The sequence below is a fragment of the Mytilus galloprovincialis genome, chromosome 7 (assembly GCF_965363235.1).
Source record: "Mytilus galloprovincialis chromosome 7, xbMytGall1.hap1.1, whole genome shotgun sequence".
Classification (NCBI taxonomy): domain Eukaryota; kingdom Metazoa; phylum Mollusca; class Bivalvia; order Mytilida; family Mytilidae; genus Mytilus; species Mytilus galloprovincialis.
Genome location: NC_134844.1, coordinates 81,957,503 through 82,101,681, shown reverse-complemented (window position 1 = coordinate 82,101,681; position 144,179 = coordinate 81,957,503). Strand labels below are relative to the sequence as shown.

Here is a 144,179-nt window from a genome sequence, read left to right as displayed (position 1 = left end):
TGGATAGTCACAGACGGATCCGTCACTAAACGCGGTATCGGAGCGACCCTATACATAAATCGTGACGGTAAAGTGTCCTTAGCAGGATTTTTCAGTGCAAATTGAGTAAACATCAAGTGTGAAAATCGAAGCGCTTTCCATTGCCGCTATGTCAAATATTTCAGTCCCTTTATTATTCCGTCAAAACTGCAAGCTAATGTGTTGACAGACAGTAAACAATGCGTACAGGGATTTGAAAAACTATGTCGCGGTGAATTTTCGCTCAGTCCGCGTGTCACATGATTTCTTTCCGTTGTAAACCGATACCAGGTCAGCGTCAACCATCTATCCGGTCGTGCGAAATATTCCATCTGACTTTGCAAGCAGAAACGCACCCGTTTGTACAGAGCCTAATTGTCAGGTGTGTTGCTTTATATCGCGTACCGAAGACTCTGTCGTTCGAGCCGTAAGCATTCAAGACGTTCTCAATGACGAATTTTGCTTACCTTTCACCACAAGGTCGGCCTGGATTAATATTCAATCAGAATGGCCTGATTTTAGGCGCACTCATGCTCATTTAAAACAAGGCACTCGGCCCTCCAAAAAACTGACAAACATTAAAGACGTCAAACGTTACATCAATCGACAAAGACGGTTTGTTAGTTGTTCGGCGATGTGATCCTCTTGCTCCACCCAACGACTTGATCATTGTTCCACGTAGCGTCAGAGAAACTGTAGCGTCGTACACTAGTACATGCTTTATCAAAGACGAAAAACTCGGTAGCTTGTGAGATGGGCTAATACACTTATTGATACCTTTAAAGCCTTTAAACGGTCCCAGTGTTGTCGTTCGAGGTGACCCGGCCACGGGTTTTCGCCTGCCTTTATGTGACGATTCATATTTAAAGCAACTCAACATATCAATTGAAATTGGCCGTTTTAAACATCAGAACAAAAATCAAGTTGCCGATAAAGCCATCGCTGAGTTCGAAGACGAGTTACTTCGAGAAGAACATGATCATTCTCCTCTATCTGAAAATACACTAGTTATTGCTACCACGAGACTTAATTCAAGGCTTCGCCGGCGTGAATTGTCCTCCGGCGAACTATGGACTCAAAGAAGTCAGTTAACTAATGAACAATTGCCAATTTCTGACACGAACCTTATTCGCGCACAGCACGAGGCTCGAAATAAAAATCACGGATTTAGCGAAATTTCTAAATGCAGTCGACCCGGTCGTCCGACCCCTGATATTACTATAGGGGATTTGGTTTACTTTATACCGACAGGTCAAAGACCCAATCGCGAGATCGGTACCTTGTTGTAGTGCGTGATGGCGAATGGTGTTTCATCAAAAAATTTTCAGGCAATCAACTCCGCGCCTCGTCTTACAAAGTCAAACATTCGGAATGTTATAAAGTTTTAAACACTATAAGTGTCTAGCAAAATCCAAGATATTCTCAGAACGTGTACAATCAGGAGTCTGATTCTGGTGACCATGACGAAGATAGCCTTCCTGGGCCTATCCGTGATCTACCACCAGATCGCGCGGAGCCCCCGCCTATTCTTATTTGCGAAAATATCGACGATGTTGAAAATCTGGACGAGCCGACTGCGCAACCTGATAATAGTCTCGAACATGACTTGACACTTAGTAACTCGAGCAATGAACAAGATAATAAGCGCCTTCTCCGTAAGCGCTCCGAATGGAATACGCCAGCGCGGTTTAAAGATTTCATTTTCTTTTAAATTTATAGTCCGAGATTACTCTGACGTCCAACGGCTGTTTTGCCAGACAAGCTGGGGCCGTGGGACGTCAGAGCTCGTCCCATATCAAAAAGTGGATATTTGCCCACCCAAAATAGATGCGCTGCTTCGTCGCATCTGGTGCCGACTGACGGCCTTGGAATTATATAAATCGGGCATCAATCTGTTCCTTTTTCATTTATCTCTTCATTTATGTAAGTTTCACCTACCTGCCAACCTTTTTTTTCTCATCATTAGACAGTTTTCACAGTGACCCATCGATTTCGGCATTTTGCCTTTCATTTTCAAAGATTATCACGTGACCACGAGAAAACAGTGATGATTTATGCAAATGACCATAATGTAACACCTCGTTCATTTACGATGCAAGTTATCTAAATGTCCGAGAGCTTCCGATTGTAACGTGGTCGGAACTAAATGCTTCATACCTATCTCCTGTAAAGGAGGTGAAAAATCATGGTTGGCTACTAAATGTTAATCATCGATTTCCTATAAAGGAGGTGAAAAAATATAAATATTTGCATATTTTGAGTCTCGAGACCACGAACTCTCTCGTAACTTGACGTCCATTTGAAAGTGAAAGTCAAAATGCCGAAATCGATGGGTCACTGTGAAAACTGTCTAATAATGAGAAAATAAAGGTTGGCAGGTAAGTGAAACTTACATAAATGAAGAGATAAATGAAAAATGAACAGATTGATGCCCGATTTATATAATTCCAAGGCCGTCAGTCGGCACCAGAAGCGACGAAGCAGCGCATCTATTTTGGGTGGGCAAATATCCACTTTTTGATATGGGACGAGCTCTGACGTCCCACGGCCCCAGCTTGTCTGACAAAACAGCCGTTGGACGTCAGAGTAATCTCGGACTATTAAATTTTATGCTGACTCGTCACCTTGGGTTAATTGTTTACTTAGAGATACGTCATATTTCTTTCTGTATTTCATTTACTGCTCATTTTATGTTTATTAAAATGTATATGCACAGTATTTTTTGCTTAACTACTTATATAATAATATGCATTCGATGAAGATATAGAGACTTTAAAGGAGAAAAGAAATGTCAGAATTATTTTGTTTCTTATTGATAGTTTTAAAGTGTTTAGTTTATGCATATTGATAACATCTATTTTCATTCATGTTCTTACAATGATAGAGATTATTAGTTTACAATAGTAAAAAAAAAAAGAGAGAGAGAGAGAGAGAGAGAGAGAGAGAGAGAGAGAGAGAGAGAGAGAGAGAGAGAGAGACCTTAAAGGAGAAAAGAAGTTGCGCCAATGTATTGTAATTGATTGTCACATGTATTGATTTGTATTGTCTCCCTTACTCCATGTGTCATGATAAAACATGTATATGATTGATGGGTTATTTCCCTTTACTGTTTACCGCCTCACGATCATTATTAAATGTGCCTTTCTAACGATCACATTTGTTATAGTTTTCTCTGCTTACTGGCACTGAAATTATTTGATAGAATTAAATGTTAAAACAAGTTGTTTTCTTTAAAAAAAAGAAAAGAAATACATGAACCTAAGCCCGCTTACTGCTGGGTCACCAAAAGGTTGTTGCTGAATTTGTGTTTGTTTTTTAATTGAAATAATTGACGATGAATGGAAGAAGCCAGTTGAAAGTGTATATTTACAGCTTCTATTTAAATAGTTATTTTAAAGCTCGACTATTTTATTTATTACTTTGGAATGTACATAATTTTTCCGATTATAACCCTTTGGTAAATCCTAATTTCTACTAACCGGATGACTTATGTAAATTGCACAAATCTATCGCAATATAAATTTATACACTCAGTTTGCTTTATAATCTGGAATTCTGGATGCATTTATTTTATCTATTATATCTTTATATTTTGTTTCCTACATGAATGCCTTTATATTTTCAACTCGTATTTGAAGCTGTCTTTACTCATGGTAGATGTTGTATGCGTTGAAACCTGTGACATGCAATTGATTGAGACCTCTTATGAAGAGACCTATTTCGGTCTCATAAAACATCTCAAGTTTTAAGGATTTCCTGATTTTACTTAAATCAATTCAAACATTCTACAGGGAAACTTGGTTTTGCCGAAGAATTTCTGAATTCAGAAGTTTATGAATACCTGTACACACTTTTAAAATAACCAATTGATATAAAAAGGTATGTAAATATAAAAAGATACCAGAATTAAAATGATGTACTCCTGACACGAATTAAGTCTACAAAAAAAGCATGAGTGATGCTCGAATAAAAAAAGTTTAAAGGCTAAATACATTATGGAATCTATTCCTCTGGTAGCCAATCCTTTAGTTAGCTTTTCGAAAAGGTCAAAGTTTATCATAGGACAGTGACTCAAAAAAGAAACAAAAGAGAAACATCTTGAGGTCAGAATACCGTTAGTAATAATGACCGTGCTTGAAAGTCGCACGTAAAGCTCTTTCTGCCGTGTACTGAATTTAGATAACAAAAAGGAAAAAACGCTTTCACGAGTGAATTTAATAGTATTGCATGCAAGCAGTATTTTAGCGCACAAAATAGTAAATAGGAGGCATCTCACTGATACCCAGGAAAAGAATACGCATTTTCGTCATCACATATCTTAATAATAGTTGAATTCGAATGTCAAACGGCCTACATTTAATGTTTTGACTCCGGATTCATTGACATTTTATCCGGATTTTAATAGAACGCAAACCGATAGTGTGCTTTTGAAATGTGATCTATAATGTGAATAATTTCAGTAATTTTCGTGTCTGCCCTTCTATTAAGTGACTCAAGAAAAAAATCCAATAAAGGGTAACAGTTGCATCAAAAAGAGAAAATAGAATGCACCTTTTTATGTTAGGGCGTGTTTGAGTTGAATATGTTGTCTTGATATCGTACAAAGCAAGAATGTTTCATACATCGTCTCGCTTCAGATTCTATCATTATTAAATATCAAAGCTACAGGTTGACTTTATAACATAAAAAAGTGCTAAAAGATGATACATATGGGTCAAGTGAAATACCTATCTAATGAATCACAAACACAGAGTAGGTGTGTTCGAATAGCTATTTTTTGACTGAACGTACTTGACGACAGTCTTTCAAGTTGGATGATGAAAATGCATATCTTCGAAAAATTATATTTTTTTGTGTGTGAGGTTTATAGTCTTTAACCACTAAAAAAATCTAGTCTGCCCTTCCACGAAATATTTAATTAGTTTTTTTTTTTTAATGTTTATGAATTTTCGAAAATTCCACCTGACAACCGATCAGACAATAGTTTTAAGTTGAATCAATGCAGACAAGATCATTAACTGATGCTCATTTGCTAGTTGATACATTTGGTTTTTTTTTTTGGTTTTTTTTTTTTTTTAAAACTGGCATATAAGGATCGTAATGGCGCAATGTGGATAAATTTATCGGTTTCCATGAGCAAATTTGGCAGCGCGTCATTCCTACAATGGCTTCCATTTCTACGATTATGAAAATGAACTGGCGTAATGGGGAGATAATTTTGACGAAGTAGAATCCTGACTGTTGCTTTTCGTTTTATTGATATATTACAATAATTACATTAGATGTATGTTTCATCATAATACTTTATTCTGATTGGCTAACTGCACATCACGTGTTATTCCGTAAGCAGTTGCATTGCTCAATACAACTTTTCATTCATGATAACACGTGGTCCAACAATAAAGTGCACAGGTGAATTAAATAAAAAAATATATAAAATTCGTGTTTTCATGATCATAGCTAAAAAATGTTATTATAAGTATTGAATGCTTCTTTTTGTAACTTTATAGGGTTGTACAAGCGTTGACCGTGCGCACATTTTTAGAATGAAGCGCTTCCGCGCTTCATAAAAAATGTATTTCGGTCAACGCTTTTACACCCCAATAAATTTACAAAAAGAAGCATTCAATTCTTAAAATACAAAAAATAGATAGCAAATACTCATGAAACCTTAATACTAAAATACAGGGGGTTCATGCAAAAACACAATGATTGAAAGCTTTAACTTGTAATTCCCGACAATTTTTTTTAATTAAAGCCGATGGTATCGCCAGCCTAGTAGTCAGCACTTCGGTGTTGACATGAATATCAATTACATGGTCAATTTATTATATTAATTTCCTGTTACAAAACTTAAAATCTTTCGAAAAACTAAGGATTTTCTTATCCCAGGAATAGATTACCTTAGCCGTATTTGGCACAACTTTTTGGAATTTTGATATCTATTTGACAAAATAATCATTAATTTATTTGAAATACAAAGTACACACTTAAAAGAACTTATCAGATGACATACAAACTTTCCCAGCTGCATGTTTTTTAAATAATTATGAATAAATTCTACCGAACCACTAGTTAATTTATGTGTACGATGCTGTGTTTTTGTTCACTTCTATCTTATGCATCTCAAAAATATCCTAGCCTTTTCTACAAACTGTCTAAAATGAATTGGGAAATTTGTTGAGTTTTGTTTCAAAATTTAAGTCATTTTGTATATTTTTAGCATTTTATATAATGCTTGTCGGATACATATCAGCTCGTACTTTCGGCAACTCGTACTCAACCAACTCGTACCCTATTTTTACCAACTCGTACTTCTACTAAGTCGTACCCAATATTTTTTGGCATTATAAGTTATCGATTTTCATATCCGTAGATATGGATATTTTAACACCCTGAAGTATCCAAGTACACCCTGAGGTATATCCATAGAATATTTGAAAAAGGATATTTTTTACTGAATATTGCGATGGACATGTCGTTGTTTTTCCGTGATAGTGTCAGAATTGGGCTGGTTGACAAACTTGGGTTTCTGACTGTTATCGGGTTTGTCGGATGTTGAGTTGTATGGACTGTCGTTTGCCTGTTATAGTTGGACTTAACCAACAGCACACCTTACGGACTTATGAGTTTGGGTAAGGGCCTGAAAACAGTTAAAACAAACACAGTGAATTTGGTTGTAGATCTTATATCTTCTAAAAGCGCATTCGATCAATCATATATATTTAACACAATATAATAGTATATAACACAAATAATAGAAACATGTAATTCTTATAAATGATCAAAAAATATCTATAATATACAAATTTTATGTAAATGCATGAGCATATGCATTTCAACTGACGAACACGTATGCGTATAATATTTCTTATAAATAAAAGCTTATTTAGTATTCAAATATCACTTTGTGTCAAATATATGAGCAAGATGCGGACTTAATCTTAAATATATGAGCATAATGCGAGACCGACTATTTGAACCTAACAGAGCATAAAGCACGTGCTGAACAGCATAAAATATTGAATATAAAATATTTTGACAAGGGGCATGTAAGAACATGTTGCGATCTGGTATCTTTTGAAATATAAACATGGTAGAGCATATATGGCGCTTGTAAAACTAAAACTATTAACCTATCAACCCAAAAATTATCAATTCCGACACTGAGCATTGGTTGAGAAATATTTGAAATCGAGACAAACTTAGCATTACGAGTCACTCGTTTAACTAATCGTGAATATTGAAATAAGATCAATATAAAACAATATAATATGAATTGGGGAAACTAGCTATTAAAATATAAATGCTTAATGTGTATCAAAAATTCATGACTCATAATAATATAGGACTAAACGACAAGAATAGTTTACGATAAATAATTTCTTATTAAATTAACCTACACAGTCATGTGAAAATTACGCATAACGCGTTTATAAAATAATCAATATCTTATCCTTGCGGAACTGACCTTAAATCGTATTAAGTATGAACAAGCGATAAGTTAAAATTATCATTTCCAACATGCGAGCGTAAAACATAATTCTATAACGCGTTTAAAAATACCCTTGAGTGTAGAAAGTTTGTGAAGAATAAACCAACCTTTTTTTGAACATATATACATCTATTTACACTGATCGAGAAACAACGATTTGATCTTAATTTCTTTCCTTGCAGAACTTATTGATAATTAACTTCAACTTTACTAAATAAAATGGAAATGAAACTTAAGGGATACTTCGCGATTTTTCACTTTTCATCTTATTATGTTCATAATACCATAAAAAAACATATTCACCAAGTTTTATTTCGATATGAAAAGTAATAAAGAAGAAAATTGGGAATTATTAATTTTATTTTTTCAAACTTCCTGACTTATGTGACGTAGTTTAAGTCTTTGAGCATGCCGGGAGTGAAATTAATCTCATTTAAGTCTTGTTCGTTAACCATCTTATAACGCTATTTAAAGCGCATCGACGACCTTTGGTGTAGCTATTAACCAACAAAAAGTAAGTGATAGCCATGCAACTTTTAAAATTAGATTGTAGGATTTATGTGTGGATTTTTTATACGAATTCTAGTAATTAAAGTAAATAATACAATAGAACATTTTTATGATTTTTTTCTTCAAACACTTTAAACAAACATATGAAACTGACACGATCGATAGTGTATTAAAAAATACATGTTTGTATTCTGAACTTTTTGCGTCATTCCAGCAAACATTTTCACTTGCTTGTACTGTGGAAATAAAATGTGTATTAATTTGTGACACTTAGTGAATGTTGAATGCGTAGTTAAACTCAAGGTGATTAAAAGATTATGTTACGGCCAGAAATCGCCTTTAAATTGTAGCCAACAAAAGACACAAATCAATAATAAAATTTAACAATATTTATTATACAAAAGTTTACAAGAAGTATTACACAAATATTACTGTCAACTTAACTGTCAAAATATGAGTCCAATCTTTTATCTTTGTCTGTATCCGGATATCTTTCGGAATCCAATCTGAATATTACGGTCACAATCCAGTATGATGTTGTTTGTAGAATAAAAGTGTCAATCCAAATGCTATGAATATTAATGTCTATCGATGTCTAAGTCCAAGTCCAAGAGTAAGTCCAAGAGTAAGAGTGAGAGTTTAACTTTAGTGTCTGTATATATATATATAGTTGTCATGGAAGATTCTAGAACAGTCTATACTGGAACATCCTAGAAAGTTACAATGGAAGTTTCTAGTAAAATGTAGAAGTTTATATAACGCATCTTTTATTAGGATCATTCTGGAAAGTTCCAATCATTCTGTAATTGTTCCAGTGATTTCTAAACTGCACAGTTCTAAGATTATTCTGTAAACAACTATCAGGCCATACAACACAAATTAGGCCAACATAAATAAATACAATAATTACAATATCATAACACCTCCCCCCTTAAAAGAAGTTTTAGTGTAACAAAAACTTATCATGAATAATATGAACAAAAATACATAGTATATACAAAGTGTTTTAATAAGCTCTAGATAAAGTATCTGCTATTACATTATCTTTACCCTTAATATGTTTTACAATTACATCATATTCCTGTAACAATAAAATCCACCTAGTCAACCTCTGATTCTTGTTTCTCATTTTATGTATGAAGGTGAGAGGATTATGATCAGTACAAACAAGAATAGGATATACAGTGGGATTCAAATATACATCAAAATGTTGAAGTGCTGACAACATTGCAAAACACTCTTTTTCAATAGTTGAATAATTTTTCTGATGTTTATCTAATTTCTTGGAAAAATATGATATAGGTTTCTCGACATTATCATCTGTCTCTTGGTATAAAACAGCTCCAATTCCTACATCGTTTGCATCAACGGCAAGTTTAAATTGTTTTTCAAAGTCTGGAGTTATCAGAACTGGACTATTAATTAAAAGTGATTTGCTATTTTCAAAAGCGTTTTGACAATTTTCACTCCAGATAAATTTAGAATCTTTTCGTAAAAGATGAGTCAATGGTTGAACCACAGTAGCAAAATTTGAACAAAATTTTCTGTAAAATCCAATCATGCCTAAATATCTCATAAGTTGTTTTCTATTTGTACGAGGAGGAAATTTGAAAATGGCTTCCACTTTAGCCATAATAGGTTTCACTTGACCTTGGCCAACTGTATGCCCTAAATAATCAACAGTGGCCTGACAAAATTCACTTTTACCAAGATTAACAGTCAAATTTGATTGTGACAATCTATCAAAAGCATCATACAAATGTGTTAAATGCTGTTCCCAGCTATCACTACATACAATTAGATCATCAATATAAGCATAACAACAGTTTAAATCTTTTATAACATTATTGATCATTCTTTGAAATGTAGCTGGTGCACTTTTCATGCCAAACGGCATTACAGTATATTGAAATAAGCCATCTGGTGTAACAAAAGCCGATATTTCACGAGCTCTCTGTGTCAATGGAACTTGCCAATAACCTTTCAACAAATCAAATTTGCTTACAAATTTTGCTTGACCAATGTTGTCAATACAATCGTCTATCCTTGGAATCGGATAGGAATCAGATTTTGAGACTGAATTTACTTTTCTGAAATCAGTCACGAAACGAAAGGTTTTATCTGGTTTTGGCACAAGGAGACAAGGAGAGCTCCATTCACTATTACTCGGCTCAATAATATCATTGTCAAGCATATATTTAATTTCTTTTCTCATAGCTTCAAGTTTGAGTGGATTGAGCCGGTAAGGATGTTGCCTAATGGGAGAAGCATCTCCTACATCAACATCATGACAAACAGCAGTGGTTTTGTTTGGCACATCTGGAAAAAGATTTTTGAAAGAAAATACCAAAGCTTTTATTTCTTCTCTACGATCAAAAGACAGATGTGCAAGTTTTGAGTCTAAATTTGACAAAATTTCTGAATTTTTCAATCTAACTGTCTCTTCCAAAGTTTTAGAACTAAAAGGTGGTTCAATTACATCTGGTTTGTCATGATTGTTCTCAAATTTAACCATGTCTAAAGTGGCAACTGGTTTACTCTCACATTCATTAGTACGCTCAAAGTATGGTTTTAACATATTAATATGACACACTCTATTTTGTTTGCGCCGACCTGGAGTTTTAACAATATAATTCAAATCATTGATTTTACTCTCTATTGTATAAGGACCACAATATTTAGCCTGTAAAGGATGTCCAGGAACTGGCAGAAATACAAGTACCCTATCACCAGGCTCAAAAACTCTGTTCCTGACATCTTTATCATACCATATTTTCATCTTGTTCTGTACATTTTTTAAAGTTTTTCTGAGCAATTTGACAAGCAGTATACAATTTTTCTTTAAATCTAGATACATAATCTAAAAGATTCAAGTCAGTATATTCAGTAAGCCACTTTTCCTTAATCAATTTTAACGGTCCCCTTACAGTATGGCCAAATACCAACCCAAAGGGACTAAATCCAAGGGATTCTTGAACAGCCTCTCGGACTGCAAAAAGTAGAAAGTGAACTCCATCATCCCAGTCTCTGTCAAATTGAAGACAAAAAGTTCTAATCATGTTCTTCAATGTTTGATGAAAACGTTCTAGGGCACCTTGAGATTCTGGATGGTACGCACTTGATCTATACTGAGCAATCCCTAACTGGTACACGACTTGCTGAAATAAACCTGACATGAAATTTGATCCCTGGTCGGACTGTATAGACTTAGGAAGTCCTACTAATGTGAAAAATTTGATAAGAGCTTTGACAATAGTAGGTGTCTTGATATTTCTAAGCGGAATAGCCTCAGGAAAGCGAGTGGATGTACACATGTTGTCAATAAATAGGCATTTCCAGTTTTGGTCTTTGGTAAAGGTCCAACGCAGTCAATTAGAACTCTGCTGAAAGGTTCGTCAAAGGCTGGAATAGGCAGAAGTGGTGCTGATGGTATTTTCTGGTTAGGCTTACCAACAACCTGGCATATATGGCATGATTTACAGTATTCTGCGACATCATTTCGAAGTCTGGGCCAGTAGAAATGCTGCAATATCTTAAGGCAAGTCTTCCTTATACCTAAGTGTCCAGCCAAGGGGGTGTCATAGGCAAGACCAATAATTTCTTGCCTATAAACTTTAGGCACCACCACTTGGTATACCACTCTCCATTCCTCTTCTGGGGTAGCATCAGGAGGCCTCCACTTCCTCATTAAAATGCCGTCCTGATGGAAATAGCATTCAGCCACTTTGTCTGCTTCCTCCTGTGGTTGAGCCCTCTTGCAGAGCTGAAGAACCTCAGGGTCTTTATTTTGTTCTTCCAAAAAGTTCTTTCTGTTTAATGAATGGCTGTTTACGTCTGGCCATGGCATAATTATATTCTTGTTAACATAAGTTGGTCTTATTATGGCCTTTTCTGAGCTACCAGGACCTTCAATGTCGGCTAGGAAAGTGTCAGAAAGGTCCATATAATCAAACTGGTTTTCTTGTAAATCCTCATCTTGTTGTTTTCTAGCCATCGCCCTAGTTACAACACAAGCTGGATACAATTCAGCATCATCTTCAGGTAATTTAACATCCACCACCGGTTCACTGGTAACAATTGGTTCAGCAACCACTTTGCTCCTAGCTAGATCATTTCCTAGCAATAACGTAACACCCTCAATGGGGAGATTAGGACGAACACCCACAATAACTGGTCCAGTTATCAAATCTGACTTCAGATAAATACGATGAAGAGGAACATCTATACAACCCAACTCTACACCTTGTAACAAAACGGAGGCACCAACAGAAGTCTTCTCGGACAAAGGCAACACACCTTCTAACAATAAAGACTGAGAAGCTCCAGTGTCCCGTAAAATCTTAATAGGCTGAAGAGTGGTATCATCAACAATAGAAATAAACCCATCAGACATAAAGGGTTTATATTCCTCCATGTAATCACAAAAACTGGACTTAAAAGCCTGACTCGCAGGACATTCCAACGTACTGGTAATGTAAGGTGTCGTACAAGCACTGGACTTTGGCTTATTATCTCGTTCATTCTTCTTCTGGAGCCTAAAACAATCAGCCATCAGGTGACCAATTTTCTTACAATAAGCACAAATCAGTGACTTCTTCTCAAAAGTATCAAATTTTGGACTAGACATATTATAATTGGACTGACTCTTATTCTGTGCAACAGGCTTACTATCAGTACGCTCAGTGCTTTGATTTTTGTAATTTCCACTTGAAGTATTAACATTTTGACCCTTGAAACTTCTTTTATGTGAAAGGGTATAATTATCTGAAATTACAGCTGCATCATGTATTGTCCCAACAGTTTTGTCGTCTAAATGTGTTTTTAAGTCTAAATGAACACATTGTTTGAACTCTTCTAATAATATCAATTGTCTTAGGTTATCAAAATTGTTATCTGTTTTCTTTGGAGTAAGCCATTTATCAAATAAATCTTCTTTTTCCCGAGCAAATTCCACATAGGTTTGCGAATCAAACTTTTTATAAGATCTAAATTTCTGTCTATATGCTTCTGGTACTAGCTCATAAGCTTTCAAAACTTCCTGTTTCACCGTGTCATAATCGGAACTTTTTTCTGATGGAAGTGCGGAGTATATTTCAGCGGCCTTACCCTCAAAAACACTTTGTAGCATTGTAGTCCAATATGGCTTTGGCCAATTCAAATTATGAGCAATTTTCTCAAACTGTGGAAAATATTTATCGACTGTTTTTAGTAGTCAGCACTTAAGTGTTGACATGAATATCAATTATATGGTCATTTTTATAAATTTTCTGTTTACAAAACTTTGAATTTTTCGAAAAACTAAGGATTTTCTTACCCCAGGAGTAGATTACCTTAGCCGTATTTGGCATAACTTTTTGGAATTTTGGGTCCTTAATGCTCTTCAACTTTGTATTTATTTGGCTTTTTAACTATTTTGATCTGAGCGTCACTGATGAGTCTTATGTAGACGAAACGCGCGTCTGGCGTATAAAATTATAATCCTGGTACTTTTGATAACTATTTTCACAAAATTTGGGAACCAAACGTATATTTTTTGCTGCATCAAAATATTCTGATTTCGACTGGACTTTAGTGTTGCTTTCTTCTTTGACCATTTCAATTTTCATTTTCTCCATCTCTAGCCTTTCCCTCATTTCAAGTTCTTTTAATTTAAATTCATCTTCTTTTTCCTTTTTATCCATTTCCAATCTTTCCTTCATTTCAAGTTCTTTTATTTTCTCCGTCTCCTTCATTTCCAGTTCTTTTAATTTAAGTTTATGTTCTAATTCAAGCTGTTTTAATTTAAAGGCGTCAACGTTTTCGACCTTAAGATCAAGCGCCTCTTCACCTAAAATTTCTGCGTCCACTAATTTGTCTATAACCAAATTTTTTATAATTTGTTTTCTCATAGATACTCTTAAATCTAATTTCAGATGTTTAGCAAGCAACACTAATTCCTCTTTCTTTAAATTATCAAAACTCTCCAGGTCTGGCGTTTTCAAAAAATTACCGGCATCAAATGCCATTTTGTAGAATTTTGTTGGCTAGTTATAATAAAAATTACTAGAAAATTTTGAATAAGATATTTTCAGTATCCCGGACGAGCCCCCAATTTCTGTTACGGCCAGAAATCGCCTTTAAATTGTAGCCAACAAAAGACACAAATCAATAATAAAATTTAACAATATTTATTATACAAAAGTTTACAAGAAGTATTACACAAATATTACTGTCAACTTAACTGTCAAAATATGAGTCCAATCTTTTATCTTTGTCTGTATCCGGATATCTTTCGGAATCCAATCTGAATATTACGGTCACAATCCAGTATGATGTTGTTTGTAGAATAAAAGTGTCAATCCAAATGCTATGAATATTAATGTCTATCGATGTCTAAGTCCAAGTCCAAGAGTAAGTCCAAAAGTAAGAGTGAGAGTTTAACTTTAGTGTCTGTATATATATATATATATAGTTGTCATGGAAGATTCTAGAACAGTCTATACTGGAACATCCTAGAAAGTTACAATGGAAGTTTCTAGTAAAATGTAGAAGTTTATATAACGCATCTTTTATTAGGATCATTCTGGAAAGTTCCAATCATTCTGTAATTGTTCCAGTGATTTCTAAACTGCACAGTTCTAAGATTATTCTGTAAACAACTATCAGGCCATACAACACAAATTAGGCCAACATAAATAAATACAATAATTACAATATCATAACAATTAGCATTATGTAATTCTTATCTTTTGATCTTCATTCAGTGACATCTAGGCGTCACGGTTCACCATTTCAGGTGTGAACAACATTTCGTATGAATGATATACGGGAGTCAGTTATAGTTTTAGACACAGAAATGTAAGAAAAAGAATTAAAATGAATTTACGGGAGAAATAAGGTCGCACAATAACTGGATAGCTGTTGTATATTTTTATATAATTTGCATAAGCTCACTTTTAAATGAATTATGACTTATGATTACTTTTGTAACGATAAAATACTGAATTATTTTAATTGAATAAATTTATAAATAAAAATAGCCTTCTAAACACGGGTGTATGAACTAAAAATTGTACTTTTTTAAATTAGAATCGGCAACCTTTAATATTTCAAACAGATTGCAATTATATAATTTAGTCCATCCAAAGCGATCTTTATTTACCTATTTAGGAATTAATGTTCTCATCAAAATATTTTAAATCACTCAACGCATGAATACTTCAGCTATTTGAAAAAAAGATGTTTTAAAAAATTGAGAGGAAATTTAAGGATCCTCTTGGAATGGAATCGAAAAATTACGAATAGATATTCTTTTAAGGTGTGAAAAACAACGAATTTAATGTCATCTTAAAGTCTGTTCAACTGGCAAGAATACCCCTAAAGCGGACAAGAAGTTTATTCTTTAAATTGCTGTCATTGATGCATGAATATCAAGAAAGAAAATAAATCCCGAAATTAATTTGAAACTTTAATACTCAATAGTTTTCCTAGAAAATATTCACATCCCTTGGTGTTTGTTAGTGTACGTCCAGTTGCATATATTTTACATGAATGTCGGAACAATTTTGATGAAGTCGAATTTCTTACTTTATTCGAGAATTATCTTGATATATAAATTTGTGATTTTACTATGTTCATAACTTCGATGAACCGAAGCAAGTTATATATCGACCTGTATTTTAATCAAATTGGTCCTCTTCTTCTTTTTCTTTTGGTATACAATAGTCTATCGAATTCGATGATTACATACTGTTGGCATACGTGGACTAGTCTATTTACCTAACTGTTACCCCGATTTACACAAAATGTATGTTTCTTTCTTATGTTCAATGTATACATGTATATATTTTAAATTGCGATATAGCTTCGTAACTTCACGGCTATACAGGCGTAGAAACTAATCGTCGACAAGTGCGTACATTTTTTTTAAATCAATATTTCTGGTATGTTCCAATCTGTCCTTTACTATTGACAACGAGTATAATATTACATTTTCCCAAATTAAACCTTGGAAAAAATGTAAATAGATTTATATTTCATCAAATCTTTTTTTTTTTTTTTTTTTGGTATTATTTATATTTTTATAAATAATATTCTTTACACCAGTAATGTTATTTATTAACAAGCGTATGAGTTTAGTAATGACTAGTATATATTATCACTTTTGGACACGCAAGACAGAGATGTATATTATACACCTGATAGTTCAAAATGGAGAGTTATAAGTTATCGGCCGTGTACACTGATCAATACCTACAGAAGTGAAACGATGCATGAACTTGCAAGCCCGACAGGAAATCGCTTGAATACCTGGACTTGTCACCTCACACCCCTCACAATACCTTTGGGAGTAATACCTTTAGCCATGCTGGTGATCAGATGAGGGAAGATACGAATTTATTTGAATAAAATTTATTACTTTAAAGAATTATAAACGAATTAGGTTTTCGAAAACAATTTTCACGGAACACTTATTTATGATTTGAAGTTTGACTTTTTAACTAATTCCAATATTAACAGTTTAAAAATAACAGACTATGGTTATTTAAAAAAAAAAGAACATTTTCCGTATCAAGTTAGTTAGTCAGATAAAACAACGGTACGATTGACAAGATATCGACACGCAATTACGACTACATCGGTTACTGTAGTTTTGGTCCTTTAATTGTGGTTTATAGAAATATCGTGATTTTTAATCGGAGAAGATGACAAAATGGCGGAACGCAGAGAATAGATACTCTAAATTTAAAATCGATGGTGATCTCTTATCTAGCGGAATAAAACTTTAATATCTATAAATTTGAGCATTTCTATACAGAATGGACATAATATCAATTTTTGATTTTTTTTCGAAGTTTCCCTTTAACGAAGTTTCATGATGCAATTAAATAAAATAATAAATAAAAATACTTGACTCACCTGAAAACAGTTAAAACAAACACAGTGAATTTGGTTGTAGATCTTATATCTTCTAAAGCGCATTCGATAATGCCACTTTTGGGACCGAAATTCACTTGTTCGATTTTGCGTTACTGTTTCATGTTCGTCCTATCAGATTCGTCAAACAATCAAGCTATCTTAGTTACCCTGATATTTTGGGGTAAAAAGGGGCGTGGAAAGGTCTTTGCTGGACAGGACAAAGAACCCTAATTGACCAGGTTACCTAGACATATGTTGTTTACACAACAACTTGTTTGTATTTACCGGACAATGGAATAAGTAAAAACAGTCATGTCTAATTGTGTCCACTTAGCTTGTCGCTAAACATCTTAAATTGATAAGTTATAGTTATTGACCAAGCAAGTCGGTATATAGAATTTAATCTGCACAGCTCAGGTGACCCTTATTAACCCGAACGACGTAGGAGTTCGGGTTAAAGGGTCATCCTGAGCGCGTGCAGATTAAATTCTATATACCGATTTGATTGGCCAATAACTGTTTTAACACATGACGTCATTAATTTACGTGAACGTTTTAGATGTGGACGATGTTCCGCAATCCACGGATCCTAGGAAAGTTTATTGTAGGGTAAAGAAAGGGGGGAAATACGACTTTCATTGGTAAGTTTCAAATTGATAACTTTTTTGGGGGTTTAGACTTATTGTAAAATTGCGATTTAATGGTAGATTTTTTTTTAATGTTTCTGTTAAATCTATTCCCATTTTTATTTAATATGTGACGTTTAAGACTTTGACAAATTGAGTACTTTCAAATCGTTGTATGAAAAAAAAACATAACCGGAAGGGTTATTGAGTTTAGATTATTTGTTTTTGAATGTCTTTCCATCAATGATATGCTTTAATAGAGAAAGATAAACCGAGGAAGATGATAGTTATATTACCTAAATTTTTAATGTTGAATAAACGGAAAATACGTTTCTCTTTCCAATGTTTTACTCCCCCCTTCCCCAAATTTCTTTGTATCTACTGTATTAATTTTTAAGACACGTCCATCTACTAGTAAATGAAGTCTGATTGATCTCCAGCTAATCTCCCTGTTTTTAAACACACTTAAATATGATCCCCTTTAAATTCGATCCAAAAATATGGGGAATAGATATTCAAAAAGTCGTTATCAATTCCATTGAGTCTAAAACTAATCCAAATCAGATTTCTTTTATTCGGATATTCTTAGATACATTTCTTTTTTGGCGGAAATTACCAAAAAATGTTTTAACTATCTTTCTGACTTTAAAACACTGATTTAAGATTTATGTTGTACGCAAAATATAATAAAACATTTTATGTTCAAGCTAAGATGTAAAAAAAAGGAATGAGAAACCTTTCTTTTTTCCTATTTTGAAACTACGATGTTTGTACAAAGTTCAATTGTGTCGTAATTTCAAGGCAGATGGCGGATTCGGGGTGGGGACGAACATGTATTTGATAGAATAACGCCCCTTTCAAAATCTAGGAACCGCCCCTAAAGGTAAAAATAGATTTGAACTGTGCAGTATATCTGAGGTAGTTAATGCACACCTTTGCTGTGCATTATCCAGATTATAGTACAGTAAAAACAAAGAGATTTTACCCATGTCATGTGTTAAAAAAAAATAATGCCTAACAAAGAGAAAATCTAAAGTGACAAATGCCAAAACAAATATCTGTTAGATTTAAAATTCTTATCTTAAATATATCGAGAATATAAAAATGATTTCCTTCAACAATAATTAAAACAAAAATACTTTTAATTAATTCTGCAGCTTCGAAATGGACTTTAAATAAATAAAATATCTTAAACTTATGCCTTTTTGCTGAAAACTAAATTTTCACCAAAATATACAATGAGGTCTAAAATGACTCAAGGATAATAGTAGAAACTATTTTTCCATTATAATGCTTCATATGTTATTATTTTCTAGCTGTTCTACTGATAGGATTTATATCTAAAAAAATTCCTCAAGTGTCAAAGTGTTTCGCTCGATTCATAGAATATTTGAAGAGATTTTTTACTGAATACTGTGATAGACGCGTTGTTTGTTGATGTGTTAATATTTGTGTTATATAAATATGGCAGTCAGTTCGTTTTCTCGTTTGAATTGTTTTACATTGTCATTTCGGGGTCTTTTATAGCTGACTGTATGTGGTATGGGTGGGCTTTGCTCATTGTTGAAAACCGTACCTATAGTTGTTAATTTCTGTGTCATTTGTGTCTCTTGTGGAGAGTTGTCTCATAAGCAATCATACGAAATTTTCTTTTTTATATGTCTTATTTCGTATATTTTATATATATAATGAATGCATTTCTAATCCTTTTAAAACCATAAAGCACATGCATGTTTAAAGCAAATTGCAGAAGATTTATATATTTTTTATTAGATACTATAATCAATAACAGGTAAGAATAACAATACATTAAATAATTTGATTTATCTGAATCAAATTTCATTTCATATAACTGTTCATCTCAAAATGTTTACCTGTTCAATAAATGTTCAATATATTTACTGTTAAATCACACAATTAACCACTGAGCGGTTTTCATTCAGATAACGAAATGTCTTTTAATCAGCAGACGGACCGTTCAACAAACCACACATACGGATAAGCTGACTTGCGGTTAATTCCCCGTCTCTGTATTGGTCCCACAACTGGAAATACTTCGCTTGTAGGTACTTGGAAGTAGATCTTTGTTGACGAGTCAACTTACACTCTGTATTGATTGGGTAGAAGTTCGGCTTCTTCTTTTAGTTTTGGAAGTAACAAGTAGAAGGGTTTCTTCTCTTCTGATGATTTCTTGTTGATGAGCCGATGCCAGCCCTCTACATCGTTGTTAGTACGTGTCGGCTGGCTGAAGACTGTCCAGGATTCCAAGGGCCAAACGGTACTGTTGGTCCTTGTGTCTTCTACATACTTGACAAGACGCTGAAGTGGGTCTGTCTGTAGGTCTTTGGGCCGCCTGAAAGCTGGTCTGATATGATCTGCTGGAAGGAAGCGAAAGGCCATCAGCTTGCGGACATACTTGAAAATGCAGTCTTGCTGGTGGTAGGCTGGCTAAAAAAAAGTAGACATATAAAGTATGTACATAAACTGATGAACCTGTTTGTATTATCATTATACGTTATTATCAGTCTACATGATAAGTATGAACTATATATTTATTTTAAAATGTCTTTCTTTCATCCATTATATTTGACCCTATCGTAGTCCATTAATTAGATTCTTATTATAATACCGGAACTGTTATACATGTGTATATTATAGTTCTTAAGGCGGCATTAGTTATGATCAGAAATTATCATTGCATATAGTTGTAGCTCTGTGCTCGTTATGACCTTATTGTGTTGTTCTCTGCTTGTTTACTGTCATTGTCATTTATAAAAACAAAAAAAGGGTCTTTGAAGTTAAATATAATAATATTTACCTGCAAACCAAGAAACTGGACATGTCTAAACACAGCCTGTGTGAAGTGGAAAAGACAACCGTTAATCAGTACAATTAAGACATTCTCAATATATTCGTAGCTTATCAAAAATCAGATAACCATCTACACAATATAAAACGGTCTATATGTACTTATCTATTTTTATTATTTTACATAATTTTACAACAGAATATTTACTATAAAACCTACCTTTACTGATCTTTACTGTGTAAGTATATCCATCTACGTCAACCAGCTTACGCTTTCCTCGCTGAGAAGCACCATCTACAACTGAGTATGTTGGCTGATCAATATCATCTGTAAGTTGATCTGGTAAGGTGTCATCTTGAATAGAACTGAAATTAACAATATTTGAATACAAATATGCATACTATTTTGCATCAATTCAATTCAAAATCTTCTTCAACATATATAAAAACAAGTAACAACTAGATTTGTAATTGCTAGCAATAACGGATGGGTTATTGCTAGCACCCTCGTCCCCCCATTGCCAGGCGAGCAGCAGCCATTTTGAAAATTTCAAAGTCAAAGAGTGCATCTACACATGCAAGTCATCATTTTTGTAAAATTTCATTAAGTTTGGAGCATTTTGAAATTTTGGACAATTTTGCTGTTTCCATGGTTACGGCAGCCATTTTGGAAATTCCAACTTCAAAATGTAACTCCGCACATGTCAGTCACTATTCCTGTAAAGTTTCATCCAGTTTGCAGCATTTTGATTTTTTTTGGAAATTTTTAACATTTGTCCTGCAACCATGGTTACAGTAGATAATTCCAAAATTCTAAAAGCAGACATCTTATTGCCACATGTCATGTTATATATCAATGCAGTTTCATTTATTTTGTTCGAATACTCTCTTAGAAAATGCAGATTTTATGCATTTTTCCATAGGGTCAATGCAAAACTTGGCCCCAGTTTCCATGACAACGGCGGCCATTTTGGATTATCAAAATATTGTTTTGACATCTAAGCGTACCGGGTAACATTTTTATAAAGTTTCATCCAGCTGAGTGTTATAACGAAAGAGTTAGAATTTTTTATATTTTAGCTGTTTCCATGGTAACGGCAGCCATTTTGAAAATTCCAAAGTCAAATTGGAAATCAGCACATGTCAGTTACCATTCCTGTGGAGTTTCTTCCAGTTTGGAACACTTTGATTTTTTTCGCATTTTTGCTGTTTCCATGGAAACGGCGGCCATATTTTACCATTCCATACCAAGGTGCACAACTTTACATGGGGGTCCTCATTATAGTAAAGTTCCATCAACATTGGTCCATAGGATTCCGAGAAACACGACGGACAAAATGTGTGGAAGAAGAATAAGAAAAACTAGATTTGCGATTGCAAGCAATAGCGGATGGCACCCTTCCCCTATTGCCAGGTGAGCGGCAGCCATTTTGAAAGTTCCGATGTCAAAGACCGCATTTACAGATGTCTATTCACATTGTCGTAAAGTTTCATCAATTTTGGAGCATTTTGAAATTTTTGAAATTTCCATGGTAACGGCGGCCATTTTGGAAATTCCAAACTCAAAAGTCAACTCTACATTAGCTAAGCAACATTTGTTATCAGTTTCAATAAATTTGAAGCATTTTGAAGTTTTTCGTATTTTTGCTGTTTCCATGGTAACGGCGGCCATTTTGAATATTCCAAAGTCAACCTGCTGCTGCAATTTGTTCTCACCATAACCATATATACCATCATATACCATATCTAGAATAAATTTAACAATGATGTTCTGGAATGTTCTGTGAAAATTCAAAGTTTTGACCTTTTTGCATTGTTTCCATGGTAACAACAGGTATTTTGGAAATTCCAACTCCAAATGCCACATCAACCAATGTTGCTCATCATTACTGTGAAGTTTCATGAAGTTTGGAGCATTTTGATATTTTTGAAATTTTTGGTGTAGTTTCCATGGCAACATAGTAGTTCTAATGAGTGCCAAAATCATCCAACACCTGTATATAGTGGGCACCTACATTGTATTAAAATATAATGATTCTGAGTTCAAGCATATTCAAACAGTTCACCAAAACCAAAAACTGGAATTTTTCACATTTGTTCTGTTTCCATGGAAACGGTGGCCATCTTGGACCATTCCATAGCAAGATGCACAACTTCATATGGGGGTCCTCATTATAGAAGAGTTCCATCAACATTGGCCCATTTGATTCCGAGAACTAGCGTGGACAAAATGTGTGGAAGAAGATTAATAAAAATAATAAGAAAAAAAACTAGATTTGCGATTGCAAGCAATAGCGGATGGCACCCTTCCCCTATTGCCAGGTGAGCGGTAGCCATGGTAACGGCGGCCATTTTGGAAATTCCAAACTCAAAAGTCAAGTCTACATTAGCTGAGCAACATTTGTTATAAGTTTCAATAAATTTGAAGCATTTTGAAGTTTTTTGTATTTTTGCTGTTTTCATGGTAACGGCGGCCATTTTGAATATTCCAAAGTCAAACCTCTGCTGCAATTTTTTCCCTCCATATTCATATACAATCATATACCATTTAATGTCTCTAGAATAAATTAAACATTGACGTTCTAGAATGTTCTGTGAAAATTCAAAGTTTTGACCTTTTTGCATTGTTTCCATGGTAACAACAGCAATTTTGGAAATTCCAACGCCAAATTCCATATCTTCCAATGTTGCTCATCGTTACTGTGAAGTTTCATTAAGTTTGGAACATTTTGAGATTTTTGAATTTTTTGAAGTAGTTTCCATGGCAACATAGTAGTTCCAATGAGTGCCAAAATCATCCAACACCTGTATATAGTGGGCACCTACATTGTAATAAAATATAATGATTCTAAGTTAAAGCATAACGTATTAATTCACCAAAACCAAAATATAGATTTTTTCATAATTGTACAGTTTCCATGGAAACGGCGGCCATATTTTACCATTCCATAGCAAGGTGCACAACTTCACATGGGGGTCTTCATTATAGTAGAGTTCCATCAACATTGGTCCATTGGATTCCAAGAACTCTCGCGGACAAAATTTTGTTGCAAGAAAAAAAATAAAAATAATAATAAGAAAAAAAAGAAACGTAGAATAACAATACGTCACCCCAACTCCGTTGAGGGTGCCATAACTAGATTTGCGATTGCAAGCAATAGCGGATGGCACCCTTCCCCAATTGCCAGGTGAGCGGTAGCCATGGTAACGCCGGCCATTCTGGAAATTCCAAACTCAAAAGTCAAGTCTACATTAGCTGAGCAACATTTGTTATAAGTTTCAATAAATTTGAAGCATTTTGAAGTTTTTGTATTTTTGCTGTTTCCATGGTAACGGCGGCCATTTTGGAAATTCCAAACTCAAAAGTCAAGTCTACATTAGCTGAGCAACATTTGTTGTAAGTTTCAGTAAATTTGAAGCATTTTGAAGTTTTTTGTATTTTTGCTGTTTCCATGGTAACGGCGGCCATTTTGAATATTCCAAAGTCAAACCCCCGCTGCAATTTTTGCCCTCCATAATCATATACCATTTAATGTCTCTAGAATAAATTTAACATTGATGTTCTGGAATGTTCTGTGAAAATTCAAAGTTTTGACCTTTTTGCATTGTTTCCCTGGTAACAACAGATATTTTGGAAATTCCAACGCCAAATTCCACATCTTCCAATGTTGCTCATCGTTACTGTGAAGTTTCATGAAGTTTGGAGCATTTTGATATTTTTGAAATTTTTGGTGTAGTTTCCATGGCAACATAGTAGTTCCAATGAGTGTCAAAATCATCCAACACCTGTATATGGCCGGCACCTACATTGTATCAAAATATAATGTTTCTGAGTTTAAGCATATCAAAACAGTTCACCAAAAAAAAAACAGGATTTTTTCACATTTGTTTCGTTTCCATGGTAACGGCAGCCATCTTGATGATACCATACCCCACTGCACTATAGAATGTGATGGTCAACATTATGGTATAGTCCCATCAATATTGTTCAAGCCAATTCTGAGAAATAGTATGGACAAAAAAGTGTGGAAGAATAAATATAACTAGATTTGTAATTGCTAGCAATAACGGATGGCACCCTCGTCCCCCCATTGCCAGGCGAGCGGCAGCCATTTTGAAAATTTGAAAGTCAAAGATTACATCTACACATGCAAGTCATCATTTTTGTAAAATTTCATTAAGTTTGGAGCATTTTGAAAATTTGGACAATTTTACTGTTTCCATGGTTACGGCAGCCATTTTGGAAATTCCAACTTCAAAATGCAACTCCGCACATGTCAGCCACTATTTCTGTGAAGTTTCATCCAGTTTGCAGCACTTTATTTTTTTTGGAAATTTTGAACATTTGTGCTGCAACCATGGTTACAGTAGATAATTCCAAAATTCTAAAAGCGTACATCTCATTGCCACATGTCATGTTATATATCAATACAGTTTCATTGACTTTGGTGCACTACTCTCTGAGAAAATGCATATTTTATGCATTTTTCCATAGGGTCAATGCAAAACTTGGCCCCAGTTTCCATGACAACGGCGGCCATTTTGAACTATCCATATATTGTCTTGACATCTTGGCATACTGGAGAACATTTTCATAAAGTTTCATCCAGTTGGATGTTATAACGAAAGAGTTAGAATTTTTGATATTTTAGCTGTTTCCATGGTAACGGCAGCCATTTTGAAAATTCCAAAGTCAAACTGGAAATCAGCACATGCCAGTTAACATTTCTTGTGGAGTTACTTCCAGTTTGGACCACTTTGATTTTTTTCGCATTTGTGCTGTTTCCATGGAAACGGCGGCCATCTTTTACCATTCCATAGCAAGGTGCACAACTTCAAATGGGGGTCCTCATTATGTTATAGTTCCAACAATATTGGATCACTCAATTCTTAGAAACACGATGGACAAAATGTGTGGAAGAATAATAAAAATAACTAGATTTGTAATTGCTAGCAATAACGGATGGCACCCTCGTCCCCCATTGCCAGGCGAGCGGCAGCCATTTTGAAATTTCCAAAGTGAAAGAGCGCATCTACAGATGTCTATCAACATTGTAAAATTTCATCAATTTTGGAGCATTTTGAATTTTTTGAATTATGTGTTGTTTCCGTGGAAACGGCGGCCATTTTGGAAAATTCCAAAGTCGAATACCAACTCTTGATGTGCCACTTAACATGTCTGTCAATTTTCAGAAAGTTTGGAGCAATTTAAAAATTTTGGACATTTCTGCTGTTTCCATGGTAACGGTGGCCATTTCCAAAATTCCAAAGACACCTACCACATTGGCACATGATAAGGAACATACCATTAAAGTTTCAATGGTTGGATATACCATATTAAGAGTTTAAATACTACTTTAGGATTTTCCCCATAGGGTTTAATGCTAAACATATTTAGTTTCCATGGCAATATAGTAGTTCCAAAGATTCCCAAAATCATCTCAAACCTGTATTTGGTGGACACTAACAATATATAAAAATTTGATGATTTTCAGTTCAGGAATATTCAAATTATTCACCAAAAACAAAAAAAATATTTTTTACATTTGTTCTGTTTCCATGGTAACGGCAGCCATCTTGCACATGCCAAAGTCTGCTGCACAACTTCACATGGTGTTCCACATTGTGGTATAATTCCATCAACATTGGTCCATTCAATTCCGAGAAATAGCGTGGACAAAATGTGTGGAAGAATAAAAATAATAAGAAAAAAAGAAACGTAGAATAACAATATGTCACCCCAACTCCGTTGAGGGTGCCATAACTAGATTTGCCATTGCAAGCAATAACGGATGGCACCCTTCCCACATTGCCAGGCGAGCGGCAGCAATCTAGAAAATTCCAAAGTCAAAGTGTGCATCTACACATTCAAATTATCATATTTGTTAAGTTTCATTAAGTTTGGAGCATTTTGAAGTTTTTGACATTTTTGCTGTTTCCATGGTTACGGCGGCCATTTTGAAAATTCCAACTTCAAATGTCAACTTTGCTTATGCCAGTGACCATTCCTGTAAAGTTTCATCCAGTTTACAGCATTTTTATTTTTTTTGAAATTTTTGACCTTTTTGCATTGTTTCCATGGTAACAACAGATATTTTGGAAATTCCAACGCCAAATTCCACATCTTCCAATGTTGCTCATCGTTACTGTAAAGTTTCATGAAGTTTGGAGCATTTTGATATTTTTGAAATTTTTGATATAGTTTCCATGGCAACATAGTAGTTCCAATGAGTGCCAAAATCATCCAACACCTGTATATGGCCGGCACCTACATTGTATCAAAATATAATGGTTCTGAGTTTAAGCATATCAAAACAGTTCAGCAAAACAAAAAACAGGATTTTTTCACATTTGTTTCGTTTCCATGGCAACGGCAGCCATCTTGATGGTGCCATACCCCACTGCACTATAGAATGTGGTGGTCTACATTATGGTATAGTTCCATCAATATTGTTCAAGCCAATTCCGAGAAATAGAATGGACAAAAAAGTGTGGAAGAATAAAAATAATAATAATAATAATAACTAGATTTGCCATTGCAAGCAATAGCGGATGGCACCCTTTCCATATTGCCAGGCGAGCGGCAGCAATCTAGAAGATTCCAAAGTCAAAATGCGCATCTACTCATTCAAATTATCATTTTTGTTAAGTTTCCTTAAGTTTGGAGCATTTTGAAATTTTTGACATTTTTGCTGATTCCATGGTAACGGCGGCCATTTTGAAAATTCCAACTTCAAAAGTCAACTCTGCTTATGCCAGTGACCATTCCTGTAAAGTTTCATCCAGTTTGCACCTTTTTAATTTTTTTTGAAATTTTTGACCTTTTTGCATTGTTTCCATGGTAACAACAGATATTTTGGAAATTCCAACTCCAAATGCCACATCTTCCAATAATGCTCATCGTTACTGTGAAGTTTCATGAAGTTTGGAGCATTTTGATATTTTTGAAATTTTTGGTGTAGTTTCCATGGCAACATAGTAGTTCCAATGAGTGCCAAAATCACCCAACACCTGTATATAGTGGGCACCTCCATTGTATTAGAATATAATGATTCTGAGTTAAAGCATATCCAAACAGTTCACCAAAAACAAAAACTGGATTTTTTCACGTTTGTTCCGTTTCCATGGTAACGTCAGCCATCTTGAAAGTGCCAACCCTAAAAAGCAAATCTTCACATGGTTGTTAACATTATGGTACAGTTCCATCTTCTTGGGTCCATTCACATTAGAGTTCCAGACTGGACAAAAATGTGTGGAAGAAAAATAATAATAAAAATAAAGAAAACAAAAAGAAACGTAGAATAACAATATGTCACCCCAACTCCGTTGAGGGTGCCATAATAAGAAAAAAAGAAACGAACAATAACAATATGTCACCCCAACTCCGTTGAGGGTGCCATAATAAGATTTGTAATTGCTAGCAATAACGGATGGCACCCTTCCCCCATTGCCAGGTGAGCGGCAGCCAGTTTGAAAATTCCAAAGTCAAATATTGCATCTACAGATGTCTAGTAACATTTTTGCAAAGTTTCATCAAGTTTGAAGCATTTTGAAATTTTGGATATTTTTGCTGTTTCCATGGTAACGGCGGCCATTTTGAAAATTCCAAACTCAAAAGTCAAGTCTTCATAAGCTAGGCAACATTTGTTATAAGTTTCATTAAATTTAAAGCATTTTGAAGTTTTTCATATTTTTGCTGTTTCCATGGTAACGGCGGCCATTTTTAATATTCCAAAGTCAAACCCCCGCTGCAATTTTTTCCCTCCATAATCATATACCATTTAATGTCTCTAGAATAAATTTAACATTGATGTTCTGGAATGTTCTGTGAAAATTCAAAGTTTTGACCTTTTTGCATTGTTTCCAAGGTATCAACAGATATTTTGAAAATTCCAACGCCAAATTCCACATCTTCCAATGTTGCTCATCGTTACTGTGAAGTTTCATGAAGTCTGGAGCATTTTGATATTTTTGAAATTTTTGGTGTAGTTTCCATGGCAACATAGTAGTTCCAATGAGTGTCAAAATCATCCAACACCTGTATATAGTGGGCACCTACATTGTATTAAAATATAATGTTTCTGAGTTAAAGCATATCCAAACAGTTCACCAAAACAAAAAACAGGATTTTTTCACATTTGTTCTGTTTCCATGGAAACGGTAGCCATCTTGAACCATTCCATGCTTACTGCAACTCTGCACATGGGGGTCCTTACTATAGAAGAGTTCCATCAACATTGGTCCATTGGATTTCGAGAAATCACCTGGACAAAATTTGTTGCAAGAAGAAAAATAATAATAAGAAAAAAAAGAAACGTAGAATAACAATACGTCACCCCAACTCCGTTGAGGGTGCCATAATAAGAAAAAAAAGAAACGTAGAATAACAATATGTCACCCCAACTCCGTTGAGGGTGCCATAAAAAGAAACGTAGAATAACAGTATGTCACCCCAACTCCGTTGAGGGTGCCATAATAAGAAAAAAAAGAAACGTAGAATAACAATATGTCACCCCAACTCCGTTGAGGGTGCCATAATTGCAATCCGTTTAAAAACAAAATCAATTTTGCATTTTATACAAGAAAACTAAAACTGCCTATTGATATTCATGATTAAAATACTATCATATACTTGAAGTTAATGATTAAAAAAACTAAGATATTTATGAATACTTAAACTTCTGTAATAATCTCTGGTTCAGCAAAGGTACGTTGTGTGACGTCGAAAGACTGGTCAAGGTTGTCTAGATGAATAGTTGTGTCTTCTTCGTCTGATACGATGAAAGATGAGTTGTTAAGTTGGACGATAGTTGACTGGTCATATACCTCGGACGTGTCGGGTAGGTGGACAGTTGACTGGTTTGGAGAATGACTTTCCTCATGGGTGCTAACAGTAGACTGTTCTAGAGAAAACTGGCCTCATGGACACCAACAGTAGAATAGCGTACTTTCAAAGTCTGGTAGCTGTGGGATGCTGGATTCTTCTGCTGGCAAACCACATTCTTTGCAATAGAAATCTATCTCTTCTTCGTGTTGTACTAGCTGATTATACAACTCTTTAGAAATGCCTATAAGAAATAAAATGTATTGGTTTAATGTTGTATAATTATGATATATAATTTTATTTTATACTTCAATTTTACTAACACTTATATGCATGCAAAGGCACTTGTCACCACGTTTATTTAAACATTATTGTTCCTATAAGAAATTGAAAAGTAAATATAGGACACTTTAATAAACAAATTATTTTTTATAGTTCGCGTGCCGGTGATTAATTGAGCATTGTTTCACACCTGAAGCATGTCGATTACCAGTTAGTCGGTACTTATTCACACATGAAGCGTGCCATTAATTAACTGATCAACACAACTTCACACCTGATCTAATCTTTCTGCATTTACGTTTGCACAAAATACAGTAGCACATTTCAAATTTTAAAAGTATAAAAGTTAAAAAAAATAATAATGCCATTTTAGAAAGAAGCATGAGAGGTATACTAAAAAGAACTAGTATCACTAGTATTTACACATTGTGAGAGTTTAATAATAAAACATTTTTACAAGGCTTTGTTGCTATTAATAAAGGTAATAAGGGTCCTACTACTATATCTTTTTGAAAATTTATATATACTCTTATTGGCCCAATAACAGGATTATGTACAAAATATTCTTGGTATACACAATTTATATATATATATATATTATTAATCCAATATTTTTAAGGATTTGTGATTCGTTAAAACTTGATCACATAAAATTGAGAATGGAAATGGGGAATGTGTCAAAGAGACAACAACCCGACCAAATAAAAAACAACAGCAGAGGGTCACCAACAGGTCTTCAATGTAGCGAGAAATTCCCGCACCCGGAGGCGTCCTTCAGCTGGCCCCTAAACAAATATATACTAGTCCAGTGATAATGAACGCCATACTAATTTCCAAATGGTACACAAGAAACTAAAATTAAAATAATACAAGACTAACAAAGGCCAGAGGCTCCTGACTTGGGACAGGCGCAAAAATGCGGCGGGGTTAAACATGTTTGTGAGATCTCAACCCTCCCCCTATACCTCTAACCAATGTAGAAAAGCATGTACATTTGTATTTACTCAGATTGCACGCCAATACTGTTGTGTTAAGCTTTTGGTAGGTCAAAAACAGCATATTGCACAGGGCATACAGCATGTTACTAAAAATACATTCTACAAATCCCCAATTTTACATTGTTCATGCAATAGTTGTTGATTAATAATATAACAATTGTAGCCTTTGGTTGAGGTCAATACGAGGTTATATCGACCTAGAGAAGCATATCGACCTCGGACTTCGTCCTCAGTCAATATGCTTCTCTTAGGTCGATATAACCTCGTATCGACCTCATACAAAGGCTATAATTGTATAATATATATATATCAAAAGTATACATGGAATACAGCATAATACATGATAATACGTTGATTGTTTAAGTATAACTCAACGGCCTTTGATGTTCATAGTGCCGCACTTATACCGAATTTTTGTTTTCTTTTACTTCTCTATGTTTATTCATGGAAGTATTATATTGACATATTATATTGATATAATACTTCCATGGTTTATTCTACTTTTAACAAATCCATTCTATTTTTGTAAGTATGTTATATACACTAATGCATCACCACTGATTAATATATTACATGTACTTATAATTATTTTAATGTGCATATTAAATAAATTGCCGTCCAAACAATTTCTCTGACTCTCTGACATCTGCAGTGATTTTCGTAAACGTAATTTCGAATTCTGAAAAACTATTTAAAGACAAATCCCTCTATTGTTTACGTGCATATATGCTTATACAGTAAATTTGTATAAACAGTGATTATGTAGAATTCCTGAAATTATGTAGAATCACTGGTTTCTTTAGGGATTATAAATAATCACTAACATTTTCAGGGATTATGTATAATCACTAGAAAAAACGTCAGTGATTATACATAATAACTGAATTGAAGAAATAGTTTTATTTATAAAGAAAATGAATAAACAAATAATTTATTCTATAAAATCATAATGAAACATCATTATAAACATAAATTGTAAAATGTTAAACACTATTTATTAAAATAATAATTCGTCCTCAGTCAATATCAGTCTGACAGGTTAATATATGTTTGTACCAACCTCATACAAAGGCTATAATTGTATAATATTAGACACAATACATTGAAATGTTAAGCATAAGGTTACAAAAACAGTCATTTATTTTTTACAAATTAAATTTAGACGGATCGACCATCGCATATTTGCCCTGATTTTTAATAGGCATGTTTATTTACTTCACAGTTATTTTACCACAATATCTAGATTTTAAAAAACATTTTCCTTCACAAATCAGATTTTACGACACGCCTAAGAGAAATAAAGTGTTCAGTAAAAACATCTGAAGGTATCCCCCCCCCCAAAAAAAAATTAATAAAATAAAAAATAAATGAATAAATAAAAATAAAAGGGTATCAGCAACCTCGAACTGGTTCGAGCAATATACCATGTTTTGGGGTTTCTATTTCTTTTTTTTACCCTGTGGAATTGCTATGAGAATATTACACCAAATGTCAGCTTCCTCTAAAATTTTGTTCTATTTGTCAATCCTTAGTTCTGCCTGTTTTCTATACACTTAGATGCGTAAGTTCTCTCAGTTTGAATTTCTTGTTCATTTGAACAAAAAACACAACACAAAACATATGTTCCATAATCATCTTCATCATTTGTTTTACCACAAATAACATGCTCTGTGGATTTACAAATAGAACATCGATTTGTGGATAATTTGTCTATATTTAAAAAAAGATGTCAAACAAATTTAAGTATCCTTAAATTTTTGATAATCCCTGAAATCATATTAGGGAATTTGTAGAATAATCATTAAAATGTTCAGTGATTTTGTAAAATCACTGGTCATATTTACCTCAACAAAAGACAGTAATTGTATAAAATTCAGGGATTATATATAATTACTAATGATTTCAGTGATTCTACATATTCCCTGAAAAATCAGGGATTCTACATAATCCCTGATTATACAAATTCACTGTAACATATACAAGCGCAACAATACTATGCCGTCAGCGGTTTATGACGTCGAGGTTTCCGCGAACTGGAAACTTTTATGAGAGTTATTCCGCCTTGAGCCGATAGTGAGAGTGACAATCGTTTTGATAGTCTAATTTGCCGAGAAGAAAATGAAAATTGTTTTTATATAATCATATAAATAGACATGTTCCAGAATTGGATAAAATATGTGAATGAAAAGAGAGTCAACTATACAGCAATCTAACAACAAAAAACACACAAAATGACTGTCAAGAAACGAAACAGAATCTGGATACAAGATGAGCCAATCAAATAAAATATAATACTTCTTTCCTTAATTTTCTACATGTATGAATTTATCTGTTCTTTGGGATTCCTTTAGGGTCAATCTCTTTCGTAGGTTCTTAATTGTATTGATATTTTACAAATCATTAAGAAAGTACGAAAATCAGCAATCATTCTGATCATGTCATCAAAATTCACAATCTCCGGCGCAGAGTTCATATCCGTTCCATACATGCTTTGCAATACTGCACTTAATATGCTTTTTATAAAAATATTTTTAAACTGACCATGCGCAGATTTATTTTCATATCTACATAAAGCGAAAACGGTACTATCAAGATTTCAGTGTTTATTCTCAAATGATTTGACAGAACGTGGAGATAAAAAAAAAAAAAAAAAAAACAACAAATAAATGTATTCGTATGTTTAAAACTATAAATTTGTTGAAAAATATCTAACTGAGTCCAAATTATAATACTCTCAAAACAGTTTGCTTTACTTCTTTATTTTGTCCATTTTTGAAGACTGATTGTTGCCGTCTGTATATGTCGGTTTGTTTTCTTTGTCATTCGGTCCTCATTAGCATATACTCACGTCATTTATCAATATGAATAGGAATGTAATTCGTCAAGTAGAACGACTTGAAGGACCTTACAATCCGCATCCTTTTCTTGATAAAAATAAGGATGGAGTTGGGGGGTGTACTTCCCCATTTCTTGATTCTACTGTGATACATGTAGTTGAGTTTGGCACATTTTTACACCGTCATCTGGTCATTGCTAGGATTCAAACTCCTGGGACTATATCTATTGGTTTTGTTAAATAAAACACTATACAGGGACATCCAGCCATTTTAAAAAAGGGGGGGTCCTAACCCATGACAAAGTGTGTGTGTGAGGGGTTCTAACAATATGTCCCCATTCAAGACAAAGGCGGATCCAGGAAGGCCCTGGGGGCCCGGCCCCCCTTTTGTGTGAAAAATTTGGTCGATTATATAGGGAATCATTGAAGCATGATTGGAGCGGAGCCCCCCTTAGGAAATCTTCTGGATCCGCCACTGCAAGATGCATTGATCGTCCAAAAAAGGGGGGTCCAACCCCGGAACCCTCCCCTGGATCTGCCAATGCTGTAGATGTATCGCAGTATCATGTATATTTTTAATAGTTGGTAAATTCTTATTTCATTAATTCACACTAAATGCCATGAGTAATTTGCAATTTGGATATACATTTGTGCCATTTTTATGGCTATAATGTAGGTCATTTAGACACACCAAAGTGTAAATAAACTGTGTGACATATTTCTGTATAATAAACCTAGAGCTGTTTTCTTTAACAAACACATACAAACATACGTTTATCATGTATACTATACTACTCAAAATGTAAACAACTGCTAAAATACAATGTTATATGGAATCGTCCACAATGTAAACAACCCCTAACAGCCTAATATAGAATTCGCGAATACACGGTTTCCGTTGATAATGTCAGTTTAGATGAAATAAATATAGATATGTCTATATAAACAGCTAAATAAATATAGATATGTCTATAAAACAGCTGATAAAATTCTATTCAATAGTTTTTAGTTATCAGGTTATGCCACGGCTTCAGTTTTGATTATAGACTACATAGAGAGGAGACTAAATGTGTACAAACCTTGTGTCAAATTAATATGATAGTATGATACTAAACACCTAACGGGAGGGATTGTGCCTTATATTCATATCATGAAGACATAATGATTAATCCTTCAATCAGTTTAATTGAGGTCTGGAGCTGGCATGTCAGTTAACTGCTACAGAGACATATTGTATTGTATGTCTCTGACTGCTAGTAGTCTGTTGTTATTTATGTATTATTGTCATTTTATTTATTTTCTTTTGTTACATCTTGTCATCGGACTCGGACTTCTCTTGAACTGAATTTTAATGTGCGTATTGTTATGCGTTTACTTTTTTACATTGGCTAGAGGTATAGAGAGGGGGGGGGAGGGTTGAGATCTCATAAACATGTTTAACCCCGCCGCAATTTTGTGCCTGTCCCAAGTCAGTAGCCTCTGACCTTTGTTAGTCTTGTATGATTTTTAATTTTAGTTTCTTGTGTATAATTCGGAGTTTAGTATGACGTCCATTAATTATCACTGTACTAGTATAACATATTTTTTAAGGTGCCAGCTGAAGGACGCCTCCGGGTGCGGAAATTTCTCGCTACATTGAAGACTCATTGGTGGCCTTAGGCTGTTGTCTACTCTATGGTCGGGTTGTTGTCGCCTTTCTCTATTTTATACTTTGAGTGTTATATCGATTGAAAAGTCGATCGCGATGTATCTAAGCGTTTTCACTTGAAGAAAGGTCGGTTCATAAAAAAAAAACGATCTTTTAAAACTACATCTGGAGATGGAATGTTTAAGTTCGATTGAAGATCGATCTTTCTCATTTTTGCAATACTAAAGATCGACGATCTCAGAAACGATCGATCTTTATTGTTAGTGGAAACGGAGTCTTAGATTTCTGATGAGTTTAGGTAATTATCGTCAAAATAAAAAGGATCGACATTCTTAAACGAAATTAAAATCCATGATATCGAAAGCTTAATTCTGTCTTGTCTTTAAAATATACTTTGAACAATGATATTATATAAAGAAAAATGTCTTCACTATTTTAAGAAGAATTTCTGTTCAACACATTTTTAAAAGCACTATGAATAACCTGAAATGAAATGTTCATAGAAGCATGCGTGTGTGCATTTGCATTTGCACAACGCATTGTTTTCAAACCACTGCATTTATATAACGTGTCTGTGATACTGACTGAAAACTAAGTACTATCATGAATGTGTATAAATTAATGTGCATTTATTGTAGTTTTAAACAAACAAACAACATAACAGCAAATATCGAGAACAAGGTTGTCCCTAATTTGTAAGAATATAGCCTTTACCGGCCGAACGTCTTTCGACGTTGTTTTTAGAATTGGTGCAATATGTTCCCGCCAATTCAAATTGTTAACCCCTTTTTAGAAATATTTCTTTTTCCATTACGTGACCCCATCTTTTTATTTCCTTATTTTGTTTAGATATAAACAACGCATGAGTATTCAATAATATTACTCATACTCATGGAGAAATTATTGGTCATTTTTTTTAAACTTATTTTTTTTATAGGTATTTCACAATAAAAAAAAAGCGGGACTGAAACTATTATTGCAACCTATCGTTATTATTTTCCACTCAGAAAATGGAAATATTATTAAAATAGTTTGTATTTACAACTAGGCTAACAGAACAGACAAGTTTCCAATGGATACGGACTTTAAATTAAAATATTACACTGCTATTGACTAGAAGTCCGGATTTCCAAATTCCATGAAAAGATGGCGTTTTAAATCGAAAACGAGGTCGATCATAACGTAAACCCCATATTTTATTTGCTAATTTTAAAGCTTTTACCTAGCCTAAAGTAAAAATAAAATATAAAGAAGATATTATTGGTAGATCTGAATAGAAGGATTTGTCTTTAAATAACGGTGGAATGATTTTCTCGCAGGGTAGCTAGAGAAATATTATATTTGTACTATTACCAAAGAATTCAACGTTAGCTATACGAATCCTTGCGTATAGGTCTCTGAATCGAAGTTATCAGTTTTTGTTTTACCAAAAAACTTTTATGCACCCCTACAAAACAAATGGTTGCTTCTTTGTTGGAGAAGTTCACTCTCCGGATAACGTGACGTAACGACCAGTGACGTAAAATTAAATGAAAAAAAACAGACGTTGTAAACAGACGCTCTCCACGTTCTTCCTGGCACCAGCAATTAAAGCACTTTACTTTTCCCGCTGGATTAACATTTATATTTCACTGAAAAACAATCGTAAGTAAACTTGATAAGTGACTAGACTGTAATAACATAATCCAATTGACAAAACTGAAGTACTAGAAACACAGAAATCAAAATAGTTATCGTAAAAGTATACTGTGAATCAGCTGATTTTGACACTGTACTGGGTTTAACAGGTCTCGTGCATATTTGCGTCAATAATTTATACAAATGTGATTTTTGCTCTATATATTTATACGACCCTTAGCTCTTATATGCCATGGATTCATTTTGTATCTTCTGAAAAAAAATAAAACTTAACCATCAACATGAAAGTACGTATATTTGATCACTACTTTCAGACATTAAAGTATAATACGGATTTTCCAATTTAATTTTATACTATTTCTAGATTCTTGTTTACATGTTTTATTGTTTAAAGAAAAAAATGTTAATTTTAATCTCTTATTTTCACAGCTTCTCACATGGAAAAGCGTTCGATTTCGTCTGATAGAGCAGGTGCTCGTCGGACAACAGCAGACGACAAGACAACATCATGGATTTTAGTTCAAGATAGTAGTGGCGAAACAAGATTGATGACACAGGATGAACTTGAAAGATGTCACAATGTTCCCAGTTTTATAGGGTATGCAAATAAATAATTATAATGTTTGAACTCGAAAAAGTTTAGAAAGAGCATGTTGATCCGGTCGACGTGTTTTTTTCAATATTACAACCCTGTTACTGACACATGTGGTATTGTACAGCTAGCATATCTATTTATCCTAGCCTCCTGTCTATTAGAAGTGAGGGGGAGGACAGGGGTAAGGGAGACAGGGAGAAAGGGGGTAGGAGAAAGGAGAAAGGGGGTGGGAGAAAGGAGAGGAAGGCTGGGAGAAAGGAGAAAAAGTTGGAGAAAGGAGAAAAAATAAAATATCCCTCCTTTTAAAAAATTTTCTAATATTTCAAGAAAAAATATCTCAAAAGGAGATGTTTTATTCTAGTGGGAGAAAGGAGAATGGGGGTAGGAGAAAGGAGAAGAGGGGTGGGAGAAGGGAGAAGGGTACCCCCCTGTCCTCCCCCTCAGAAGTCAATGGACTTTGAATAAACACTTTATTTAATAAGCGTTCTTAACGTTGATTCAAAATTATGGTTTTGATGTATGTTTGAGTGAACTAAGGGAGATACAGTACTTCTTCCAGATAACATGTGATATTTTGAACCCTAGGAAGAATTCACCCCTATGATTTTAATTACATCTATGGTTTGTCCCAATAGTTGACCGTTGTACACTATACTTTCAAAATCTGAATTTATTGTCAAAAAGATTGCACTATGTCATAACTGGGTCAGTATGTGTATTAATTGTTTTCCATAGGCGGTAATGGTAATGTTTTCCTCCGTAGCTCAGTCTTCACGTTGAACTGCTAAATCTACAGGCCCGCAGCTCAATTTTTGAAAATTTTTAGTTAGATTCTGTTGGCCTGTAAGTCTGATTTTTACAGGCCCAAGAGCAATTTTACCAGCCTAGGCTGCCTGGGCTGCCACTCGTCGTGAAGGGGTAGCTCAGTCCATATTTTATATTTGGATATGATGGCTTTTCAAGGACTTAGGTTGAAACGTTGACACTTAAATTTTAATTATGGTTTTTGCATTGTCTAATGTCTAATGACTGAATATTACTTAATTAATTTTCTTCAAAAAAGTTATAAAATAACTATAAATCCAACTCAAATATAAAAAATATCCAACTTAGAGCATCCAAACCAACACATTAATTTCAATGACCTTGACCTTCGACCAATTATACCTTATTGTTTGACCAAGAACCTCAGATCAAAATACCCGTCTTTTTATCTTAAAGTTCATGAGTTGCACTTACATATCACTAATGTCAAATAACTCATATGCAGTATGAATCAGGTCAGTCAAATTGAACAGAACATCCAGAAGAAATAACAAGTAATTAAGAAAAATAAAATGATGAATATGTAACAAAAAAAATAAAAAAAGATATTAAAATATAAATATATATGGTTGGGAACGTAAACAGTGTTTAGGGAAAAAAGTATATCAAACAAAAATACTGAACTCCAATGCAAATTAAAAAAAACAGACAAAATCAAATGCTGTCAATGCACTCAAAGAAAAGTGTTTGGTCATACGGGGTGAGATTGTCAATATATCAGGCCTTGAATTCACAAAACTTTTTAGTCAGTTTTTTTGTACTCGACATACTCCAAAATCAACCAATCAAAATGCTGGATTTCACGTTTTCGAGCATGATTTTTGTGCTCCTAGCACTGATCAAAGGTTTATGACTTCAACCCAAGATCTTCTTCCTTATTTGTATTATTTTAGTACGTTTTCTCTTTACAAATTAGATTTTGAATAAAAACATATTTCACTGCACTGAACATTCCTGTATGAAGTGTGACGCTTGTATATGACACAGAAATAAGGCGTAAAAATCATACTATATCCAGGTGGCATTGCAATGTTTACAAAACGCATGTCCAGGCGTCAACCAGGCGTAAACCAAGTAATAGAAAAAAGTAAAATCACAAAAATACTGAACTCAGAGGAAAATCTATTTGGAAAGCCCATAATCACATGGCAAAATCAAATAACGAAACGCATCAAAAACGAATGGACTAGAACTGTCATATTCCTGATTTGGTACAGGCATTTTCAAATGTAGAAAATGGTGGATTGAACCTGGTTTTATAGCTAGCTAAACCTCTCACTTGTATGACAGTCACATCAAATTCCAGCAATGTTAATTCTGATAAAAAAGATGTGAAATTTGATGTCCCCCAAGGATCTATACTAGGTCCTCTATTATTTGTCTTATTTATAAATGACCTTCCCCTTTGCATTAAAAATTGTAAAACAGACTTGTATGCTGATGATACTACTCTTCATATATCCGGGAAAAGTATTGAAGATTTACATGATGATGTTCAAGAAGAATTTATGCAAAGTTGATTAATGGTGCAAAATGAATAATATGTTCATCAATACCAAAAAAACTAAATGTTTGGTTACTGGAACAAGTCAGAAGTTATCAACCCAATCTTTTCAACCAAATTTAGTAATAAATTCAGAAACACTACAACATTCATCAATTGAGAAATTATTAGGTGTTAAAATTGACAGCACACTTATAGCTGGAAAAATCAAATTGATCAAATTTGTGCTAGCATTTCATTAAGAATATACCTTCTTTCTAAATTAAAGAAATTTTTAGATATTAATGCCAGGAAAGCATATTATAATTGGTATATTCTGCCTCGCATCAATTACTGCTGTATTGTTTGGGGAGAATGTAAAAATGAAGGGATAGTAAGAATATTAAAACTTCAAAAAGGAGCAAGATTATTCCTGATGCAGACCCTTTATCCCCATCAGCCCCCTTATTTAAAAAACTTGGATTGATGACAGTAGAAAACAGAATCAAATATCACAAATATTTATTGCTATTTAAATGTATGCGATAAGAAGCACCACAGTACCTATTTCAAAAGTTTCAACACATAAAATAAAAAAAAATCCCTTCCAAACAAATTATAAAACAATACTTGAGACAGTCCCAATATTCAGTCTGAAATGATTGCAACTATTACGATTTTAATGACTTGTATATTATATCTATTTACTACATGCAATCTGTAACTGTTTTATATCTTTTAATCATGGTACATGTACATTGAACTGTTATGTCTATACAATTGTGTTTATATGTTGTATGTTTGCTTTTTTCTCATATTATTATTATTATTATTCTTTTACTTGTATTGTATACATGTATATGAGGGCCTCAGGGAAGATTAGTAATTGTAACTAACTGTGTTTACCCTCTTTAAATAAAGAATTTATTATTATTATTATTATTATTATTATTATTATTATTATTATTATTATAAGCGTAACTGAGGCGTAAACAAGGCGTAAAATTAGGCGCAATATTTTAATGAGTACCCATGGTCCACAAAAAAAAAGAGGTGTAATATGCAAATGAGTACCCCTGGTCAATAAATAAACCAGGCGTAATATCCTTACATAATACTACACTTATTCTAAATCAGTGTATTACCAATTATTAGCTGTGTACTCTTCTGTATTTGATACAAACTTCTGTACTTTTGCTTTTATATCTCATTGTTGACAAAAAAACTTTAAATATTAACCATTGAAGAAGCTAATATATAAATAAATATATTTCACACAGACACTGGCTCAAATAAGTTTAAGTTTAAATAAGAATTATGACATATAATTTTTCTTGAAATAAAAGTGGCATTTTAACTAAGTTTTTTTTTTTTAAATTATTGTCTTTTGAACTAAAATATAAATGATATTATTCACGGTATAGCAATATAATATTTCCCACAGAACGTAACCAAAAGTTAGCGTGCAATAAATTCTAATATTGCACTTAAGTGCAATAAATCTTCAAAATTCATAAGGTCATCAATGTTTAAATCTTAGTTTAAACCAATTTTTACTTATGAATATTGGGGAATATTATTGTCCCTGGTAGAACAAATATTGCACTCCCAAGCTCGTGCAATATAAAATTCTTCTCAGGACAATATTCCCCAATATTCGTGCAATAACCCTATCAGTACTGCCATTTGACTTAAATTAAATTTTTTAATGTTATTATCCAAGGATAAAGGTTTTGGGATTTCAAATTTTCTGGTAGAACATAAAACTTAATAACTTACATGCAGTTATACTCACATAATTATTATTAACCATGTATACTACTACCCTTTAAGGGCATCCGAAACAGTTTCAAGGGAGTTAACTCTTGGTCGACGTTAAGCGTTTGAATTGATCCCGCAAAACGTCACTTTTTTCAGGACGTAATGCGTGTAATTTTTCGTAATTAGAAACATAATGTGGATTTTTCGATGCATCAATTTCTGTTTCTCCCGCATCTAACTTCTACACCATTAATATTAGTGCATTTGATTCTAACAGGATAACAGTCTAATAAAACCATAAGAAATAAAACACATTACTGTTTCTGTGAGATCTTCAACAAAATATTGTATAGTTAGCAATCTCAAGATGACTGACCCTTTTGGTGTTAAAAATATAATGGATGTCAATTATCATTTTTGATATGAGGAAGGCGCTACCTTAAATGCTATCTTAATACCAAGACTATGTCCTATAAATTGGTTGATTGTTGGTTGCTTGACGTCCAGTGGCAAATATTTCGGCTTCCGTCTGTCCGTCGTAAACATGGTACAGCCTATTATCCTAATGTCATGGTTGGTTTTTTTCATGATGGTCAAACGATCTGTATTCTTTTTTGTGAACTTTTTGAGTTACTTAAACAGGGGTGTTTTTTCACAGTCCGCGCTGTATCTCAAAAACGATTTATGATTATTGCTACTAAAAGTTTTACACACTACTTACTTACAATGCATATGAATCTGAAGATCTGTATACTTTTTGAGGATGATTCAATTTTATTTTCAGAGTTATTGAGTTTATGAAAAAGAGGGGGTTTTCACATGTCTCAGAAACTATAGAAAATTATTGCATAAAAAAATTCACATACTTGTTAAATTATTTTTAAGATCTAATTTTTGATAACTATTTACACTACTGGGTCGATGCCACTGCTGGTGGACGTTTCGTCCCCGAGGGTATCACCAGCCCAGTAGTCAGCACTTGGGTGTTGACATGAATATCAATTATATGGTCATTTTTATAAATTTTCTGTTTACAAAACTATGAATTTTTCGAAAAACTAGGGATTTTCTTACCCCAGGAGTAGATTACCTTAGCCGTATTTGGCACAACTTTTTGGAATTTTGGATCCTCAATGCTCTTCAACTTTGTATTTGTTTGGCTTTTTAACTATTTTGATCTGAGCATCACTGATGAGTCTTATGTAGACGAAACGCGCGTCTGGCGTATAAAATTATAATCCTGGTACTTTTGATAACTATCTGTATATTTTTTCGTGATGATTCTTCATTTTGAGTTCTCAGTGAATTTTTATTGAGCTACAATTTGGTATCATAGAAAACATGTTGTGATATACAAAATTCCTTTTGAGCAAGAATAAGGAATGAGTCAGAACATACTTCCCATGACTTCCTGTACCACCCCCGTGTTGTTTTAAAAACATGTATTGTGGGTTTTTTCATAAGACGACGAGCGTATCATGCGTTCATAGTGCAGCTGTTTATTTTGTTCTTTTATTTCTTTTACAAATATATTAGAGAAATGACAGAATGACATCAAAGAATGACATCAAATACAATGCAATTTCCAATATTATTAATATTTCCGAAAGGCATAACTCTTTTAAAGGATAGTTGATATGCGCTGATTTTCGAACGTGTCCATACGATATCATTTTAATAGAAATTTGGCAAGAAGTGTACACTTGAAAAATCTAATTAACCATAAGGACCGGAAGGACAGACAGAGGAATGAACGTGCGATATTTTATGTACCCCGCATAATGCGTCGCGCTGTGGTGAAAAAAAATATATAGTTATAATTTACCAATGAAATTACGCATAAGTAATATGTCCAGTCCTCTAGCTATTAATTCAATTGTTTTTGCCAAATCAAAAATTGTAATAGTTATGGTATAGTTTCTCTATCTGGACAGAAGCATCCTTTAGCATATTGAAAATTCTCCTTTATAAGATTTTGTTTTGTTTTCTGACAACAACAAACAAGAAGATGTGGTATAATCGCCAATGAGACAACTCTCCACAAGAGACAAACATGACACAGAAATTAACAACTCAGTACAGGTCACCGTACGGTCTTCAACAATGAGAAAAGCCCATACCGCATAGTCAGCTATAAAAACTGTGAATTTTAAAACTGTTTCTAATTGCCGAGTCTTTAATTTTAAAAGCCGTAAAAATTATCAATAGTCCGTAATCACTTTTCTTGAGGTATTTCTCACTTAGACCACAAACAAAGAGATGTATTTATGAGTTACATGATTTTATGTCCGAAAACAACATTACCGGGTACCTATTTATAGGTAGCTCTTTACAAGCAATATTTATACATTTTGAAAAATGTCTCCAGTAATTTGCAGCGATAATGTTGAAAAAGTCTGCCAGCGACGTCGTGCACTTTAGCGCTAACGTTGAGGTTACAAAGGGGGGGGGGGGGGAGGGGGGGCGCAATTTTGAGGATAAATCGCGTTTATCATAGAATCAAGCACGGTGACATATATTTTTTATTTGAGATTTGGAGAAAGCATGACAAAATGCAGTTTATACAGAAAAAGGATAAAAATGACATTTTCAGAAACACTTGATTTCCATATTTTTTGGATTAAAAAAATACCACTTTGAGCATCTGGTCCGCAAGGTCAAGCAAGGCTTGAATAATTGTATAGTCATTTGTGTAGGGATTTATTTTTTTCCTTATTGTCACTTATCACAGCTTTAAATTGAACCCTATCTTATTAATTTACGACGAAGAATATTTTCTCTAAACATTTTATAACATTGCCTGCCTTTTTTACAAAATTGCACAAATCCCCAATTTTCAGCCTCAATTTTCTCGAAAACCAGCACGGTGACCTATGTTTTATTTTGTGTTTTATTTTATAACTTGCCAAGGCCTACAACATATTTCAAAACTATCAAAATGACATTATATCGAAAAACTGTATCGGATGCCCTTAATTCACAATTTTCATTAATCAATTTAATTCCATAATTCCAATTTCAAATTCTTCCAAAAAGCACAAAACAAGCTAGTTATCCCTGAATATGTGAAGCTGCCTGGATTAGTCCAACTTTTGCACTAAAACCAAAGAGCCAAATTTTGAAAAAAAATCCCATGATCCTTTTAACAAAGCATTATGGGTATTTTTATTTACACCATACCAACAGTTTTACGCCCGTAAGAAAATTTACGCCTTGGTTATTTCAATTTATGCCAGGTTTATCACTTTTTTCTATGCCCGTAAGGACTTCAAATTTACGTTTCCTGCTCCCTTACGCCTGGATTTAGAGGCGTAACTACCACTCACGCCTGGTGTACGCCATATTTCCAGGCTTAATTCGCCTTATAATTTCGTACAGGTTTATACACGCTTTTACTTATAGCTTGTAACAGTATGGTGAAATGGTTGATATACAAGTAGCTTTGGTAATTACTAATTATTTGACATCAAATACATTTTTTTTCTTGGAAATGGAATCAAACAATAACTGTCTTAGTTTGTGTGAATATATGTTGTTTAGTAGACTTTAGAAAAATTGATATTCACCTCGACAGTTGACCTCTTTAATGCTTCCTCAACAAATGTACAACTCATTGTAATGTAAAATTAGTATGTTTTTCTGTATAAACCTTTGTTCAAGTTAGGTGATACCAGAATAAAGTGATATGCTGAACTGTATTAAAGTGAGCGAATATGAATCAATCATTTTTTTTTCAAAGTAATAAAAACACATATAATTATTACCTCATCAAAAGATAGTAATTGCATAATATTATACATGTTTTTTGCAAGTGAAAAAAGCTATTTAAAATTAAAGTCTTTAAATATACAAATATAATATACTATAGATAATGTTATGTACTAGCCAATTGAGAAATGTTTTGGAGTACAAATGTATGTGATTGTGATCTCAATGGGCTGATTTTGCTTCTCAAATGGCAATACTTGTTTTTCAGTTCTGGCTTACCAGTGAATATAAGTTTACCAATACAAGAACAAAATAATAACAGTGATTGTAATATTGAGGAACCATCAGAAAATGCACCAGATATCAACAATAACCACATCCATCAAATGGTCAGTACAACTTATACAGATGACAGCATTGAAACATTACGATCACAACAACACAATATGTCCATGGAAAGACCGTGCGAGACTGGGCTAAGTTACAAAAATCCACCCATAGAGCTTGTAATGGATGAGGATTTAGATTCCTCTTTAACACATGATGGAAGTTTGTTAGAGCATATATCTCGACAGATAGCTATCCAACAGCCCTATTTAAACCCCGATAACAAGTAAGCATATATATATATACTGAACAAAACTGATTTCACGAAACAATTAAAATATAATTACGCATACATAAAGTTAACAGGTTAAATGGGTTTCTTCTTGATGACATTGATATGTTTTTTTAATGTGTCTGCTCTAATGTGTTATACTTATTAAGTAGTAATAGAATACACATAAAATTATTAAAAGATGTTGTATAATATAGTTCCTTATAATATATTGTTTTGAAAACTTGAAATATGAATTTAAATGTTCTGATCTATTAAAACAAGATTCTTTTCTGAAACAAATGAAAAAAAAACATGGCCACTGGCACTGTGGTAAAAAATAAAACAGTAGGTAGGTAATTCATGTGGTCTGAGTACACAGTTATCGTCCCTTGATTTTCGTTGTTCACGAATATAGTCCTAGTGTGGACAGTGTGTTACTTGTCATTTTTTTTTTTATACCCCTTCCAAATTTATTTATTTATGTTTTATGCCTCAAGTAGCAAGAAGGGGGATAAAACTACACTGTAAAAAAATTTGATTCATGAATTATAATGCAAAGTAGTGATTTGGTCCAGTTGAAAAAGGTCAGAAATTAGCATTTCGGAAGCTGTCAAAAGATTTCAAGACCCCCTTCACATAAAATTGTCCATATTTTGAGTTAGAGCAGATGAAGTTTTCTATAATTTTGATATAATTTGTCCCAAAAGTAGTACAACACACTGTAAAAATATTATGGAGAAAGCGCAGGTGGGATTTTTTTTATTTCCATTTATTGTCTAAAAGAAATGCACTACGAAATAACTGTGTACTCGGACCATGTGTAAGAATTTTCATTATAATATATAAAATATCATGTTTTATCATACTTATGGTTATATTTTACAAAAAAACGAATACTTGTGTTTAATTCAAATGTTTCCCACTTTGCCAAATAAGGGGAGGCAACTCAAATGCAAGGGCAGATAATTCAGATAGTGTTACTTTTACAATAGAATGTGTTAGGAATTTACCCATTTTATTATGTAGCAAGAAAAAGAGTCCGGTGACCCCCTTTTTTCTTTTTCTTATCTAAAAGCATAATATTGGAGTGTAGTGTGAAAATAAGTCCTGTGACCCATTCTTTTTATTAATGTTTTTAAACAAGCAGGACATAAACTACATTTTGGCAAATAATTAAAAAATTCTATGGATTGTAATTTAGACACCCCATCTACCTTAAATGAATATATTAAATTAACTATTAGATTTTTTTTAAACATTGGAAGACAGAAAAAGCTTTTCCTGCCTTATTGATCAGCAAAACATGATCTTCAAAAATTCTCAATGACTGGACACATCAACGAGGGGGGGGGGGGGCAATAAGGGTCTGTTATCATGTTAACAACACCTAGATTTTGGCAAAAACAGTTAACAAAAAATGCAAAAAATGCTAACAACAATTAACAATGTGGATTGAAAACAGTTAACAGCTTAAATTGATCTCAGATAAAAGTTAACAACATCTTGAAAAAAGGGCAATAACAGGTTAACACAAAAAGGTATTGCTCCCCTCATCAACTGAATCCCTATAGAAGTTTTATTCTTATAGCTAAAGAATGATAGAAAGGTTAGGCAGTGATTGCTAAAGCCTTTGATGAACAATACAAGATATACAAAAGTTCTCTTTCAAGGAAATAATCATCTGCCAGCTATATGAGGCTTCAACATGACAAATGTTAGACAATTCAACAAACTGTAACAACTGAATTGCATGTTCCTGACTTGTTCAAGTCTGCTGCAAGTTTGTGGCAAACAATTCAGTTTCATAAGGGATGTTTGTGGGTTGGAACAGGCACATACATAATGTGGCAGGGATAAACATGTTTATGGGTTCAACTGTTGGAACAGGCACATACATAATGTGGCGGGGATAAACATGTTTTTGTAGAATCCTCACCTCCACAGAAGTTAACAACACAACCCAAGAAAAAAACTATAAAATCAGTTGAATAGGGCTAAACTAATCAGATAGTTTAAAAAAAAAAGCCATTAAAAGTAGAGTTCTGCATGAGAGTACCAACAGGCCTAGGTACTGAAAGCTAATTCAAAGCCTGGCCGGTATAACTAATAACATCATGAATCTAAGACTAAAATATCAGTACACATCAAATTCAGTGTAAAACGTTATTGATAGTGGGACAATACATAATCTAAATTGCAAGGCAAAATATGGGTATGGACAAAATGTAGGACTGTAAGTGTTAATTAATAGGTGTATAGCAAAAATCTTTAGTTGGGTTTTGATTTATTGATAACAATATCAATATTCATTACCCTTTTGTAATAGCTCAAACTTCTTAACGAAATCTTTTTATATATGATATATAGGATTTACTGATTTAGTAAAAGGTTTTTATATACTGCAGAGATGCAACTAATCGTCGGACCCGTCGGACCTAAGGGGCAGAATTTATGCAGGTCCGGCAAAACTCGTAGCTGTGCAGGACCTGATGGCCGGCAATATTTAAGTCCGCTTGGGTCCGCCAAAACTGAAATCCCCGTCGGCCCCGGCAGAGTATTTTGTTTATAAAATTGCGATCATCTTTAATAAAAGTAAATGTCCTGTTCCCCCGCATTTTCTAACTCCGGGAACCAGTATTTCCGCCCAGTAATAGTCTTTCGTACCTTGTCCATCTCGCCCCGAACAATTCTCCGTATTTCCGTCATGTTTTTTGTTTTAGAAATTCGCTCTCTAGGAAGGAGGTCTATTAAGCATAGTTGATAAGTTCAGGAAATATGTCATGGCCGATAAAATTTGTAAGTGGGTCGAATTTGATTTTTGAGTGAAAATATGGGTCTGGCAGAAATTTGATGGGTCTGGCAAAACTTGGTACCCTGTAGGCCCCATTGTCTGACAGGAAAAAAAAACTGTTTGCATCTCTGATATACCAGCAAAATTTTAACAAAAAATTGTCATATAATGGTACCACATCATCGTCAGTGTCATCCGAAGACGGATTGTTTCTGGATAATAACTTTTGAATAAGTAAAAAGAAATCTATAAAATTTTAACACAATTTTTATAACCACAAAAGGAGGCTTGTGATTGTATTTTTGGGTTATGCCATAATAGCAAAAAATTTACACTGTTTAAGTCTTTTTAAGTTTTCTAGAAATATGACTTTCATAATGCTTAAAAGCCATGCAGTTCTATTGTTTTTTTTAAATTAATTTATGATGTTGCAAATATACATGTAGAGCATATTTCTTTCTTATTTGTCGATACAGTTACCAATGATAAGGAGATGGAGTCCTGAATACAAATCTATACAGATAAGATAAATAAATATAATGATTTATTTGCAAGCAGTGAACAATCATTTATCAAAAACAAAACAAAACAAGAAACAGATTCTTCTTAATATTTTATTTCATTCAAATAGAAAGGCAATAAGGGTACTATTAACATATTACAATTTGAAGGAAATTTGAAGAAAAAACACAATTTCTACATCATACAGTTACATTTACGACAAAATTTATGTCGAGAAAAAACCACCTGATCTGAGTCCTAATCTCCTGACCAAAATTTCCAAATCTCCTGATCTGAGTTTCACAGTCCATCACATGTATGTTATGGTCCCACAGGTTTAGGAACTAGGGGCCAAAAACAGCATTTATCTAGTTTCAGGACAAAAAGTTGTGTATTAGTATTTCAATTGTTCTGAAATTGTACCACAATGTTTGATACCATATGTAGAAGGTTAGGATTTATTTTACGGGGTTATTGGGCAAACAGTCTAGGAATAAAGGACCAAAAAAGGGGTCAAAAACAAGCATTTTTTCTAGTTCCAAGACAATAACTTGTGTGTAACTGTATGGATCTCTCTGACATTGTACCACAAGTTTCCATATAACACAGGGAAGGCTGGGATTCAGTTTGAGGTTAATTTTCCTTATATGTAGGAATAAGGGGCCAAAAAATGGCCAAAAAGCAGCATTTTTCTAGTTTACAGACAATAACTTGTGTTGAAGTGTATGGATCTCCATACATTTTTACAAGAAGGTTCAATACCCCTTAAGGAAGGTTTGGATTGATTTTAGGGTTTATGGTCCCAATAGTTTAGGAACAAGGGGCCAAAAAGTGGGCCCAAAATAATAATTTTTGAATTTTGTAGTTTTTAAACAGTAACTTATGTTTAAGTGTATGAATCTCTCTGAAATTAAACCCCAAGTTTCCCTACCATGAAGGGATGGTTATTGTTTACTTTAGGGGTTATGACAAAAAATATTTCGGAATAAGGGACAAAAAGGAGGGGAGCTAGGTATTTCTGGTCAATGGACAATTAAGACAATTTAAAAGCAGTGTAAGGGAGGTAATTCTAAAACATTTAACATACAATGTTGGGTATGTTCGGATTTACCTCTCTTACACTACTTGTTTATTATGTATAAAGAAATATCAGGTTTTGGACTAATTGCCAAAAAATGGGGGTGGTTAGTAGTATTTAATTTTTTTTTTCTTCAAATTTCTCAAATTCCAAATTTTTGAAGAGTTAAAAGAAGAAATCTTTAATTGCACAATAGTGCGCAATAGTTTTGTAAGATCTTGACATTTGTTTTGTGTCAGAAACTCATATTATGTCAAAAATTTTATCACAATCCAAATTTAGAGCTGTATCAAGCTTGAATGTTGTGTCCATACTTGCCCCAACTGTTCAGGGTTCGACTCCTGCGTGTTACCTGGTTTAATAAATTTGAAATCCTTGACTTAATAATTAATATACATTGTGTACCAGTAATAATTAAGATTATTTTATTGAAATCCAAGATATATATCCCTACTGTTCACTGCTGATATATATAAACATTGGGGAATGAACACTGGTTTCAACGTGATGATCCATACTGCGATCATCCAAACAAGGCGAACACATATATATAGGGAACTTTTAGAAGGTCCATTTCTGAACTATAACAGCTTTTAAATTTTAATTTTGTAACTTGTTGTAAATTTTCATAGATTTGGTTATTGGTATTTTTGATATACTAACAGTATTGCAAAGCAGGGGTTATCATTTGTTAATATAGCTTTTAATTCTATTTTTTCTCAGTGGCCAGCCTCTGACCTACCATATTGAAGAAATACCAATGGAAAATGTAGAAGCTTTAGGAGACAGTTTTACCATTGTTCCAAACATGATGAATCAACACCAGCACACATGGTTTGTACAAAATGTGTCTAATACTGTGGAGTCATTTATTTTTGTAATTTGATTAAACAAAATTGAAGAATTATTATGATAATGCAAAAAATTTTGTGTTGGTATAATGTTATCATGTCGTTGCTGTTGTCTGAAGACATGTTTGGTTTCCGAGCAATAACTCCATTTAAGGAGGCTTGAGGGTATAAAAATTTCAGAAAAAAATTAAACATTTGTTTTTCATTACAAGTTTTATTTGTTACCTTTTGTAGTTGTTACTTTATCATATGGTAAAAAAATCATTCAAAACAATCAATTGGTGTTGGCCCCAGATGAGTTTTAAAATGTATACATCTTTGAAAAAGTTCCAAATTATCTCCCTTTGGTGGAAAAATGCCATTTTTTGGCTTTAAAATTGAAATATCATCGGTGACCTATATTTTTTAATATAATTTCCATATAAGTTGTACTTAAACTAAATTATTGTAAAATTTGAGCGATTTCTGTAATAAATTTCTTTTTTTATTTCGATATTACCTTTATTTCTCCTATTACTTCAACAGAAAAAAACCACCTTTACAAAAATGTATGCTTCTTTCGAAGGCAGATTGTGAGCGCAAATGAACGGTGACCCCACTTTTTTATTTTATTTTTCTATTAACTATAAGATAAAGTTCATTTATAGAAAAATATAGAGAAATCCTATATAAATGATTTAGACCCGCGAACCCCCTTAAAGTGAATTGATCTCTATGAAATTTTAATAGAATGTTCAATACCACAGAAAGAAGTTGGGATTGATTTTGGGGGTTATGGTACCAACAGTTCAGGAATTGGTGCCAAGAGGGGCAAAAAAGGGGTCCAAAACAAAAAAAAATCTAGTTTCCAGACAATAATTTGGGTTTTAGTGTATGGATATCTCTGAAATTGTACTTAAAATTTCTGTACCACAAAGTCAAAGGGAAGGTTAGGATGAAGTTTGAGGTAATTGCCCCAAACATTTAGTTTAGACTTATTAGTGAGAAAAAGGGATCAAAACAAGCATTTTTCTAGTTCACAGACAATAAATCTGAAATTGTGCATTTGTCCTAAAAAAAAATAAATAAAAAAGAATTGGGGATGGGAGAGATTTTTTTCAAATTTATTATGGGTTTCATATTTTATTTCTTTCAAAATTTCTTATATTTTTAAAAAATTTGTTGGGGGTTGGGGGATTGGCCTTTTTCTTTCCCAAAAACATTTCTATTTTACATTGATTATTTTTTGTTAAGTTTATAAATAAAAGCAAGAAATACTGATATGGCAGGATATACACACCAAAACAGGGAGTGTAAATTACTATATAGGTATACTGAAAAAGCACAGTATTGCACAATGTCAGAGTATAAAGATAATAGCAAGAAATCTTTAATTGAAAATAGATTCAAATCTTTTAATCAATTTCAACAGGATTAATTTAAAGTCTTTATTTTTTTGGGGTTCTAACCTTGTATTACTAGTTTGGATATTGTTCTGCTTTTTTTAAATTGATGGACATTGAGGTTCAAAGTGTCCAAAATTAGATTTTTGCAGTCCTGTCCAATCTTATTAAGTTATTGTGCATTCAGATTTTTAATATTCGGCCCTGTTTTCAAATTAGTCTATACATGTATTAATAAATAGTCCAGTCAAAACTAAGTTTTAACCTCCAACCAAATGCAACAGAAAATGTTTAAGTTCTATTAAATCTATAGCATTAAGCCCTAAATATACACAGAAAAAAGCCCCACAAAATCAAACTTGAGGAAAACTCAAAATTAGCATTTTTAATTTCAACATTGGAAGTGAAGATTACTCCACAAATTTGAATCTTTTTTGTCAGTTTTTGGTTAATTTTCTTAAAATTTATGTAAAGTATGATACTTTGATGGGGTTAAAAGTTTGTATTTGTCTATATTATATATAATCTTCTGCTCATGAAATGTACAAAACTGAAGTGTTAGGCCAATTAGAATTAATTGATAGATTTTCATCCCCGCCTGCCCCTCTGAACTCGTCCCGCCCCAAATTTTTTTACATAAAAAAAATTACGATTTCCAGATTTTGTTCATGTCCGTTACCGGTAACCATCGATAGTTTCATTTCATTCATAACTTCCTGTTTCAAATTTTGGTTTTGTATTTCTTCGAGTAATCTGACGAAAATGATTAAGTCGACATATATTCTGCTGCTCAATGATGACATCATCATCTACCAAGAATAGAGATTGATTACGAGAAAGGCATGAAATATTCAGGTTATGAATAAAACGATGTGTCTAAAAACGCAAATTGTGGTATGTCACAAAAGATTAGAAAACCGTTCTTATTTTCATTTATTACAATGACTTTGTGTCAGGAAATTGGGCTGTGAATGATATCCAAAGCACAAGAATCGTGGAACACACTGGTACAAAAGCATGACTGGCTTAAAGAAATTAACACAAGCACGAACTTGTTAGATTTATTACCGTATATTGAGCTAAACAGAAAGTCTACAAACATACACATTTTATAGCAAGCCCTTAGTTTTACCTTAGATGGCTGTCGTTTTTTTGTTGACAAACAACAAACACCCTCTGTCCCAATATCCTCAATTCCTTATTTAAACACCAACTTTTTTTTTGGTAAAGTTCATAATTATATATATCAAGTTGCATCTTGCTTTAGCACCAACACTATTACTTTCAACACTGTCACTGTTTTTATTTTATTCTGTACTCGTAAAACTTGTGTTGCATACATTTGTACCAATACATTTGATTAATTTTGTGGGGACTACACAACATCGCTTAGAAAGCAAAATAAATTTGGTGAAGGTATGGTCCAACTGAAGAGAGCATTTCTCTACGTTTTTTAAGTTTACTATAAATAGGATTCTAAAGCTGCAATTACATGTATAACAGTGGTTTCAAATTAGAGATATTTATTCAAGAGTTTGAATAATTATGTACGATTTCTTATGCATGTATATACCTGATATAAGCTTAGTTTACACTTGCTTATACCCTCCGCGGTATGAAGAACTCGTCACAAGAAATAAAATTTAAAAAAATAAAATCCTCCCACCCACACCATTTTTTTCAAAAATCTGGATGAAAATCTACTTATTAATTTTATTTGGCCTTATGGGTATTTTTATTTTTTTTCTGCATTTTTTATTAAAAAAATTGCAAAATTGTGGCTTTGTGACCATTTTGAAAAAAAACAATGTAAAAATTTGATATTGTTTATATTTGTATATTATATTTGTTCAGCATCTTCCTTGTTTAAAGAAACTTTTAAACACATAAAGAAGAATATATGCTTAATTATTTGTAAAAATATGAGATTCTTTACCTTGACATTTTGAAAAAAATCAGTAAATGTTCAACTAATGAATTATGATTTTTTTTTTGTTCTTTAAGCCCCACCTTGGTGCATTATGTTTTCCGTCTGTCCTGCTTTAGGTTAAAGCTTTTGGTCAAGGTAATTTTTAATGAAGTTGAAGGCCAATAGCCTTGAAAGTTAGTATATCCAAATTCAGACGAGCTTGAATATTGTGTCCAAACAAGTTTCAACCTCAGCAGTCAAATCAGGCTGCTCTCAGGAAAGCATTTTATATGAATCTGGAATTAATTTGAATTCTGGAACATTGATAAAAAATGTATGACAACATTATATATATATAAAAAAAATGCAGTACTATTTTTTCCAAGGTCAACAACAAGGAATAGATATGTGTTACTGTTAGTGAATAAATGAAATAAGACATTAAACTTAAATTCTAAACAGTAAGTCTATTGCATTAATGATGTTAGACAATATTCTTAAATCTATGGATATTAAACTAAAGGCTTTAAAGAGCCTGTGTTTCTCACCTTAGTCAATATACATTTTAACAAAGGACACTCACACATGGTAGGAAAGAATAGAATTCCTGAGAAAAATCTCTGTTTTGTTGATTTTGTATTACTGATCATTAAGTATGTTTTGTTGCCCTCTATCATCTTTAATTTTTGCTCAAACACAAAAGAGGGTGAAAAAAAAATCCTTTTTAATGGCTGCCATTCATTCCTATGTCATAACTGGGTAACTGAGACAATGGCAATTTAAACAATTTTTTTTATGTTTTTGTCTTATATCTTAAAAGTTACAATCAATAGTAGGTAACATTAACAAAAAAGTGGTCTGCAAAAAAAAACAAGAGTTAAAATTGTCATTGTCTCAGTTGAGCTTAGTTTCCACCTGGACATTCATTCCCTAACACTGCAAAGATATAGTTTGCTTATTTTCAACAGATATCAGTCTCATTTACAAACATCACTTTTCCCAAAGGGGTCACTCAAATACAGTTGAGAAAAGATCCAACTAGGATTTGTTGTTAAACAGTTGAATACCTTTATTAATATGGGGACGAAGTCCCCTATAACAGTAGAAAATTCCAAAAAAAAAATCGGGAAAATTTCCCGAATTTTTCATTGTACTAATGAACTCAAAATCGTTCAAAAACATTTTTGTCACGTTTTTTGAATTTCCAGATCTGTGCAGAAATCTACTTCCGTTTCTGGTCTTGTTTGCATGAGACTGACTAAAATGTATATTTATCAGTCTAAGAAAGGAACTTAATACTAATTAATTTTTAAAAATTGTTTGTTATAAAAAAAAAAAAAAAACGTTACCTGATCACAGCGTTTCTTTGTTTACATTGAATATGACATCATAACTTAAATAACGTCACAACTAAAATCCCTAACAACAGAACCAAAATCTGAAACGTTACGGTATTTCCGTTTCTTTTTTTTAACAAATATTTAAGTTACAAAAAATATAATTATTACAGACTTCGTCCCCATTCACAGGTAATGCCTTATATTATATTGAACAACCTTCAAAGCTTACGTATCCACTGCATAGGATCATGGAGTGCCTTATTTAAGAATTAAACAATGTTACTTCCTGTCTTGATAATTGAATAGTTTTGAATTTTAATTTCTGAACTTTAACTAAATACTTAAATTTTAGATATTAAAAATGAGATTTTAAGCATATATCATAGATAATTAGCAATTGTTTAGATTTTACACATTACATTTTAGATTATTTGAGAGAACTATTACAGCATTATGCAATACTCTTATAGCTGGTACTAATTTGAAATTAATTCTATTGAAATAATTTTAACAGGTTCCAGACACCACATCAGCAAGTTGAACTTCGAGGATCATCACAGAATAAGATTTATGAACAAGCCACAATGTACACCCCAACAAATCATCATAAACAGGCTGCAATGTACACTCCAACTAGTCATCATAAACAGGTGGATAATACAATGTACACTCCAACTAGTCATCATAAACAGGTGGATAATACTATGTACACTCCAACTAGTCATCATAAACAGGTGGATAATACAATGTACACTCCAACTAGTCATCATAAACAGGCTTGTAATACAATGTTCACACCAACTAGTCATCATAAACAGGTTGGTAATACAATGTACACACCAACTAGTCATCATAAACAGGTTGATAATACAATGTACACTCCAACAAATCATCATAAACAGGTTGGTAATGCAATGTACACTCCAACTAGTCATCATAAACAGGTGGATAATACAATGTACACTCCAACTATAGTCATCATAAACAGGTTGATAATACAATGTACACTCCAACAAATCATCATAAACAGGTGGATAATACAATGTACACTCCAACTATAGTCATCATAAACAGGTTGATAATACAATGTACACTCCAACAAATCATCATAAACAGGTTGGTAATACAATGTACACCCCAACTAATCATCATAAATAGGCTGATAATACAATGTACACTCCAACAAATCATCATAAACAGGTTGGTAATACAATGTACACTCCAACTAGTCATCATAAACAGGTTGATAATTGGTTCTTATACCATCCTTATCTTCTTATTTATATTTTTTTATACATAAACATGTAGAATGATTTAAGGTGGTACCTAACACTACAGGGAGATAACTCTGTAAAATCAGCTAAACGTTTTAATTACGTTGTGTTGTTAAGGGAATATTAAGCTTTTCAATGATCAAAATAAGTGTTTGTCAAACTGCTATATAACCAGTGTAATTTTTCTGATAAAACGGTTTGTTCAAATTTTTTGAAATTTTTATATTTTTGTAAAAGGGTCAAAGTATATACTTTGTCAAAATTTTAAGAAAATTAAACCAGCCAAATTAATTTTAGTTAAAGTGTTAGGTACCACCTTAAGTTCAAACAAGTAACAGGTGCTGTTCACTATTTTTTTTTTCCTTAGATGACACAATTTAATTAGATAACAATCACTCCAAAACAAATTGCCCTGTAGATGGACCATATATATGATAACTGTTAATGTGAAATGCTGTCCACTTTCTTAGGGACAACATTTCATGGCAATGGACAATTTAGTTAATTAATACCAAAGTTCTATATTTTCTATTGCCTTTTTCTCATAATAAATATAGTAAAGTTTTTCAATTTCAATTTTATACTATACACACTTCCTTCTTTCATTGTCATTAGCATTAACTTGGTATTTCTGAGAACTTAAGTATCTACATATTCACTTCCATCCATTATTTGTTTGTTTAAATTTGTATATTAATCACTTTCTAATCAATTGTTCAGATTTTATTAAAATTCAAGTATATTAAAACTTTTTAATGACCTCTGTTTAACTTCCCTTTGAGGACACAATTTTTAACCGGATTTTTGTGACAAAAATGTCGGTTATTGATTTGGGGATGTACGGCGGGCGGGTGGTCGGTCGGTCGGGCGGGCGGGCGGGAATCAAATGTTGTCCGTGCATTAACTCATGAACCGTTCAACCAAAGCTTTTAAAATTTTAATATGTTGTTACTGACAACTAAATGAAGGTCAAGTTCAATAATGGCGATTTTGACTTTTACCGTTCAGGAGTTATGGTTCTTGAAAGATTGAAAAATGGAGTTTCCAGCCGTGTCCCTGCATTTACGCATGAACTGTTCTACCTAAGCTTTCCAAATTTTAATATGTTGTTACTGATGACAAAATGGAGATCAAGTCCAATAATGGCGATTTTGACTTTTACCGTTCAGGAGTTATGGTTCTTGAAAGATTGAAAAATGGAGTTTCCAGTCGTGTCCGTGCATTTACGCATGAACTGTTTTACCTAAGCTTCCCAAATTTTAATATGTTGTTACTGACAACTAAATGAAGGTCAAGTTCAATAATGACGATTTTGGCTTTTACCGTTCAGGAGTTATGGTTCTTGAAAGATTGAAAAATGGAGTTTCCAGTCGTGTCCGTGCATTTACACATGAACTGTTCTACCTAAGCTCCCAAATTTTAATATGTTGTTACTGATGACAAAATGGAGGTCAAGTTTAATAATGACGATTTTGACTTTTACCGTTCAGGAGTTATGGTTCTTGAAAGATTGAAAAATGGTGTTTCCAGTCGTGTCCGTGCATTTACGCATGAACTGTTTTACCAAAGCTTCCCAAATTTTAATATGTTGTTACTGATGACAAAATAGAGGTCAAGTTCAATAATGACGATTTCGACTTTTACCGTTCAGGAGTTATGGTTCTTGAAAGATTGAAAAATGGTGTTTCCAGTCGTGTCCGTGCATTTTCTCATGAACCATTCAACCAAAGCTTTTGAAATTTTTATATGTTGTTACTGATGACAAATTAGAGGTCAAGTTCAATAATGACGATTTTGACTTTTACCGTTCAGGAGTTATGGTTCTTGAAAGATTGTGAAATGGCGTTTCCATTCACGTTGTTGCATTTACTCATGAACCATTCAATCTAAGCTTTTCAAATTTTAAGATGTTGATACTGATGACAAAATGGAGGTCAAATTTGATATTGACGATTTTCACTTTCACCATTCATCAGTAATGGTTCTTGTGATATTGCCAGGACACAAATAAATATTAATAAATCCGGTTTGCTGTCGTTGTGACAGCCTCTTGTATAGCAACTACTTTGAAAACTTGTTTTATGGGTGGACACTATTTCATAGCTTTTGCAGTAAAAATCTGTTCACCCGAGGAACATTATTCCATGGCAATGGACATTATAAGATACCAAAATTCTATGAAAAACTGTCCAGGTGTACACTTTTTTGCAGGACACTATTATGTCTTACACTGGTCGATCTAATGGTACAATTCTAGTTCCCTATCAATTTGTATAACATTTCTGGTTGGTTGTTCCTGGGTTACAGCCTAGGACTTTAACTAACAGACTTTAGTAAATCTTTTAACATTAGTATGATTATTGACTAGAAACCAACCTAGTTTTTGTAATAGGTAAAAGTATAAGTGATACTCTATAAATGTCCAACAAAAATGTATGTTTATGTTGCATCTGATTTCAGCAACTTCAATATATTCCATCAGGAAATAGCAGTACTCCTATAAGAATGCACAGTATCTTGCAGCCATCTGGAACAAATGATTCAGGTCGACATGTCTACACACCACATCCAAAGACTGGTCAAGTAATATATGTATCTGAGCCACAAATACAGTATATGTCACAGCCCCTCAATGCATCAACAGCAACAATAAAAACAAAGACTACCAACACCAGTACACCAAAGAATAAACACAAAACTAAGGTATTTTCTACTAATTGAAGAATTTGACAGTAATAAATTTCCAGGGGTTTTTCATTGATATCAAACAATATTATTTAAGAAAAAAGTTATTTATTTTTTTATAACATATCACAATGGATGTGGTAATTGTCAATTTGGAAGTTTTAATAGTTTAGAATTTAATGGAACTTACAATCTTTTTATTACCCTAGTTCTATTAAAAAAAAGCAGAGGGCAAATATTTAGTATCCATTGGAAAAGGAGTAGGTCCGGTAAGGACTGGTTTTGGCCTCAAATTTCAAGTTCATCTGACGAAAGATTTTGGACACTTTTTAAACACTTAAATGTCTATTTTAATTGATGCAATTATTTTTTGTGAAAGATTTAAACTGATTCACTCATTAAAAACGCTCCGATTCTAGGTTAAATATGAAAAATCTATCAAATATGCTAAAAACTCACTTTTCAGATGGTTTTTGTCAAAAATGAAAGTGGCCGCATCCGTGTTCATCCTCGAACTTTATATATGTTATGTATTATCATTAAACACAACTTACATTTCAATATAAAGAATGAACACGAATGCGGTCACTTTCATTTATGACGGAAACCGTCTAAAATTTAACTAAAATGCTGAAATTTTGAAGATTTCAGTAATTTAGCATGATTTACTGATGCAAGTACCCGATATATGTGTATGGTAATGCCAAAAACAACCCATATTTATGTAGCAGAGGCATTATACTTTCCAAAAAAATTACTAAAAGTTTACATTTAAACAATTTTGTAAAACTACTATATTTTGGGGCCAAAAAGGTGTCTTACTGAACCTACTCCTTTGCTTGCTATTACCCTCATAACCAGTCATTAAAATCGTGAACCTTCAAATTTAAAGATAAAGTTGAGCATGTTTTATATACTTGAATGACTAACTTTAACTCTAAAAGAAGGGACAGTGAACTTTTTTTAATAGAAAATCCATTATATTATCAAAATCTTTATAAATGTACTAATATTGAATTATTGACTTCCCAGACACTAATTTGCCAATATTTTTAGGCAGTTAAGCTGCCTTATGCGAGCACCCTAGATTTGTCTTCTACCCAATAAATGCTGAAATACTTACCATTGTTATCATCTAGCTGGATATTATGTTATTTATAACTAATTGGACAGTTTTTTCATGCTTTTAATTCTAGATTACAAAAAATATGACCAGAAAAACCTTAAATGATCGTCGAATCACCCAAAAGTTTTGAAGTTGCACATATGAAGTAGAGCATATTAGAAATCCTTATGTAGTTTATTATCCCCTGAGCTTTTGGCTAAGATGTCAAAGAACAAATGTATGAAATATTTAATCGCCGAAAATCTCTAAAGTCAAGTGGTTTAGATTTCCCAAATGGCAAAAGACATAGGAATATTGTTTGTTGTCAATACGTAGTCAACTACGTCAGTATATATTAAAATGAGTTCAACTGTTCATGCTGTTGGCGGCAATTTTAAGTTAGAAGACGAAATTTTCTTATCTTTTCAATTTGGAGGCAGGGGTTCAAATTAACGGTGGCGCGAGGTCTGCGACCTTCCACTTTTGCAGTCAGACTTTCGACTTGGTTACTAGCTACGCCCGACAGACCTTCCACTTGAAAGAAAATAAAAAATAACTTTGCAAACCTTTTTACCAAAGTCTTCTTATAAACGATCTCAAAACTTATTTTCATCATTATTATTCATGACAGCGATATTCATTTTGTTCAACCGCTAGCTTTATACAGAAACTCGCCCACAAATAATGTGTAAATTCGAGTAAAATCGTATCTGACAAAAACAACATTGAAAACAAAATGATTGCCGTTATTACAATATCGATTCCAATTCCGGATGCGGATAAGGGTAATTCCCGTTTTTGGCGATCATCAAAAAAAAAAAAATACAGACAGGTGACAAAATACATCTATGCATGAAAATATTTTGTACAGAAACTCAAAATTACTCTTTAACAAATTTAAATGTCAAAATCCAATACAATGTGACAGCTGAGTGGGAACAGTATATCTAACAATATATATGTTCCTAGTGACAGTATAATTTTTCTTTATCAGTGATAAATGTTGGTAATGCATGTTAGATGATTTTAAAGTGTAAACATATTACTGCAATTTCAATGGGTATTTTTTTCTCAATTTTGATGGGTCAGTTAAAATATCTGGAAGTTTCTTACTTTATTTTCACAAATAGTGCAACTACCTGTAGATTATGTGATACCTGAATGTAAGCAAATCATATGATATATAGGTGGAGTCCTTTGGGCCACTCAACCCCCTCCTGTTTGATAATTTTGAAACAGATGAGATCCCCACCCTCAACCATATACATTCATATATGGGACTATATAACTAATCAAATGAAATACAGGGGAAGTCCCTTAAGGGTCAACCCACCCCCTCCTGTTTTAGAACTTGGAAACAGTCGAGATCCACACCTCTAAACCATATTTATTCATGTATGGGACAATATAAGTAATCAAATGAAATACAGGGGGAGTCCCTGGGGTCACCCCATCCCTCCTGTTTGGGATCTTTGAAACAGTCAAGACCCCACCCTAAACCATATATATTCATGTATAGTACTATTAAATAAATCAAATGAAATATAGGGGGAGTCCCTGGGGGTCACCCCACCCCTCCTATTTGAGAACTTGGAAACGGTTGAGATCCCCACCCCTAAACCATATATATTCATGTATGGGACAATATAACAAATCATATGAAATAAAGGTGGAGTTTGTGGGGTCACTTCCTGTTTGAGAATTTGATAACGGTGGAGATCCCCACCCTTAAACAATATATATGCATATATGGGACAATATAACAAATCAAATGAATTATAGGGGAAGTCCCTAGGGTCACTGTACACTCTCCTGTTTGAGAACTTTGAACCAGTGGAGATCCTCACCCCTTAACCATATATACTCATGTATGGGACTATATAACAAATCAAATGAAATATAGGGAGAGTCCCTGTGGTCACCCCACCCCTCCTGTTTGAGAACTTGGAAACAGTTGAGATCCCCACCTCTAAATTGAATGAAATATAGGGGGAGTCCCTGCGGTCACTCTGCCCCTTCTGTTTGAGAATTTGGAAACAGTCATGATCCCCACCTTTGAATTAAACCATATATATTCATGTATTGGACAAAAGAACTAATCATATGAAATATAGGTTAAGTCCTTAGGGTCACCCTACCCCATCCTGTTTGATAACTTGGAAACAGATGAGATCCCCACCCTCAACCATATATATTCATGTATTGGACAATATAACAAATCAAATGAAATATAGGGGAAGTCACAGGGGTCACCCCACCCCCTCCTGTTTGAAAACTTGATAACAGTCCAGATCCCCACCCCTAAACCATATATATTCATGTATGGGACAATATAAAAAAATCAAATGAAATATAGGGGTAGTCCGTAGGGTCACCCCACCCCCTCTTGTGTGTGTTTTGAGAACTTGTGAAAACACATGCTTTTGAAAGGAAATAAAAATAACAGATTCTTAAAGACTAACATCAATACAACAAATCATTTAACAACTGTTAAGGAACAGTTTTTAGCTCACCCTGGCCCAAGGGCCCCATGGCAGAACTTTGCATCAGTCATCTGTTGATGTCTGTCTTTGTCATCAGTCGTAAACTATTTAAAAAATCTTCTCCTGAAACTACTGGGCCAAATACCAAATTATACTAGGAACTTTATTATAAACAATGTCATAATATCTGTTCCTGTTGGAAAACAAAATTTTATACCATTTATTCCATTAGGAACAATTTATTCCTCATAGAAATAATATACCAGAATACTTTTTCTAGTTGAAACTTACATGAAAAATAACTTAAACAAACTCCCTGACACCAACAAAAATTAATCCAGTCAATTTAGCAGAATATGGACCCTTTCTTTAAAGTAATTGCAACAGAAGACTTTTGAGTGTTAATCTTTAGCATTATAATCCAAATATTCAAAAAAATAGTCCAACAAAATATAACTTGAGGTAGAGTAAAAAATAACGATTTTGAAATTCCTATGGAGATTTGCAATGAAATGGGAGATAACTGCACAAAAAGGCAGAAATATCAATAAAAATATATACAAAATTATAACTTTACAGCTACTATTCAGCAGAATGTATTGATTCTTGATATTTTAGCTGTCTATAGAGTATAACAAACACCTCTAAATGTGTTTTCATATCTTTTATCAAGCTTAAACCTAGATTTCATAATTCATTACTTGACCACTTTTTACTGATCGTGCAAGAGCTGTCTAACCAGTCAAGGTCGTTAAAAACTTCCATTTGTTGACCATTCAATAAATTTTTCAACAAGTCAAGGTAAAAAATCTCAAATTTAATAAAAATAATAAAGCATATATGGGCAGGAATTCGCTAATGCTACTTTAGTGTGACATTGTAAGAAAAAAATAAAAATCATTATAAGCTTCTAAATTTTTTACAAATTATTGCTACAAATGGTGTCCTTCTATTTGTAACCAAAAAAATCTTTTTTAAACTTGCGTCAGTTTGGAACCAAAGCAAATAATGAATTTGGAGCATGTAACATGGACACTTTTTACAAATTGAGATTAATGATTCCATAACTTATTCAACATTCAATATCATATATATTGATCACAAAACATTGTCTATCATCAAAACTCTTAAATGTATATTTTCATTTCTTTCAGAAATTTTGTGAAAACAAGTTTCCTCTACTTTTCTGTCAATGTTACATGCAATGTTTATTAGATAAATACAGTAAGAATCATTTTCTTTCTGAACATGTAAAGGCTCTTTTTCATTGTGTTACCCTCACATTAAAAAATTGTATTAATATTTTTGCAATTATCTCATTTCTGTCATAAAATAGTGACTTAAATGTTGCATGTAACGTGGACACAAAAAATATGAATAATGAACCATGCCAGAATTGACCTTAAAAGATATAAAAAGCCTCCAAACAACCATCTGAATGTAAATTATACAATTATACTGCCACATTTCTCATATATGATATTATTTAAATAGTGGTTAATACCAAAACCATTCACCTAAATTTCAGACAGCAGACATATTTTTTAACTATACCAGTAGTTATGCTTGTTCATGGTGGTACACTATGGAAGGCTAAATTAAAAGATATTCAAATGTCAAAATAACCAGAAAAATAAAATTAAGACCAAAGATAGATCAATTGATGAAGGAGTCATCCAAAATTTCCACAACATGAAACATTTTTATATCAATAAGTAAGCAACCCGTTTTTTTATTGCACAGGGATGAGATTGATAAGAAGACAACCACACAACCATCAGCATCCACGAAGTTTCTCACTCAATAACTAATACTGACAAAGTAAGGGTACAAAATGATTACATGTATCCCTCATTCATGTGACACAGTTACACTTAAAACTAATAGTATGAAAAACCAAGACAAAATATGGACAAATCTACGAGAGGTTGATACAGCTGCATTTATTGAGAATCTTATTTTCAATCGTTTACATAACTTCTATAAAGAACAATTTGGGCTTTATCTTTGAGGTTGTTGTCTGATAGACATATTACCCTATATCTCGTTTTATTAGCTCACCTGGCCTAAAAGGCCATGTGAGCTTTTCTCATCACTTTCCGTCGTCGTCGTCGTTAACAATTATCTTGAATATTATTATAGATGAAGATAAACTGTAAACAGCAAAAATGATCAGCAAAGTAAGATCTACAAATAGGTTAATATGACCAAAATTGTCAATTGACCCCTTAAGGGGTAAATGTCCTTTAATGACAATTTTTCACAATTTGTTCATCATATTTGCTAACTTTAAAAAATCTTCTCCTCTGAAACTACTGAATGGATTTGGATGAAACTTAGCATGATAGTTCCTTAGATTATCCTGCACAAAGTGTGTGCTTCGATTTTTGATCCGTCAAAAAACATGGCCGCCCTTACTTTAAATAGAACATAGGGGTCAAATGCAGTTTTTGGCTTATATCTCAAAAACGAAAGCATTTAGAGCAAATCTGACATGGGATAAAAATGTTCATTAGGTCAAGATCTATCAGCCCTGAAATTTTCAGACGAATCAAACAAACCATTGTTGGGTTGCTGCCACTTAATTGGTAATTTTAAGGAAATTTTGCAGTTTTTGGTCATTATCTTGAATATCATTATAGATAAAGATAAACTGTAAACAGCAAAAATGATCAGCAAAGTAAGATCTACAAATAGGTTAATATGACCAAAATTTTCAATTGACCCCTTAAGGGGTAAATGTCCTTTAATGACAATTTTTCACAATTTGTTCATCATATTTGCTAACTTTAAAAAATCTTCTCCTCTGAAACTACTGAATGGATTTGGATGAAACTTAGCATGATAGTTCCTTAGATTATCCTGCACAAAGTGTGTGCTTCGATTTTTGATCCGTCAAAAAACATGGCCGCCCTTACTTTAAATAGAACATAGGGGTCAAATGCAGTTTTTGGCACACATGTCTAGCTGACAGGTGTCATCTAACCTTGACCTCATTTTCATAATTCAGTGGTCAAAGTTAACTTTTTTAGTTTTGGTCTATTTTTTTAATACTTTATGCATTAGGTCAACTATATTTGGTGTATGAAAATATTTTATGATCTATATGTCGGTTACGCAGGTTTTATTTGAACTTGACCTCATTTTCACAGTCCATTGCTAAGTTTTAAGTGTTTGTGTTTTGGTCTCATTTTCTTTATTTATAAACAGTAAGTCATATATATTTGTAATATTGAAGAATTGTTAGCTGTACATGTTTACCTGGCATGGTTCAATATGTTCAATAAGGCATTGTTTACCAGGTGAGCGATTCAGGCTCTTGAGAGCCTCTTGTTTCTGCTGGTTAATCTTACATTTATGATAACTTTTTAAGGTTTAAACAATAAATTTTATTTCAAACATTCAAAACAACAACAACAACAACAATACTTTATTTTAAGAGGGTTACACAGTTAGCTATATAACTAATCTTTCCTGAGGCCCTCATCATGAGAAATCAAACAAAATGCAAACATATACATTACATACATTAGTATAAAAAGTCAAGTATGATAATAATGTTTAGTACAACTTGATAAAATGTGATGTGAAAAAAAATAAACATGACATGATCAGTTTTTAATATTATTGATACAGTTAGGTTGATTTCAATAAATGATCTGTTATTTTGTATTTGAAAGAATTAACATTTGTAATATTTCTTAACGGTATTGGCAAATTATTCCACAAGAATGGTCCAGAATACATAAAAGATTTTTTGAACAATTCTGTTTTTGGTTTAGGGAGTAAGAGGTTTCCTTGAACAGCATTTCTCAAGGGGTATGGATTTCTGTCTGAAACATAACGAAACTTGTAAGATATGATGGGGCATCATTTTTAATGCACTTAAATGTCATCACGAACTTGTTTCTTGTTTTCTGTCTCCAACATCTTCAACTATCTATCTGAAAAAAGAAAAAAACAAAAAAAACAATTAATCTACCCTCAATCAGAACCAAAATCCATGCAAAGATTATAAAATTTACAATAATATAGAAACTCTCAAATATCTTGTTTCGATTATTCAATGCCATTTCATCTTGAAAACTTGTTACCTAAACTACAGGAAGCCACAATTTAAAGGGCCCCATAATGACCAGTGTAAAACAATTCAGAAGAGAAAACCAACACCCATTAGACCATAGTCCTGTTTTCAACTTTATTTGGCCTTCTTTTACTTTTTTGTTTCATTAGCGTCACTGAATAGTCTTTTGTAAACGAAAAGCGTTTCTGGCCTACAAAATTTCAATTCTGGTATTCATGATGAGTTTATTATTATTATTTTGAAATCAGAAGGAGCCTGAACCTCTTATAATGCAAAAGATATTCTGGAATGTCTATTATTCCCTTACCAAAAAGTGCTAACATGTTGCACATAAGTTGCACATAAGATGCTCACGTTAGAAACTAACATGATTGCACACGAGTTTTTTAACATGCAAATTAGGTGAGTATTTTGTGAGCAAAAAAGTTGCACATATGAAACTAACCTAATTTGCATGTTAAAAACCTCACGTGCAACTGCTCATATGAGCTTTTGTTTCACATGTGCATTTTATTAGATTGCTCATATGAGCAGTTGCTCACATGTTGCACACATGAATATTATAGTTGACCAAAACAAAATGGCTGCTTTAAAAAAGGAATATTTTTCAAATTTAAATGAAAATCTTAAATAATTCAGTTGAAAATAAAATAACTGATACATCATGTTAAAAGAGTTATTCTTTAATTATTGTCAGTTAATTATGATTTTCATATCATTTTTTTTTTTTTTTTTTATTTAAACAATAATCATGATCATGACTAAAAACATAACATTACATTATAAAACTAATAGAGGGACTTGCAAGTTTAGTACACAATGAATGTCTTTGATTAATAATTACTGTATTTCAAAAAGTTTAAAAAGGAAAAATCTTTATACATGTAGTACTTATTTTGAAGCAAGTTACCTGTATATATATATATATATATATATCCCATAATTGAAGGACTTAAAATTGTAATATATTTCAAAATCTGACACAAAAATGAAAATAATGAAATAGAAATGATAACTTACAAATAATTAACCACAGCCACACTGGTTTTATCAGATTTCAACAATGCCTTTCTTCAAATAGCACAATATAGGACTTAACATTTTCCATATCCATCTACCTCCATTTATTGCATGCTTTTCATGAATTTGAATTTACAGGAAGTACATGACTGGGCATGTCATTTTGAAAAAGCTCATATGAGCAATGATGTAGGTTATAGTTTTGAATGGTTAGAAGAATGGAAAAATTTTTCAAAAAACAAAACTAACGTAAAACTAACATGGATGATAAAAGCTCACCTGAGGTTTGAATTGCACATGTGAGCATTATGTTAGATTTTTGTGGGCACATATGAACTACCAAACTGCACATATGAGCAACCTGATTTGCATACAATTCTTACTTGCATCTCATGTGCTTCACATGTGAAACTTATGTGCTTTTGTTAGCAATTTCTGTACGGGTTCTCCAAAGTTGACTATTAAGCACACCACTTTCATCTTCTGGTCTTCATGTATGTAACATTGACATACAACCTTTTACTTTTCTGTCAATGTTACACGCATGAACAGAACTGATAACATTTACTTACTCCTTTGCTCTATAAAGAGATTATTGATAATTTAACTTGTTTTACCACCATCAAACTTCATCTTTATTTCTAAATATAGATATTCTTTTTAGAAGTGTATTTTCTTCATTGACAACAAAATTGGTGTCGGTCTTGAAAATTTACATGCAATTTTTAATAAAAAAAATCTACAGGCAAGATAAACCTAAGAAAGAAAAAGATGATCAGCAATAAATGTGATGAAGAAAACTCTCAGGAAGATGCTGCAAAAAGATACTGTCCCTGTCAACCAGTCAGATGGTGATGTCCCTGGCAGCCAGATAGATGGTGATGTCCCTGTCAGCCTGGAAGATGGTGATGTACATATCAGTCAATCAGTTAGTTGGTGATGTTCCTGTCAGTCAGTCAGTCTGTGATGTTCTTGTAAGCCAGTCAGAGGGTAATGTCCCTGTCAGCCAACATATGGTAATGTCCTAGTCAGCCAGGCAGATGGTGATGTTCATATTAGTCTGTCAGTTGGTGATGTTCCTGTCAGTCAGTCATATGGTGATGTTCCTGTCAGCCAGTCAGATGGTGATGTCCCTGTCAGCCAGTCAGATGGTGATGTCCCTGTCAGCCAGTCAGATGGTGATATCCCTTTCAGCCTGTCAGATGGTGATAACCCTATCAGCCAGTCTGATAAGGTCCCTATTAGTGAGTCAGGTGGTGACGGTCCTTTCAGCCAGTCAGATAGTAGTTCTGTGTCAGAAAACCAGATGATGGTGACTGTGTATGCAGACATACTAGTGATCTCCAATTTGACCATTCTACAGCAGTGTAGAAGATAGTTATTTCAAAATCTTGTTTATTTATCCCTTTTCATTTACCAGTCAACACATGTATCATGTGTATTTACTGATGCTCATTATAGAAATCATAAGGAATTCAATTTGTAACATTTTTTTTTAATTGTTATGCCAACCCGTACAGAAATTGCTAACAAAAGCACATAAGTTTCACATGTGAAGCACATGAGATGCAAGTAAGAATTGTATGCAAATCAGGTTGCTCATATGTGCAGTTTGGTAGTTCATATGTGCCCACAAAAATCTAACATAATGCTCACATGTGCAATTCAAACCTCAGGTGAGCTTTTATCATCCATGTTAGTTTTATGTTAGTTTTGTTTTTTGAAAAATTTTTCCATTCTTCTAACCATTCAAAACTATAACCTACATCATTGCTCATATGAGCTTTCCCAGTCATGTACTTCCTGTAAATTCAAATTCATGAAAAGCATGCAATAAATGGAGGTAGATGGATATGGAAAATGTTAAGTCCTATATTGTGCTATTTGAAGAAAGGCATTGTTGAAATCTGATAAAACCAGTGTGGCTGTGGTTAATTATTTGTAAGTTATCATTTCTATTTCATTATTTTCATTTTTGTGTCAGATTTTGAAATATATTACAATTTTAAGTCCTTCAATTATGGGATATATATATATATACAGGTAACTTGCTTCAAAATAAGTACTACATGTATAAAGATTTTTCCTTTTTAAACTTTTTGAAATACAGTAATTATTAATCAAAGACATTCATTGTGTACTAAACTTGCAAGTCCCTCTATTAGTTTTATAATGTAATGTTATGTTTTTAGTCATGATCATGATTATTGTTTAAATAAAAAAAATAAAAAAAATGATATGAAAATCATAATTATCTGACAATAATTAAAGAATAACTCTTTTAACATGATGTATCAGTTATTTTATTTTCAACTGAATTATTTAAGATTTTCATTTAAATTTGAAAAATATTCCTTTTTTAAAGCAGCCATTTTGTTTTGGTCAACTATAATATTCATGTGTGCAACATGTGAGCAACTGCTCATATGAACAATCTAATAAAATGCACATGTGAAACAAAAGCTCATATGAGCAGTTGCACGTGAGGTTTTTAACATGCAAATTAGGTTAGTTTCATATGTGCAACTTTTTTGCTCACAAAATACTCACCTAATTTGCATGATAAAAAACTCGTGTGCAATCATGTTAGTTTCTAACGTGAGCATCTTATGTGCAACTTATGTGCAACATGTTAGCACTTTTTGGTAAGGGAAATAATATAATTGCTGCCCAGTAATATCTAATTAATCATTTAGGTTATAAAATGTTATATAAATGTCTGACTTTAAGGAAGTAATACCTTTGCATGTAACATAAAAAAATCTTGACACACAATATTGTTGTCAATGTTACTAACTAGTGTTAAGAGACAAATTAAACAGGAAAACATGAAAACGCTTTAATTTTGTAAAATAAAAATAAGATAATAGCTCCATATGGCAGTAAGTTTTGTTTACGCATGTAACACTGGCCTGAACGTGTAAAAGTCTAAATAATAGACTGTCAATGTTACATACACAATTTCTTAATGAAAAAAAAGTTTAATTTGGGTTTACTTTATACATTTTTTTTTAAAATAGGTATCATAATAATAACTTTGAATATTAAAAATTAGATTAACTGTTGATTTCAACACAGTAAAATCTTCTCATGTAACACAAAAAAGACCTGATACAAAAATCGTAGTCCATGTTACTCATAAAGTTATCATAGGAGCATCAAAGAAATTGTGCAATGACAATATTTCAGATGTTAGTCATTTATAAACTCAGATAAACTCATTTTAAAGCTCATAACAGAGGTTTGGAAATCAATGCTTTTAAAACATTATAATTCTGGGTTATGTATGTAACATTGACAGGAACACCAACAAATGATGAGGAAAAATTGCTAGTCAATCAGGAAAAAAATAAACACAAATAATTAAAACTCTTTTATTTCTTTAATATCATTTTAATGAAGCAAATTTAAATTTCAACAAGATTTTATTGATTGAATAATTGTATGCACATTTATTAGGTTGTAGCATGTAACCTGGACGCAGAAGATGTGTCAATGTTACATGCCTTTAAACGATAAGAATTACAAGTAAATATTGTAAGTCTAGAAATCAAGAAAGATCAACAACTTCTCTGTTAAGAATTCAGCATAAATTTACATTTGATTTAATATTATGCACTGGCCAATTATGCTTTAAGTGTAATAAAGTAATATTGTTTTTATTCTGGTGTCAATGTTACATTTTATGTTTTCAAATTAAGTGGCCAGTTATCTTTATAATGCTGAGAATGAATACAAGTACTAGTTAATCAAATTGGCAATTAATCTGTGGTATTTCATGTAAAAAATTAGATTGATAAGGCAAACCGTACAAAAAAAAGCTTTTGCATGTATCATAGACACCTTTCCTTGGTAAATATTTTCGTGTCAATGTTATGTACAGAAATCTCTCCAGCAATAAAATGGATATCGTAAGGGTCAAGCCTGTTTAAATACAAGATAAACTTATATTTTTTGACAAAATTGCAAAACAAGTCACACATCATTATCAAAGAACCTAATTTACACAGAAAGTGCATGTAACACTTCATTGTGAGGTCAAATTAACCTGGTCCCACTCTTTTATCATCATCTTGATCACTGGTAGATGCCTAGTGTGTGAAAGATGACAAAGCCACATTTTAATGTAATTGTCAGTGGGTTGAAATGTGAAAAAAAATAATTATGGTAATGCTTACTATAAAAAGTATACAACTGTTATAAAAAGATGAGTATTATTGGGCAGTATTGACACGAAAATGAAATAAATTTTCTTACCTTCTATATTTTTCAAACTTCAGTTGATTGATAAAAATCATGAAATCCAAATTGTACCCATTGTTGACACCTTTCAAAATTTGCCATGCTGGACCAATAACTTGTTTCCAAAGCTAATCAGCTAAAGAAAAGGTGCATGTAACATTTGTTGACGGGAAAAGTTACATGCACTTGTCCATTTTCAAACGTATTTTATTTGCAGCAATAATCGGATTCTGTACAAAATGGGGTTTCTAAATGATAGACGGATCATTTTTCAGTTGATTTTCAACTATTATAGTAGAACAATTCTTCAGGCATATTCTAAATATGACTAGGGGTTTTGCCATTCAGTTTTTTGTCTACAGTTTTCAACTACCAGCACATAACAAGTGCTGATTTTTTGTTGATTTTTTTAATTGGATCCATTTTTTTTGCATTTGGCAATAAAGACTAACCCACTTTGATATTTAAACAATGTTTAATCTCCATATTTGCATGATTTCTTTATTTTTTAATTGGATAAACACTATTGACCCTAAAATTTCACTAGCGAATTCCTGCCCATATATATATTTTTCTTTAAACAAGGAAGATGATGATTAAATATAATTTACAGATACATGTATAAACAATACTGAATTTTCACATTATTTTTTCAAAATGATCACTAAGTCACAAATTTGCAATTTCTTTAAAGAAAAATGTGGGGAAAAAAACAACAACAAAAATATAACACTCTGGTTTAACACTCTGGTTTTGTACATTTCATGAGCGGGAGATCTGATATAATATGGTCAAATACTGACTTAAATCTCTATCAAAGTATCATGCTTTACGTGAATTTTAAGAAAATAAACCAAAAAAAAGACTCATTTTTGCGGAGTTATCTTCTCTTTCCAAATTGCTGATTTTGAGTTTTCATCAAGTTAGATTTTATGGGACTTTTCTATTTGGGGCTTAATGCTATAGATTAGAACGTAAACAGTTTCTGTTGCAATTAGTTTGAGGTTAAAGTAACCTTAGTTTGACTGGACTATTTGCTGAAATATTCTTTATACATGTATTACCATATATTTAGTTCTTCTACCAAAATATCAATAAGTGAGGGGAGGCACATATATGAAATCATGAAAATAGGCTGAAATAGGGGAAACTTTTTAGAAGAATGGATTAGAAAAAAAATCTATACCCATTTCAGGCTCATCTATTTAAAATTATGATGCAGATATACAATTGTTTTTATTATAACTTCAAAAATAATACCGGTCAGTTTATCATCTCCTTTTAGCCAGAAGTACCAAATTGGTCGAAGAAATCTGAGTCAAACTTCGCCTTGCAGCCAATACAGGTAAGTCTCATTTAACTGGTTAATATAGCAACACAATGTACATACACAAAGATTCACTCAAACAATCAAATTTAAAAAACCAAACTTTTACAGGGCCATTTATTGTGGTTTCTGTCACTACTCGGTATACTCCTTTGAACCATCAGTATGATGTTTTACCAGATGACCCACCCGTACAGAAATTGCTAACAAAAGCACATAAGTTTCACATGTGAAGCACATGAGATGCAAGTAAGAATTGTATGCAAATCAGGTTGCTCATATGTGCAGTTTGGTAGTTCATATGTGCCCACAAAAATCTAACATAATGCTCACATGTGCAATTCAAACCTCAGGTGAGCTTTTATCATCCATGTTAGTTTTATGTTAGTTTTGTTTTTTGAAAAATTTTTCCATTCTTCTAACCATTCAAAACTATAACCTACATCATTGCTCATATGAGCTTTTTCAAAATGACATGCCCAGTCATGTACTTCCTGTAAATTCAAATTCATGAAAAGCATGCAATAAATGGAGGTAGATGGATATGGAAAATGTTAAGTCCTATATTGTGCTATTTGAAGAAAGGCATTGTTGAAATCTGATAAAACCAGTGTGGCTGTGGTTAATTATTTGTAAGTTATCATTTCTATTTCATTATTTTCATTTTTGTGTCAGATTTTGAAATATATTACAATTTTAAGTCCTTCAATTATGGGATATATATATATACACAGGTAACTTGCTTCAAAATAAGTACTACATGTATAAAGATTTTTCCTTTTTAAACTTTTTGAAATACAGTAATTATTAATCAAAGACATTCATTGTGTACTAAACTTGCAAGTCCCTCTATTAGTTTTATAATGTAATGTTATGTTTTTAGTCATGATCATGATTATTGTTTAAATAAAAAAAAAAAAAAAAATGATATGAAAATCATAATTAACTGACAATAATTAAAGAATAACTCTTTTAACATGATGTATCAGTTATTTTATTTTCAACTGAATTATTTAAGATTTTCATTTAAATTTGAAAAATATTCCTTTTTTAAAGCAGCCATTTTGTTTTGGTCAACTATAATATTCATGTGTGCAACATGTGAGCAACTGCTCATATGAGCAATCTAATAAAATGCACATGTGAAGCAAAAGCTCATATGAGCAGTTGCACGTGAGGTTTTTAACATGCAAATTAGGTTAGTTTCATATGTGCAACTTTTTTGCTCACAAAATACTCACCTAATTTGCATGTTAAAAAACTCGTGTGCAATCATGTTAGTTTCTAACGTGAGCATCTTATGTGCAACTTATGTGCAACATGTTAGCACTTTTTGGTAAGGGCTGTGTAAGATTTCTTATCCCCTTTTACAAACTATTTTCCTTTAATTGTTTTTTTAACATGGTGTCTTCTTTGAGGATATCATGACCCTATTTGGACCATAGGTGCATCTCATCATGAAGTATCACCAGTGTTGTACGCACCTGGAAAACATTAATACATTTATTTGCATATATATTTTAGATTGTTACAAATAGAATTGATCTGAGAATGGCAACATGTACAGAAACACTATAGCTATGCAAATTATAAACAACAAAAAAAGTATTTTGTTATCAACCCTTATAAGAGTTATTTCTCTTGAAGTCATAGGGACAAGACACCTTCACCAATAATCTTACACCTATTGCATAGAATGTTCCTTTCAAAGAACTATGTTGTATGCTCATGACTGAAAAATGTTCAACCATCTGTTCAGAAGTTATGTCAATTAAGTATAGTTTTTGTGTATATCTGTAAGACTCTGAACTGCGATTTTACTCCAAACCTCGATGGTCAAGCTGCGATGCGATGGTTTGACACTGAAGTGCGTTTTTTATCACATCGAAGTGTGATGGTGTCATTATGACGCTATCTTCTTGATAGCTACGCCGAAGTGCGATGGTCTACACAAATCTGATGGAGACTGAAATAGGGGATGTGTCAAAGAGACAACAACTCACCAATTAAAGGTCAATGTAGATTAAACAAAACAAAAAAACACATTTTAAAAATTACACACAATAAAACTCCGTTTAAAAGAAGTTAGTGTCCGGTGTCAGAATGGGTAATAAAATTAACTATAATTGTATAAGCAAAACGACAATGATAAACTCAATAAAAAAAGACTACTAACAGTTACTGACATGATACAGGTCTTATAATATTTTAATACTACGCGAAACGGGGAATATTTTTTGGTGGATAGGGAAAATCTACAAACGGTTCTGTTTAAGGGCATACGATACAGTTACAGGGGAGGTAATGACGTTGCTAACGTAAAATGTTATTTTCTCGACGTCAAACTGTGACATGTCGGGAAAAGATGCATTTTTCGTCTGATTTGTATCATTCAAACTGAATTGATTTGAAAACGAGTGCATGGACCCCCATTTTTTAAACCGACATTTTGTTTCATTTTGCAGGGAGATTATGTGGACCCAATTTTATAAAACTCTTTAACTGTAAATAGTGCAATTTTTTTAAATTTGATAAATATACAGCAAAAAAATACGTTTTTTTTTCTTAATTCATGACAATATGAGTTATTTCTGAACAAAAAATGCATAAATTTTTAGAATACTTATAAAATACAGAAATTACAAATTATTTAACAAAAAACAATTTGTGTTTATCTTTTAAAACAAAAAAGTTATGTCTTTCTTTCGAAAAAGAAAATACGGCCACAAATCTGAATTTTGGGCAAATATACAAAGGCACATGAAGGTATATTTTTATACCCCCGCTTTAAAAAAGGGGGGGTATACTGTTTTACCTCTGTCTGTCCGTCCGTCCGTCAGTCCGTCCATCAGTCCGTCAGTCCGTCCGTCAGTCAGTCCGTCCCATGAAACTTTCGTCACATTTTTCTCAGGAACTACACATCCACCCTTTCTGTAATTTGGTATCAACATTTATATATGTCAGCCATACCGTGTGATGCGTTTTCAGATTCATCACTTGACAACTTCCTGTTTACCGAACACTTGTCTGATTTTACACATGATAGCCAAGTTGAAAATTTTCGTCACATTTTTCTCAGGAACTACAATACAAGGATTTCTGAAATTTGGTTTCAGGATTTATATAAGTCAGCTATACCGTGTGATGCGTTTTCAGATTCATCACTCGACAACTTCCTGTTTACCGAACACTTGCATATTTTTACACTATTAATATTATCCACTTGCGGCGGGGGTATCATCAGTGAGCAGTAGCTCGCAGTTTCACTTGTTTATTACATATTTGATTTAATCAGGTAAAAAATAGCCTATATGGAAATTTTCATCAACTTGTAAATACGGGATCAAAACTGTATCGTATGCCCTTAACGTACGATGGTGCGTGACATTCTCTCAATACATTCTATTTTGCAGACGTACTTTTTTATTTAAAATGATTATGTATACACGAAACACTTATAGATAAACAACGTATAGGCCTAGATAAAATGATTATGTATACACGAAACACTTATAGATAAACAACGTATAGGCCTAGATAAAATGATTATGTATACACGAAACACTTATAGATAAAGAACGTATAGGCCTAGATAAAATGATTATGTATACATGAAACACTTATAGATAAACAACGTATAGGCCTAGATAAAATGATTATGAATACACGAAACACTTATAGATAAACAACGTATAGGCCTAGATAAAATGATTATCTAGAATTATGTCCACATGTAGGAAATCAAAGAGTACAAGCTCTCATTTAGTAATAGTAACTGAACTAAGACCAGCCAGAGACAATAATGAATGTAAATTAAAAAAAGAAATATGAAAAAAAAATACTTTTAATGATGAGTCTGTAGAAAGGAGGTTTAACTAGCGATAGTGCGTCAAATAGACCATCGCACTTCAGCGTATGGACCATTTCATTTCAGTGTACTGACCATCACACTTCAGCGTACGGACCATCGCACTTCTTCGTAGACAATCGCACTTCAGCGTGACCATTGTACTTCAGCGTCCCCATGGCACCTCCGAGTCCTACATATCTTTGAGACTAAAAAAGGTATGACGAGATAAATCTTTAAAGTTTCCTGTTTTGTGTATATTTTTGAAAGAGTAACCAAAAAAAAACCAGGTCAGTTTATCATTTTAGCCAGAGGTAGCCAATTGGTCGAAGAAATCTGAGCCAAACTTCACCTTACAGGTCAGTCTCATTTAACTGGTTTAAGTATTAGCAATACATTCAATAGAGAGGTATAAACTCAAAACAATTAATTTAAAAAGAAACACATTTACAGGGCCATGTATTGTGGTAACTTGCTAATCTATCTCCTATAAACTGCAAAAATGATCAGTAATTTTTAAAAGACCTTAATTAAAATATAACTGACCTTTTTAATCATCATGTCACTTTTATGACCGGAAATGTGTGGATGTTCAAGGCAAAAGGTTGGGTCAAAAAGATCGTGAATTATGTTAAAATGACTGAAAAAGCCTTGAAAACTAAAATGTATATGACCGTTTCATGATTTGCCCAGCCGGACTTTTACCGGACAATATACAAATGTCCGGAATATATGACCGTTTTGGAAGCCCTGCTTTTGACCTGTTAAATTGTGGCAGTCCCATGTGACTTCCAGTTCTGTTCAAGTTCGGTATGTGACATTGGTTGTGCCCTTAATGAGCCATTGAAAAGCCCCTGGGATTATTTTTTATACGGGACATAATATCGTATACCTTATCCGTCTGTCCTTCCGTCCTTTGTCAACATGTCAGCCATTGACTCAAAAACATTTTAACTAATGTACAAGAAACTTTGATGAATTGTTTATATATGTTCTAGACCATATGAGTATTTGGACCGTACGCGTACGGTCCGGACCGTATACGTATACTCGTACGGTCCGACCATACGTGTACGGTCGGACCGTATGAGTATACGCGTACGGTCCAGCTGATGTTTTGGGATCATATTGGTTAAATTTAAACAAATATTTATCAAAATCATTATTTTTAGTTATACAAATTGATTTTATTACATGTATATGGATGAAATGATTAAGCGAACAATTGAAATTAAATATGTGTTTATTTTTATGTCCGTGATTCCTATTTTGGTACTCAAGGTGACACTGACTTCCACAAAGAACGTCATATATTTTTTACAGGAACATAATTTGTTCATGCACGTTGCTTTGCATTTTTTTTGTAAAGTTCCTTAATATTCTAAAACGATTGTCCTCCCACTCTAAGTTTACTTACGATAACTTCAATTTTAATTAGCATACTTGGCTTCAATATATGAATTACTGACATGCTAAATAAAGGAGATTAACAGATTAAATTAACGTGATTTTTTAAAATAGTTATAACATTATTTTGTTTTATTTCAATTACTATTGAACTTTTTACATTAATTTGAGATGTAAGCTATGTTGATCTGTTATATACATTTGTATCTGATAAACGTGACCAACTTCTTAATATTAGTCAGACCGTACGCGTACGGTCCGACCGTATGCGTATTTTGAAAATATACGCATACGGTCCAGACCGTACGCGTACGGTCCAAATACTCATACGGTCTGGAACATATATATTGAAGTTTTATATAAAGTTTTGATTTTATGTTTCCGAGTTATGGGGTTTTTTATTCATTAAAATAGGGGGGATTTTCCAGTTTTCAGACAATATCTCAAAAATGCTTTAAAAACCAATTTGCATTAAATTTGGTGAATAGTTTATATATATATTGATGTGAGGTCCCTTTCATTGTTTATAAATTTTTGATTATACGTTTCAGAGTTATGGGTTTTTATTCATTGAAAAAGGGGGGATTTTCCAGTTTTCGGACAATCACTCAAAAATGCTTTCAGCAGGTCTCATTATACTTTGGTAAATTGTTTACATTTACTGACGTAAGATCCCTTTTTAACCAGATTTTTGTGACAAAAATGTCAGTTATTGATTTGGGGATGTACAGCGGGCGGGCTGTTCGACCAGTGGCAGGCAAGTGTTGTCCATGCATTTACTCATGAACCATGTGACTAAAACTATTAAAATTTTGATATGTTGTTACTGGCAACAAAATGGAGGTCAAGTTCAATAATGATGATTTTGACTTATACCGTTCAGGAGTTATGGATCTTGAAAGATTGAAAAATAGTGTTTCCAGTCGTGTCAGTGCATTTACTCATGAACTGTTCAACCAAAGCTTTTCAAATGTTTAGAATATGTTGTTACTGATGACAAAATGGAGATCAAGAACAATAATGACGATTTTGACTTTTACCGTTCAGGAGTTATGGTTCTTGAAAGATTGAAAAACTGAGATTTCCAGTCGTGTCCGTGTATTTACTCATGAACTATTCAACCAAGCCTTTTCAAATTGAAATATATTGTTACTGATGACAAAATGGAGGTCAAATTTGATATTGATGATTTTCACTTTCATCAGTTATGGTTCTTTTGATATTGAAAAATGCCAGGAAACAAATAAATGTTAATAAATCAGGTTTACTGTCACTCTGACAGCCTCTTGTTATTTTTATAAGTTTTAGGTTTTTAGTTTCTGAGTTTTGGGGTTTTATTCATTAAAAAGGGGGGATTTTCCAGTTTTTGGACAATCAAAAATGCTTTCAGCAGTTTTCATGAATTGTTTGTATCCCTTCTGATTTCAGAAACAGATAGGATTTATATTACAACATACTGTTAATTTATACAAAATAACACAAATTTTTCTATGAATATGAAAAAAAATATCATGTTTTAGTAATCATTCAATATCAGCCTGATACTTCTGTGGAACAATACTTGAATTGTTTGATGAAGTGTATTTATTGTCACTAGATCATGTTATTCTAATATTTTGATAGAAATCAGATGCAAGTTCCAGTCAGTCACCCAAACCTGTGACAGACAAAACAGAAGAAAAGGAGAATATGTCACCTGACAGTTCTAAGTCTCCAGGAGAACTAGATTTAGATTTTCCACCAATGTTTATCAACAGTGGTAATGGGGAGGAGAGCAGAGAACAACACAATCTAAAAGAAAGAAAGAGAAGGTATTAAAGGTGCATTAACTCATTTTTTGATTCAATCAATTAACAAGAATTCTTTAGGTATAGAACCACTAATTCAAGCCAGGTCGGAAAGAACATACAAGAAAGTAGTACATATTTTAAACAAAATAGTTCCTACGCATAGTTGTTACATCTTTGTCAATTGTGGGAATATTTGGGTAGTTTTAGTATGAAATGAAAGCTTGGGGACTTGGGATCACTGTGAAAAGTTTTACTTGAATAAAAAAGAAGCATTCAGGTTGGTTCAATTTTGTCAATAAGCCTCAAAACTAGTTGAGGTGCAAGTCAAATATTTAACATCATTTAGATCCATATACCTCTAATTTTGGTGTGACCTCAGTTGATAATGATTGCACATGTACTCATGAAGTTCAGTTATTCAAACACATATAGTCTTCTGTAAAAGTGAAGCTTAGGTCCAACAGGAAGATGGATAGCATTGACTGTTTGAACTCCCGAAAAATAATTTCTTACAGGAGACACAATAATGTACTCAATGCTTTTTATGTATGTGTAGTGAATTGATGATCAGTTTCAAGACGTTGTACAATGATCTTTTTCTCTGCAAAGTTTCATAACTAACAATCAAACTCGATTGTAACTTTACTTGAAAATATAAGTTACTTGCATTCTTCAAATTGTTCATTTTCATCAAGTTCTGTTGCTGAAATGAATGTGCAATTGTATATTTGGAATGATTTTTGGGTACAGAAAATGCTGCATCTTTCAATGAAATTGACATAAATATAACAGAAAATATATACATCTTCCTGTATATTCTGCTGACTGGAATGAAATATTATCCTCTCAGTCTCAGATTGTTCCTGCGGAGATGGCATTAAGTTTTAACTCAAACATTACTTTTGGTTCTCTGACTAATATTACCACTAAAAACAAGTTTGAATTTGGGTAGCTTTCCCTTTCAAATTTCTCTAGTTATGTCCTTTCCAAATGAAAAAAATACTAAATTTTCCATTTCTACACATAAACTTCATTTTGCCACAAATAAATGTTCTGAAACTTATACAGACAGCTTATCACAACCAAATACTGTTAAAATTCTAATTTGGGTGTTCTCAATTTCTAAAATAAATTATTGAAAATTGCCATGTTTGGTGTTCTGGTCACTCTGTCACTTTTACTGTTATGTTTAGTTTATTTTATTTGCTTACATATGAGACACAAACTAATGAAACTTATATAGTCTTCTTCCATTACTGTTATGCCTGGTCTTTAAGGAAAACAAATCTTTTGTTGACACTCTTTTCATGATTGTAATTTATGTGGAGACATCTAGACAATTGATACAAATTGCTGGCTGACCAAACAATTAAAATAGAGAGAAAAAATAAGATATTATTTGATAGTTCTTGTCTCTATACCTTTCTCAAATTCTGACATTGTAAACACATCTATCATAGCTGTAACCTCTTAATACATGTTGAATTGAAACCTTGTTTCATTATTTATTTCTGCAGTATGCTTGCAGTCTCTCCATTTAAATCTCTCTTTAACAATACACAAATATTTACTGTCACATTGTATTTTTTGCTTGTCAAGACGAGAAATTAATATTTAAAATTTCCACATTCAAAGTATTGTTTTTTGTAAACTAAGTTTACCTGCATAAATTTTGTCAGCGTCACAATTTTATGAAATTTTGTACAAATTTAGAACCATCAATGAAAACTTTCTGTGCCAAAGCATAGAACTTAAGCATTGTCTGTAATTACTTGTTGTAAGTTCATTGTCCTTTAAATTATTGATTTTCTTTTATTGGTCTTCACCAGAGGGTGATGTCCATTCAAAAGAATTGTCTCCCGCTCATTCATGGGATAGAGTTAATTGTCTCCCTTGTATAAGCCAATCAAAATCTGGTATTTTAATTTTCCACAGATACAATCATACTTTTAATGGAATCTACAAAAATTATAGAATTTTCATTTTAAGACAAAAAAGACCAATAAAGGGCATTTTATTCACTTATATTCTGGATTTATAAAATTCCTTCAACAAAACTAGTTTTAAAATAAAAAATGAAAAGTTACGGATGTGCAAATTTTTTATTTTTTGTGTATGAAAATATTAGGGATCATCAGATTCACTTTTGCAATCTTAAACATGATAGTAAAACATGAACTATTAGTAATACAATTAATTGCAGCATAACGTTGTCACTGCCTTTTTCATTTTACATACCATATACCTGTCAACTGACCCGTATTCTGCGGGTGTGACCCGAGATTTTCACAATTCTGAGGGATCACCCGGAATACCCGCCGGGTCATTGAAATAACCCGGGAATTCCGAAAATGACCCGATTTCACCTGTATTTCTTAGCCTTGAGATTGATTTCATAAGTAATATTCCTTTGAAATACCGGCAAATTCGTAATTCTTCCATGAACAGGAAGTTCATCTAGCTATGTAAACTGTCAAATTAAGTGACCCATTAAGTGCATGGCTTCACTTGACAGCTTTGGTGTCAAACACACTGTTAATTAACACCAATTACCTTAGCTTTAGGTCGTAAATAAATTGCACCATTGGTTTACAAACTGAACTAGAGTTACTTCCCCTTATTTGTCACCATTCAAAATTATTCCTTATATTTACGTTTTATGGGTGAAAAAGATTAAATCATTAAAATATAAAATTCAAATACATATTGAAAAATAACTTTTCATTATTTTTATACCTTTATACAATTTTTTTTAAAAAGTTGAAAATTATTTTTTACATTTATACTTCCTTTAACTGTATTACTATATTTTATCATAGTCTAATTTCCTTGTTAAATGAAATATAATGTGGTTAAAGGCTACATAGTCAATAGTCTCAAACATTTAAGAATTATATTAAATTCTAGTGTTTGATGATTGTAGTATTTTTTCTCAAAAAAGTAAAGCACATAAGACTGAGTTACACAAATTTATAAAAATCTTTATAAGTGCAATGAAATAATATTTAATAAGATTTAAAATGACTTAACAAAGTGAACATGCATTGATGTTTTGGTATCTTTGATATACATTATAAGAAAATGTACCATAAATACTGAAATTCAGCTCGAAAAAGTTTGTACGCGTTATGACCTGAGATTTGATTCTTCAATGCAGGTCATGACCTGCATTTTCATCGTCACAGGTTGACAGGTATGATACCAAGACTATAATTGATTTTTCTAGCAACTTATCCTTGGAATATCAAATTGTTTTCACGGCAAGTGTCTTGCAAGAAACAAGTTCTTTTCACTCTCTCATGTCACCCCTGCATGTAATTCTTGATCCATGTTTCTATTTTACTTTTAGTTTTCAGTGTAGATGCTCTATTGTTTGTGTCTTATTTGTACCCTGGTTTGTCTTTTGTTCATTTATTGTCCTACTTTATGACGTAATTGTTTCATTTTTCCATCTAAATCTTAAATATTTTTTATCACTTTCTTGTATCGGCACACTATAATACTCACAAGTCAACTGAAGCCATATATTGCAGTGTTAATCCAATAAATCCACACGATTTTTAAACAAAAAAATACAACAGATAAAAATGTCAAAAAACTAATCAAGCTCATAAAAATGCATGTACGACCTCGGGCAACAACGTGACTGCAATAACCTTGGACAGAGCCACCTGGCTGTCCTCTCATGGGAAATCGTCTATATCACCAGTTTAATAAAATGTGTGGTTTAGCAATGTTACATGTCCACCGATGTCCAGACATTGTGCTAGAAAATATTTTAAGAAGATACAATGCTACTAAACACAAAAAAAATTGATGTTTCTTCATGGAAAATTGAACTTAATATCAAAAAACACAAAACTGGCTCTTTTTTTGTAAATAAAGATAAAACTAGATAGCTGGCATGTTTTATATTGAAGGGTTAAACTTGCTTTAAGTCGTGTTCAGACCCTTTAACAGAAAATAAAGGAAAATGGAATAAACGTGCATGGGACTTAATGGCACACAAAGTCAATGCATAGAAAAAAATACATATTGTCAACGGTCAGGGTTTTTATTCCTGTTCTTCATCTTGATAGTCCCTGGAGGGTCTTCAACAATGAAGAATCAATAATACCATAAAACAAGGTCAATATGGTCCCTAGTGTCGACTAAAGCATTACTAGTACTCAACGTATAATACTGCACTGTCACTATATATAAATCTAGTCATAAAAAAAATCACCAAAGTCTAAAGACAATACAGGCAGATCGGGTATTAATGATTGTGAGAATTACGATTTTTGCTTTGCCCAACATATCAGTCTTTTAATGTTGTCCTTAAAACCTAAAAGTCTTAAATTACAATGAATATATATATTTGCATTGAGACCAGAATATTGCTGCTGGGGGCCTTGAGCGGCCCCCAGGCCCCTCGCCGAAATGTTTATGGCTAGCTATGCTTTGCTAATATATTTTGCCTCAATTTTAAAAGAGGCTTCTTAAGGCCCTGAACTCCAATTAAATGCATTTAGTGATGATTTCACATACATTATTAGGTCTTTCCACCTTTCCGTGGAAAGACCTATTGAATTTGTTCTGATTATTATTATTATTATTATTTTTTTTTTTTTTTTTCTTCCGCCTAATTTTTTTTCTTGCGTATTATTGATGTTTCAAAAGATGTCGCTTAGATATTTGGAATATGGTATCGTATAGTTTATACGCTTTAAAAATTTACAACTGTGTAACAAACTACTTTACGTTGTAAGAGTTATCTCCCCAAACACTGTTTTTCTTGTGGCTACTACTCCTTCGCAACCGTTAAAGATTACGACAAATTTATTTTACCAAATTGCTCGTTGCATCTTCAGGATTAGGATATTCATTTGGACCGAAGCTTTACGGAGACTCCATATGAGAGTTATTCCCCCTTTTCCCTTAAATTAAGTGATATGCATTTCTAAATGGTAAACCATAAGTGATAAAGACATAGGGTCTTTAGATTTGGGGTCCTTGGTCGAAAATAATAAAAATGAGGTCAAGGTCAAAGGTCAAGGTCATATTCTAAATTTTGATTTTGGCTTATTTTCATTTATTTTCAAATACCTTATGACATATCGACAAATAATTTTTCATAAATTGTTAGTTGCGACATGTCCTTACTTGTATATTTTGATTGAAAGGGTGCGCAGACAATAAATAGGAGTTTTTGCCCATCTTACATTTAGAATTACGCGTAAAGTGATATTACTAATAAACCAAACATATTAAAGACCTTGGGTCTTTTGATTTAAGGTCTTGGTTTGTGAACTTGAAATTGAGGTCAAGGTCATAGGTTAATATGACGTTCTAGATTTTGACCTTTGCTTTAAATTCATATAAATACATCATACAGCCATAGGAACTAACATTTTAAACTGATTTTTAATATTTCAATATCAAAATAGATCTTTTCTAGTGGAAAGACCTACAATTGTTCTCTGAACAATTGGTTTTTAATATTATAGTTGAGTTCCTTTTCCAATTTTTAATTTGGAAAAAAAAGAATTGAACATTATTACTTTTAAATTCATATGCAGTTTAATGAGTTCTGAAAGTTTTATAAAAATCTGAAATGGTGGTCAATGATTATGTAAAATTAGATTTGATTTTGATAGTGGCCACAGATGTATTTCTTCAGTTCCTATTTTGATAAGACTGTTGTACATAGAATTTCAGCTTGAAAACAGTTAATATGTTTGGAAGAAAACACTTTTCCAGAGATAAGAGAAAATGCTGAGGAAGCATTTTAAATATAAAACTATAAGTGCTATCACAAATAAGAACAAAATTATGACTTTGAGAACTCATAATGATAAAACTAATAATGTCCATTATGTCTTCAACAAACTTGAAAAAACAAATGCTTAAAAGGAAAGAGAAACTCGCATCAATTAGGTGGAACTCTCTGACTTGAACATGCACATCAAGAATATGTGATTTGAATTTTTCTGAATAACGGTAGATGCATGTAATATATATTATGAAAACTTCACTTTAGATATACAGCATATATATACTGACACATTCCCTTTCTAAATTAAATTAGGGCTGTCCCAAAAATAAATATACAGGGGAAAGGAAGGCACTTTTTAGCTCACCTGGCCCGAAGGGCCAAGTGAGCTTTTCTCATCACTTGGCGTCCGGCGTCCGTCGTCCGTCGTCTGTCGTCCGTCGTCTGGCGTCGTTAACTTTTACAAAAATCTTCTCCTCTGAAACTACTGGGCCAAATTTAACCAAACTTGTCCACAATCATCATTGGGGTATCTAGTTTAAAAAATGTGTTCGGTTACCCGGCCAACCAACCAAGATGGCCGCCATGGCTAAATAGTTATCAAAAGTACCAGGATTATAATTTAGTACGCCAGACGCGCGTTTCGTCTACACAAGACTCATCAGTGACGCTCATATCAAAATAGTTATAAAGCCAAACAATACAAAGTTGAAGAGCATAGAGGATCCAAAATTCCAAAAAGTTGTGCCAAATACGGCTAAGGTAATCTATTCCTGGGACAAGAAAATCCTTAGTTTTTCGAAAAATGCAAAGTTTTGTATCAGGAAATTTATAAAAATGATCACATTATTGATATTCATGTCAATACCGAAGTGCTGACTACTGAGCTGGTGATACCCTCGGGGACGAAACGTCCACCAGCAGTGGCATCGACCCAGTGGTGTAAATAGTTATCAAAAGTACCAGGATTATAATTTAGTACGCCAGACGCGCGTTTCGTCTACACAAGACTCATCAGTGACGCTCATATCAAAATAGTTATAAAGCCAAACAATACAAAGTTGAAGAGCATAGAGGATCCAAAATTCCAAAAAGTTGTGCCAAATACGGCTAAGGTAATCTATTCCTGGGACAAGAAAATCCTTAGTTTTTCGAAAAATACAAAGTTTTGTATCAGGAAATTTATAAAAATGATCACATTATTGATATTCATGTCAATACCGAAGTGCTGACTACTGAGCTGGTGATACCCTCGGGGACGAAACGTCCACCAGCAGTGGCATCGACCCAGTGGTGTAAATAGTTATCAAAAGTACCAGGATTATAATTTAGTACGCCAGACGCGCGTTTCGTCTACACAAGACTCATCAGTGACGCTCATATCAAAATAGTTATAAAGCCAAACAATACAAAGTTGAAGAGCATAGAGGATCCAAAATTCCAAAAAGTTGTGCCAAATACGGCTAAGGTAATCTATTCCTGGGACAAGAAAATCCTTAGTTTTTCGAAAAATGCAAAGTTTTGTATCAGGAAATTTATAAAAATGATCACATTATTGATATTCATGTCAATACCGAAGTGCTGACTACTGAGCTGGTGATACCCTCGGGGACGAAACGTCCACCAGCAGTGGCATCGACCCAGTGGTGTAAATAGTTATCAAAAGTACCAGGATTATAATTTAGTACGCCAGACGCGCGTTTCGTCTACACAAGACTCATCAGTGACGCTCATATCAAAATAGTTATAAAGCCAAACAATACAAAGTTGAAGAGCATAGAGGATCCAAAATTCCAAAAAGTTGTGCCAAATACGGCTAAGGTAATCTATTCCTGGGACAAGAAAATCCTTAGTTTTTCGAAAAATGCAAAGTTTTGTATCAGGAAATTTATAAAAATGATCACATTATTGATATTCATGTCAATACCGAAGTGCTGACTACTGAGCTGGTGATACCCTCGGGGACGAAACGTCCACCAGCAGTGGCATCGACCCAGTGGTGTAAATAGTTATCAAAAGTACCAGGATTATAATTTAGTACGCCAGACGCGCGTTTCGTCTACACAAGACTCATCAGTGACGCTCATATCAAAATAGTTATAAAGCCAAACAATACAAAGTTGAAGAGCATAGAGGATCCAAAATTCCAAAAAGTTGTGCCAAATACGGCTAAGGTAATCTATTCCTGGGACAAGAAAATCCTTAGTTTTTCGAAAAATGCAAAGTTTTGTATCAGGAAATTTATAAAAATGATCACATTATTGATATTCATGTCAATACCGAAGTGCTGACTACTGAGCTGGTGATACCTAAAAATAGAACATAGGGGTAAAATGCAGTTTTTGGCTTATAACTCTGAAACCGAACCATTTACAGCAAATCTGACATGGGGTTAAATTGTTTATTAAGTCAAGATCTATCTGCCCTGAAATTTTCAGACGAATCGGACAACCGGTTGTTGGGTTGCTGCCCCTGAATTGGCAATTTTAAGGAAATTTTGCCGTTATATGGTTATTATCTTGAATATTATTATAGATAGAGATAAACTGTAAACAGCAATAATGTTCAGCAAAGTAAAATCTACAAATAAGTCAACATGACCGAAATGGTCAGTTGACCCATATAGGAGTTATTGCCCTTTATAGTCAATTTTTAACCATTTTTCGTAAATCTTAGTAATCTTTTACAAAAATCTTCTCCTCTGAAACTACTAGGCAAAATTTATCCAAACTTGGCCACAATTATCTTTGGGGTATCTAGTTTAAAAAAGGTGTCCGGTGACCCGGCCAACCAACCAAGATGGCCGCCACGGCTAAAAATAGAACATAGGGGTAAAATGCAGTTTTTGGCTTATAACTTAAAAACCAAAGCATTTAGAGCAAATCTGACAATTGGTAAAATTGTTTATCAGGTCAAGATCTATTTACCCTGAAATTTTCAGATGAATCTGACAACCTGTTGTTGGGTTGCTGCCCCTGAATTGGTAATTTTAAGGAAATTTTACTGTTTTTGGTTATCTTGAAAATTATTATAGATAGAAATAAACTGTAAACAGCAATAATGTTCAGCAAAGTAAGATTTACAAATAAGTCAACATGACCGAAATGGTCAGTTGACCAATATAGGAGTTATTGCCCTTTATAGTCAATTTTTAACCATTTTTCGTAAATCTTAGTAATCTTTTACAAAAATCTTCTCCTCTGAAACTACTGGGCCAAATTAATCCAAACTTATCCACAATCATCTTTTGGTTATCTAGTTTAAAAAATGTGTCTGATGACCTGGCCATCCAACCAAGATGGCCACCATGGCTAAAAATAGAACATAGGGGAAAAATGCAGTTTTTGGCTTATAACTCAAAAACCAAAGCCTTTAGAGCAAATCTGACACGGGGGTCAACTTGTTTATCAGGTCAAGATCTATCTGCCCTGAAATTTTCAGATAAATCGGACAACCCGTTGTTGGGTTGCTGCCCCTGAATTGGTAATTTTAAGGAAATTTTACTGTTTTTGGTTATTATCTTGAAAATTATTATAGATAGAAATAAACTGTAAACAGCAATAATGTTCAGCAAAGTAAGATTTACAAATAAGTCAACATGACCGAAATGGTCAGTTGACCCATATAGGAGTTATTGCCCTTTATAGTCAATTTTTAACCATTTTTCGTAAATCTTAGTAATCTTATACAAAAATCTTCTCCTCTGAAACTGATGGGCCAAATTAATTCAAACTTATCCACAATCATCTTTGGGGTATCTAGTTTAAAAAATGTGTCCGATGACCTGGCCATCCAACCAAGATGGCCGCCATGGCTAAAAATAGAACATAGGGGTAAAATGCAGTTTTTGGCTTATAACTCAAAAACCAAAGCGTTTAGAGCAAATCTGACAGGGGTTAAATTGTTTATCAGGTCAAGATCTATCTGCCCCGAAATTTTCAAATGAATCGGACAACCCGTTGTTGGGTTGCTGCCCCTGAATTGGTAATTTTAAGGAAATTTTGCTGTTTTTGGTTATTGTCTTGAATATTATTATAGATAGAGATAAACTGTAAACAGCAATAATGTTCAGCAAAGTAAGATTTACAAATAAGTCAACATGACCGAAATGGTCAATTGACCCCCTAAGGAGTTATTGTCCTTTATAGTCAATTTTCAACAATTTTTATAAAATTGTAAATTTTTACTAAAATTTTCCACTGAAACTACTGGGCCAAGTTCATTATAGATAGAGATAATTGTAAGCTGCAAGGATGTTCAGTAAAGTAAGATGTACAAACACATCACCATCACCAAAATACAATTTTGTCATGAATCCATCTGCTTCCTTTGTTTAATAGTCACATAGACCAAGGTGAGCGACACAGGCTCTTTAGAGCCTCTAGTTATTTGACCCCACCTGATGATGCATACATTTTAAATTGGATATTTCATTTAAATGTTCCAGCAATCTTTCTTAAATAACAACCACCCATCATATTTTAATAAAAGTGCCTTCCTTCCCCCATACAATTAATTCTGGAAAAGCCCTTAGCCAAAAACTAAATAATAAGATATATCTTTAATACAGGCTTGACAAAATGTGATGTGTTTTATTCTCTCAGGGCCAGAATTAAAGATGCCTGTGAAGTTATGAGAAAACTGGTGCCTGGTATGTCTGATAAAACTGATAAAGCAACAGTATTTGAGTTTGCTGCAAGATATATTCATTTCCTGAAAGGCTTTACAGGAAACAAACATGACAAGGTCAGTCACTTATCCAAACAAACATGACAAGGTCAGTCACTTATCCATGGCAACAAACAAACATTAGTAATCAGGTTAAGTATCTATACTGGTTTATATTATTCACATTTTATGAAGAAATAAAAATAATCAAGAGACTCTTGCATGATAATGTTTACAAAAATATTGACACAATTTTCAATAAAAAGAAAAATTTAAATTCTCAAAGAATGCTGCAAAAAAAACCAACACTTTTAAAATTAATATTTCATGACAGCCTACAGACATTGTTGTGTTATCAATAATATATATTTGTTATAAGATTGATAAAAGTTACCATACAAACTTTTTGCTTTTCTGGTTTGTTGTTCCGGAGGTATTGGACATTGCAATTTGAGTAAAGGCAATTATTGATGTATGGCACTGCTACAGGGTTCTCACTGAGTCTATGAGTCCTGATCTCTTAAAAATCTGTCTGGACGCACCATTTTCAAAACTGTTGAGTCCAAAGATGCATCAAGTTTGAAATATTTTGTATACTGTGGATTCATTATGATTCGTTGGATACCATTTTTGTGGGTTTTGTGAGTACAGTTGAACCAAGAATTCAAATATTTAACAAATGTTCTATAGGTTTGGAATGCAGAGATTGGCAAGAAATAAAATATCCATGAAAATTAATACCGATGAAAATATATGAATCCACAGTAAACTGAACACACATATCATCATTTTTAGCAAAAGTTTAAAAGTTATCTGAATTTAATGACATTTCATTGCCCTATTAGGTCATAGAGACTAAGATAATAAAGTATATTGCAATAAGATATATTCTTCTTACTATTCTTACTATTCACCATAGCCAAAAATAACAAGTTCAAAAATCCATAGTGAGATCCTGTAGTCCCGAATTGATTTTTGCAACCTTTACATTATTTTTTGGATATACATTAATATTCCATATTAGAAAGTAAAGTTCCTATGACTTTGTTAGGACAGGTTGGAAATTTCAAATGCCACTAGAAAATGAGGGTTCAGTGATAGCCACTGAAATTATGACTTGAGAAAGGCCACCAGAACCAAGTATTTTGTATTTACATGGTACAATAGACAAATTAGTTGAAATGAAACTTATCTGTATGAAGTATAATTTTGAGGTGTACAGAATACTCAGACAGTGATGTAGACTATGGAAAGCACTTCAATATGTCAGAGGACTTAGTTTAGTATATATGCATGCTTTTCTTTAATGAATTTTTTATAATTATTATAACCAGAAACTCAAATTATATGACTTACCAGTGATGCATATATTTCATTTATTGAAAACTTAAATGCCACTACAGACAATTGGTTATAGATATTGGGGTGGGAAATATAAATACCTTTACAATGGCCAGGGTCCAAATTAACACTAGAGAATGAAAACTTCTCCTTTTGATGTGATTTTTTTTTTAGATTTTCACGTGTCAAACTGAAATTTTAAGAAAAAGGACAATCAATGCTGTTATAATATAAGATTTATCTAAAGGAAATTCACATGGAAATTTTTAGCAGTATAGTAAGATGATTCTCCATTATTTAAAAGATTTAGCAGTATAGTAAGATGATTCTCGTTTATTTAAAAATTTTAGCAGTATAGTAAGATAATTCTTGATTATTTAAAAAAAAATATGAGTGTTTTTAAATTTATCTATTAAGTGGAAATTTTTACTAAGTTTTATAGATAATAGGTCACTTTTGGATTTCCCTATCAATATTTCACAATATTTACCACCTTCAATAAGTCTGTAATACACGATTCTATCGTTCTACTTATTATTTCTATTTTAAATGGTGGTTCTTATGCAGAATATTGATATGACCACTTAATATTCTTCCCAAATTATTTGATTGATCAAGGTGTATTACCACCATTGATTTTCCAAAATTAGTCTTTGTTGAATTTGCACTTTTCAAAAAATTGTGCAGAATTTGTCTCTATTAAATAAAGAAATACTTTGCATTAAGTTTTATCCTGTCCAGTACTATAAACAAAATTTTACATAACATATATATGAAGAAAAAAACATCACTGGAATTGAACCAATGAAATTTTCACCCCTTTTTAATAACCATGTGACCTCAAGTTTCCAAAATAATTTATAGAAAAACAAATAAAAATATAATGGTCTTTGAAATTACTGCTGAGCATGAAAATTAATTTTCATTTTATTATAACCACAGCTTTATTTTATACAAGGTTATATGTATAAAATAAAGCTGTGGTTATAATAAAATGAATAAGGGAACAAAAAATTTCAGAAAAAAAAAAAGAAAAAAAATCTTAAAATTTTTATTTGTTTCACTATTGATAATTGTTACTGAATGATATGGTACAAAAATCAACTGAAAAATTAGATTCGTTTTGTACCCAGATGACTTTTAAAATGTTTATATCATTGAAAAAGCTCCAAATTATCTCCCTTTAGTGCAACAATGTGACCTTTATTTTTTATTTTTATTTTTCAAATAAGCTGTACTTAAACTAAACAATTGTAAAATTTAGGCATTTTCTGTAATTTAGTTCTTTGTTTATTTCAATATAACCTTTATTTCTCCTATTTGTTCAACAGAAAAATATACCTTAACAAAAATGCATGCTTCTTTTGAAGGTAGATTGTGAGCTTAAATGAACAGTGACCCCATTTTTTATGCCCCATTTATGGGCATTATGTTTTCTGGTCTGTGCGTCTGTTCGTCTGTTCGTCTGTCTGTCCCGCTTCAGGTTAATGTTTTTGGTCTAGGTAGTTTTTATTGAGGTAGTTTTTGATGAAGTTGAGGTCCAATTAATCAACTTGAAACTTAGTACACATGTTTCCTATGATATGATCTTTCTAATTTTAATGCCAAATTAGAGTTTTTCCCTATTTTCACGGTCCACTGAACATAGAAAATGATGTGGATGGGGCATCGGTACTGGAGACACATTCTTGTTTATTTTATATTCCATTAAGTATATGATAAAGTTCATTTATAGAAAAAAATAGCGAAATCCTATATTTAAAAAGAAATCGATTTATGCTTGCAAGCTCCATTAAGCATTTATTTATATAAAAAAAATGTAGCAAGCAATACATTTTTTTCCATAGACATAAACTTTTGCTTTGCTATTATTTTGCAATTGAACATATTTCAGGACTTTTGGTTTGTTTTAAACAATATTTTGATTGTTCATATATCTATACTCTTTTGCTTTAAAATGACCTTGAAATGTAGGTAATGAATGATTTCAGACTCTATTGATTTATAATGACTCTCCTGTTTATCATGTGAAGACATTCTGGACCTTAAAATATCAAACATATTTTCATTGTTAAAACATCTTTTTACTTATGTAATCTGTGCACATTCACAATTTCTTATAAGAGAATATTGCTTCTCCACAAAAAAAAGAAAATTGCTCCTCTACAAAAGAAACTATTTTGGGATTCACAATTTTCATAGACTGAATATAACAAAGAAAATGAGATCACATTAACTAAGTTATCCTTCCACTCAGTCATCAATTATTTTTATGTCATTTTTTGGCAGGATTTCTTACTGAAGTATAGTCCATACTGAGAGGATGAGTCCATACTGAGAGGATGCACATTTTTGTGATGGTCATCACACTGGAGACATCAATGGATTGCAGGACAAGTTTAGATGTTTTAGAGTTGTATGTCACTACAGTTTGGTCTACTGATAATACTTGTTAATATATCTGTGATTGATTCGTCAACAGAATTTGTTAAAAATAATGTAGTTTTTTAATGATATTTGTTTTGACTAAATCATTTTGAAGAATATTGTTACATACTTAATGTGATAGCTGTTTGCGGTAATATAGAAAGAAGGTAACAATTACATTTTTGACTGTTATCTTTTATATATTTCAACCTTTTTATATATAATAATGATCTAATAAAATAATATAAACTTCTAGTATGTATTTTTGTTCATATAATTTTATTTGTATTGTGTATATATATATATATATATATATTGAACCCCAGGTGGTCTAGCCGGACGGTTACAGTGCAGGCGATTTGGTGTCACGATATCTCAGTAGCATGGGTTCGAATCCTGGCGAGGGAAGAACAAAAAATTCGCGAAAGCGAACTTACAGTCTAATATTGTTGGGTTGATGTTTAGACAAGTTGTATATATACATACAAGTCTAAATTGAAAACAACATTCAAACCTTTGAATGCGTTGGATAAAAACCGCAATTTTTATTCGTGTGCATGTAACAAATTTGTAGAGGTGTTCATTTCTGCAAATTTGTTGGTTAGTTTAGGTGAACAATGACATCAAATGCACTATTTTTTGTCCGAGTAGGCTACTTTCACATACCTTCTAAATTTGAGGGAGTAATTGGTGGTATGACACCTAAAGAGACAAAAAAAGTTTATTAGAAATCTTTTGTTTTGCTTTATTCTTAATCCTTAGTCAATTTGAAGTTAAAAACAGCCTTTCTGAGCATAATGCGACTTATATTAAAAATTTCACAGCTCAATTTAAACTGAATGTAATGTATGACTTTGATAGAAAATACTTGAAAATTTCATTTTGGGCTACAGGAACATAAACTTTCAATATCAAGATCAGTTTTTGCTGATTTTTCCTTGTTTGTTCTACTACTTTAAAGACTTTCAACAATTTTTGCAATGCATTTAGTAAAAAATACAAGGTATTGAAGTGTCAAGGAATATTGACCCCCTTTTTTCTCATCTGGTGTCAGTAAAGTACTACAAATTGATCAAAAGTGCAGTCATGGTCATTTAACTGTTTTTATGTACATCAGTTAATAAAATTTAAGATATGAAAATTTCAAAACGTTCTAAATTTGAGGGAGTAATTGGTGGTATGACACCTATATATAAACATTGTTGGGTTGATGTTTAGACAAGTTGTATACATATAAACAAGTCTAAATTGAAAACAACATTCAAACCTTTGAATGCGTTGGATAAAAACCGCAATTTTTATTTGTGTGCATGTAACAAATTTTGTTGTAGAGGTGTCTAAATACAGCACAAACAACATTTTCCAAAAGACCAAAAGAGTGAAAAAATATAATTTAACTAAACGCATTTGACTAGCAGGTCGAACAACTGATGTTATTAAACCCTGCTGACTGCCATTGATGATTGCCAAATAAGTTGATCACAAGGTGTAACAAAAAGGATCTCTATATTAATTTAATACCAAGTAGAAAACAATAATCTTGGGACAAAGATGGTAAACCACAACATGAGGTGCTAAATTTTTTACACCATATCCAAATTTCTACAATTAATATCTCTTCAGTGATGTTAGGGATTGAAACAGTATTTGGAAGGCCATATAATTTACCTCAATTTAGGATAGAATGGTTTATATAATCTGGTCATCATATTTTGACTCTTTAAAATTCAAGAGTCTATCCTAAATTGAATGGCTTTCCAAATACTTTTTGACCTAAAAAGTGTAACATTCAACACCAAAACTAAAACTAGAGGCTCTAAAGAGCCTGTGTCGCTCACCTTGGTCTATGTGAATATTAAACAAAGGAAGCAGATGGATTCATGACAAAATTGTGTTTTGGTGATGGTGATGTGTTTGTACATCTTACTTTACTAAACAGTCTTGCTGCTTACAATTATCTCTATCTATAATGAACTTGGCCCAGTAGTTTCAGGGGAAAATGTTAATAAAAATTTACAAATTTTATGAAAATTGTTAATAATTGACTAGAAAAGGACAATAACTCCTTAGGGGGTCAATTGACCATTTGGGTCATGTTGACTTATTTGTAAATCTTACTTTGCTGAACATTATTGCTGTTTACAGTTTATCTATATCTATAATAATATTCAAGATAATAACCAAAAACAGCAAAATTTCCTTAAAATTACTGATTCAGGGGCAGTAACCCAATAACGGGTTGTGTGATTCATCTGAAAATTTCAGGGTAGAAAGATCCTGACCTGATAAACAATTTTACTCATGTCAGATTTGCTCTAAATGCTTTGGTTTTTGAGTTATAAGCCATAAACTGCATTTTACCCCAATGTTCTATTTTTAGCCGTGGCGGCCATCTTGATTTGATGGCCGTGTCACCGGACACATTTTTTTAAAAAATACCTCCAACATGATTGTGGCCAAGTTTGGATTAATTTGTCCCAGTAGTTTCAGCGGAGAAGATTTTTGTAAAAGATAACTAAGATTTTATTCCATGTCAGATTTGCTCTAAATGCTTTGGTTTTTGAGTTATAAGCCAAAAACCCCATTTTACCCCTATGTTCTATTTTTAGCCATGGCGACCATCTTGGTTGGTTGGCCGGGTCACGCCACACATTTTTTAAACTAGATACTCCAATGATGATTGTGGCCAAGTTTGGATTAATTTGTCCCAGTACTTTCAGAGGAGAAGATTTTTGTAAAAGATAACTAAGATTTACGAAAAATGGTTAAAAATGGACTAAAAAGGGCAATAACTCCTAAAGGGGTCAACTGACCATTTCGGTCACGTTGACTTATTTGTAAATCTTACTTTGCTGAACATTATTGCTGTTTACAGTTTATCTCTATCTATAATAATATTCAAGATAATAACCAAAAACAGCAAAATTTCCTTAAAATTATCAATTCAGAGGCAGCAACCCAACAACGGGTTGTCCGATTCATCACCAATGATGATTGTGGCCAAGTTTGGATTAATTTGGCCCAGTAGTTTCAGAGGAGAAGATTTTTGTAAAAGTTAACGACGACGGACGACGGACGACGGACGCAAAGTGATGGGAAAAGCTCACTTGGCCCTTCGGGCCAGGTGAGCTAAAAAAGAAAAAAGTTAATCAATAAATGATTTGGATAGCATATATATCCTTCATCAATTCGAGTTAAAATTAATTCATATAAAACTTATTTTCATAATAATCTTCAGCTTTATAAAAAAAACTTGTATTACTCTAAGCATATTCTGGTGTTGGACACACTTTGACATATGTTAAATCTATTTATTGTGTACATTATCATTATTTTACTACAATCTGAAAATTAACTAAATAAGATAAAATAGTTAACTGCTATCTTAACATTTTATATATTATATATTACAATATTAGCAAAATTCTAAAGATTTATCTTTAAACTTTAATATTTTTTTTATTCAATATACAGGTCTTACTTATGAGCAACAAGAATAATAATTTAGAAACAAGAAAACTAATTTACAGACAAGAAAGTAGATTAAATTTAGCATCAAATTATCAAATTATCTAAATAATGATTATGTGAAATAACATTGAATGAAAGTTGCACTTCGTAATTACAGCTCTTTAACAAGCCTAGCTATTTATGTTACTCATCGCATAGCAGTATTACTATGCTCACCTCAATAAGTCACGTAACACTCCTGTTTCCTATTGTCCCCTGTCATATGAAATGCTGTGTTTTTCACAATGAATTTAATTGCATTTTCTTAAGTTTTATAAATAAAAATATAGATCTGTATCAATAGTTGTGTCTAATTGTTGAACTTTTGAGGTGCTTTTATTCTTTTTAAAAGTTTTCTGAAAAGACTAATTTTAAACCATATTGGAAGACATCAGAAAATTTCCACAAAATTATTGGCAGTGATAACATAATAAGGTTTCGTAGGTCGTGTTAAGCCTTTACATGTACAAGAAGAAAACCTTTCGATGAACTTGAATTAGGGAAAAAACAATATGTGTGATGCTGAATCAACTTTCGTTAAAACACGCTTCATTGCATTACCATGACTGGTAAAAATGTCTATTCTGGAGACAAAAGTCATACAACAAGCTAAGCAATGAAAGGTATGTCAAATCATTTGAGCGTACTGATATTGTTTTAAGTGGCGGAAATTATCCGGCAGGCCATCCTGTGGTGAAATTACTCCTCAGAAATAATTTCAAGGACAAGCTAGCTGCTTCAACATTCAGAATGCATTGTTAACTATACTTGATGAAATTAGAAAAAAAAATGCTTCTGATGTTTTAAGATTAGTCGGGGCATGATGTTGATTTAAAAAAGATAATCGAAAGTCTACATTATGATCTGTTTGCGAAAGAAAGAAAAAACAATTTTCGTTGTCGTATAGTTTGCCAGTTACATTTGTTTACAAATCTTCCATATGTTGTGAAAAAATGTGAAAAGCTGTTTACGATTGTTCGAAATTTCAAATCATTTGTATCTTTACAGTGTATTCAAAACTCTCTGATAAATATTTTGTCTGGTTTGAAGATGACAATTATTTTCATGGATAATGATTACAATGCACTATCATGTGATACGGAACGGAAATGTATACTTTTGCTGAGTGTGTGATATCCCTTTATGAAAAACCAGTACACCCCTGATCTGATGTCAGCAATTAAAGGTCCAATATTGACAAATGTAAAACAATTAAACAAGAAAACAACGGCCTAATTAATGTACAAAATAATTAATAAACGAACAACAAAAATGTAACACAGCACAACAAATGACAACAACTGAAAACAGGCTCCTGACTTGGGAAAGGCACATATTGACGGTAGCCAATGGAAGACTCGGAAACGACAACACGGTAATTTCACTTTCTGTACATCTAACCATGGAAGTACTTTGCAATTACTACAAAGGTGATAAATTTTATTATATACAGCCTCCTCCATTAATAACTACTGTTTCCTTTGAATCTTAAATAATACTTCCATGATCTAACGGAAGAAGTGTTAATGATTATTTACTTGTTTCTCAAGTTGTGATTACGAGTTAATCGAGTTAGTAATTTTGAAGTGTTGCTTTCACTAGTGAATGATATTTCTACGGTTACACGCCATTATTCCGACAGCACATTGATCCGACAACCCAATAGTCCGACAACCCATTGCTCCGACAGCCCAATAATCCGACAGCCCATAAGTCCGACACTTATCAGGGTATCAGGGTAAAATAAAATGTGTCTGTCTGTATTATTCCCGGGAGGAGGGGTTACGGGTATAACTGCCGATAGCTTAATTTTGCCAAATCATACCCTGTTCTAACCAGAAAACATTGAAAAACATACCCTGTTCTATACATGCTCAGAAAATGTATACCCTGTTCTAGACTGTATAAAATAAGATGCAGTTCTAGACTAGATTTCTAGACTGTACCTTCAACAGTTGAATAAGAGATCCTGTTCTAGACCAATTCTTTTTGTTAAAAAAAGAAAAACCTTGTTCTCACCAGCAGGGCATAAAAAGCGACCCTGTTCTAACCAACAGGACTTGAAAAAGAAACCCTGTTCTAACCAACAGGACTTGAAAAAGAAACCCTGTTCTAACCAGGACATGAAAAAGTGACCCTGTTTTGCGGCACACCTATACCACTAAAAATATAGTAAGTATCCCCGGGGTGTTATTACGTTTATGTTATAACATATTTTAAGAAATAACTAGTTTATGAGAAAGATTCAACCAAAATATTCATGGGATTGGCGGACAGTAACCCCCCCGCCCACACACACACACACACACACACACACACTTTTTTAGAAACGGCGGTATAATGATTACATGACAAGTCTGCACGGACTCTAAGTCTGCATGGGACTAGCTCTTGTAACAAAAGACGACTCTGGTTAGCGCGATGTATAATTTAATAAGTTCAGCATGGAATACAATTGTACAGAGTTGGAACTGCTCAGTGTAATACTAAATCCAATCTGCCACATTAAAATAACAACAAAGTTTATATAACAAACCAAAAACTACTTGAATGAATGAATATTTTATTTGCGAAAGCATAAATAACACATAAACAAGTATATACAATGTGACAAAACAACAGATAGCAGAGAACAATACATAATATAATTAAAAACCAATTGTTCAGAGAACAATTGAAGGTCTTTCCATCAAAACAATGTATTTTGATATGAAAGTTGTGAAACTAAGTTTAAAATGTCATTTCAATCGTCAAATGATAGCTTCTAGTACGCTGATTCCAAAAATATTTGGTTTCCATACATTTTTTTTAAATAAGGGAGATAATTTGTTACTTCCGGTTTGAAAAATGTTACTTACGATTATATTTGAATATTTACTTGACACTGATTCCAAAAATATCTGGTTCTATATACTTTTATATTAATAAAGTACAAAAAATAGCTACTTCCGGTTGTTTCTTTCAAGGTTAAATGGTTTGATACCTTTTCCAAAAGTTTCATAGCTTTATCATGTATACATATAAAATAAAAGCAAAGGTCAAAATCTAGAACGTCAAATTAAGCTATGACCTTGAGATCAATTTCAAGGTCATGAACTAATGACCTCAAATCAAAAGACCATAGGTCTTAATTATATTTGGTTAATGACTTATATCACCAAACGCGTATTTTTAAATACAAGAGGGGAGAAAACTCCCTTTTACGTTCAACGTGCCCTTGCAATAAAAATTTATGTGTTACGACATGTCGCAACTAACAATTTAGTAAAAATAATTTGTTGATATCTTATATGGTCTTTGGATATAAGCCAAATTCAAATATTAGAATATGACCTTAACCTTTGACCTTGACCTAATTTTCTTTTTTTTTGGACCAAGGACCTCAAATCAAAAGATCCTAGGTCTCTATCACTTATGGTTTATAAGATAGAAATGCATATCACTTATATCAGATGCATAAGGGGAAATAACTCTCATATGGAGCGGTCATATTGCTTCGGTCAAAATAGGACAAATCATGCAAAGGATATAACGAGCAATTTTGTAAAATAAATTTGTCGTTATCTTTTACGGTTGCAAAGGAGTTGTGAGCACAAGGAAAACAGTGTTTGGGGAGATAACTCCTACAAAGAAAAGTATTCGGTTACGCAGGGTAAATTTCAAAAGCGCATAAACTGTTCGATATCATATACCAAATATCAAAGCGACATATTGCGAAACAAATGTTTATTGCAAGAACAAAATAAGCCGGAAGAAAAAAAAAAAAAAAAAAAAATAATCAGAAGAAAAACAATAGGTCTTTCCACAGAAAAGTGGAAAGACCTAATAATCAGAAGAAAAACAATAGGTCTTTCCACAGAAAAGTGGAAAGACCTAATAAAGGTACAATTAATAATTATTAATTCACAATACATGATCTAATTTTCCAAGCATATTTCAGATAGTAACACAGTTTAATTGTGATTGATTTTGATTTTGCTTGAAGTAAATGAAAAAGTTTAAAATTTTTGGCCAAGAACAATAATATTTTGGCAAATGTTCTTGTCTCACAGTTCTGTATGCTGGACATACAAGTACGACATGGTATTCATTTTCAATACAAGCCATATTGCAGCATTTTTATATCGCCCTAATTCCAAATTTAGTTTCAAAGTACCACTTCTCAATTTTGTAAGTAACCCAAGTAGCACAAAAACATTTTATTGATATTTTTTAAATATATTGCAAAATATCACCAAAATATCATTCAAAAACATGTTTTTGACGTGATATGTCTGGCTGTACTCATGTGAATAGCATATTTTCTGGAAATATTTGTTCTGAATGTTTAAAGAGCATTAGTTTTAAATATCTTGATTTTATATTGAAATAACATAATTTTGATATAATTCAGTTTCAATTGAAAATATCCAGACGTGTACAACATCTTTCAAACATCTGGACAAAGTATTCTTCTAATGTCTAGGATATGTTTTATTGATGTCTACCTAATGTTTTTTTTTAAATACAGTCTGTCAACCTTATTCTAATTTTAATAAAAAGTTGAGACATTGATTTGAATGATTAAAAGTCAATTCATAAATTCTACTGGTTGATAATTTAATATATAAATTCAGTAGATTAACAACTATCTATTGGAGAGTAAGACAATTCACTCGTGTCAATGATGTGTTGTAAAAAATATTTTCTTTTTCATATCAAACATCATGGACTTCACACAAATATCACTAACAAACATAAGAAAAACATTTGTCGTACATCTTACAAATATCAATTAAAAATATTATGTAAAAATGTTTATAAAATATTTCTTTTTTTCATATCAAACATGTGCTTCACTCAAATATCACTGACAAACATTTGGAGAACATTTCTAGCATACATCTTACAAATATCTATTAAACATATTATCTTAAAACTATTATGAAACAGTCTTTAACTAATATTTTCTAAATAAAATCGAAAAAATATATATATAAAGTATATTGATGTTACATCAAAAAGATATTTTATTATACATCAAACCTATGCTTTACATAGATGTAAATCAAAAATGTTTTATAAATATTTCTTTTACACATCTAAAAAATATATATATTAAATGTTATATAAAAATGTCCATCAGATATTGATTGAATATTGCAAAGAAATATCTCCTCGACATACAATTGTTCTCATTTATAAAACTGTCTATTTAACGTTTTAAAAACATCAGCAAAGAATATTTATTATTCATTATAAAAAAATATTTTAAAAAAATGTGTTTTTATTAGCAATCAAACATTGGGACGAAATATTATTGTTAAAATATCATTAATGCATAATTTCTGATGTAAAAAAAATGTCTTTAAAATATTTTTTGGTAAATATTTTTGAAAAACATATATATAACCAGTCAATAATATCATGAAAATATTATGTGTTAGCTGGGAAGTTACTATTAATAATAATAAAAAAAATCTCTATTACAAAGTCTGTTTTGATGTGTTTATAAATACATAGTTTTAATTAGGGCCCCGCCTTTAGGCGGATCGTCCTATAGTGATCAGTCTGTCCGTCCGTCCGAATCTAGAGAACCATTATGATTTCATACTTTATACTTTACATGTTTATTAACCACCACCAGAGGGCGTGTCATGATGTATGTACAACTTCCTAGGTCAAAGGCGGGTCGCCCTATAGTGATCAGTCTGTCCGTCCGTCCGTCCGTAACACTTTAACTTTGTGTCCGCTCCATATCTAGAAAACCATTATGATTTCATACTTTATACTTTACATGTTTATTAACCACCACCAGAGGGCGTGTCATGATGTATGTACAACTTCCTAGGTCAAAGGTCAAGGTAAAAAAACTTTGGTTTCAGTTGACAACCCTGTGTCCTGTGGTGAAGATCGTGTCCGCTCTATATCTTGAGAACCGTTATGATTTCAAAGTTTATACTTGACATGTATATGAACCAACACCAGAGGGTGTGTCATAAATTATGAACGACTGCCTAGGGCAAAGTTAAAGGTCAAAAACTTTGGTTTCAGTTGACAACCCCGTGTCCTATGGTAAAGATCGTGTCCGCTCTATATCTTGAGAACCGTTATCATTTCAAAGTTTATACTTGACATGTATATAAACCAACACCAAAGGATGTGTCATAATTTATTTACAACTTCCTAGGTCAAAGGTCAAGGTCAAAAACTTTGATTTCAGTTGACAAACCCATGTCCTATGGTAAAGATACAATTTTTTAATGAACATTATTCACAGCGGGGCCCACAGAGATGGCTCTCATCTCAATGATATCTAGTTTTCACAATCATTTATTGATGCATACCAAGTTTGTAAATACTGGTCCTTTATACGAGTTTTTATAACATTTAACTGTATATTTACATAATTCTGTGCAGTCCAAACATAGTTCAAACCAAGAGTAAACAATAAATCACGAACACTGGACGCCCAGTTCTTTTTACCATTGTTTGCATCTTCTAATAAAAATTGATAAACATCATAAACAATAGGTGGCTTATTTCCAATAATATGAAGCCATTTTCAAAATGATTTGTTTTCTTGAGGCATACATAGGCAAATGACCTAGTTCACCACATAAAAAACTTAAAGGAACATTTTTACTTAGTTTTAAAACAAATCTATTGTGTATTTGCTCTATATCATTTGCACGGTGAAAACCCCATATTTCAGATGCATAGTTTAATACGGAACCAACCATACTATCAAACAGTAGACATTCTAGACTTGTGGATAAAAACACATGTTTGAAAGAGTTCAGAAGTGACGAAAGCGCTCTTGATCCCTGTTGAGATAATCTTTTTTGGGTATGTAAGAATTTTCCATTATAATGAAGTAGCATACCCAAATACACGTAAGAGTCCACTGTCTGCATGTAGTTCCTTACCTTCATACATGAAACTGAAGTTAGCTGGCTGCCATCCATTTCTAAAAACAACAATTTTGGTTTTGTCTGTATTTACCTCAATGTTCCATTTCTTACAATAGATTGAAGAATATCTAGTAATTTTTGTAACTTTCGGGAGACTTACTAAACAATATACTGTTTATTGTGTGTATGTGGTTCCAGGCCAACACATTTCCCAGTCACAGATACACCCAGAATCTATTTGTGACAGTATTGCTTGGCCCTTATGGGTGTAATTTTGCAATAAAGATTATATAATATTTTGTAAGTTATGCTTGCCAATGAGACATCTTTTAAATAAATATGGCGTTTAATGTCGAGTCTTAGTAAAGCGAGCTAGATGACATCAAATTGACCAGTGTTGTACAAGATATAAAGCAATGGCAATATTTAATACAAAAAAAAAAAAAAAAACACCACGAAAAAACAAACCATGACGATAATAAGCAAACCAAAAAAACAGGCTCCGGATTTGGACAGGTATATTTAGTATACATGCATAAGCAGCAAATTGAATGTATCCAAACAGGATATAACGGCACAAAATAAAATGGTAAGCAAGTATAGATTTTGTCTTATATGGTAGGAATAAAACTTCCACATTTTATGAACAAAATTTCGTACTTGCTCTGAAATATGTATTTTAAAAATAAAAATATATACAATTATTGAGGAATTCTAGGTGGAATATTACCTCTACCAATAAACACCCTAGTTATGTCATCCATTGGTAGTAGTTTGACCTTTGAAGTTTCACACTGGGAAACATTAAAGCTAATTACACCTTCCAGAAATGAACTATTGAAATAAAAACATTCCTTATCTCCCTACTATATATTTAACACCACTCTGAGAGTCTCAACATGCCCTAATTGTCCTGATTTATAATAAAAGGAAAGTATATTCCTCCACACAAATGGTAATGAATATACAAGTCTAACTTTGAGATATAATAACAATTCAATTAAAATAATAATAAGCATAAAAAAGTTCTAATTAGTTATCAAAGGTACCAGGATTATAATTTAGTACGCCAGACGCGCGTTTCGTCTACATAAGACTCATCAGTGATGCTCAAATCAAAATAATTATAAAGCCAAACCTGTACAAAGTTGGAGAGCATTGATGATAAAAAAAAATCCTAAAATTTGGGCCAAATACGGCTAAGGTAATCTATGCCTGGGATAAGAAATCCTTAGTTTTTCGAAAAATTCAAAGTTTTGTAAACAGGAAATTTATAAAAATGACCACATTATTGATATTCATGTCAACACCGAAATGTTGACTACTGGGCTGGTGATACCCTCGGGGACGAAACGTCCACCAGCAGTGGCATCGACCCAGTGGTGTAAATAGTTATCAACGGTACCAGGATTATAATTTAGTACGCCAGACGCGCGTTTCGTCTACATAAGACTCATCAGTGACGCTCAAATCAAAATATTTTAAAGCCAAAACCAGTACAAAGTTGAAGAGCATTGATGATAAAAAATTCCTAAAAGTTGGGCCAAATATGGCTAAGGTTCACGTATTGACTTTTTTTTTAAAGCAACTTGTTTTAACTTTTATTCTTTTTATAACTTACAGTTAAAAATTCTGAGATTTTTATTTTTAAGCTAAAAAAAAAATATGTGTGTTTCCGCTATTACATCTTTGAAAAAATAGGGTAGGTATAGATAGGTTTTTTTTTTTTATAATTCTTTAAAAGTACTTATTGAAAAATAACAAACAAAACTTTTAGCTTAAAAAATAGTGAGGGTAGCCGGGGTAATAGGAAACACACACCTTTTTTATTTGGCCGCTTATGCATACATGTAGCATTAGACTGACTGATATCAGCTACATGTATATATAGACTTAATTTAATTGCAGCTATATAATGGATACTCAATGTTTTTATTTTGTTTATTTCTTGTAATAAATTCTTACTATTTATTTCACGGGGGGGGGGGGGGGGGTGACTTCCTATTATTGGGTAGACGGGGATGTGCCAAAAATATGGGTCATAATTTTGCGAGATTTTGTATAAAAATGACCCTCCTTTTTAATGACATCCTATATTAAAATGCATTTACGTTTGATAACTGTATATTGATTTGGGGTATGATCTACATATCATATATAAATATGCTACCGGTATTGAGAATCTTACATTATTAATGGTTAATTATTATATTAATAAATTAAATCAATTCATTTGAAAGTTCACCTTTCAAATAAGTTCCCAAATGAACCCCGGAAATTTGTCTCCTGATTTGCTCTTCAACGGTTTGAATATTTTAAATATTGTATATAAGTATAGGTCATTCTTTCTTAAATATTTATATAACTATAGGTACTGAATTTAAGTGAATGTTATATTAAAATGGGTACGTTTTTTTAGGCAAAAATGGCACACCCCTACCAAAAAAATATCGAAGTTACCCCCCCCCCCCCCCCGTGATTTATTTACACTTTGAGTAATAAATGTTTTAAAACGATCATATGTGTTTCAAATATTGTTAGCTGTTTTCCTATTTAACAATTTTTCTGGCATATAGTAATTATTTTATTGTTTTATGTTTACAGTGCACATTCTGGTAGTAAATTGTAAAAGTAGTAAATATCAAATTTCACTCTTTACAAAGAATTGGCAAAATAACAAATTCACTACTTAGTATATAAAATGCTGGTGCAGGCAAAATAGCCATTTCTATCGTAATAGAATATTTTGCCGGCTTAAATTAAGATATTCCAATCAGAGCTGGCAAAATAGACCAAAATAATACGTTTTGGATTCTGTAAATATGTATCCGGGAGTGTGTCAGTCTGTCATAAGGCTTAGGTACGTCTTCGATTTCCGAAAAAGTGGTCAGTTCCTGATGGTCCTTTTGAATTTCCTTACTTGGGAGAATATATTTATTAGGATATCATTTAATAGAATTATGGAGGTCCTTTAATATCATAATTATGGAGCTACATAAATATCAAGGAAATATTTCAAGATATCCTGAAAAGATGAATCATGGAGGTCCTGGCTCTATGGTTTATAGATATCATAAATTCGAATTATTGAGGGTTTTGAAATATTTCAGGCGCTCCTTACATGCGGCCTAAAATGAAAAGGAAACGACTAATTATATGCCTCAGTCATACATGTAGTTTTATGATTCCAAAAAAAAACCAACATCCCTTTAGTGGCAAGTTTTCGGTGCATGATTGAAAAATGAATTTTCTATCAAAAGTCAAATAAGTTGAGCATATGCTACACTATGAAATGAAAATGAAAAACAAAATAAAAGATTGGTACGGAAAAGAAAACAAAACTAAGTGGTCAAGCCTTATAAAAAGTCCGTCGTTTTGTAAACACCAAGATTTATTTTTCTTTCTTGTAATCTGTTAAACAGTTAATAATGTAAGTAACATCCTTTATATATTTCTTGAAATAGGCCGAATTTGTTATAGTCCGAGTTTATTATTGTTTGATAATGTTGTAGGCCGAGTTTGTTATGGGCCGAGTTTATATGGAGTCGAAAAGTACCGATATTGTCCTGTACGACGTAGACAATCGTAACTACTCGGCCATTCTCGCTATGCAGTACAATAACTTATTTCTTCGTGCAACCAGAAAGGCCGAGTTGTTCCGATTGCGACGTAGACTGGGTACCTGTCCTTATAATGGTTGTCTCACATACGCGTATTTTGCAAGGGTTAGAATCAGCACAAGATACGACAATATTAGCGTGCTTTGAAAGCTTAAATTTGCTCCCCATATTTATATACACCACAAACAGAGTAATATAAATCCAAGGTAAGTTTCACAAATTAAAATATCAAAATTAGATATATAAGAAACTCTGCTAGGATCTCCTGTAGTTGTCCACAATACTGACCAGTAGCCTATAAAATTTTTGTACCAGTATAATTTGTAACTTTTTATAATAAAAAACAGCAAATACTGGTACATTACTGATATACCAGTATTGTAGTTGTATTGTTGACTAGACTATATTGAATATCAAAGGGAGATTAAATGAACTCAAAAAGATTATAGAGGATAATTGTGAAATCAACAACCAGTCATTACTATAGTATACCTGCACGAATAAACAAAGGATCTTCTTCTTCTTTAGGTATCTAGCGATCCTTCAATTATTGAAAATTATGCACCAGGCATTGACTATAAAATTTATAATTTACACTAATTTAGCAACAAAAATTAAAAAAACCAACATAACGTAAGTACATGTACATGTATGGGGTGAATATCGACAATTAAATATAAACTATACAATTAGAGCTAGATAAAACTACCTGTACAGATTTATGGAGAATAACTTCAAGTTCATAGTACAAAGAAAAGAAAATTAATAGATATTCCAAATAATCAAAGCTGGTATATACATTTAGACTAGATCCATATTAACCCTTTCAACGCTACACAAAAAAATAGAAAAATGGCTGCTGCTGCTGCATTTTTTTTGTGTTCATTCATTAGAACAGTATATTCCTTTTCAGACTGCTGTATCTTTTTTATTATAAGAGATACAGAAAAAGTTATTGCATGAAAAGTGCTCAGGAGAGTATGAACTGTAATGTTAGGCAGTTATTTCAGTAAAATTTTATCAGGTTACCTGCATTTTCAGGTAATTAACAGGTAAAAGGTGTAATTTGTTACATTTGTGTTGAATTTTGAATAAAAACTACTTTTCGTCTTCATCTATTTTGTTTTTTTATCTGTCATATAATAAAGAAGACATCAATTGCTCGATTCCGTAGCGTATTGCATCATACACAACATATTATGTAATCATGGCACAAATCAGTGGCTCCGTCCTCAAAATTTTCAGTCAACCTCCGTTTTCCCCCCTTTTTCTACGTCTCGTAATGATCGATCAAATCATATTTCCCACACGAATTGAATGTAATAAACACATTGAGATAACAAGAAACCTTTTAACTAATCCTTGTCATCAGTTTCGCCATAAAAATGCTGAAATATTTCCATATTTACAGCTTCGTTTCCGATTTCCGCCATTTGCATTTGTCAAAATATTTGTTTTTATTTTCCTTCAATTTTCCTTCTACTTCATGATTTTACAATAAAAATTGCCGGGATTTCAAGCGCAAATGAGACCTTGCATATCCTCGATTCATACAAGGAAAAATTAGAGAGGACCCGAATGAAAACCGAATGGTTTAAGAGTCCTTATGAAAAATCCGTTGTCATCGTGGCATATGCCGCGAACAGCAGTGGCGGACGGCGTATGTCATCGCGGCATATGCCGTGTATAGCTTTGAAAGGGTTAATCATGTTAATATAAAATAACAAAAAAGCATTACAAATAGTATCAACAGATCAAATTAACAATAAAGTAAGGTTTGAGAGTACTCGCAGTTACTGACCGCTAGTTAAAAGCCAAAACAATCAATAATAAAAAATCACGCATCAGAGACTTAAATCAACTAAAACACATCCAAGGGATTTACATGTATAGTATTTTAACGTCATGAACAGTCAGAGAAGACATAACTTGTGCAATGCCAGAGATAAATGTATCAACAGGTAGAAGGATAGTGAGGAGTGACTTCTTCAGAGATAAGAATTAACGTGTGTGTGTCTCTATACATCCTGCCTCAAAGGAAAAACAATTTAGTTATGTTTTAATTTGCTAATGACAAAATTGATATTAGTGCCAATGTAAACTATTTTCAGAGATCTAATTACAATTTTGGTACGATAACCCTTATAAGTTTGTTTAAAGGTTCAATGAGTTTAAATGGATCACATAGTGATTTCCACGCTTTAAGTATAATATTACCGTAAAATTTAGGATGTGAAATACCATTTTTAATAAGTTTTCTACAGGTACAGCCAAATTTACTAATCAAATATTTGTATCTATGAAAGAATTTAGTAAAAGTTTTAAGTAATTTGTGGTATCGAAATCCCTGAGACAATAATTTTCCAGTGATGCATTGATTACGTTCGTTAAAATCTATGACATCAGAACATACACAGGCATACCGAATGACGTAAATTGTAGTTTGTAGTTTCCCTTTAAAAATTGAAATGTCTAAATCTAGAAAAGGCAACTGCTGCTGTTTATGTTAGATTTAGTTAAAGTAAAGCAGCTGTATATTGTTTAATGTGTGAAAGCAAAAACAGTCCTTTAATATCATACTAATTCTTAAAATCATGCTTGTAAATGTTTTACATATATGTATAAAAAGTTGTCAAACAATTCATTCTCTCATCATGAAATATCATAACCATGATTTCCTTCAAGTTTTCCTATGTTTTTTTACGTGTATAAAATGTATAAACAGTGAGCGACTGGATTGCATGTGAAACAATTGTGTGTGTTTACAAAACTCCAGGAGAATCGGCTATTTATAAATAAAAGTTACCTGTGTACCAATACATGTATGCATGATTGGTGACAAGGCAAAATTTAATTGTTAAAATAGAGAGTAAAAATCAGATACTCTACAGGATTGAAAGACATTACTAGGTTCGGATTGTCCCAACCAATCAACAAACTTTAATTATTCACGTCTCAGTAACATATTCCAATCAGGTAGTAGGAAGCATTCAGCCCTCAGACTGTCCATCGTTTAATTCTTAATAACATCTCCTCGGAGATGTCAATAACACTTCTGCATGATGCCTTATTGAATATTATTCATATTTAAATAACTATTATTGAATGACAAAAGCATTGACGTGCTACAGGATCATGGTGACAGGGTTCAATACTAAGGCCATTGTTATTTAACTATTTATAAATCATTATGATATTTTCTTTTTGTTGAAAATTTTATATAATTATTGAAAGATGACAATAAGTTTGTCTTTCTGTAATCCAGATTTTGATTTATTAATATTAACTTTGGAATCTGAGTAATAATTCTTATTGAGTGGTCCCGGGTGAATAAAATGCAAGCAAATCCATGCTGTGAAGCTACTGGATATTTTATTAATTGCAATTTCAGAGTTTTGTTGTTACATGTACACATGTACTTGTTTGATAAAAAAGGTGTCAACAGTATATGTGGCAGTATGATGTCATATTTCAAGTACAAATAATTTTGTAGGGACATGAAAATAATATAACCATGATAACTGAAAAGACAAATAAGTGGAAGATTTTTATTATTAAATGACTTTATTCTTACTTTACTTTTTATATTTTTTAGCACATCATTTATATTTCTTGCTTTATAACATTTCAAAAATATAATTTTGGCATAGTTTGTTATCATGGTTATGGGCCGAGATATCAGGGAGTCATTTTGTAGTGGTACTAACCTGTAGCCGCAGGCCATTCATTAGAAGGCGGTACCCGGTACTTTTACCCTCCTATGCTATTTACAAGTACCGCCTAAATGTAGGAATTTTTATATAAGATATTCATGGAATAATTAGAAAAGTACCACCTAGAAACGTGGAAAGTACCAGTCAACATGAAAGATAATGAAACCCCTGTGTAGGATTCTAATTGATATGATGGATATTGTTCCTGTGCTTTTGTAATTTCAATTTCAATGAGTAAAATAAAGTTAATTATGTTCCTGGATATTTATGAGACCATCAAGATACAAAAGAATATATATATGTCTGTTATTTTAAATAATAAAAGATAAAAGTAATAACTGAGTTACTAGAACTTTGACAATGGCAAACTAAAAGTACATTTTAGCTGACCTAGATTTTGTTGCAAAAAATTAGAGAACGATGAAATGAATAAGAAAACTAGAGTAGACCAATTAAATTCCAAGTTCAATAGTTGAAATGATTTTTGGCAAGTACAATGCTACCATCATACAGTAACTAGGACCATTACTTCTTCCAAACGGGGCAATATTTACGAGAACCTTTATTTACAATGTACATGTATATACTGGTACTGTTGTCTTGTTAATGGCAAAAAATTTTGCAGTCATATACATGTATTAGTACGTATCTATCATGTTGTCATCAGCATTAACCGAAGACAGTTGGTTTCTGTTTTCCGGCCCATAAGTAAAAAGAAATATATGAAATTTAAACACTATGTTTGAAACCACAAAAGGAAGGTTAGGATTAATTTTGGGGATGAAAGTCCCAACAGTTATGGGATAATTGTATCTGTACATGTACTGATGATGTAGTATTGTATCTGTACAAATGTACGTGTACTGATGATGCAGTATTGTAAAATGTACATGTACTCACTACTGATGATGCAGTATTGTATCTGTACATGTTCTGATGATGTAGAATTGTATCTGTACATGTACTGATGATTTAGTATAGTATCTGTACATGTTCGGATGATGTCCTATTGTAATGATTGTATCTGCACATGTACTGATGATGTAGTTACATTGTATCTGTATGTGTAGTACTGATGATGTAGTATATATTGTATCTGTAGGTGTTTGTCTTTTTCATATAATATAACCAACATGGTAGTTGAAAATAAATGTAACATCATGTTTTAATGGTGAGTCAAACAAATATCTCTTGCTTACCACAGCGCTATCACAAAATCCTGGGGAGAGCACTGTAACATAAATGTTCTGATGCTTGAAGATATTGCTTTGATATTTGGTATATATATATTGTTTTATCATTACAACAGTCTTCACAATGAACTTAAATCTACAAGCCCGGAGCTCAATTTTTGAAAATATTGAGTTAGATTCTGTTGGCCTGTAGATATGAGTTTTACAGGCCCGAGAGCAATTTTACAAGCCTGGGCTGCCAAGGCTGCCACTCAGCTTGAAGACTGTTACAAGTTACAGATCAAGTTGCAATTTTGTTCCGGCCTGATGTCGTGAAGAGTTATGGTCCTCGCTTGGACTTAGAAAATTCTCTCTAAGTATCAGTTTTCCATAATTTTTCTCATCATGCTTGAAAGTATTGATAATTGGTATATAATTTGTTTTATAATGACAAGTTTGAGACCAAGTTCGAATTTTGTTCCGATCTGATGATTTTGTGCAGAGTAATGGGGCTTCGACTTAGAAAATACACTTGAATAGTCAGTTTCCACACTTTTTTTTCGTCATGCTTGAAGACATTGATTTGATATTTGTTATAAAGTTTTACAATGACTTATTATAGGTCAAGTTAGCATTTTGTTCCAGTTCAATTAATTTTAACCTGGTAGGGAACTATGTATTGGCTTGCAATACTCTTGGAATGCTTGTTATGAATACAAATGTATATATTAATTATGATGTTTTCTTTTTTCAGGAATCTTATACGCAATAGAAACTTTTCCAGGCCAACATGAAGTAAGTGACGTTAACTGTTCATATTGTCAACATGGTCATGATGGTTTAAAATCGTTTTGTCTTGATTGATTTTAAGACAACAAATTATTTAATGACTCACCTTATCACCACATTGTACCTTGAAAGTTTTAGTCCATTATGCCTCAGACACACGCATCAAAATGTCATCAGACACATGTCTTCACAATGCATATTTCATCAGGCAAGTGTTTGTCACAAAGTCATTAATGGGGAGGACAATTTTTTTGTGCCACCACCAAAGCGTAGGGGGCATTAAGGGTTACCCTTGTCTGTCCATTGGTTCTTAATATCTGAGACTACCGGGTAGTTCTACAATGATGGACGATCAACTTTATATATGACTGCAAAAAATTTTGCAGCTGTATATTGGTATCGCATCATAGTCTTGGTCATCATCCAAAAACACTTGGTTTCCAGACAATAACTTTAGTATAAGTGAATATATAGAAATCTATGAAATTTATGCTCAAAAGGAAGGTTGGGATTGATTTTTATACGACCACAAAAATTAAAAAAAAATTGGTCCTATATTGGTATCACGTTGTCGTCATTGTTGTCTTTGTCAATGTCAGCGTCATCCATAAACAGACGGTTTCCGGATAATAACTTTAGAATAAGTAAACAGAAATCAATAAAATTTTAATACAGGGTTTATAACCAATAAGGGAAGGTTGGGATTGATTTTTGGAGTTATGGTCCTAACAGTTTAGGAATTATGGGCCAAACAGAGGCCAAAAAAGGCATATTTGTAGTTTCCAGACAATAACTTGTGTTTCAGTGTATGAATCTCTCTGAAATTATACCACAAGTTCCCAAACCACAAAGTGATGGTTAGGATTGGCATGGGGGGGGAGGGGTTATGGCTCAAACCGTTTAGGAGTTAGGGACAAAGGGGGGAAAACAAAGGTTTCTTGGTTATGAACAATTAAGACAATTTTAAAGCAATGTAAGGGAGGTAATCTTAATGTAATCCAAGCTAATATGTTGGATTACCTCCCTTACACTGCTTTAAAATTATGTATAAAGAAATATTGTATTTTCTTTAGGTGATTAGCTCAACTTCTGTCATTTTACTTTAAGAAGTTACTATTAAATGTATGCTGATTAAGGAATATCAATTTATGCTGATTAAGAAATATCAATTTTCTATTATAAGACTTTTATGATGTATTTAAATGGGTATATATATGGTTGCATCTCCAATGGAAATTTGAATTGAATTTATGACCATATCTTGAGGAAAAGAATTTATTTTTGGAAAAAGGGTGGGGGAGGTGAAAAAAAATTGGAAAGGGGGAGTAAAATAGAAATTGTGGGTGGGGCAATTTTTTCTCATTTCAGAAGTTAAAAAGAAAATTTATTCATATATATATTATAAAATTGAGAATGGAAATGGGGAATGTGTCGTAGAGACAACAATTGACCATAGAGCAGACAACAGCCTAAGGCCACCAATGGGTCTTCAATGCATCGAGAAACTCCCACACCCTTAGGAGTCCTTCAGCTGGCCCCTAGACAAATATGAATACTAGTTAGTTCAGTGATAATATATTTTATTATTTATATCACAAAAGCAAGAAATTGAATTCAAATCATATAACCAATTCTAAGTTCTTTGACTACAGTTATTCTGTGTCAGAACCTATTATGTGTCAAATATTTAATAACAATCCAAATTCAGACCTGTATCAAGCGCGAATATTTTGTCCATTTTTGCCCCAACTGTTAAGGGTTGGACCTCTGCGGTCGTAACCACCTGCACTCCATGAAGCAATTTATTTGAAAGAGTTATAACCCTTGGAAATATGAAATAAGTGCAACGCAGGGGACATTAGAACTCATTTAATTTGAAAGGGGTTGGATTATTTGCCCCTAATAACATCACTGTAGATCTAATTTGTTATTTTTGCTAGAAACATTATAATGCATCACGATCACTGTAAATATACTGTATATCTAATTTGTTCTTTGAGCTAAGGACATGATGATACAACACTGTAAATCTAATTTGTTCTTTGTGCTAAGGACATTATGATACAACACTGGATATCTAATTTGTTCTTTGAGCTAATTATATATACATGTATAAGGACATTATGATGCAACACTGTAAATCTAGTGTGTTCTTTGTGCTAAGGACATTATGATACAACATTGGAGATCTAATTCGTTCTTTGTGCTAAGGACATTATGATACAACACTTGAGATTTAATGTGTTCTTTGTGCTAAGGACATTATGATACAACACTGGAGATTTAATGTGTTCTTTGTGCTAAGGACATTATGATACAACACTGGAGATCTAATTCGTTCTTTGTGCTAAGGACATTATGATAAAACACTGGAGATCTAATGTGTTCTTTGTGCTAAGGACATTATGATACAACGCTGGAGATCTAATGTGTTCTTTGTGCTAAGGACATTATGATACAACACTTGAGATTTAATGTGTTCTTTGTGCTAAGGACATTATGATACAACACTGGAGATTTAATGTGTTCTTTGTGCTAAGGACATTATGATACAGCACTGTAAATCTAATGTGTTCTTTGTGCTAAGGACATTATGATACAACACTGGAGATCTAATGTGTTCTTTGTGCTAAGGACATTATGATACAACACTGTAAATCTAATGTGTTCTTTGTGCTAAGGACATTATGATACAACACTGGAGATCTAATGTGTTCTTTGTGCTATGGACATTATGATACACCACTGGAGATCTAATTTTTAGCTCACCTGGCCTAAAAGGCCAAGTGAGCTTTTCTCATCACTTGGCGTCCGGCGTCGTCCGTTGTACGTCGTCCGTCGTCGTCGTTAACTTTTACAAAAATCTTCTCCTCTGAAACTACTGGGCCAAATTAAACCAAACTTGGCCACAATCATCATTGGGGAATCTAGTTTAAAAAATGTGTCAGGTGACCCGGCCAACCATCCAAGATGGCCACCATGGCTAAAAATAGAACATAGGGGTAAAATGCAGTTTTTGGCTTATAACTCAAAAACCAAAGCATTTAGAGCAAATCTGACAGTGGTAGAATTGTTAAACAGGTGAAGATCTATCTGCCCTGAAATTTTCAGATGAATCGGACAACCCGTTGTTGGGTTGCTGGCCCTGAATTAGTAATTTTAAGGAAATTTTGCTCTTTTTGGTTATTATCTTGAATATAATTATAGATAGAGATAAACTATAAACAGCAATAATGTTCAGCAAAGTAAGATTTACAAATAAGTCAACATGACTGAAATGGTCAGTTGACCCCTTTTGGAGTTATTGCCCTTTATAGTTAATTTTTAACCATTTTTCGTAAATCTTAGTAATCTTTTACAAAAATCTTCTCCTCTGAAACTACTTGGCCAAATTAATCCAAACTTGGTCACAATCATCTTTTGGGTTAGTAGTTTGAAAAATGTGTCCAGTGACCCGGCCATCCAACCAAGATGGCCGCCATGGCTAAAAATAGAACATGGGGTAAAATGCAGTTTTTGGCTTATAACTCAAAACCCAAAGCATTTAGAGCAAATCTGACATAGGGTAAAATTGTTTATTAGGTCAGCATTTATCTGCCCTGGAATTTTTAGATGAATCGGACAACCCGTTGTTGGGTTGCTGACCCTGAATTGTTAGTTTTAAGGAAATTTTGCTGTTTTTGGTCATTACCTTGAATATTATTATTGATAGAGATAAACTGTAAACAACAATAATGTTCAGAAAAGTAAGATTTACAAATAGTCAACATGACTGAAATGGTCAATTGACCCCCTTAGGAGTAATTATTCTTTATAGTCAATTTTTAACAATTTTCATAAAATTTGTAAATTTTTACTAACATTTTCCACTGAAACTAATGGGCCAAGTTCATTATAGATAGAGATAATTTTAAGCAGCAAGAATGTTCAGTAAAGTAAGATGTACAAACACATCACCATCACCAAAACATAATTTTGTTATGAATCCATCTGCTTCCTTTAATATTCACATAGACCAAGGTGAGCGACACAGGCTCTTTAGAGCCTCTAGTTCTTTGTGCTTAGGGCATTATGATACAACACTGTAAATCTAATGTGTTCTTTGTGCTAAGGACATTATGATACACCACTGGAGATCTAATTTGTTCTTTGTGCTAAGGGCATTATGATACAACACTGTAAATCTTATGTGTTTTTTGTGCTAAGGACATTATGATACACCACTGGAGATCTAATTTGTTCTTTGTGCTACGAATACAAATACTTTATTTCTCATAAAACTACAATTACATAGTTATAGAGAACATAAATAAATATAACTACTATAAGGTACAATTTTTACAAGCATCTGTGAACAATACAATGAAATTAACTTGGAGGACTGACTTTAACATTTATAACTTTGATAAATTTACATAGTTTTTCTAATATTACAATATTACATGAATTAAACAGTTCATCAAATTTATAGATATAAGGGTTTGTGCTAAGCATGCTAAGGACATTATGATACAACACTGTAAATCTAATGTGTCCTTTGTGCTAAGGACATTGTATGATATAAACACTGTAGATCAGCTGTGGATTCATTTATTTTAATGGTTACCAATTGATGAAAACTTGTATTTTGGTGTACATATTTAATTTCATAGTCTTGCCAATTCTGCATATATACAACCTTATGGAAAGGGAGTAGGTCCAGTAAGACCCCTTTTTGGACCCTAAATATAGCATTGTTACAAATTTGTCAACATGTTATTACATGATGTAAACTTTTAGCTACTTATTTGAAAGTAGAATATTTCTGTTCCATGAATATGGGCTGTTTTTTACAGTACAATGCACATGCATTAGGTAATAGCATCATTAATTCGTGCAATATTACTGAAATCCTCACAATTTCAGCATTTATGCTAATTTTACAACGATTTTTGTCTAAAATGGAAGTGGCCGCATTTGTGTTTAGTCTTAATATATGTTGTATTTGATGTTATAACATTACATATATAAAGCTTAAGACTAAACAAGAATGTGGCTACTTCCATTTTTGTCAAAAACCATCCGAAAATTGATGTTTTGTGGCATATTTAAAAGATTTTTCATATACAAGATTGAATTTGAGCGTCTTTATTAAATGACCAAATTAGTTCTTATCTTTTACATAAACTGATTGAATCAACTGAAGAAGACACTCGAGTGTTTAAAAAAGGTCAAAAATCTTTCATTAGATGTACTTCGAAAATAAGACCAAATATAGCTGTAATACTGGACCTTCTTTTTTGTAATTCGTTGAAAATTTAAATTTGTGGTTCACCTAGCGCCTGTACCCATGAAATCAATGTAAACATAAATCCAACGAATGATAATGAATCCTCAGTAATGTGTTCTTTGTGCTTTGGACATTATGGTACATCACCGTAGATCGAATTTGTTTTTTGTGCTTTGGACATTATGGTACATCACTGTAGATCTAATTTGTTTTTTGTGCTTTGGACATTATGGTACATCACTGTAGATCTAATTTGTTCTTTGTGCTTTGGACATTATGGTACATCACTGTAGATCTAATTTGTTTTTTGTGCTTTGGACATTATGGTACATCACTGTAGATCTAATTTGTTCTTTGTGCTAAAAAGCATGCGGATATTTATTACATTTATTTTTTATTTTCTTTCAGGTATTATTGTGATTATTGTGACACTTATTTAACACATGACTCAGTAAGTATGTAGTGTTCAGTATTACTATAGTCTAGAAATATTTTTTTTTCACTTAGATTTGCAAACAATTTAAAAAAAAAGTACAAAATAAGAGAATCAGAAACCTATTAAGTGTCAAATATTTAATTACAATCCAAATTCAGACCTTGTCAAGTGTGAATATTTTGTCCTTTTTTGCCCCAACTGTACAGGGTTGGACCTCTGCGGTCGTATCCAGCTGCACTTGGCAAAGCAATTTATTATACATTGTGACTTTGATAGAGAGTTGTCCCATTGGCACTCATATATATATTAGATATATAAAAAAGAAAATGTGATATATCTATATATATTAGATATATATATAGATATATCACATTTTCTTTTTTATTTTAATGGATTTTAATGGAGATATGACAAAAAATGTCTGGCTTGCTCAAATATTTTTGGAAGCCATGCTTCAATAATGATGAAATGAAAATCTATTTGCATTCCTAATTTTTGGTCCTGTTTGAATTCTTGGGGTTCTTTGATATGCTGAATCTGAACATGTACTTAGATTTTTGGTTATGGGCCCAGTTCTCAAGTTGGTCCAAATCGGGGTTCAAATTAAATTAAACTTTGTTTGATTTCAACAAAAATTGAATATGTGGGGTTTTCGATATGCTGAATCTAATCATGTATTTAGATTTTTATACGACCGCAAAAATTGAAAAATTTTTGGTCGTATATTCAATGGTATGACGTTGGCGTCAGCGTCGTTGGCGTCAGAAGACATTTGGTTTTTCGCACTATAACTTTAGTATAAGAGAATAGAAATCTATGAAATTTTTACACAAGGTTTATGACCGTAAAAGGAAGTTTGGGATTGATTTTGGGAGTTTTGGTCCCAACAGTTTAGGAATTAGGGGTCAAAAAGGGCCAAAATAAGCATTTTTCTTGGTTTTTCGTAAGTAACTTTTGTATAAGTCAACAGAAATCTATAAAATTTTAATATAAGGTTTATGACCACAAAAGGAAGGTTGGGATTGATTTTGGGAATTTTGGTCCCGACAGTTTAGGAATTAGGGTCCAAAAGGGTCCAAAATTAAACTTTTTTTGTTTGATTTCATCAAAAAATGAATTATTGGGGTTCTTTGATATGCCAAATCTAACTGTTATTTAGATTCTTAATTTTTATACGACCGCAAAATTTGAAAAATTTTTCGTCGTATATTGCTATCACGTTGGCGTCGGCGTCGTCGTCGTCCGGCGTCCGAATACTTTTAGTTTTCGCACTCTAACTTTAGTAAAAGTGAATGGAAATCTATGAAATTTTAACACAAGGTTTATGACCACAAAAGGAAGGTTGGTATTGATTTTGGGAGTTTTGGTCCCAACATTTTAGGAATTAGGGGCCAAAAAGGGCCCAAATAAGCATTTTCTTGGTTTTCGCACTATAACTTTAGTTTAAGTTAATAGAAATCTATGAAATTTTGACACAAGGTTTATGACCACAAAAGAACGGTTGGGATTGATTTTGGGAGTTTAGGTTTCAACAGTTTAGGAATTAGGGGCCAAAAAAGGGCCCAAATAAGCATTATTTTTGGTTTTCGCACAATAACTTTAGTTTAAGTAAATAGAAATCAATGAAATTTAAACACAATGTTAATGACTACAAAAGGAAGGTTGGTATTGATTTTGGGAGTTTAGGTCCCAACAGTTTAGGAATTAGGGGCCAAAAAGGGACCCAAATAAGCATTTTTCTTGGTTTTCGCACCATAATGTTAGTATAAGTAAATAGAAATCTATGAAATTTAAACACAAGGTTTATGACCATAAAAGGAAGGTTGGTATTGATTTTGGGAGTTTTGGTCCCAACAGAATAAGGGGCCCAAAGGGTCCAAAATTAAACTTTGTTTGATTTCATCAAAATTGAATAATTGGGGTTCTTTGATATGCCGAATCTAACTGTCATGACTGTGTATGTAGATTCTTAACTTTTGGTCCCGTTTTCAAATTGGTCTACATTAAGGTCCAAAGGGTCCAAAATTAAACTTAGTTTGATTTTGACAAAAAATGAATCAGTTAGGTTCTTTGATATGCTGAATCTAAAAATGTACTTAGATTCTTGATTATTGGCCCAGTTTTCAAGTTGGTCCAAATCGGGGTCCAAAATTAAACTTTGTTTGATTTCATCAAAAATTGAATAAATGGGGTTCTTTGATATACCAAATCTAACTGTGTATGTAGATTCTTCATTTTTGGTCCTGTTTTTAAATTGGTCTACACTAAAGTTCCAAAGGGTCCAAAATTAAACTTAGTCTGATTTCAACAAAAATTGAAATCTTGGGGTTCTTTGATATGCTGAATCCAAAAATGTACTTAGATTTTTTATTATGGGCCCAGTTTTCAAGTTGGTCCAAATCAGGATCTAAAATTATTATATTAAGTGTTGTGCAATAGCAAGTCTTTTCAATTGCACAGTATTGCGCAATGGCAAGAAATATCTAATTGCACAATATTGTGAAATAGCAATTTTTTTTTTAATTAGAGTTGTCTTTCTTTGTCCAGAATAGTAAGCAAGAAATATCTAATTGCAAAATATTGTGCAATAGCAAGATTTTTTTTTAATTGGAGTTATCTTTCTTTGTCCAGAATCAACTTAAATCTTTGTTATATACAATATACAATGTATATTCACTTTTTACTACCAACTGATAAATTATAATAAATAACATTCAGTGATAACAAGCAGTTTTTTTTACATCTTAATATTTTATGATGTATTTAAATGAGTAGTTATTGTTGCAAACTCCATTAGAAATTTTAATTGAGATTAGTTTTGGAATAAGGGAAAGGGGGATGTGATTAAAAAAATTGGGTTCAATTTTTCTCATTTGAAATTTCATAAATAAAAAAGAAAATTTCTTCAAACATTTTTATGCCCCACCTACGATAGTAGAGGGGCATTATGTTTTCTGGTCTGTGCGTCCGTCCGTCCGTCCGTCTGTCCGTTCGTTCGTCCGTCCGTCTGTCCCGCTTCAGGTTAAAGTTTTTGGTCAAGGTAGTTTTTGATGAAGTTTAAGTCCAATCGACTTCAAACTTAGTACACATGTCCCCTATGATATGATCTTTCTAATTTTAATGCCAAATTAGAGTTTTTACCCCAATTTCACGGTCCACTGAACATGGAAAATGATAGTGCGAGTGGGGCATTCGTGTACTGAGGACACATTCTTGTTTTGAGAGGATTAATATTCAACAGCATAGTGAATTGCTCTAAGAGAAAACAAAAATTTTAAGTTCATTAGAACACATTCATTCTGTGTCAGAAACCTATGCTGTGTCAACTATTTAATCACAATCCAAATTTAGAGCTGAATCCAGCTTGAATGTTGTGTCCATACTTGCCCCAACCGTTCAGGGTTCAACCTCTGCGGTCGTATAAAGCTACGCCCTGCGGAGCATCTGGTTGGTACTGTTTTCTAATTGGTCTACATTAAGGTTCAAAGGGTCCAAAATAAAACTTAGTTTGATTTTAACAAAAATTGAATTCATGGGGTTCTTTGATATGCTGAATCTAAACATGCACCTAGATTTTTGATTATGGGCCCAGTTTTCAAATTGGTCCAAATCGGGTTCCAAAATTAAACTTTGTTTGATTTCAACAAAAATTAGATATATGGGGTTTTTCAATATGGTGAATCTAACCATGTATTTAGATTTTTAATATTTTGGACCGGCTATCAAATTGGTCCACATTGAGGTCTAAAGGGTCTAAAATTGAACATTATTTGATTTCATCAAAAATTGAATGCTTGGGGTTCTATGATATGCTGAATCTAACCATGTATTTAGATTTTGGATATTGGACCATAATAGGTAAATGTCCAATTTAAAATTTTGGAGTTTTTAAGTTTAATTTCTTAGACCACATTCATTCTGTGTCAGAAACCTATGTTGTGTCAACTGTTATATCACAATCCAAATTCAGAGCTGTATCAAGCTTAAATGTTGTGTCCATACTTGCCCAAACTGTTCAGGGTTCCACCTCTGCGGTCGTATAAAGCTGTGCCCTGTGAAGCATCTGGTTGATATTTAGGCCCAGTTCTCAAATTGGTCCTTATTTAGGTCTAAAGGGTCCAAAATTGAACTTTATTTGATTTCATCAAAAATTGAATTCTTGGGGTTCTTTGATCATTGTTGATATGCTGAACATTTTCTGAATCAAACGATGTATTTAGATTTTGGATATTGGACCATAAAAGGTAAATGTCCAATTTAAAAATTTTAAGTTCTTAGACCACATTCATTCTGTGTCAGAAACCTTTGATGCTGTGTCAACTAATTCAGAGCTGTATCAAGCTTGAATGTTGTGTCCATACTTGCCCCAACTGTTCAAGGTTCGACATCTGCGGTCGTATCAAGCTGCACCCTGCGGAGCATTTAAAAAAAAAAATTAGAGTTATCTTCCTTTGTCCATGATTGTAGTTGAATCAACTACAATCAATGCTTTTTATACGACCGCAAAAAAATGTGTCGTATAATGCTATCATGTTGTCGTCTGCTTCGTCGTCGTCCGAAGACGCCTTTAGTTTCCGGACAATAACTTTAGTTTTAGTGAATGGATCTCTATAAATTTTTATCCAACTGAAAAATAAAAAATTTTGTGGTCGTATATTGGTATCACATCGTCGTCAGCGTCATCCGAAAACGGATTGTTTCCGGATAATAACTTTTAAATAAGTAAAGAAATCACTAAAATTTTAACACAATGTTTATAACCACAAAAGGAAGTTTGGGATTGATTTTGGGGGTTATGGTCCCAAAGGTTTAGGAATTGGGTGTCCTAAGGGGCCAAAAACAGCATTTATCTAGTTTCAGGACAAAAAGTTATGTATTAGTATTTCAATTGTTCTGAAATTATACCACAATGTTTAATACCATAAGTAGAAGGTTGGGATTTATTTTCAGGGGTTATTGGGAAAAGTCTAGGAATTAAGGGCCAAAACAAGCATATTTCTAGTTTTAAGAGAATAACTTGTGTGTGTATGGATCTCTCTGACATTGTACCACAAGTTTCCATATAACACAGGGACGGCTGGGATTCAGTTTGGGGTTAATTTTCAAAAATATGTAGGAATAAGGGGCCAAAAAGAAGCATTTTTCTACTTTATAGACAATAACTTGTGTTTAAGTGTATGGATCTCTATAACTTTTTACAAGAAGGTTGAATGTTGTGTCCATACTTGACCCAATTGTTCAGGCTTCGACATCTGCGGTTGTTTAAAGCTGCGCCCTTCGGAGCACCTGGTTAAAATTTTCTATGAAAATTTGAGTTATCTTTTTTTGTCCAGAATAGTACTGTAATTGAATCAACTAAAACCAATGCTTTGTACAATGCAATATTCAATTTGACTACCAACTGATAAATTAAAGCAATCTTTACCATTCAGTGCTTACAAGCTCTTTGATTACCATTTGAGGGTTATGCCCCTTTACAAATGTAAAAATTGCTTGATTTTTTCGTTTCTGTTCTCTTAACTTAAGTTTGTCTCAATTATTTGTTTTAAATTTTAGCCTTCAGTAAGAAAGACACACTGCAATGGAAGAAAACACAAAGAAAATGTACGAGTATATTATCAAAAATGGTTAGAAGAACAAGTACAGAAATTAGTGGATGATACAAGTAAGTTGGAAGTAGAGATATTAAAAAGTTGTATATCATATTTGTTTTTCATGCATTGTTTTGTCCATATAAATCAAGCTGTTATATTTGTTGAATTGTTTATTATTTTTCATTAAATTGTGGTGTTTAATAGCTTTCTATGCAGTATGGATTTGACTCATCGTTGAAGGCTGTATGTTGACCTGTCAATCTCTGAAATCCTGCATTGAAAAAAAAAAACTAAGGTCATCATGCATACAAACTTTTTTACAGCTGAGTTTAAGTATTATTGGGACATTTCTTTATATTTTAAATGAAAAATATGCTCACATTCTCTGGAAGTTAACCAATCAAATGTTCACTTCTTTTTTTCAACTGTGTACAAGCTTTAGTAAAGAAGTGGTGCTTTGAAACACCATATATATTTATGACTCAGAAATATTTTACTGCAATGAAATGTAGGATTAATTTCCGACAACTGTCAAATTCAAGGGAATTTAATCCTATATTTTTTCAACCCTTTTTCATTTGCAATTTATAATTTTGGTGGTATTACACCTAAAAAATAAATAAATGTAACTTGATGTAACTTGTTTTCTATTTTAGCGGCTGCATTCAAGGCAGGAAAGATAGCCTCTAATCCATTCCAAGCAGGCACACCTGGCCCAGGAGGGGTTATGATTCCTCCACCTTCAAATATGCAAGGTAAGAAAAAAAAGGAAAAAATCATTATTCAAAGACAACCTGCTCGGCAAAATAACAGTCATGGCCTATTGACTTTGAAACTTTTGCTTAGTTTTCTTGTATTAGCTTGTGATAAGGTCGGTTTATCATGTTTATTTGGAACCGCTAATGGAAGGTCAAATGCTATTTGGTATACAGTTGTATTAGCATTGGCACATCTCATATCCATGGAGATTATTTGGCCTGGTCCCCCTCAGTTACTGTTTATTAACTTTTAAATTTTGCTTTCTTAACATGTATGTTTAGTTTTTTTTTTAACTCCTTATGCAGTTGAATTAGCATTGGCACATCTTCATGGAAATTGTTCAGCCATATATGCCTTCAGTCATGGTTCATTGACTTTGAATATTTGCAAAACTTACATGTTAAAGTGTTCCAATTTTAATTTCAACATTTGCATTATCAAAATAACAAAAAAGACTAGACATATCTCTGTGTTTACAGTTTATTTACAGATATTAATTAATTACTTGATTAGATTATTGTCAGCTTACATAACTAGTACATTGATTAAATGGGCTATTAATTATGATATAAAATTTCTTGGACTATTATCTAGTCCTACATTGTATATAATGATATTGAGGGTTTTACGTTCAAAAGCCAATGACCAACATTGGCAACAAAACATAAAATTGGTTATTCAAGTTATTGTTATAGTAAAATACAACGCTCTTGGTTACTGTGTACTATAATGGAATATATACATTCAGTAAGTTCTTTCAAATGTTATGAATGTATTTAATTCTCATTGTCTTACGTTACACAACACAAAAATGTAACCCTTGATTATAAATAGTGTACTATATAATTTTAACTGATAAACTATTCATACGCTACAAAATTAAATTTAAAACTGCATATTTAACATTAAACGAATCGGGACATAACTTAAGATGTTATTTGTTCTTATCGTACTTTTACATTACAACAATTGTTTATAAGATGTAAATATTATTTTTGTAAAGACTATATTTGCAATTAATTAATAATATTCCTTTTATATCAAAATTCTATATTCAAACTGTTATAATGAATACAATTAATTTTAAAGTACTTTGTAAAGATACTATTATGTAAACAGACATAAAAATGACACTACTACATTGTCAGCCTGACATGCATATAATGACTAAAAATGTATGCAATACATGTATCCCTATCCATATGAGATCATATGACAGAACATGCAATTTAAAAAATATAATTTTTCGTTAAATTGAAACAGAATAGACATCTGATGTTTACAAAGATTTAAGGAAATATAAAGTAGAGTACTTGTGAAACGAACAAATTGTAACAGATGTATAATTTTTTCAACTTTCTGCTTTGTGGCTATGTGGTCAAGTCTTAATCATTGTGGCTATGTGTTCAAGTCTTAATCATTGTGGCTATGTGGTCAAGTCTTAATCTTTGAGGCTATGTGGTCAAGTCTTAATCATTGTGGCTATGTGGTCAAGTCTTAATCATTGTGGCTATGTGGTCAAGTCTTAATCATTGAGGCTATGTGGTCAAGTCTTAATCATTGTGGCTATGTGGTCAAGTCTTAATCATTGAGGCTATGTGGTCAAGTCTTAATCATTGTGGCTATGTGGTCAAGTCTTAATCATTGAACAAAAGTTGATTAGTTTCACTATTCATTGATCTTTTGTAGTTTCTCAGCTTTGGTCTAATAATTCTTTTTGTAATTATCTCAGGTAAAATGTTGTCCATGAACATAATTTTAGCCATGTAAGACTTGGCAATTGTAAGTGTTAAAAATGACAAACAAACAAACAATTGACCTAGAACTCATTAGGAAATCTTTATGATTGTTACTTAATCATATAATGCATGTTTATTCAATGTTTGTTTCTAAATTAAACAATTGGATTTTATTTGTTATGTCTGAAATTGAAATATTTAAAATCTTTTACAGGAAATAAACCTGGAGGTCCACCAGGACCAACACCAGCAGGTCCAGGAGGACCAGGGCCAATGCCACAAATGGGAGGCCCAATGCCTGGTGGCCCTATGCCATTAATGGGACCTCCACATGGTGGACCTATGCCACCAATGATGCAGTGTAAGTTGTTCAACAATTCACTTTTAAGCAAGGATTTACCCAGAGACAATTAAATGCAGACAGGAAAATTGCTTATGCACAGTAGGCTTTTATATATGTCATCTTTAACAAATAATAACTTACACTATGGTGGAGAAAGTAAGTCGATCCCAGAATTGGTTTCTGTTCTCTATGTTTGCCTCAACCAAATGTTATGAAACTTGTACATAATGCTTATAAGAACAAAACACAGATCAAGTTTTGGTGGTGTGACTTTAACCATTCTAGAGTTATGCTCCTTTACAAATGGAAAAATTGCTGAATTTTTTGTTTCCGTTCTCTAACTTAGGTTGGCCTCAAACAAAAAGTATGAAACTTATACACAATGCTCTTTACCACAAAACTTAGATCAAATAAAAATTTGGGTATCGTGAGTTTTATTGTTGTTAAGTTATGTCCCTTTATAACTTTATTTGATATACAAGCGTTGGTATCATCTGTGTCCCATGGACACATTCATGGGACACATTCCACATTTATTTTAAATGCCCCTGCTGTAGTAGAGAGGGAATTAGTTGTACACTTGTCCGTCTGCCAAAGCCGAAGCATGTAAAAATACTCATATCTTCAGATAAGAACGTAGATAGCTAATTTATTCTTAGTGTTAGTCTGAATCTGCTGAGTTTAAGGAAAATTCTAGCACAAAGTGTAACATGAAACAACAGTCTTTATTTCAAGGGATGTAGGGCTGTTGAAAGTTGAACACTTTGTCATGGCCTTTGAAATATTTGTCATGTCCTAATTTAATGATTTCATAGTGTTCAACATCAGGCAACTATTGTTGTGTCTTAACATATCTCTTATTTAATTCCTCACATCTTCTTCTATTTCAGCAATGAGACCTATGGGCCCAGTGATGGGTGGTCCACCAATGGGAATGAGACCTGGTCCATTATTAGCAGGGCCAATGCCACCCAGACCTATGAGAAATTAGTTAAGGACTAAAAAACAATAGAAGTGGATTTTGTTAACTCAGATTTTAAGAAATATGAATAAATGGAGGAATTCATATTCAACAAGTGTAAAAAGAATGCTTTAATTTTGCAGAGCCCAGGGCAGAACTTTTATGTAAATTTTATATTACATGCCTTAGAAATGAAGAGGAACAAGATGGTTCTTTTATTTTATGTGTGCTTCTTAAGAAAGAACTCACTTTAATATAGGTGCCTCTTAAGAACAAACTCACTTCAATATAGGTTTCTATTAAGAACAAACTCACTTCAATATAGGTGCCTCTTAAAAGTGAACTCATTTCAATATAGGTGCCTCTTAAGAGCGAACTCACTTCAATATAGGTTTCTATTAAGAATGAACTCATTTCAATATAGGCGCCTCTTAAGAGCGAACTCACTTCAATATAGGTTTCTATTAAGAATGAACTCATTTCAATATAGGCGCCTCTTAAGAGCGAACTCACTTCAATATAGGTTTCTATTAAGAATGAACTCATTTCAATATAGGTGCCTCTTAAGAGCGAACTCACTTCAATATAGGTTTCTATTAAGAATGAATTCACTTTAAAATAGGTGCCTCTTAAGAACAAACTCACTTCAATATAGGTTTAGGTAATGATTTTTTATATAAGTTGTCATGATTCAGAATAAGTTACAAATTCTTAAAAAAAAATGTATCTTATATATGTAAAGTAAACATTTGTATACTGTGTAAATAGAAATTTGTTTCATCTTTCATTGAAAATTTCAACTTTTATACCAGTTTTTATCTACAAACATGTGCTTTAAATTAATATGATTTTTCAGAGATATTAATATAAAAAAGTTGATACTTAAGTCTTAAATTCTTAATATTGTTAGAAGTTTTCATTTTCAGGGGGAAATTCTCAATATTATGTGGTTTATGCACAGTTTTATGAAATTATGAATGATCAGAATTGTATCACAAAAGATAAACACAAATCTCATGTCATTGTTGTTGAATTACATGTGGTCTTACATTTACACCATATTCAACAAAAGTTTTCAGTAGAGCAGTTCAAATGCATTCACAAATTATATTTTGGAAATATATACATCTGTTCAAACTCATATTTGTATACTTATTGTTGTCAGTTCTACTTCTGTTTATTTCTCTAGTATATTAAACGGATAATAATTCACCAGTGAAAGAGAATAACTCATTTTAGAAGAAATAATTTGTCCCAAAAACAATAATGTTATATGCTTTGATATAAAACAGTTCATATAAAAAAAAAAGAGAGAAAATTTTACTCACAGTTGTGTACAAAAGAGAAAGAAAAGAGTTTCTTTAAATGTTCATAGCATATTTTTATCTTTTCATTCATTCAATAAAATAATTTAATCAGTAGTTATTAGTTTTTCTCTTATTCTTTCTAAATCTATATTTTTCCTGATTCAGATTGGTTGATTATTTTCAAATTTGCATCACTATAAAAAAGAAGATGTGGTATGATTGCCAATGAGACAAAACAAATGTCAACTTGGTGAGTTATGTCTTCTAATAAATGGGAAAATGCTAAATATGCTGTTACTCCACTCTGATTTTACTTAGCTATAACCTAACTTAATCAAAATGCTAGTTATAACACAGATTAACTCAATTTGGGATGGCGTCACTTTCACATTTCTCAAATTGTGTTCCTTTGAAAATGAAATAAATGCTGAATTTACTGTTTCAGCACTAACTTAAATTTGCTACAAAAAATTATTTTGAAACTTATACACAATTCTTTTACCACCTGTCACCAAATAAAGATCAAGTTGGAATTTGGTGATGTAACTTTCACGGATTTTGTGTTATGCTCCTTAATAAATGGAGAATTGACAAGATTGGTGTTTTGTACACTCAAACCCCCAGAGCAATTTCTAAAGACCATATACTGAAACATAATTCATTTCAAAGAAAAGTATAGGTTTGAATTAATACATTGACTTGCATATTTACAAAAAGGGGCATCCGTTTCCATGGACACATTCTTCTGTTATTTTATACTGTAAATTCAGAAATTATTGCAATGTTTTTATTATTGCAAAAATGCGTCAGGGTTATAATTGCAATAATTTAAACTCGAATTTTGAAATTTTAGATATGAATTAATAAGGATTTTTTCTCAATATTGCAAAAAATTAAATCACATTTTGGTCTAAAATGACAAAATTGCAATAATAAATGCACGCAATAAATTTATGAATTTACAATAATCAATGTCTTGTTCTTTTGATCTCAGTTCTTTACATTCAATTATAACTTCAAATTGTCTTGCCTTCCTCTGCATTTTTATACGACCCAAAAAGATTGCAGTCAAATATTGGTATGAGGTCGTCTGAAGACATTTGGTTTCCAGACAATAACTTGAGTATAAGTATCTAGAAATCTATGAAATTTAAACACAAGTTTTATGACCAACCACAAAAGGAAGGTTGGAATTGATACTGGGGTTTATGGTCCCAACAGTTTAGGAATTAGGGACCAAAAAGGGGCCCATTGAATTAGCATTTTTCTATTTTCCAGACAATAACTTGTGGAATGGTGTGTGGATCTCCACAAGTTTCCATACGACAAAGGGATGGTTAGAATTGGCTTTGGGGGGTTATGCACAGGCACTTGTCGCAGATTTTTTCCCCATATATACCTTAATATAACACTATTAAGGTATTTAGGAAATTTTTTCTGAGACAAGTGCCTGTGGGGTTATGCTAAAAATCCTTAATCTGCATTCTTGTTTTCCAATTTTGAGAATTTTGCTTTAGCAATACTTTCCTTAGACGTCGGCCTCAAATTTCTGGTGACAGACTATCGCAAATGTTATGCTCCAAGATAATGTAGTACTAGTGTTTTGAAACTGATTCTGGAAGATGCTTTTGAAATTTTGAGTCCTTTTGAAAAGGTTACAGCTGGAATAAAAAAGGGAATGAATGTTCACCGACAATTCATGTGAATTTAACTTCATTTTGAAAATGAATATCACAAACACTACTATGCAGATTTTTCATTCCCTGAAGAGAAAATCAAAAGAAATATACACTAGACATCGTTTCATTCATTGGAAGGTTTTGATGCCAAAAACGTTCCGCTATTTAAATACTAGCCATTTCACATTCCAATGTGGATTTAAGGACCTTCACTCGTCCAGCATGCTTGGTCACGTGGATCAAACTGACACCTGAAAAACATTGACTCAAAGACAGTTCGTACATATTACTGCCTCCTCAGTGTTACGATTAACAATTACATTTGTACACAAATCGTTACAAGAATAAGGCAGACAAGTCAGCTTCTACTTAGAATATAAACTTAGACTTGCTACAAATCCCTTTCTTTTTTCTTTCACACTAATTTATATGTTTACTGATAACTGCATTGTCCAGTGGCGGATGCAGGAATTTTCGAAAGGGGGGTGCTAGCCCAGGGCAAAGGGGGGGGGGGGGGGTGCAAAACATATGTCCCGATTCAAATGCATTGATCGACCAAAATAAAGGGGGGGTGCGCACCCCCGGAACCCCCCCTCTGGATCCGCCACTGTTGTCCTTCCTCCTGCAGATGTCAGTATAATGGTTTTCTCCTAGTTATATATATATAGCAGTACAATTGTTAAAGGGGCAAAATTGGAAAAAAAACATAATTATGAAGGGACATGTAGCAAGTCTAAGAATAAATCAGTGTATCAAGACAAGTGTTGTATCAATTATTTACATGATTAAGTACTATATCGTCGCTGGGCTTCTAAAATGTTGTATATTACGATTTTTTCAAGAAAAATATTTCTCACAAACAGGCTTTGAAAATTTTGGCAAAATGCATGCTTCCAAAATGTCGTATGTGAACTTGAACATTTTTGTAAATAGCAGTGAAATAAAAACGTTGACATTTCTGGATTAACCAAGAACTTAAATTATTTTTACAGAAATAAAGAAATGTACAATTATTTTTTTCCCAAAACCATTCTACAACGATTTTCAAGTTTTCATACAACATTTTGGAAGCAAACTTTACAAACAACTGACATTGGCAATTTTGTAATATGTCTTATTTCACACATTTTGATTGGTCTAACTGTATGCTATTTTGTGATAACAAAGATTTCCTCCCGCCCAGACCATTGGTGTCAAAAAGTATTTTTAGCCAAAAAAGTCATATACGACATTTTAGAAGCCCAGCGACGATATGTCCATGTAATAGCAAAATGACTTTCTTACTCTTAGTGCTAGTTCAAGTAATTATGACGAATCAACACTATGATCTCAAATGTCCTTGCATCAATGCTAAATTTCATAGTTTCACAGCATCAACTATAAAATGTGTTACAGGGTTATAAGCACCCACGGGGGGGGGGGGGTTACTTCCTATTATTGGGTATACGGGGATGTGCCAAAAATATGGGTCATAATTTTGCGAGATTTTATATAAAATGACCCTCCTTTTTAATGACATCCTATATTAAAATTCAGTTATGTTTGATAACTGTATATTGATTTGGGGTATGATCTACATATCATATATAAATATGCACCAAACGATGTCAATTCATATATAAAAACTTAAGGGTAGCTGGTATATTTATGAATTATGAGTGATGATGACCCATGCTTATATAAGCATGGGTCATATTTTAAATATTGTATATAAGTATAGGTCATTCTTTCTTAAATATTTATATAACTATAGGTACTGAATTTCAGTGAATGCTATATTAAAATGGGTACGTTTTTTGAGGCAAAAATGGCACACCCCTACCAAAAAAAATCGAAGTTACCCCCCCCACCCCCCACCCCCCCCCCCCCCCCCCCCCCCCCCGTGTAAGCACCTCTATGGATCTAGTGTAAAAGATAAGATAAGATAATATATAATTTTTTTTCAATAAAAGGGCCCATGAAGAGCAAAGTAATTCATATAATACAGTGATTTTTAACCGGATTTTTGTGACAAAAATGTCGGTTATTGATTTGGGAATGTACGGCGGGCGGCCGGGCGGTCGGTTGGTCGGGCGGGCGGCAATCAAATGTTGTCCGTGCATTAACTCATGAACCGTTCAACCAAAGCTTTTAAAATTTTAATATGTTGTTACTGACAACTGAATGAAGGTCAATTTCAATAATGGCGATTTTGACTTTCACCGTTCAGGAGTTATGGTTCTTGAAAGATTGAAAAATGGTGTTTCCAGTCGTGTCCGTGCATTTTCTCATGAACCATTCAACCAAAGCTTTTCAAATTTAATATGGTGTTACTGATGACAAAATAGAGGTCAAGTTCAATAATGACGATTTTGACTTTTACCGTTCAGGAGTTATGGTTCTTGAAAGATCGTAAAATGGCGTTTCCAGTCGTGTCCGTGCATTTACGCATGAACTGTTCTACTAAAGCTTCCTAAATTTTAATATGTTATTACTGATGACAAAATGGAGGTCAAGTTCAATAATGACGATTTTGACTCATACCGTTCAGGAGTTATGGTTCTTGAAAGATTGAAAAATGGTGTTTCCAGTCGTATCGTGCATTTTCTCATGAACCATTCAACCAAAGCTTTTCAAGTTTTAATATGTTGTTACTGATGACAAAATAGAGGTCAAGTTCAGTAATGACGATTTTGACTTTTACCGTTCAGGAGTTATGGTTCTTGAAAGATCGTAAAATGGTGTTTCCATTCACATTGTTGCATTTACTCACGAACCATTCAATCTTAGCTTTTCAAATTTTAATATGTTAATACTTATGACAAAATGGAGGTCAAATTTGATATTGACAATTTTCACTTTCACCAATCATCAGTAATGGTTCTTGTGATATTGCCAGGACACAAATAAAGGTAAATAAATCCGGTTTGCTGTCGTTGTGACAGCCTCTTGTTATAACATATATTTTTTACAAATACTCGCGTGTGAAGTTACCATTTGCTTACGTCATTACTTTTTGTAATACTTTGCAAAGGTTATAAGTGTAGTTCATTGTTTAACTTTACCACGACCCGTTAGTATATAGGATATTAATTTTTATACGAAAATGGTGTTTTCTTTATTCAATAATTGCAAAATACCTACTATGCTCTGCAATGTCACTATTCGAATGCTTATCTGGGTCATTATTTAAACATTTTGCTTTATTGGAAAACACAATTTTCCTACAATGATCGATGTTATTTGCTAAAAAAAGACTAAAACATCTTTAGAGTTACGCCCCTGCTAAACTGAAGTCTTCAGGTTTCAGCTCTATAGAGGTCCCAGTGAAGACATATTTTTTTAATTCTTCACGCACACACGTGCACAGTTTACGAACAAAGTTCGCAAAATGAAACATAGAATGCACTCTTAATTATATCTTAACATTTACTCGTGACTGATGCTGAACTGCATACAAACATACGTTGAAGTCATAGGTAAAAAAAAAAAGGCCTTAGCATCATGTTTGACAGTAACAAAAAGTGTATACGGTAAACGTCAATGAGACAACTATGGACCGAGCAAAATATCTAAAAGACTTTTATGTACAAGTTGGACAGTAAGATGGAAAATAAGTTTTACGTCAATTTACCGCAACCCATCATCAAAAATATCCAAAGAAATTCAATATGCACGTTTAACGGCAAAGTAAAAAAACCAAGAGTGCGGTTATGCACAGAAATATATTTATATAAATAAAAATGTATATTTTTGTATATGCAATGAGTTACTATATATAGTGGTTACGTTTTCGAAATTAAAATTAAATTAAAGTCAAGTTAAGTTACATTGATTATAGTACATATTTATTTATTTATTTTTACCTCCGGCAGAGAGGCGAGAACATGGGTCTTTAAGCTGTCAGTCGCGCATCTTACCGCTGAATCAATTGCCGAATTTGTGTATTCTTAAGTATATAGCTCTACTCTATTGCCTAGCTCTACTTTACGGCCAGGAAAGAGAAAAAAAAACACTATTTCCCCACTTCCAGCTTCTTTTTTCAAATAATTTTTAACATGATTGATTTTGTTTTAATTTGAAACAAAGATAGAAGATATTAGTTTAGTGTCTGTTATTTTTCCTGAACCACGGATGATAGACGGTTGCTTTATCTTTCTTTTTTCTCAATAATGTATTTCAATACTTTCGAACAATTTGGTTGCTACTTTTTTTGGTCTTGAATGAACGAATAATTGAATTAAATTCGCAGATACATGTTCCAATTACATGTATTGTTTAAATAATGTTGGTTTGTTGATGTAATACCTGGTATCTGTGATAGTGTTGTAATATTTGTCGCTGGACATGGATCATGTTTAACAATCTAAATGACTATTTATGTTAAAAAATGGTAGGATTGATATAGCCAATAACCTTTTAACAAGGGGGAAGACTATTTACCAAATGACAAGGCGAAGAAGGGATTATAGCAACTAAAGGAGATTGGATGGGACTTGCGGTTGGAATACAAGTATTCGCGTGTGAAGTTACCATTTGCTTAGGTCATTACTCTTTGTAATACTTTGCAAAGGTTATAAGTGTAGTTCATTGTATAACTTTACCACGACCCGTGACTATATAGGATATTAATTTTTTTACGAAAATGGTGTTTTCTTTGTTCAATAATTGCAAAATACCTGCTATGCTCTGCAATGTCACTATTCGAATGCTTATCTGGGTCATTATTTAAACATTTTGCCTTTATTGGAAAACACAATTTTTCTACAATGATGTTATTTGCAAAAAAACGACTAAAACATCTTTAGAGTTACGCCCCTGCTAAACTGAAGTCTTCAGGTTTCAGCTCTAGAGGTCCCAGTGAAGACATATTTTTTTAATTCTTCACGCACACACGTGCACAGTTTACGAACAAAGCTCGCAAAATGAAACATAGAATGCACTCTGAAGTATATCTTAACATTTACTCGTGACTGTTGCTGAACTGCATACAAACAAACGTTGAAGTCATAGGTAAAAAAAAGTGCCTTGGCATCATTTTTGACAGTAACAAAAAGTGTATATATACGGTAAACGTCAATGAGACAACTATGGACCGAGCAAAATATCTAAAAGACTTTTATGTACAAGTTGGACAGTAAGATGGAAAATAAGTTTTACGTCAATTTACCGCAACCCATCATCAAAAATATCCAAAGAAATTCAATATGCTCGTTTAACGGCAAAGTAAAAAAAACCAAGAGTGCGGTTATGCACAGAAATATATATATATAAATAAAAATGTATATTTTTGTATATGCAATGAGTTACTAGTGGTTACGTTTTCGAAATTAAAATTAAATTAAAGTTAAGTTAAGTTACATTGAATATAGTACATATTTATTTAATTATCTTTACCTCCGGCAGTGAGGCGAGAACATGGGATCTTTTAGCTGTCAGTCGTGCATCTTACCGCTGAGCCACAGAATCAATTGCCGAATTTGTGTATTCTTAAGTATATAGCTCTACTCTATTGCCTAGCTCTACTTTACGGCCAGGAAAGAGAAAAAAACACTATTTCCCCACTTCCAGCTTCTTTTTTCAAATAATATTTAACATGATTGATTTTGTTTTAATTTGAAACAAAGATAGAAGATATTAGTTTAGTGTCTGTTATTTTTCCTGAACCACGGATGATAGACGGTTGCTTTATCTTTCTTTTTTCTCAATAATGTATTTCAATACTTTCGAACAATTTGGTTGCTACTTTTTTTGGTCTTGAATGAACGAATAATTGAATTAAATTCGCAGATACATGTTCCAATTACATATATTGTTTAAATAATGTTGGTTGGTTGATGTAATACCTGGTATCTGTGATAGTGTTGTAATATTTGTCGCTGGACATGGATCATGTTTAACAATCTAAATGACTATTTATTTAACAAATGGTAGGATTGATATAGCCAATAACCTTTAAACAAGGGGGAAGACTATTTACCAAATGACAAGGCGAAGAAGGGATTATAGCAACTAAAGGAGATTGGATGGGACTTGCGGTTGGAATACAAGTATTCGCGTGTGAAGTTACCATTTGCTTAGGTCATTACTCTTTGTAATACTTTGCAAAGGTTATAAGTGTAGTTCATTGTATAACTTTACCACGACCCGTGAGTATATAGGATATTAATTTTTTTACGAAAATGGTGTTTTCTTGGTTCAATAATTGCAAAATACCTGCTATGCTCTGCAATGTCACTATTCGAATGCTTATCTGGGTCATTATTTAAACATTTTGCCTTTATTGGAAAACACAATTTTTCTACAATGATGTTATTTGCAAAAAACGACTAAAACATCTTTAGAGTTACGCCCCTGCTAAACTGAAGTCTTCAGGTTTCAGCTCTAGAGGTCCCAGTGAAGACATATTTTTTTAATTCTTCACGCACACACGTGCACAGTTTACGAACAAAGCTCGCAAAATGAAACATAGAAGGCACTCTGAAGTATATCTTAACATTTACTCGTGACTGATGCTGAACTGCATACAAACAAACGTTGAAGTCATAGGTAAAAAAAAGTGCCTTAGCATCATTTTTGACAGTAACAAAAAGTGTATATATACGGTAAACGTCAATGAGACAACTATGGACCGAGCAAAATATCTAAAAGACTTTTATGTACAAGTTGGACAGTAAGATGGAAAATAAGTTTTACGTCAATTTACCGCAACCCATCATCAAAAATATCCAAAGAAATTCAATATGCTCGTTTAACGGCAAAGTAAAAAAAACCAAGAGTGCGGTTATGCACAGAAATATATATATATAAATAAAAATGTATATTTTTGTATATGCAATGAGTTACTAGTGGTTACGTTTTCGAAATTAAAATTAAATTAAAGTTAAGTTAAGTTACATTGAATATAGTACATATTTATTTAATTATTTTTACCTCCGGCAGTGAGGCGAGAACATGGGATCTTTTAGCTGTCAGTCGTGCATCTTACCGCTGAGCCACAGAATCAATTGCCGAATTTGTGTATTCTTAAGTATATAGCTCTACTCTATTGCCTAGCTCTACTTTACGGCCAGGAAAGAGAAAAAAACACTATTTCCCCACTTCCAGCTTCTTTTTTCAAATAATATTTAACATGATTGATTTTGTTTTAATTTGAAACAAAGATAGAAGATATTAGTTTAGTGTCTGTTATTTTTCCTGAACCACGGATGATAGACGGTTGCTTTATCTTTCTTTTTTCTCAATAATGTATTTCAATACTTTCGAACAATTTGGTTGCTACTTTTTTTGGTCTTGAATGAACGAATAATTGAATTAAATTCGCAGATACATGTTCCAATTACATATATTGTTTAAATAATGTTGGTTGGTTGATGTAATACCTGGTATCTGTGATAGTGTTGTAATATTTGTCGCTGGACATGGATCATGTTTAACAATCTAAATGACTATTTATTTAACAAATGGTAGGATTGATATAGCCAATAACCTTTAAACAAGGGGGAAGACTATTTACCAAATGACAAGGCGAAGAAGGGATTATAGCAACTAAAGGAGATTGGATGGGACTTGCGGTTGGAATACAAGTATACGCGTGTGAAGTTACCATTTGCTTAGGTCATTACTCTTTGTAATACTTTGCAAAGGTTATAAGTGTAGTTCATTGTATAACTTTACCACGACCCGTGAGTATATAGGATATTAATTTTTTTACGAAAATGGTGTTTTCTTGGTTCAATAATTGCAAAATACCTGCTATGCTCTGCAATGTCACTATTCGAATGCTTATCTGGGTCATTATTTAAACATTTTGCCTTTATTGGAAAACACAATTTTTCTACAATGATGTTATTTGCAAAAAACGACTAAAACATCTTTAGAGTTACGCCCCTGCTAAACTGAAGTCTTCAGGTTTCAGCTCTAGAGGTCCCAGTGAAGACATATTTTTTTTAATTCTTCACGCACACACGTGCACAGTTTACGAACAAAGCTCGCAAAATGAAACATAGAATGCACTCTGAAGTATATCTTAACATTTACTCGTGACTGATGCTGAACTGCATACAAACAAACGTTGAAGTCATAGGTAAAAAAAAAGTGCCTTAGCATCATTTTTGACAGTAACAAAAAGTGTATATATACGGTAAACGTCAATGAGACAACTATGGACCGAGCAAAATATCTAAAAGACTTTTATGTACAAGTTGGACAGTAAGATGGAAAATAAGTTTTACGTCAATTTACCGCAACCCATCATCAAAAATATCCAAAGAAATTCAATATGCACGTTTAACGGCAAAGTAAAAAAAACCAAGAGTGCGGTTATGAACAGAAATATATATAAATAAAAATGTATATTTTTGTATATGCAATGAGTTACTAGTGGTTACGTTTTCGAAATTAAAATTAGATTAAAGTTAAGTTAAGTTACATTGAATATAGTACATATTTATTTAATTATTTTTACCTCCGGCAGTGAGGCGAGAACATGGGATCTTTTAGCTGTCAGTCGTGCATCTTACCGCTGAGCCACAGAATCAATTGCCGAAATTGTGTATTCTTAAGTATATAGCTCTACTCTATTGCCTAGCTCTACTTTACGGCCAGGAAAGAGAAAAAAAACACTATTTCCCCACTTCCAGCTTCTTTTTTCAAATAATTTTTAACATGATTGATTTTGTTTTAATTTGAAACAAAGATAGAAGATATTAGTTTAGTGTCTGTTATTTTTCCTGAACCACGGATGATAGACGGTTGCTTTATCTTTCTTTTTTCTCAATAATGTATTTCAATACTTTCGAACAATTTGGTTGCTACTTTTTTTGGTCTTGAATGAACGAATAATTGAATTAAATTCGCAGATACATGTTCCAATTACATATATTGTTTAAATAATGTTGGTTGGTTGATGTAATACCTGGTATCTGTGATAGTGTTGTAATATTTGTCGCTGGACATGGATCATGTTTAACAATCTAAATGACTATTTATTTAACAAATGGTAGGATTGATATAGCCAATAACCTTTAAACAAGAGGGAAGACTATTTACCAAATGACAAGGCGAAGAAGGGATTATAGCAACTAAAGGAGATTGGATGGGACTTGCGGTTGGAATACAAGTATACGCGTGTGAAGTTACCATTTGCTTAGGTCATTACTCTTTGTAATACTTTGCAAAGGTTATAAGTGTAGTTCATTGTATAACTTTACCACGACCCGTGAGTATATAGGATATTAATTTTTTTACGAAAATGGTGTTTTCTTGGTTCAATAATTGCAAAATACCTGCTATGCTCTGCAATGTCACTATTCGAATGCTTATCTGGGTCATTATTTAAACATTTTGCCTTTATTGGAAAACACAATTTTTCTACAATGATGTTATTTGCAAAAAACGACTAAAACATCTTTAGAGTTACGCCCCTGCTAAACTGAAGTCTTCAGGTTTCAGCTCTAGAGGTCCCAGTGAAGACATATTTTTTTAATTCTTCACGCACACACGTGCACAGTTTACGAACAAAGCTCGCAAAATGAAACATAGAATGCACTCTGAAGTATATCTTAACATTTACTCGTGACTGATGCTGAACTGCATACAAACAAACGTTGAAGTCATAGGTAAAAAAAAAGTGCCTTAGCATCATTTTTGACAGTAACAAAAAGTGTATATATACGGTAAACGTCAATGAGACAACTATGGACCGAGCAAAATATCTAAAAGACTTTTATGTACAAGTTGGACAGTAAGATGGAAAATAAGTTTTACGTCAATTTACCGCAACCCATCATCAAAAATATCCAAAGAAATTCAATATGCACGTTTAACGGCAAAGTAAAAAAAACCAAGAGTGCGGTTATGAACAGAAATATATATAAATAAAAATGTATATTTTTGTATATGCAATGAGTTACTAGTGGTTACGTTTTCGAAATTAAAATTAAATTAAAGTTAAGTTAAGTTACATTGAATATAGTACATATTTATTTAATTATTTTTACCTCCGGCAGTGAGGCGAGAACATGGGATCTTTTAGCTGTCAGTCGTGCATCTTACCGCTGAGCCACAGAATCAATTGCCGAAATTGTGTATTCTTAAGTATATAGCTCTACTCTATTGCCTAGCTCTACTTTACGGCCAGGAAAGAGAAAAAAAACACTATTTCCCCACTTCCAGCTTCTTTTTTCAAATAATTTTTAACATGATTGATTTTGTTTTAATTTGAAACAAAGATAGAAGATATTAGTTTAGTGTCTGTTATTTTTCCTGAACCACGGATGATAGACGGTTGCTTTATCTTTCTTTTTTCTCAATAATGTATTTCAATACTTTCGAACAATTTGGTTGCTACTTTTTTTGGTCTTGAATGAACGAATAATTGAATTAAATTCGCAGATACATGTTCCAATTACATATATTGTTTAAATAATGTTGGTTGGTTGATGTAATACCTGGTATCTGTGATAGTGTTGTAATATTTGTCGCTGGACATGGATCATGTTTAACAATCTAAATGACTATTTATTTAACAAATGGTAGGATTGATATAGCCAATAACCTTTAAACAAGGGGGAAGACTATTTACCAAATGACAAGGCGAAGAAGGGATTATAGCAACTAAAGGAGATTGGATGGGACTTGCGGTTGGAATACAAGTATACGCGTGTGAAGTTACCATTTGCTTAGGTCATTACTCTTTGTAATACTTTGCAAAGGTTATAAGTGTAGTTCATTGTATAACTTTACCACGACCCGTGAGTATATAGGATATTAATTTTTTTACGAAAATGGTGTTTTCTTGGTTCAATAATTGCAAAATACCTGCTATGCTCTGCAATGTCACTATTCGAATGCTTATCTGGGTCATTATTTAAACATTTTGCCTTTATTGGAAAACACAATTTTTCTACAATGATGTTATTTGCAAAAAACGACTAAAACATCTTTAGAGTTACGCCCCTGCTAAACTGAAGTCTTCAGGTTTCAGCTCTAGAGGTCCCAGTGAAGACATATTTTTTTAATTCTTCACGCACACACGTGCACAGTTTACGAACAAAGCTCGCAAAATGAAACATAGAATGCACTCTGAAGTATATCTTAACATTTACTCGTGACTGATGCTGAACTGCATACAAACAAACGTTGAAGTCATAGGTAAAAAAAAAGTGCCTTAGCATCATTTTTGACAGTAACAAAAAGTGTATATATACGGTAAACGTCAATGAGACAACTATGGACCGAGCAAAATATCTAAAAGACTTTTATGTACAAGTTGGACAGTAAGATGGAAAATAAGTTTTACGTCAATTTACCGCAACCCATCATCAAAAATATCCAAAGAAATTCAATATGCACGTTTAACGGCAAAGTAAAAAAAACCAAGAGTGCGGTTATGAACAGAAATATATATAAATAAAAATGTATATTTTTGTATATGCAATGAGTTACTAGTGGTTACGTTTTCGAAATTAAAATTAAATTAAAGTTAAGTTAAGTTACATTGAATATAGTACATATTTATTTAATTATTTTTACCTCCGGCAGTGAGGCGAGAA

General features: G+C 32.6%; 2 protein-coding genes and 1 long non-coding RNA gene across 12 annotated transcripts; 2 read left to right on the top strand and 1 right to left on the bottom strand.

Moving 5' to 3' along the window:
• Nucleotides 1-19,296: 19,296 nt before the first annotated feature.
• Nucleotides 19,297-20,715, bottom strand: LOC143082004 (uncharacterized). 2 transcript variants are annotated; one of them, XR_012980213.1, is made up of 3 exons: nucleotides 20,576-20,715; nucleotides 20,366-20,401; nucleotides 19,297-19,995 (listed from the first exon to the last, which is right to left on the bottom strand). It is a non-coding gene; the product is annotated as an uncharacterized LOC143082004 (long non-coding RNA). The 2 variants fall into 2 exon arrangements; XR_012980212.1 differs by lacking the exon at nucleotides 20,576-20,715 and having other exon boundaries at nucleotides 20,366-20,556.
• A 15,646-nt stretch (nucleotides 20,716-36,361) lies between these two features.
• LOC143083796 (uncharacterized) lies at nucleotides 36,362-95,116 on the top strand. 9 transcript variants are annotated; one of them, XM_076260150.1, is made up of 12 exons: nucleotides 36,368-36,587; nucleotides 37,011-37,179; nucleotides 45,222-45,566; nucleotides 50,648-50,758; nucleotides 55,921-56,266; nucleotides 59,141-59,383; nucleotides 73,585-73,644; nucleotides 77,782-77,832; nucleotides 80,504-80,691; nucleotides 91,030-91,171; nucleotides 94,724-94,759; nucleotides 94,800-95,116. In XM_076260150.1, the coding sequence occupies exons 1-11, from the start codon at nucleotides 36,473-36,475 to the stop codon at nucleotides 94,751-94,753; spliced, it is 1,800 nt and encodes a 599-aa protein (XP_076116265.1). In that variant the 5' UTR covers nucleotides 36,368-36,472; the 3' UTR covers nucleotides 94,754-94,759; nucleotides 94,800-95,116. The 9 variants fall into 9 exon arrangements, with proteins under 9 accessions (XP_076116268.1, XP_076116269.1, XP_076116271.1 ...); XM_076260149.1 differs by having other exon boundaries at nucleotides 36,369-36,587; nucleotides 94,724-95,116; XM_076260152.1 differs by having other exon boundaries at nucleotides 36,385-36,587; nucleotides 55,921-56,224; nucleotides 94,724-95,116.
• Nucleotides 95,117-108,953: 13,837 nt separating this feature from the next.
• On the top strand, nucleotides 108,954-129,721 carry LOC143083795 (U1 small nuclear ribonucleoprotein C-like). The gene is made up of 7 exons (XM_076260148.1): nucleotides 108,954-109,090; nucleotides 114,524-114,564; nucleotides 120,236-120,278; nucleotides 125,820-125,928; nucleotides 126,514-126,612; nucleotides 128,570-128,716; nucleotides 129,589-129,721. Exons 2-7 carry the CDS (start codon nucleotides 114,560-114,562, stop codon nucleotides 129,687-129,689), a joined length of 504 nt encoding a protein of 167 aa, XP_076116263.1. The 5' UTR covers nucleotides 108,954-109,090; nucleotides 114,524-114,559; the 3' UTR covers nucleotides 129,690-129,721.
• Nucleotides 129,722-144,179: the final 14,458 nt, after the last annotated feature.

Coding starts and splice junctions, on each gene's coding strand:
- LOC143083796 (XM_076260150.1), top strand. CDS start 36,473: ATGAAAAAAAACAGACGTTGTAAACAGACGCTCTCCACGTTCTTCCTG. Junction 77,833..80,503: donor AGCCAAACTTCACCTTACAG/GTCAGTCTCATT, acceptor ATATTTTGATAG/AAATCAGATGCAAGTTCCAG. Junction 91,172..94,723: donor CAGGAAACAAACATGACAAG/GTCAGTCACTTA, acceptor ATTTTTTGGCAG/GATTTCTTACTGAAGTATAG.
- LOC143083795 (XM_076260148.1), top strand. Junction 120,279..125,819: donor CTTATTTAACACATGACTCA/GTAAGTATGTAG, acceptor TTTAAATTTTAG/CCTTCAGTAAGAAAGACACA. Junction 128,717..129,588: donor TATGCCACCAATGATGCAGT/GTAAGTTGTTCA, acceptor CTTCTATTTCAG/CAATGAGACCTATGGGCCCA.